Source organism: Marmota monax, unplaced genomic scaffold (assembly GCF_021218885.2).
Source record: "Marmota monax isolate L192 unplaced genomic scaffold, Marmota_monax_Labrador192_F-V1.1 WCK01_AAM20220418_F8-fsc00001, whole genome shotgun sequence".
NCBI classification, from domain to species: domain Eukaryota; kingdom Metazoa; phylum Chordata; class Mammalia; order Rodentia; family Sciuridae; genus Marmota; species Marmota monax.
Window position 1 is genome coordinate 32,073,858 of NW_026693777.1, and position 143,763 is coordinate 32,217,620.

The 143,763-nt window shown below is 35.9% G+C and overlaps 1 protein-coding gene and 1 pseudogene across 7 annotated transcripts; one reads left to right on the forward strand and one right to left on the reverse strand.

Annotated features, from left to right (window-relative positions):
• Positions 1–14,070: 14,070 nt before the first annotated feature.
• Positions 14,071–15,451, reverse strand: LOC124104732 (zinc finger protein 706-like; annotated as a pseudogene).
• Positions 15,452–43,651: 28,200 nt separating this feature from the next.
• Ddhd1 (DDHD domain containing 1) lies at positions 43,652–120,251 on the forward strand. Of its 7 annotated transcripts, XM_058584650.1 has the most exons (15): positions 43,652–44,656; positions 71,232–71,405; positions 72,112–72,132; positions 78,381–78,482; positions 80,516–80,644; positions 81,904–82,051; positions 87,424–87,530; positions 91,631–91,737; positions 100,165–100,427; positions 102,149–102,224; positions 106,564–106,713; positions 108,843–109,095; positions 110,091–110,282; positions 112,785–112,868; positions 117,614–120,251. In XM_058584650.1, the coding sequence occupies exons 1-15, from the start codon at positions 43,807–43,809 to the stop codon at positions 117,793–117,795; spliced, it is 2,838 nt and encodes a 945-aa protein (XP_058440633.1). In that variant the 5' UTR covers positions 43,652–43,806; the 3' UTR covers positions 117,796–120,251. The 7 variants fall into 7 exon arrangements, with proteins under 7 accessions (XP_058440633.1, XP_058440634.1, XP_046317082.1 ...); XM_058584651.1 differs by lacking the exon at positions 112,785–112,868; XM_046461126.1 differs by lacking the exon at positions 78,381–78,482.
• Positions 120,252–143,763: the final 23,512 nt, after the last annotated feature.

Consider the following 143,763-nt stretch of genomic DNA (forward strand, 5'->3'; position numbering starts at 1 on the left):
TGGGCAGGCGCTACATCTTGGTAGAGTAAACAATAATCCTCAGGGGACAGTCTTCAACTTCCCAGACTCACTCAAAATTGGCCTCCTAGATCCAACCTGACTCAATTTACATATCTACACTGTCCATCTATTTCTGGCTTCATTTCCCCCTCTAATTTTAGGAACACGTTATTGCTGTAAGGAGAAGGGGTGAAGTCTCGTTCTGGCTGCTTCAGAGCTGAGAGGGGGCATCAAACGTGAGGGGGTTCAACAACGTGGGGGACAATATGGGGGACGTGAATTCCCTTTTAGAAGTCAGTTTGGTTTGAAGTCTGGTTGGGGAAAAACAGGTTGTAAAGTCATCTGGAGATGGGTGCTTCTATGCGAGAAACAAAAACCATGAGTACTGAATAAACATGTCACCGTATAATAGAAGTTTTCTCACCAGGCTTTAACATCCCCAGTTATCAGGAATGTAAACATAAGATTTAACTATTAGTGTTATAGATGTCCTTCCCAATAAGATACAGTTTAATAATTTAATGTCTTCTGATCTTGCAAAATCCTTTTACTAGTACACCTCTGTGTCTAATAGAGAAACCTTTAATTCTGTTACTTAGGGCTACACGATCATACTAGCAAACACCAGGCCTACCTGTGTAGGTTAGGAATATCTGTAGGCCTTGAACTAAAATTACTCTGGCAGTTCCTCTTGATAGTTTCTTTTGATAGTTATCAGGCATTCCTGCCTAAGAATCTCTTTTATACCCTCCAGTCTTACTTATTCTTGGGGGCTAACACAAGGTGTATACCTTAAGTTACAATTAATTATTATTATTATTTAAAATGCCCAGGAATAACTATGTTTTGGTTTTAACTTTCTTTGCTAAGTGTTTAAGATGAAGGGGTCAAACTGACTTTTGTTTCTATCTATTGTTAACAGTCAGCTGAGTTTCCATGGGAGTCCTGGGGGAATTTTACAGCAGCTTCTCAGTTCTGTTAGTGCCATTTGTGCTAGGATGGGTCCAGGTCTTGCTTGACCATGTTGCTTCCCTTGGAAGCATCAGGGATGTCTCCCTTCTCCAATGACTCTCCTCTTCATAGCAAATGCACTGATTGGCTTTCTCTTCTCCAGTGGTCTCATTAATCTCCCTGATCAGGTGGTTATGTGGCAAAGAGTTGCAAAGCTCTTTAGCGAAGTCCTCTGCTCCCTGGATTCAGACTGACTCAGAGGGTGAGAGCCAAATGTTGGTTTTCCTGGCCCTTTTAATTTAATTTTAATTTTAAATCTTAATCTAAAATATCCAGCAAATCAATTTCAACAGCCTTATATTAAGAGTACTGGGCTTTAATGTCTATCTCTCTATCCTGTAGGTGGTAAATTACTATCTTAAATTAACCCAGGTTGTGTATTCTTAAAGCAGTACCTCTGCAAAACATTAACAGCCAATCTTTAGACCATTTATAAGAAAACTACAAAATAAAATTAACAAGAGTAAAAACATATTTAGTTCATGTGATAGCTACCTTGAACTTTGGCAGAGTTATACATTATATCCCCTTTGAGATCCTAGTAATCTGGACAAAAAACAACTTTTGGACACAACTTTAAGTGTACTGAAATCTGGCCTACTTCTTTTGTAGTCATTCTCACATGTAGTAAGATGGGACACAGAGCCTTATCTCAGGTAAGGTGGGGCTCTTCATAAATCTTAAGTAAAGTGCTCTAGTTCTGAAGCTGTTCTTTGCTTTTTAAACATCATTTTACAAAGCTTACATAAATTGTTGCTCAACTTCACATGAATATTAGAAACACAATATGATCACATCTAAAACATGAATTAAAGAAAGGCTGAAAGCTTTTAATATTTTGTAGAAAAGTAGCAAAGTACTTTTGTGTTTTATAATATTAATATTTACATAGATTAGGCTCTCATTAACTTAAAAATACATTTAAATTGTACCTCAGTGTAAAAGTAACATAAAACTTTACATATCTTATGGATAACAGGTCCAGTTATAGAACATCAAATGATATAAATAAATCTCCAATATGTTTTTCTTTTAAGCCTAAAATTACCATACAACTTTAGAACACCAGCTTGATATAATGCTCTTTTAAAGCTTCTACCTTATAGATTTGTATACCTGGAAGATATGAACACATTAATAGCACCACAAATACATTGATGTTTTTATATTAACCAAGTTTAGCTCTTGAAGAAATAGCATATTACAATATTGTAAAATAATAGTTGTTGTTTAACCATAGTTGCATAATTTTTAATTTCTTTAAGATTACTTGCTCAAAAAAATTACATATATAACCAAATTACACAAACCTGCTTTATCACTTAAACCCTCTTATTTACTTAATTACATAGATTCTCTTATCCAGAAACACATTTTCCTTCTATTAAATCCATACCTAGAACTATCTAATTTCTCGTTTCCATCTGTTAACCTCCTTTTCTGTACACATTTTAAAACAATCCTTGTAAATTTCGGAATTTAGACAGATTATTTCATAGACATCAACATTTTATTAATTTTTTTAACACCTAGAAAAACTTGTAAGCTTAAATTTAAAGATATCTTTATTTTCATCTGTTTGCCCAATTAAAATTGAACTGTTTAAATCATGTGAATCAAAGATATTTGGATTCATTTTTTAAATTTTCATGAGCGATCTATGTATCTGCCAATTTTCATGAAGACATCATTATTTTCATCTGTTTACAACACATAACACAAGTGTGCACACATAACAAAATAGTAAGGGCCTTGTAGCTTTTCACAGATGAAATCTCCATTGCAATGTTTAAAAACTCCACAGTTGCTATCAACACATTATTTCCCATGTCTTAAAGGGCCAGACACAGATACAAAAGATACAATGACAGACAGACAGAAAGGAGCTCCAGACTATGGCTGACAGACAGAAATTTTTAAAACAGACCAGATAAGAGGAAAAATCTCCCCAAGTTTCTAACTCCCATTTAATTATGGCTCCTACACCAGTGGCACCATAGATGTCCCAGAGTGGACCAGATGATCTCACAGAGGGGCAACCAGAAGTGTAAAATCAAGGATCTCAGTGTGGCAATTTTACTACATTCAGTGTCCCCCTTTTTTTTAAGTAGACCGAGATGGAGCAATCCTTACAGTTCAGGGAAAGAAGGAGGGAGTTCCCCGAAGCAAAAGGGGCTTCAGCGGCAGCTGCTGGGAGTCCCTCAGTCCTTCCTTTTACTTACAGAATTAGCTCCTCTGGTTAGGTTTGATCCCAGGCATGCTGGCATATCTTCTAACATTCCAGTAGTCAGCTCTCAAAAAGTTAACCCTCCGCATGCAGTTGTTTGGAGTGCTAGGCTTTCCCAAGAAAGCGGAGCGGGGGCTCCTCTAGAATCCCCCCTGGGGGGTCAAAATTTGTAACTGAAAGTTCTGTTTCTGTCTTCAGAAGCCAAATAATGCCAATTTAATAGTGAGGACAGGGTTTTGAGAAAAAGAAAATGGGAGATATCAAAGTTATTATAACCCCAGCAGGCATTTCCCTCTTCAGTGGGTGCAGTCAAGCCAACTAGGGGGAAGAAAAGAAAACATTGCTTCTCTGATCCCATTTAACAAAGGGGAGTAAAGTTTATCAAAGTTCTTTAAAACACAGCTAAAATGGGTGTAAAAGGTGAGAACAGAAAACCTGGCAGTTCTATTGACTTTTGGTCCCTTTCAGGGAAACAGGAGAAGCATACCAGGGACATTCATAGGCTAAAATTTAGCTAAAGTTACCCCCACACATCTAAGGCAGATCAGAACTTGGGACACTGCATCTGTCCAAAGTAAAACAATGCCATCACACTTAACAGAGACACAGACAAAAAGACACAAAAAGACATTCAAAGACACAGATTGCCTTTTTAGATTGTTGACAAAAACAGAACTGGGGTGCTGGCCCCAAGCCAACTGGGGCCTTCCCTTCAGACAAACAGATTGGGGGAGTATCCCCCTCAGATTGGGTCTGACGACCCCAGATTGGGAGATTAGTTCCCTTGCCAGGGTGTTGGGGTGGAGGCAACAGGACAATAGAAACAAACATACATAACACAAAATTTGCAGCGCAGCCACAGAATTTGCAGCGCCGCGTGGATTGCTAAGCAGAAACTAAAAGCGGAGGCAGACGGAGGACCCATCAGCTACAAAATACAGACACCTTTAGTAAACCAGAAAATACAGAACCAGAACCTACAGGCAACCTGTTGAGAGCCACAGCCAGAATTTTATTGAGGATTTTTGCATCTAAGTTCATTGGAGATATTGGTCTGTAGTTTTCTTTCTTTGAAGTGTCTTTGTCTGGTTTCGGGATCAGGGTGATATTGGCCTCATAGAATGAATTTGGAAGAACTCCTTCATTTTCTATTTCTTGAAATAACTTGAAAAGTATTGGTATTAATTTTTCTTTGAAGGTTTTGTAAAACTCCGCTGTATATCCATCCGGTCCAGGGCTTTTCTTGGTTGGTAGTCTTTTGATTGCTTCTTCTATTTCCTCCTTTGTTATTGGTCTGTTTAAATTGTGTGTATCTTCCTTATTCAATCTGGGCAAATCATATGACTTAAGAAATGTATTGATATCTTCACTATCTTCTATTTTATTGGAATATAGGGTTTCAAAATAATTTGTAATTATCTTCTGTATTTCTGTAGTGTCCATTGTGATATTGCCTTTTTCATCCCGTATGTTAGTAATTTGAGTTCTCTCTCCTCTTCTCTTCATTAGCATGGCTAAGGGTCTGTCGATCTTATTTATTTTTTCAAAGAACCAACTTTTAGTTTTATCAATTTTTTCAATGGTTTTTATTTGTTTCGATTTCATTGATTTCTGCTCTGATTTTAATTATTTCTTGCCTTCTACTACCTTTGCTGTTGTATTGCTCTTCCTTTTTCTAGGGTTTTGAGATGAAGTGTGAGTTCATTTATTTGTTGATTTTTTTCTTTTTTTGAGGAATGAACTCCAGGCAATGAATTTCCCTCTTAAAACTGCTTTCATTGTGTCCCATAGATTCCAATATGTTGTGTGTGTATTTTCATTTATCTCTAAGAATTTTTTGATTTCCTCCTTTATGTCTTCTGTAACCCATTGATCATTTAGTAACATATTGTTCATTTTCCAGGTGATACAGGATTTTCCTTCCTTCTTTTATCATTGATTTCCAGTTTCATTCCATTATGATCAGATAAGATACATGGTATTATCTCCACACCTTTATATTTACTAAGAGTTGCCCTATGGCATAATATATAGTCTATCTTTGAGAAGGATCCATGTGCTGCTGAAAAGAACGTGTATCCACTTGATGATGGTTGATATATTCTATATATGTAGGTTAAGTCTAGGATATCGATTGTGTTATTGACTTCTATAGTTTCTTTATTCAGCTTTTGTCTGGAGGATCTGTCCAATGGAGAGAGCGGTGTGTTGAAGTCACCCATAATTATTGTGTTGTGGTCTATTTGACTCTTGAACTTGAGGAGAGTTTGTTTTATGAATGTTGCAGCACCATTGTTTGGTGCATACATATTGATAATTTTTATGTCTTGTTGGTGGATGGTTCCTTTTAACAGTATATAGTGTCCTTCTTTATCCCTTTCAATTAACTTAGGTTTGAAGTTGATTTTATTTGATATGAGTATGACCACTCCTGCTTGCTTCCAAGGACAATGTGAGTGGTATGATTTTTCCCAACCTTTCACTTTCAGCCTGTGTATGTCTTTTCCTATCATATGAGTCTCCTGAAGGCAGCATATTATTGGATTTGTTTTTTTAATCCAGGTTACTAGCCTATGACTCTTGATTGGTGAATTTAAGCCATTAACGTTTAAGGTTACTATTGATATATGGTTTGTACTTCCAGTCATGCTTATTTATTTACTTATTTATTTTAATATGGCTAGTTTTTCCTTTTTGGTTATTTTTTTTTTCTTCCCTTTACTGAGTTACCTCCCACTGTTAGTTTTGGGTGCTGTTTTTCATTCCTCTTCTTGTAGTGTTTTGCTCAAAATGCCTTGCAGTGCTGGTTTTCTGGCTGTGAATTCTTTTAACTTTTGTTTATCGTGAAATATATTAATTTCATTGTCAAATCTGAAGCTTAATTTTGCTGGATACAGTATTCTTGGTTGGAATCCATTATTTTTCAGTGTTTGAAATACGTTGTTCCAGGATCTTCTCACTTTCAACCTCTGTGATGAAAAATCAGCCGTTACCCTAATTGGTTTACCCCTGAATGTAATCTGCCTCCTTTCTCTCGTAGCTTTTAATATTCTCTCCTTGTTCTGTATGTTGGATATCTTCATAATTATGTGTCTTGGAGTTGGTCTATTACGGTTTTGTATGTTTGGGGTCCTGTAGGCTTCCAGGATTTGGCAATGCATTCCATCTTTCATATCTGGGAAGTTTTCTAAGATTATTTCATTCAATAGATTGTTCATCCCTTTGGTTTGAACCTCTACACCTTCTTCTATCCCAATGACTCTCAAGTTTGGTTTTTTTATGACATCCCATATCTCTTGGATAGATTGCTCATGATTTCTTAGGATGCTTTCTGTGTTGACTATATTCTTTTCAAGTTGATAAACTTTGTCTTCATTATCTGATGTTCTGACTTCTATTTGATCTAGTCTATTTGTAATATTCTCGTTTGAGTTTTTAATTTGGTTTATGGTTTCCTGCATTTCTAGGATTACTGTTTGATTTTTTTTTAAATCTCTATCTCCTGGTAGAGCTCATTCTTTGCCATTTGAATTTGCTTATGAAATTCGTTTTCAAAGTATACTTTCATTGTTTGGACTTGATGTCTTATGTCTTCTCTAAGATTCCGTTCCATCTGAGTTAGGTATGCCTTGAGTTCTTTCTCTGTCCATTTTTCTGATGCCTCTAGGTTCTCCTGTGAATTTAAGTTGTCCTGCATTGTTTGTAATCCTTTTTTCCCTTGTATTTTCATGGTGCTCACGTTACTTTCCAAGTCTGTTTGACTGCTGTGTTTCTGTTTTCTCCTTTAAATTTGTTTTGGTTTTTATAGTTCTACTATCTCTCCTTTTGTTGGGAGACAATGTTTAGAGATGTTGGATTTAATTGTGATTTAAGGTAAATTCATTAGTTTCATTAAAGGCCTACAGATTTTGATGGCATATAGAGAATTGAGGTTTGAACTTAGGATTTTATGTTAAGGTCGGGTGATTTGATGGTATGGAGGTTAGTATATGTTAGCTTCTTTGGGGGGGTGCTCAAATGCAGACGGATATTAACAAGAGAATAGACAGGAGTACTTGGGGGTAGTTAAGGGCTTAGGCAGACTATAGACCAATTCGTAGTATTCATCTATTTGCATTTAGTAAGTTGTACGTAATCTGGGTGGTCATGCTTAAGAGGAAAGATGGGGAAAAGGTAAGGAAGCAAACCGAGAGAGAGAGAGGGAGAGAAGAAAGAAAGAGAAAAAATAGAAAATAAAAAGAAATGATAAAAAATAAAATGCAGTAAAATAAAAATTACAATAAAAAATAATTTAAAAAATTAAAATTAAAAAAAGAAAGAAAAAAAAAGGCACTGTTCGGCTTCTATTTTCTTCGCTTCCAGTAGGTGGTGCTGTGTCTTCCGGGCCATGATTTTGCCCTCCGGCTGTAGGAAACAATCCCTGTGAGGCCGCTCCCTCCTCGCCCCCTGGTGTCTCTGAAAACCTGTTAGCTTGGGTTTATTCCTGGTCTCTAGTCACCTCTCTTCTCCTGCCATCCAGGCCTTTCCTAGTGTGATACCTCTCAGCAGTTCAAGCTACACTCTGGGCCTGCAGTTTCCTGGATGTAGAGCGTGGCTATTGGGAACCGGCCCCTATTGTTTTGATTCCCTCTGCTAGCCCCTCCTCTGAGAGCTGGCGAGACAGGTTTCGTTTTCAACGCTGGTGGGAGGGGGGAGTTGTAGGTCAGGTGCCTTTACCTTTCCCCTCGCCTCTATTCACGCTCACTCTGTTAATCACGCCCCCAGAAAGCCGGGGAGAGATTTTATGCGATTTCCCCGCTGTATGGGCGATGTGCTACATGCCACACACCTGTTCTGTCGCTGAACATGCTGCAATCTGTCAAAAACTGGCGATGGTGACATCAGCTCTCCAAGATGGTGGCTGCTGGCTTCCTCGGTGGGCTGTACAGTGTGGAGGACAGAACTGGACCACTTCCTTCCCCCGTCTCAAACCCAGAGCTCAGCCCGGAGCACAGTGAGGGCACAGCTGGCAGGACCCCACAGAATCTGCAGCACTGTTCCTCTGCGTTTCTGGCACGCTGTTTCCCGGTGCACCGCAGTCTCTAGCAGCAGGGCGGACCGCCGATCAAACAGCCTGAATCTCTAGGCGCACGGTTCACTCGCGATTGAGCCCCAGTAACCTATCCTCAGGCGATGGAAATCCTTCCTCTGGGTTTCGGTGCACCCCAGTTTTGCTGGAAATTCCTAACAAGATAGCTTTTGGCCATTCTAATTCATTATTCACCCGTGCAGTGACGCAGTACATGGGGGTGATGCACTCTATTTGCCGCCATCTTCCCTATCCCAAGCCCAGCTCTTAACTCACTTTGATTTAGGAGAAGTTAATGTGAATTGGTAAAAAGTTACATTACATGATAAATTAAAAGAGTCTTCTTATTTATTGTCACACACAGAAACTCTTAGCAGAACAGCAGGGAGCAGTTCTGCTGCATCTGCCTTAACAATGTAACTTAATTAGTAGTGTTGTGGCATATAAACAAGTATATAGTTAAAGTGCTTAATAATACTCTTTTTAGATACATGGGGAAAGTTGATATCTAAAAACATCACGTCTTGAATCAAATGTATGAAATATGATATGTCAAGATCATTGTAATGTTTTGAGCAACCAATAAAAAAAAATCACGTCTTTAATAACATTAATTGTTTCAGTTTGCTAGAGCTATGTTATTATTTAGATCTTTGATGTCCCCCAGAAAGCTCCTACGTTAATGCAGGAATCTTCAGAGGTGAAATTATTAGAATACAAAGCTGTAACCTCATCAGTGTATTAACCCCGTTTGATAGATTAATAATTTGTATGGACTATTGGATAGTAACTATAGGCAACTGGGATGTGGCTTTAGGAAGTGGGCCCTGGGGGTGTGCCCTTGAAGATGGTACCTTGTCCCTGGTTCTCGCTTGCTTTTCTGCTTCCTGGCTGCCACAAGCTGAGTAGCTTTCCTCTACCACCACTATTCTGCCATGATGTTCTGCCTCACCTTAAACCCAGAGCAATGGAGTCAGCTGACCATGGACTCAGCCTCGGAACCCATGAGCCCCAAATAACCTTTTTCTCCTCTAGTTTTTCTCATCAGGTATTTTGGTTATTGCAAAGAAAAGCTGACTAACACAGACTGTCTCAATAAAGTACCATAGGCTGGGTCTCTTAAACAAAAGAAATTTGGTTTTTTGTTTGTTTGATTGATTGATTGATTTAATAACTTGGACTTTGATTGATTTAATAACTTGGAGGCTCTAAGTCCAAGATCAAGGTGTTAGCAGGTTGTTTCTTCCAAAGCCTCTCTCCTTGGCTTATAGATGTTCATTTCCTGTTTTTTGTCTATATCTGAATTTCCTCTTTTATGAGAATTCTATTCACCTTGTGGGATTAGGACCTACCCTGAAAACCCACATTTTAACTTAATTACAAACCCTATCTCCCAATAGAGTCACATTTTGCGGTACTGGGAATTAGGGCTTCAATATAAGAATTTTAAAGGAATACTACTCAGTTCATAACACAAAATTAAAACAAATATTTGTTTATTGAAAAGGGATAAAATCAAGCTACAGCTTTACTTACCTGAGCCCAGTAAGCCTAAGGCTATAAGGTATAACACGGGTATCTTTTGAAATCTTTTCAAAGTTTTTAACTTTAAAATGTGGAAGAGGAAAAATGTTTTTCCTTCTATTCTCCTAGATTTAATTAATGGATCAAGTTGATAAAAGACAGATTGACAAGAAAAACACAAAGTTATAAATATGCACCTAAACACAGGAATTTCATTAAGGTACAGGACTCAAAGAGGCAGCTGATGATCGACATTTATGTATCCTCTTAAGTTAAAGGGGTTTGGAGCTTCTGGTGAGAGATGCAAGTTCTGGCAAGGGCAGAGGAAGAAATGTGATTTAGTATAGGGTTGTTTTGTGATGCAGGTAAAAGTCTCTCAAATGATAAGAATTGTCATTCCAAAAACTGGTAAATTGACATCCTGTCTGATCTATATAAATCTATACAAATATAATTTTCCTTTATAAATAGAAATTCCCTTACTTTAAGGGGAAATTTGCACTGTTTTTAGGCAGTTGGGGGAAGTGAAACTTTTTCTACATTTGAAGTTTCACCTTTAGTTCAAAATAATCCATGTGTCAAAGAGGCATATATTGTCATATGATATTGTATACCTTCTGGAAGCGTCACTAGAGGAGTTCCCAGATAGGAGCCCTCAACTCTGGACAAGTGAAGTCTTTGGTATGAATTCCAGCATGCACCTGTCAGAGACAGACAGATTTATTTAGGAAAGTATATATGCATTCAAGGGAGAATATAGGCTCCGAACTGGACTAGAAGTGGAGTCAGGGTGGAGCTAGGCAATTTCTGGCAAATCTTTTCTAGCACTTGCACATTTCTCTCCTATTATGTTACTTTTTTCAGGCAAGCACTCAGCTAAGAAAGTGGGTCAAGGGGGCTGGGTTGTCCTGAGTGGTTTGCTTTGCATTCCAATGGTTCATGGGCATTTCTTCTTTCCAGTGGTTTAGGGGTGCCTCTCTCTTGAGACTCAGTATTTGTCTTTCTTTCTTTCTATCCCCAAAGTCTTATCTGAGAAGTACATACTTGGATGAAACAAATCTGAAATTTCTTCACTATTATTTTCCTCTGAAACTTCAAATGACTTTTATTTAAAGAAGATAACACTTTTTTGTAAATGCCATTGATTTTCTTCTCTATTAAGAACTTTTTAAATGAATGGTTTTCAAATATCAACACCTTTTATGAAATTATTCACGTTCATAAAAAAACAGGAATTTTTAATCTTTTTTGTAATTCAAGAAGTGCATTGTCTTAAAAAGTCAACATCACCCCAGCACCACAAAAAAAGATCAACATCAGTAAGATATATATATATATATATATCTTCTTGGTCCTGTAAGCATTAACAATCTGTTGCAGAGCCAAAGTGACCAAGAATGCACAGCCACTGGTTCTTGTGATTCTGCAGGAAGAATTTCTAGTGAGGTACACAGAATATAGTAAGGAGTTTATTAGAAAATGAGAAATAAAGATAATGCACAGTAGAAGCACTGTACAGATTACCAATAGGAGGATGATATGACTTACAGAGTCTGAGGTTTTTAAGGGGTTTGAATCTTTTTGTTCCTATCCTGTTCTCTCATACCCCATTAAGTGGGTTATTACTCCTTTGTTCAGCCTTCAGCGAATTTTCTTTGTGGGGGTCATGGTGACCTAGTTACCAGGAATGGTTGTGACATGGTTTCAGTGATGACCTGGTTACAAGTGGTGAGTGTGACATAATCTTGAAACAATAATTTCTTAAGGGCTTACGATTGACTATGGCCGGGGGAGGTGTGAATCATTTTTACAGATGTGTTTTGATAAGGTTCCCTGTGGTTCCCTGTCCTGTGACCCATAAACCTTGATGCATATGTCTGATATCCTTCTTGTTAGTTACCACCCTTTATTGTACTTCAACCACCAACTTGTTCATGGCTGACTAGCTATCTAACAAATCTATAATCTCTAGAGAAGTTGTATATACCTCTCTATAATGCAAGGAACTGATATAATTACTATATAATGTAGTGAATCCCTATTTGATTTCCTGTCCAGCCCCCTTTCTAAGAATTGCACTTGCCCCACTTCCCATGGATACTTAAGAAGCAATTGTAATATTATCACATCATTTGAAAAGTGATCACCTGAGCAAGATGAAGCTATAAGAATTGGCATCAGGACCAAAAGCCTATTCAGTCATCAGAAGATAAAATTCCCCCAGAACCGAAGACAGTGTATATCTGATAAGGGACATGTGTGCAAAATATAAGAAGTATTTTACTTATACTGATTTTAATAGGAAAGGGATTTAATTAGACATTTCTCCCATGAATAAATACAAACGGCCAATCAGTACATGAAAAGATACTCAACATTGTAGGTCATGAGAGAAAATGCAAGTCAAAACCACGATGAAATACCTTTTCACACACACCAAGATGGCTATAAAGAGACCACAAATAACGAGTGTTGACAAGCATCGGAGACTCTCTTGCATTGCTGGTGGGATTGAAAAATGGCACAACCACGTTGGAAAACAACTTGAAAATTCTTCAAAAAGTTAAACAGAGTTTATGCATGAAAAAGTTAATTCTGCATTTAGCTATGAAATGAAAATGAATCTATACAAAACCTTGTACAGAAATGATCATAACAGTATTATTATACTGGCAACAAGTGCAAATAACCCAGATGTCCATCAGTTTATTATATGAGGTAGGATAGAAGAAATAAAAAAGGTAGGCAGGAAACATAAAGTAAAGCCATGGAAACAAAATTTTAAGATTCCTGCATACTTTCTCAGCCAGTCTCTATTCCAGGCCTGTCACTCTCAAATACCTGGAAATCTGTAAATCTTAAAGTTAACTATGGTAATGACCTTGTACATTGTTGATTAATCCACCAATAAATAAATCCAATAAGTAGATTTAATAGAGAAATATGATATTTTGAGAAACCTGTGATTTAGTGAGACTTTCTGACATTATCTACTGACCAGATAAAGAAGTCCACATCTGCCTAAGGATCTTGAGAATGACTGTCTTGAGATCACCAAACTGATGTCATCCATACATAACCTTCTATACCCACCCCTCACCAAGTTTCCTTTAAAGGAAGAATTGGGAATCCCCAAACCACATCTCTTTCTTGAGATCGCCTGTCTCCCTTGAATGTGTATCTGTTTTCCTAAATAAATCTTTGTTTGTGCCTCTGCTTGTGCTGAAATTCTTTTCCATCACATAAACCAAGAATCCCACTTATCGTGAGTCCAGTTCCCCCCTCTCTCCAGGAACTCCTCAAGCCCTTCCTCCAGAGACATACCTTCTCCTGTGACAAATAAATAAATAAAATGCATTATACCTATACAATATGGGTCATTTGGCAAAAAAAAAAGAGGGGGGGAATGAAGTACTGATCTGTAGTTCCCGCTTACTGGGGGGAAACAGGAGGTAGGGATGTGTTCTAAGAACCCAAGTGGATATCTGAAGCCAAACCCTACATATACCGTGTTTTTTCCTATACATAACCTACTTATGATAAAGTTTAATTCACAAATTAAGTTTAGTAAGATATCAGCAATAATAGCTAATAATAAAATAATTGTAACGATATAATGTAATAAAAGTTATGCAAATGTAGTCTCTTCCCTTCTGCCATGGGGTAGTAACACTTGCACAAGGTAGTCTCTTCTCAACTGACATGGGGTAGTAACACTTGCACAAGGTAGAAACAAAAGACCCAGAGATGATTCATGCCCCAGAGAGATGAAGCAGAACAGCATGAGAATGGCGATTTACAATGTATGAGGTATTTATTTCTGGTATTTATTTCCATTAATATTTTCATAACACATTTGACCTTAGGTCTCTGAAACCATAGAAAGTGAAACCATGGATACTGTGGAGACTACAGAGAGTACTACATAGATGAAACTTGAAAACATGCTAAGTGAGAGAACAAAAATGCAACAGGCCTTATTGTATGATTCTGTTTATGTGAAATGCCAAAACAGGCAAATCCATAGAGACAGAATATAAATCAGTAGTTGCAAAGAGCTGGTGTGGGAAGAAGGTGGGAAGTGACTTCTAAGGGCTACAGTTTCTTTGGGGGATAAGAATGTTCTGGACTTTGTGGCAATTGAAGTATAATTTCATGAATATGCAGTTGATACTTGTTATTTGTGGTAGTTATAATATATAAGATAGCCACAAATATTGAATTAGTGGCCACTAATCCATTACTCCTAAGGGAAATACAGCATTATATTACCAAAACTTCTGGTCAGATTTTATTAACCAATCAATAAATAACTCTATTTTTTGTGTATTTCTCTTTAAAGATGCTTTATTTAATGTGTGTTCAGTTTTTTGTTTTTTTTTTTTATCCTAGGGCTGCCTGCATGCTAGACAAGAACTTTAATAACACATGTTTACATCCCTAGTCCCCTAATATACACTTCTCATAATTAATTACATGCATGTTTTTAGTACCAAAACACTATCCAAGAAAGGATTAATATTTTCCTGACCCTGGGTAATTTAACCATAAACTTCTCTGGCTTTCAGATTCATGACAATGGTGCCTACTACAGTTTTTTAAATTGGTTTTCTTATGAATTCACAAATTTAGCCCCCCTTTTTATCTTTTGCTGCAGTCTGGCTGGGCACAAAATCAGGAGCCACTCAAGCAGGAACAAACTTTATTTCTGAACTCCACCAGCACACTCCACACACGCTCCCGGGAAATATGCCGAACGCCACACCACGCGGCTCCTCCCGGGACACACTACACCAACAGGAAATCCCTCCTCCGGAATTCCCTCCTACCGCACTTCCCCAACCAATGGGAACTCTCCAGGAGTCCTGAGAGAGCTCCAAAGTAGCAGACCTAGGCAAACAGCAGGGGTCTAATCTCCAATTGAATGCACATCTTAACATAATCATTATCATCTCAATGGCTTGCTGGGGTCACCTTTCAACCCAAAATGGCATGCGTCATTCCTACTTGGCTATGGCTCTCAGCAATCTTTATCTCTTTTTTTCCTGTGATGTTGTAAAGTCAAGGTACTACTTTGTTAAAGGAGTTATTTTACCCAATATGAACATCACTATAAATGAAATTTTAAAAAGAAATTTTATAACAAGGATGGACGGATTATCAAATTTCCAAATTAGAGTCAACTCTGTACATTTACATAGATTTGTCTCTGCATGAAGCCCAAAAGGGAACAGCATAAAAATGAGTGTTTCTGTAGCTCCTTTATTTTTGCTGTTCAACAGTTTGTTAGAAAAGCAGTTACAGGTTTGTGACCTAAAGTCTGAGACAGTAGGAGATCCAAAGATGTCAATGAATTCACCTGTAAATAACTTCTTTCTTGAACAGCCAATTCTGCAGGAAGTGAAGTCTTAGGATGCTTATTCTCAAAGTGCTACTTGAAGGTCTTTAAATTATTCAGGTCTGGCATTTGTGTCCTACAGATAGTGCGGGTGTATATAAAGGCAGCTTGGGCACTAGCCTTTTTGGTCACATTCTTGTTTCTTCTTTTATCCAGTTTTTTGTTGTTTTGTTTTTGTTTGTTTGTTTTGCTGACAATGAATCTTCTGCTGTCCACAAGCCATATCCAGACCGGGACAGTCTTGCTGTAGAGGGCTGGGAAAGTCTCAGAGGGAAGGAAGGGGCAACGCTCCCAGCATTCCTTTGGCCTCCTACACCCACCAAGGAGGTAAAAGAGGAGAACTGGAGACACAGCTGCCCGTGCCTTGCTCATCTGCCGCTCTTCTGCCTTTTTCACACCATAGATGTTCCCTTCACTCTTTCCAAGGCAACCTAATTTACGAATTGGCAATTTTTCTCTTCCTGTTTCTGGATGTACCATATTGTTGATTCATTAATAACAAACTCACAGAAAATAGCTCAATAGTACATGCCTGAATGAAACTTATTTAACACATGCATTTTATCTATACAGCTCAGCACAGACTTTTTGCACTTGGGAACACTAGCTCGCACTTCAGCATTACACTTAGGGGCCATTTAAACAGTGAAATGAGCAATAAAATGCACAATGATATGAAAAAAATGTGACACTGTTAAATAGATAATAAAAAGGACATTTGGCTATCATAAGAGAGTTGAAATAAAAAGGCAGAGCATCACCTTGTTCAACCTCATTTGGGAATATGGCAGTTCAGTGACACAGATGCTTTGCTACTTTATACATGTCCATGAATGTGTTGTGCATATTGATTTAGGGGTTACTAATTAAGTGAAATCACCAATACAGAATCCATGAATAATGATGATCAATTCTACTAAAAACCACTGACATTCACACTTTAGAAGTAAAGCTTATTGTATACGAATTTGTGAATTCTTTCTCAATAAAGCAGTTTTTTTAACTAAAAAAAAAAAAGACTATTGAGGGGCTAGAGTTGTGGCTCAGTGGTAGAGCACTCACCTAGCACATGTGAGGCCTTGTATTCGATCATCAGCATCACAAATAAATAAATAAAATAAAGGTATCACGTCTATCTACACTAAAAACATATTTTTTAAAAATTATGCCATTTGCAGGTAAATGGATGGAGTTGGAGAATATCATGCTAAGCAAAGTAAGCCGATCCCAAAAAACAAAGGCCGAATGTTCTCTCTGATAAGTGGTTGCTAATCCATAATAGAGAGGGAGGAGGCATGGGAAAAATGGAGGAACTTTGATTGGGCAAAGTGGGGGGGGGGAGGGTGCACGGGGCAGGAAAGATGGTGGATTAAGATGGATATCATTACCCTAGGTACATACTATATAGGCACATATGGTATGACACTACATCGTGTACAACCATAGCATTCTTCCCCTAGCCCCCAAAATGCAATTGTGTATAATGAATCAAAATGCATTCTGCTGTCATATATACCTAAATAAAATAAATTTTAAAAAAAGAAATAATAAAGAACATGTTCTGTCAAAAAAAGGACTATTGAGTGTTTCAGTGAACATTTCTATAGTCAACTTATAAAATTAATGACTGTCTGTGACTTTTTATCCCTATGTAGTCCATGAAATAGAAAAATACCATTCTATTCCTGAAATAAGAATGAGCCTAGCTAGCAGATAAAGGCTGACCAAGAAGAGACCCAGAAAGAATTTATGGCTCCTTCAATGTTCCACATCCAGATTCCTACTCTGGTGAGGTCTGCTTGTCCATTTCTTTCTTTGATCCATTAATAATCAATGCTCTCTTTTTTGCTTAAGCTAAGTTTAATAGGTTTCTGGTTTTTGCAACCAAAATAATTCAAATTAATGCAATGGAATTTTAGATATTTTCCTGGGATCTTTTGACAAACAATGGATGAGAATAATAAGATTTCCAATTGACATGTGAACAGTGTTTTTGTCAGTTTTTTTTTTCCACTGTGACCAAAATACCTAAAAAAAACAACTTAGAGGATAAATAGTTTATTTGAGGCTCCCAGTTTCAGAAATTTCAGTCCAGATATGGCCAATTCCATAGCTCTAGGCCCAAGGTGAGGTAGCACATCATCGCTGAAGGGCTCTGCAGGGGAAAGCTACTCAGTTCATGGCAGGGTCAGGAAGCACAGTGGGAAGAAGGACCCGCAGAAAAGATGCACCTTTCAGGTCACACCCCAAATGACCCACGTCCTCCAGCCACACCCCATCTGCCTGCAGTTACCAGCTACTCAGTCCTTTCAAATTAGGATGGACTAATTAGGTTATAGCTCTCATAATCATCTCTGAATATTTCTGCATTAATAGGAGTTTTTGGGAGACACTTCATATCCAAACCATAGCATTCTTCCCCTAGCCCCCAAAAGCTCATGTCCATCTCAGAATGCAAAATGCATTTAGTTCATCTCCAAGAATGCCATAGTCTTAACAGTTCCAGCACTGCTCAAAGGTCTAAGTACAGAGATTCTCTTGAGATTCAAGATAAATTCTCAGTGTGAGGCCCTATAGAAATCAAAATTAGGTTACAGATATGCAATATACAGTGGCATTGCAAAATCAGGGAATAGGGACATAGAAACAAAAGATAAGATCAAAACAGTACTGAAACTCAGCCAGGCAAACAAACTCTTCTGTAACTCACATACAGCATCTAGAACACATGGTGCCAATATATGCTCTCTAAAAGACCTGGGAAGACCCTCCCCTTGGGCCTTGCCAGTTACAGTGTACATGGGCTCTCTTTTGGCCTGGCTCTCTCCATAACCAAGAGCTTTTCTCAGCAAGAGCTTTTCTGGCATCTCTTAAATCCTGGAGTCTCCATTTCAGCCTCAGCTTCACAGTTTCATGCATCAACCTCTCAGGGGAAGCGCACAGGGACTTTAAACCTGCTATGTTTTGCCTGGCCTCCAAATCTTTCTTTGTAGTCTCAATGGAAGCCTCCATGATCCCTTAAATCAAGCATTCTGCATTACTGCAGGACTAGCACCCACCACATGAATGATGCCAAGGTCCGCTGCCAATTCCTGCAATACTTGAGCCCCCCTGGAATCACAACTGCAATGGCCTCTGAGTGCCTGCACAGCTCAGCAGGGTGAAACAACTTTCTAGGTCTCCTGCATACAAAGGATGCTCCCCTGATCTCTTCTCAAAGGAATTTTCCCTTTTATATCCATAAGCCTTCAGTGGATGTGGTCTTGCAAATTCCTGAGGAGCCCTGAAGGCATCTTTCCTATAGTTCCTGTGCAAAGTACTTAGTATCACTATAGGGGCTATTATCTTTTCAACAAGCATAAGTGGTCCCAGTTTTATTTGTACTTTTCTGGACAAATTCCAAGTTTTTAAAATCTTAGTTCTTTCCACTCCCAATTCTCACAGTGAACTTGGCTTAAAGCTGCCAGCAATAGCAATGCCACCCACTGGATGTTGAGCTGCCTTGAAATTTCCTCCACCAGATTAATTAGTCCATCACTTTTAAATTCAGTCTCCCACAAAGTCTCAGGACATTGACAAAAATGTAAAAAAATTCTTTGGCAGAATATAACCTGAGCATCCTTTAGTTCAATTTCCAGGAGAGTCCTCATTTTCCTCTGAAACCTCATAAGCACAGTCTGCATTCCTATTGACATTCTGATCTTCTGAGCTCCCACAGAACCACCCATTAAGCTTCGCTTACAACATTTTAAAGCTTTTTCAGTTTGCAACTCTAAACTTTTCAAAATTCCACCAATAAACCAGCTCCAAAAGTCTGAACCACATGGTCAGGTTAATCATAACAATGATCCCTTCCTGGTACCAATTTCTGTTTTAGTCAGCTTTTCATTGCTGTCACCAAAATACCCAACAAGAACAACTTAAAAGAGGAACAGTTTACTTGGGGTCCAAGGTTTCAGACATATCGGTCCTTTGATGGCTGATTCCATTGCCCTAGGCCCAAGGGGAGGTGACACATCAAAGCTGCAGGGCCAAGCAGGAGCCTGTTGCTTGGTTTATGGTGGGGTCAGGAAGAAAAGTGGGGAAGCAGTGGCACATGCCTATAATCCCAGCAGCTCAGGGGGATCATGAGTCCAAAGCCAGCCTCAGCAATTTAGTGTGGTGCTAAGCAACTCAGAGAGACCATGTCTCTAATAAAATACAAATTAGGGTTAGGGATGTGGCTCAGTGGTCAAGTACCCCTGATTTCAATCTCTTGTTCCCCAAAAAAAGTTAAAAAAAGAAAAGTGGGGAGGCTGCAGGGAAGACACACCCTTCCAGAGCATGCCCAGAGTGACCCATCTCCTCCAGTTCTACTCCACCTGCCTACAGTTATCCCCCAGTCAGACCATTCAAACTAGGATGGACTGATTAGATTAAGGCTCTAATTATTTTAATCTCTGAGCATTCCTGCATTAACACAGGAGTCATGGAGGGACACCTCATATTTAACCATAACACGAGCCTTTAACAGATGCAAAAATTAAGTTGACACAAAGAAAGTTTTAATAGTTTCCCAAGGATACATAGCTAGTCAGTGACAGAACTTTGGTGGGAAACCTTATACTCAAACCATAACAAATAGACCCATTAAGATGTCTATGAACCTTCAGACTCAATTCCTGAGGGCAGGATGCCATCTTGGTCTTTGATCTACCCATGGTACTGTAGAAAGTCTCAGAATCCCTAGAACAAGCACCTCTTCTTGAATGGTAACAATTAGTTTGTGGTCCTGATTATATCAGTAACTGTGATGTCTCTATCAAGAAAGATCAGAAAAACCATCAGAGGTCCTAAGGCCTCTTACAACTGATATTTTCTCATGTGTTAATTAAACATACCTCTTAAAAAACCACTTATATGCTATTATCCTACTAAACTCCTTCATGGCCACCCCAGAAAATAAATATCAACTCAGGCTGGATCAGCCCAGTGAACCCCAGATCAAATTATAGTGTCCAACTAAGCACTGTTCCAGCTCAGCTGAATTGACAAATTGAAATTGATAATTAAGATGTTGTTTTAGTGGAGACACCTTGGGGTATTTTTACCATTATTGCACAAAAGAGAAAGTAAGCTTCATTATTTCCCCACCCTCCACTGTCTAAGGCCCAAGGGCACGTTTCCAGGTGATTTGAGCCACCAGTATGTAGCAGGGCAGGTGGGTCAGGATGGAGCTAGGTTCTCACCAGCCTGAGGCAGAGTAACATGAAGAGCTTGTTAAATCTGGGTGTTAAGGCTCCATCTCAGAATTCCTGGTTCACTAGGTTGGAAGTTTTGCATTTCTAAAATTAGTTTCAATATGACTTGAACTGTTAGTTGTGCAGTTGGAAACTTACTTCAAGAACTATGGAGATAGGAAATCTTGAGGAGTTGATACTTGGAGCCAGGTTTAATTATTCCTGAGAGGTTGTCAAATTGGAACATGGTTATATCCAAGATTGCTGGTGGAGAGAACCTCCACAGATGTTTCACGATGGTCCTTGCCTTTCCTATTTTGAGCTTTCCTAGAAAAATTCTAAGAGCATTCTAAGACATCAGGTGTATCTCTTTTCAAAGTCTTATGAAATGACATACCAATTGAAAGGACTATGTTCCCTCTTGAATCATCTGTCTTATTGCTGTGTAATGTGAGAAGAGCACTTTAATGAAACTCTTGTGTTCCAGCCTTATATCAATCTTTTATGACACATCCTTGATCAACAGTAACACGCCCCAAGTTAATCTTAAAATGTGGTCTTCTGACACTCCTTATGAATGCTACTGCATGTAAGGAACCACAGTGAGGCCAAGGAAAATGCAGGTATCTACATGGACTGCCTGTAATGCAGTTACACTACACAGTGGGAAGAAGGGTTCAAAGCAGAAGAGGGCATGTGGCATTTCAAGAGCGTGAACAAAGTTCTGGAAGAGTCATGAAGGGGTCATAGTTCAGAGAGAAATCACTGAGAGTTTTATGGTATGGATTTTTTGCCCTCAAAGTTTTGAGCTTCTGGAAATTAACCCTTTGTTACTTGGTGTTTTCATATTTTTCACAGTACTATGAATGATTAATCTAACCTCAGTGGTATAACCTTGTCTTCTCTAGGAAATAAAAAGAGAGCTGCATAGGAAAAAAGAAAGTAAAAGGTTACTGATGTAAAGGGAAGCCGGAAATAATGGAAGAATGAGTGGATACTCATAGTAGTTCAATGAGGGCAGGATACCTTCTTGGTCTTTGATCTACCCATGGCACTGTAGAAAGTCTCAGAATCCCTAGAACTTCTCTCTAAACTTTCTCTCTCTCTCTCTCACACACACACACACCTTCAACCCACGATGCCCTTTGCAGCTTAGCCAGAGCCAAGCTAGCTGGATAATTGCAATTTTAGAGCAGCAAAGAGCATGAAACAGGTTATCAGTGCTAGGGGTGTAGCTCAGGTGTGCAGCATCACCTAGCACATGTGAAGCCCTGGGTTCCATCCCCAGCACCACAAATAAAACAAAACGGAAAAAAAAATGAGTTATTAATCTTATAAATCAGAGCTGTTATAACAATCATATTTGTAGTTTCACTGGGACCTGCATTCATATTTAGTATTAGAAAAAATGTGCTATGTATACTGATCTCCTGAGAATTCCAAAACAGTGAGAATGAATGAATGGAGAGAGAATGTATGTGGCATTCAAAATGTGACACAACTTTCTCTTTAGTATATATTTAGTTCAGTTAGACATAGGCATTTGATCATACTTAAATTGAAATGGAAAAAAAGTATCTAATATTTTAAGCAAAAAAATGGGGGAGAAATACCTATACTTTACTATTATATTACAAAGAAAAATTTAACTGTTGTCTCAGTATATAATGTTATGGTTTTCAATTTTATTTAACTACTCTTAAGTATATTTCATTTTAAAAGTCAGACTAGAGCAAAAATATTATGATGATGAAGGTAGTTGTTATTTAAATAACAACAGTTTCCTTTTAGTTCCAAATCCTGGGAGACTACATCAATGAACTGTCTTTTATTTAAATGATTGTTTGATGTATTTACGACCATGCCTCCTAACTGCTGCTGGTGATTAGTCATATTTGTCCATTCTGAGCTAAGCAAGCTTCCCTCCCACCCAACATCAAAGACAAAAGAAAAAAGTCTTAATTATTTATAAAGCAAAAATGGAATCAATGGAATCAAGGCAATGATGACTTTGGCAGAAATATGGATATCTATGGGGCATCATAGAAAGCACAATATTAAGTTTTGTTTTTTAACTAGCTATAAGATGTTGAATAGCTCATTCAAATCTCTGGGTCTTAGTTTCTTCTTCTATCAAATAGAGTGAATGGACTTTTCTTTGGATTAGATATGGCTTCAGGGTGTCTCCTAAGGTTACATGTGTTGAAGTTTAATCCCCATTTTGAAGTTAACAGGGTGGGAACTTAATCTAGCAATAGTGTTTAAAGGTAAAGCCTTTGGGAAGTGATTTGGATTAGGGTGGAGACTCCCTGGTGGCTTTATAAGAGAAAGACCAGAAAAGACACATCCATAGTTCCTGACTCTTATCATGTGATGTCTTGTGATTATGATCAAAATTTGACAAGCAAATCATTACCAGAGGCAGGCCCTTGAATCTTCAGAATGAACTGTGAGCTATATAATCCTCTTTTCTTTATATAGTTACATAGCCTCAGGTATATCATTATATAAATGCAAAATGGGCTAATACAGAATTGTAATTGTAATTGGTCCTGAACTATAAGCTTCAGACTTCTCAGTAGAGTTTGTTAAATGTATTCATGCCCATCCTCCCATGCCAGCTCCTACACTCCAGAGCACTCCATCAGAGGCCTGGCAGGTACATTTCTAAAAGCTTCTCTATATCATACTGAATGGTCTTCTTGTTTATCTTCTCTACCTATCACCTATACTTTTCTAAGCTATGAAATATATCTTTAGTTTCTCTCATTTTATCTTAAAGTTGAGTCAAGTAAGAGAAGTACTTATATGGAAATGAAAATTTGGATATTTATTGAACAAGAATGCTTTTTTCTCATATTCTGGTTGAAATCTCAGAATTTTAAGACCTAAAGACCATCACAATCTTAGGATACCTCTAGAAACTTCAAAAATGATATTTGATTCTGTAGCCTTTTAAATCTTCTAAAACTTCACTGCCTTCAACACTTGGTCTGTTTCATACTGAAATATCTATCTAGATAATCTATCTCTCTATTTATTTTAATCTTTGTTTAGGAAAAATACATTCTTTCTAGCTTGGACAGTCATTTAATCATAATCAATAACATCTGTTAAATGCTTTCTTGTGCCTGATCTCATGCTAGAAGATACACAAAACAAATTTAAAATAAATTATTGCTTTTCTCTGAAAATGTTTTAAAATCAATACCCTAAATGTCTAGCCTGGAAGATATACAGTTTCATGGTCGGACGCATAGAATTTTCCCTTGATCATCGTGGATTTTTCTCCCCCAAGGGATTTGGATATTTCTTTATTTTTATCCACAGACCCAGCCTCCCCAATCTCCCTGTTGGGGATTGAACCCAGGGCCTCATGCATGCTAGGTAAGCATTCTACACTGGGCAATAGCCCCAGCTCCAGATCAGCCTCTTAAAAAAATAAATATGCATTTTCATTCTGATTCAATAAACTAAAAAGCAGCTTTGATTCCTTGTCTTCTGGGAGCATCTCAAGTCTAAGGAATATGGACACTCTTTTAGTCCCCAAAGCCTAGCACACTGCTTGGCACAGAATACATGCTTAATAAATGTTTGAATAGATGGATGTGTATCTCTTTTTTCTGGCTAACTCTCAAAGGCAAAAAAACAGTAGTCTGCCTCAACTGCTCTGAATCTTCACACATATTATCAGGAGAATGAGCATCCATCTTTCTTGTCTTGAGGTTTCTGATTTCTGGCATTTCTTCCCAGTGGTGATGCCGTGAACAGACCAAGTGAGGAACTGTGAATGGGCAGTTCTATAATTTATTATTTCCATTGATTTTTGACTTCAAGGGTTCTCATCACTGCCTGCTGATTGCTGAGTTGCCTCAATCTGGCTTACCTTTTGTAGCAACTGGAACAGCTACAACTTCTGAATAGTTAATATCTGCTAACAGCTGTTCACATTTATCTTTGTCTGTACAGCATCCAGCACAGTGCTTGGATTTAATATCAGTGGGTTCAATAAATGTTTAAATTAAACTGAATTGCAGAAGTCAATGTGTTTAAAAACTATGAATGCTTGGCTCCTATGCCTAGAGATTCTGATTTAATTGGCCTTTATCAGAGTGTTTAAAAGTTTTTTAGATGACTCTAAGGTACAGCCTAGGCTGAGGATTATTAGATATTCTTTATAAACACTGTCTATAGTTAAGAGGGAGATTCGTGGTTCATAAAAAGCCACAGGGTGTTAAAAAGGGATTAACATCTTAACAGAAAATTTTCTCCCTAATGTAGTCAGAAAGCAAAGCTCAGAAAATAAAGGAGGTACAGAGAGAAATTAGCTCAATTGACACTCCCTTTATTAAACCTTTCAATGGTATTTTGATGTTCCTAAGATAAAATCAGAGATTCTTAGCATGACCTACAAAGCCTCTGTCATGACCCTAATTTGGCTGTCCATCCTCATCTGGTGCTATTTCCTCCCTTACTCACTTTGAAGCCAGGTTGCTGGCCATCTTTTAGTTCCATAGACTGCCAGGCCTCTCCACTTCCAACCCTCCCAGATGCTGTGTCCCTCTTCCTGGAATTCTGCCCACTCTTCATCCATACTCTGAGCCCACCCATCCTTTTGTCTTGCTAACTTCTACTGACTGTGGAAATCCCCAATTGAATATCACTTTGTCATGGAAGAATATTTTCCTTGACCCCCTCAGGCTAGAGATTGCTAGTCTCTTAGCACTTGTCATAGCACTCATTATAGCTATTATCAATGATGTATTAGGTTCATTGTTTAATGATTGTCTTCTCCATATAGGAATGGGATAGGATCTGTCTTGTTCATTCATTAATAGGGCTGTGCTACTGAATCAATCTATAACTTTGGGCATATTATTTAACCTCTCCAAGTTTCAAGTTGCTTATCAGTAAAATGGTAATATCAATATACCTATCTCATAGGATTTCTATAACAACTAAATGAGATCATTCATGCAGAAGGCTTGCAGCCCAAAGTCAGTGCTAAGAAAATGTTTAGAGTGATTCTTCTGAAGAGGTCATTAGCTTAGATGTGGTTCCAGATGAACTCTTAAAGTTCCTTCCAAATGCCATCTCACAATTGTATGATGCCATGTAGCTTTGGAATTTAGGAACTAAAGTTAAATATCAAAATGTGAACTTTATAGTAAAATACATTGGAATGACTTAAAAGATTAGTCGCTGTTATTCAATTTGAAGATGTTTCTTTGTTCGGAAATACACCAATCCTCTTATTTTGGAATTTAAATGTCTTTCTTTATGAAATAATGCCAATAGTTTATTATAAATCTATTTTAATTTTTTTTACTTGACAGAATTAAAAGTTGGCAACCTTAAATTAGTCTCTTCAAGTTTTGTTTTCAAAATTAACTTATTCACGAAAAGCAAATATCTAGAAACCACCGAACTACAGTGGAATGCTCTTCCTTTCATTTTTTTTAAAGACATTAAAAATGAGGATATATATATATGTGTCAACTAATAACTTTTAGAGTATTATGAATGCTCCTGCCCCTTTATCTATATAATTTGCTTTGCTACAGATGAACATCTGAGTAAAGTTCCATTAAGGACCCTCCAGGGGTCTGGAAGCCTGTAAAATTGTCTACAGGTTAAACAGTCTTTGCTTATAGGCAATTACACTACTTATTTTCCTAGACTTGGTATCCAGTAGTGTTGAATTTATGATAAAAATTACTTGATGATGCTAATATCTAGATGACAACTCTTAACATTCTCCATTACTTGACTTTCAGCTGAAGCACTGATCAAACAAAATATGCACACATGACTGACGGAAAGACCTTGGAAGATACTGGATGAAATTGAACCTTATTCCTATTTTCAATCAGACCTTATGAAATTGCTGTTACTAATACGATGCAAACTCATATTTTGAAATAATTTTGAGATTAAATAAGGAAATAAGAACCTATGTTATTAAGGAAATGAAAATTCATGTCAGCAATGAAGTCTACGAATTCTATTGAAATGAACTTGAAAAGTCTAGAGCATGCTTCCACGATTCCCTTCTCACTTACACTACAGCATTGCACATTAAAACTCTGATTCTGGCCATGACCACACTTAAATGGTAACATGATATAATGTGAACTAATGGCCTTTTGCTTTAAACTAATACGTGGAGGAATCTTTCACTATTAAATCATCTGAACTGCTCTAGCCCATTTCTCCCAATCAGCTCTGAGCATCAGGCTTCTTTGAATGGACAAAGGACTGGTCTCTTGTCTGACTTTTGATCTGCCTTCCATGACAGGCCTGCTTTGAAAGGAACAGAGAGATTAAGGAGATGAGTGGCTGCTGAGAATGTGACAAGTGACAGTTTCCATCAGCATTTATCACTACTTGGCAAAAATCTAGGGAAGTCTTGGAATCAGTCCTCTGTGAACCATGACAACAATTATAAGCCACACTGAGCTGTGCTTCCAAATCCAGGAGTACATGTCTATTATCATAACCAGATAACAAGCCTCCAACTGTGAAAATCACTAGAATTTAATCTTTCCCCTGTAATAAAACAATCATTCATTGACAAGGAGATGTGTATATGTTATCTTTAATCATTACAATAACCTCTAAGATGATCTCTATTTTATGGTTAAGAAAAACAAGACTGAGAAATATTTGGTCATGTGTACAAGAGCATACAGCCATTAAGCATAGAGGGCAGGAACCAACTCAGGCCTGTCCAGCTCTGAAGCCCAGGCTTCAGCCGATGTGCCCACCTGTCCCTTACTGTACACAAGGTAAGACTGCTGTCTGCAAAACTGGGCTGTGCTTGTGAAGCTATCTTTCCATTAAGCTTTGTCCCCAAGTACCCTCTTTGTACTCAGAGGGGACCAACCCATCAGGGATTCTTAAGTGTTAGGCTTGTTTGTTCGTTCCTGTCATTTTTCCAAAACCCAAAGCTAGGCATAATGTGTGCATTTGTTTCAGGGCATCTATTTCCCCCGGGGTCTTAAGTTAGCTCATCTCAACCCTCCCTTCACCTCAGAAAAGTCTCTCAAGCAAGTTTATTAACCATCAGCCTATAATTCTTTTGCCTGATAATGCCTCAGTGTCTGATCCTGAAGATGTGTTCTGCTGGTTTGCCACCAAGAAAATCAGAGTCATAGAAATTTGTCATTTATAATATTTAAATTAACTAGTTCCTAGTGATGGAAGGATTACAAACAAACTTGTTAAAAAGAAGTTTTTGTCAACTATAGTTCTTATCCAAAATATGGTATGTTTGTCAGTGAAGTGATTGAAGACAAATTAGAGCATAGCTTTAACACCTTTGTTTGTGTTCTAGTCCCAGTGTGACTGCCAAATCCACCTCCTCATGTTTGGGCAATAACATTCCAAGGGGAGTCCTAATGTTTGAAACACACATCCAATGTCTGGCAGAGAAAGAAGGCTCAGAATTAGGAAGGCAGGAGAATGGTGCCTAAGTCCAAGAGTTAATAATCTGACAGCTACTTACCTGATAAATTTGCTAAGGAGACATTGAACCAGTTGTGCTCAGGTAGGCAGGATAGTGGAAGGCTAAGTATATTCCAGGTAATTCCTGTGCACTGAGCCTGGCCTACTTACCTAAGCAAAAGTGGAATGAAAGGACTCAACTGGCTGGGTATGGTGACCCACGCCTGTAATCACAGCTGCTTGGGAGGCTTAGGCAGGAGGATTGTGAGTTTAAAGTCAGCCTCAGCAACTTAGCAAGGCACTAACTTAGCAACTAAATCAAGAACCTGTCTCTAAGTAAAATATTTTAAAAAGGGCTGGGTATATGGTTCAGTGGTGAAGTGCCCCTGGATTCAATCCCTGGTACCAAAATAATAATAATAATAATAACCACCCAACTGTGCTAGAAGATCTTAGAGAGAAGACTATTACAACTTTTTCACTTAGAATACAGGCAATCAGAAGTGATGTCTGAAAGGCATTATTTTTAAAGACCTTCTTTGTTCAACATATAAGGAATATACTAAGAAGCTACCCTTGAAAGTAAATTCTGACTATATTTCAAAATCAAGAAACAACACACATACATGGAAGGAAATTTTTTAAAAATATTGAAGAGACCACTTCCCTCCTCTTGTTACCATGAACCTCTAACAATTCTGGTTTAGTATCTTTAAGCCCACTACATATAACGAAGCACACACAAAATAAATGTATTTTCCCATTCCTTGTTTTGAACCTAACAAGCATCCCCTATTTCTCCACCAGCCCTGTCAATGGCTTCTTCTGACTGTTGCTCTACCAATTCAGTGCCCAACAGCCATGTAGATACCCTCTCACATCTTGTCCTCTCATTTCTGCCCTAGAGCCTGGGCAGTCTGCTAGGTCCTTCAGTTCTCCCCACTCCCTTCTCTGAATTGTTCCTCCTTTTCCCGATTTGTCCCAGAATTTCATTAAAAAAGGGGTGAGGGTTCCCTATCTTTTACCCTAAACCATGTAGTGGTTGCTCCTACAGGGAGAAAAAAGTAAAAATTTCTCCCCTACAATGATCTTAAATTCCATCTACAGTGATGCATTCCTTTCTGTTAACTGTCAACTTATCCATACTGTCCTCTTTTGGTTTTTTGTTTTTGTTGTTGTTGTTTGTTTGTTTAATTTTAATTTCTTATAGTAGAGATTGAACCCAGGAGTATTTTACAACCAAGCCACATCCCCAGCCCTTTTTAATTTTTTATTTTCAGACAGGCTTTCACTAAGTTGCTGAGGCTGGCCTCAAACTTGCTATTCTCCTGCATCAATCTCACAAGTTTCTGGGATTATAGGTGTACACCCCAATGCCCAGCCATACTGTTCCCTTTTAAAATTTAAATATTCCCATAAGGACTTTTGTTATGATTGAATTTATCTCAATATTTTCCCTCAGGGCAGAGAAAACCAAGATAACAGAAGCAATTTAGGACTAGAAAGCAATAAAAGAAAGAAGAGTGGGAAGAGAAGTGGTATGCAGTATCATCATTCTCCAGTTTTGCTGTTAGGACAGCACTGGACTTGTGAAGACAATGTCCTGTAAAAGGACAATGTTCTTTTACATCTTTAAAATAAAAAAGTCAAAATAGTGTAACAGTCTATTATTTCTTTGCAGTACTGGGGATTGAACCTAGGGTCTCACACATGCTAAATAAGTGCTCTATCACTGAGCTACATCCCCAGGCCTGGTCTATTATTGCTGACTTATGCTCCAAATTAGAGACTGTTGAACCATGAATTCTGGTGTAGTGGAATAATATTTTGAGATATTAATCTAGAGTTTCTCTTTTTCCTCCATCCATCCTTCCCTCCCCCAGCCCACTCAGCCAGTAGTTCCTAGCACCACCCTGCCCTTCCCTGAGTCCTGGAAGCCAGGGCATTCCCTAGTCACTGTCGTTTTTGGCGGGGTGGAGGGGGAAACCAGGGATTGAACTCAGGGGCACTCAACCACTGAGCCACATCCCCAGACCTATTTTGTATTTTTTAATTTAAGACAGGGTCTCACTGAGTTGCTTAACACCTCACTTTTTCTGAGGCTGGCTTTTAACTCAAGATCCTCTTGCCTCAGCCTCCTGAGCTACTGGGATTACAAGTTTGCACCACTGCACCCGGCCCTAGTCACTGTCTTCAGGGTAGAGCCTGGGCAGCCTGATAGGTGAGATCTTTCAGTACTCATTCAACCAGCTGTCAGTGAGTAGAAATGGCTGTGTGATAGTTCCTTTGCTCAGAGGGCCTGAGATAGCCTCACAGAATTTTCTGTATGCCACGTGGCACTTAAACAATGTTCTAAATGTGGCTCAGAAAGGTCTAGCCGGTCTGGAGAGGCCTTGAGATTGGGACAAAGAAGATGCAACAGTGATCTATCTGTAACAACCAGGAAAACTGGTTGTTCCTGGACCATCTCGCCAGATGTTCCAGGAAGCAGAAATGATAAAGTTATAACAGATGCTCCCAACTCTGACCCCCCTTGGCACAGGGGAGCACCCACAACTCAGACCCAGAGATTTGTTTTCATCCATGTGGAAAAGAGAAAAAAGAGGGTACCTTTATCATGTAATTGAATATGTAGCCAAACATGTATACCTACTACATGGGTTAGCGGAACAAATTACAATTTAGCTAATAGAAAAGCAATTTTAAGAAATAAAAAGGGCAAAAGGTTTACTTAGAAGTAAATTTGGAGCTTTTGCCTCATGTCATGTGAGTCACACTGTGACACAGGATCCTGTTCCTGGGACCCCAGCACTAGAAATTCCTGCTGGAGCAACACTACCCACCTCCTGCTCCAGAGGCTTTGCCCAGCGTATGCAAATTGTCTGGGATTGTAGTTCAGTTTGCAAGAGTTACAATACACTTCTTTCAGACCCCAAATTCTGAAAATTCCTTTGCAAGAACACTGAAGCCTAAATACTTTAAGAAAGAGCTTGGAGTTGAAAGAAAAATATTGAATAATATAAAACATAAAAATAAGATACTAATGAAAAAAAGAGAAATATAAGCAAGACATTTAATACAAAAAATCATTAAACAGTTCTATGCCATAGTCACCCTCTTCCATTTCCTAGAACACCCCCAGCACAGACTATTTCAATAGTCTTAGTTTCCTCTGGATTAACATGATATATCAAAGTTCAATTATCTACATTTTGGTTGGGGCAAAGAGTGGCATGCTAGATTCCCCCCATTTGGCAAAAGGGCAAACAAGTTTATGTAGTCACAGATGCCAAACTTGGAGGCGGAAGAAACAATCACAAAAGGTCACAGCTAGAAATAAACTTAGCTCAATTTCCTCAGATAACAGACTAGAAAAGTCAGACCAAGTGAGGGTGAAAGAGTTGCTAGAGATCACATGTCTAGTTAGTGACCAAACTGAGTCTAGAATCTAGGTTTCCTAATTTTCTGTCCCATATTTATTCCTCCCTTTCATTCCAACGTGGTGCTATTAGCTATGCATCTTGAAACACAGGCTTTCTCTGATGTCTAATTAAGAGTACTATTATGGTTTGGACCTTTAATGTCCCCCAAAAGGCTCATGTTTTGAAAGCATGGTCCACAATACAACAAGGTTCAGAGATGGGGCCTTTAGTAATGATTAGATCATAAAAGATGCAACCTCATTAGTGGATTAATCCATTTGATGGATTAATAATTTAAATGGACATTGGGTGGGAACTGTAGATAGATGGCAGAAGGAGGTCACTGGGGATATACTCTTTCTCTCTGTTCACTGGATGCCATAAGCTGAACAACTTTCCTCAGCCCCACCCTTCTGTTATGATGTCACTTTGGGCCCAGAGCAATGGAGACAGCTGACCATTGACTGAACCTCTGAAACTGTGAGCCCAAAATAAATTTTTCCTCCTCTAAGTCATTCTTATCAGGTATTTTGTCACAGCAACACGAAGCTAAGACAAATACCAACATTTTTATTCCCATGTCTATAAAAATAAAGGGTGTTGCTAAGGACAGCGGGGATCAGTAAGAACTAAAGTGCCTTCCTCCAAAGAGAAAGTTACTACAGCCCAAATATTCTGTTTCCCACAGCTGGAGCTTTGTCTGGAAGGGTTCTGAAAAATACTTTTGCAAAATAGCAGTAAAAATGTTTAAAACTGTTAATTAGCAATTAATTATTTTAATTAAGTAGTAATTTTCAAATATTAATAACTTGAAAGCTATTAATAATTTATTTTTCTTAACCCATCACTTGAATAGAGCTGGTGGTCTACAGCAACCTTTAGTTGGGGAAAGGACAAACCATCATTGCATCAGCATGTCCTTAGTGGGCTCTAGGGAACAAGATTAAACACAGAAAGTAAACAGAAGAAATCTGGGCAGGAAAGATGGGATTTTTCTCAGTGTTATTGCCAATTAAACAGAATTGTTATTCAGTTTTTTCTTTGAAAGAAAGAAGTAACAATTATGTTCACTTAGGGAAAGATACCTTCTAAGAAACTTGCATTATTTTTAAAATTATGTATTAGAAAACTCTTTGCCCTTGGGGTAAAGCCAAACTTAAGGAAGCCTAGTTTTGGTGGGCTACAATGAAACAGAGGACCACCATTAAAAATATATGGTATAGTCATTTTAAGGAAGTTGAAAAAAATTTCTTATGTTCCACAGGAAATGAGGAAGAAGGCAGTGGCAGAGGGGCACTTTTTGAATGCAGATATCTTTTAATATTTGTGGAAAGACTTTCTTTAAAAAGTCACTTCAATTTGAAAATGAGTTATTGGCTGCTTTTGTATGATATCATTTTATATAGAGTACCAAGATTCATTAGCATCCCTTATCAGGGCACAAGGTCCAGTGAGAGACAGTATAACTGAAGGAAGAAATCAGTGAATAATTCAGTCCTGTCTCATGGGTTTTTCCAATGATCTCCCATGGCATGCTTACATAAACCATTTCTAGAAATACCCCCTCACCTTTACATTATAGTAGCAATCTCATCTTCTTTAATTCATCCTACACTGACTAATTAATCTTCCTTTAAAAAATAGAAAAGAAGATGTAATGGATGAGATATTACTGTCCTGCTAAAGTACTTTTCAATATCTTTATATTATAGACAATAAATTCTAGTCTCCTGGGCATGACATTTGGGGTCCTCTGTGAAGGGGACAAACTTTGCTTGGCACAATGTGATGTGCAAATACTGTTTTTATTTTACTTTTTTCTTCTTTTTTTGCTAATGTGCTAGAACATTTTATCTTATTCTAACAGTTTCTCAAGTTTTCCTTTTCTCTTTTGCCATAACTATTCATAGCTTCTGTTCAGTATTCTGATGAAAACTTATTACTTTGTCCATCTTAGTAACTATTTATTAAAACTTACAATCTTGTGCCAGTCATGTTTATAACAAAATTTTCAGTTTGTTGATTATATTAACTTACAGGTGATTTTATTTCTAGGGCCAGAGTTTGTCCTCCTTTTAATTCAGGTCTGGAATCTTTTGAGAAACTCTCTCTGTATTCTTATTTTCTACTCAATTCATAGTAACTACCCACAGTTCCAGTTCCAGGTACAGCTGTCCCTCAGGATCCACAGGGGATTGGTTCCAGAACTTCTCAAGGGTACCAAAATCTATGAATATTCAAGTACCTTATATAAAATGGCATAGTGTAATTGGCCCTCCATATCCATGGCTTCAGTCAACACTGGATCCAAATATTTGGGAAAATCAAATTGTATCTGTCCTGAACATGAGTCTTTGTTTCTTTTTGTCATTATTTTCTAAACAATACAGTAGAACAACTATTTGCATATCATTTACATTATATTAGGTATTACATTATATTAAGTATCTAGAGATAATTTAAACTATGTGGGGAGATACAGGTAGTTCATATGCAAATGCTATGCCAAAAGGTCTTGAGCATTTTAGGATTTTGTATCCAAGGCACTAGGGGAGTGGGGGATCCTAGAACTAATCCCCCATAGAAACTGATTATTGTATTTGCAAACAATGTACATACACACCCATCATTATACTTTAAATCTCTCTAATTACTTATAATACTTAATACAATGTAAATATGATGTCTGTAGTTGTTGTACTGTATCTTTTAGAAAGTCATGACAAAAAAAATGTTTTTTACGTGTTCTATACAGAATAATTTTTTTCTGAGTGTTGTCTATCAGCTGATGGTTGATTCACTTCCGCAGAAGCACCAAGAGAGCTAATTTGATGTTGTACATCAACATTGACTGGTCTTACAAGTTTAGACTCTATGTCTTTGCCAATCTGATAAGGATTGTTGTGTTCGTGGAAAAGACCTACACTTTTCCTTCTAAGTGGCAGAAGCTCCTTTGTGTCCAAGGTGATATTGATGGACCTGAGTCCTATATATGTGATACATTCTGCTTGGAATATTTGTCTGCACCACCACCCCCATCCCCCAACCTGCTTTTTAGTTACCTTCTATTCACCTTTCTGGTCCTAGTTTAGGTATTTCTTTTTCTGGGAAGGTTTTTGTGACCAAATGTCCCCCCATGTTTGCCCTCCATAGATGGTTTGAGCATGCCTCTAAATGTTATAATAGCATCCTTCAAGGCCCCCCTCCATGACTCCTTTCACATACTACAACTGTATATTTAATTGTCCACCTCTCCCATGAGACTGTAAATTCTGTAAGGGTCAGGTTATCTTTGTGTGTAATAACCCATAGGCATAGTGGGCATTTGATATGCATTTTTTCATTGATCTTTTGTTAGTTGCCCCTAATAATTCAGAACTCTTAGAAGTCATTTCAGTTGTTCCTTATCTTACAAGTAGGAAAATATTGCCTGACCATTATTTATAGTAGGTGAAAGATGCCATTGAGAATAAAATTATCTTTGCTTCTTTTTCTCCCCTAAGAATTATAACATTGAATTCCATATTTTCACCTCTAACTTAAACTATTAAGTCATCAAATCCAAAAACTCCAAGAAAGTTTCATTTAACTTAAAATTCAAATAACTCTAGTGGGGTCTCCATAGTTTACATGGTCTTTGAAAGAGATTTGATATTTATAGGCACGAAGTATCTTACAGATCCTTGGATTCTGCAAAAGAATATTTCAAACCATATTAAAGAGTGTGCTAAATTTTAGTTCTGAAAACACCATAGATGGGGCCACTGGTGTAAGATGGCCAGTTGTATTAAGTAGGGGACAGTTCAGAGTTGCAACAAGGATGCCACGTGACCTAGAATTCAGGTCTATGGCCTATCCAAGAAATTGCATTAAGATAGAGGAAGCCAAAAAGAGTTTGTCAACCGCTCCAGAGAAATGAATATGAGTAATTGCAGGCACTTTCGAGCACTGAGACCTTGAGTTCCTTTCCCTGACCTCTGTATGGTCTCACCAAGAGTTCTGGAGAAAAACATGGTTAAGTGATTAAGGAATCCCAGGGCTAGAGAGAAATGCAAATAAATAAGGTATTTTAGATGCTAAACACCTTTGGTTCTACTTTGTAAGATTTATAGATAATAGGAGACCAAAGGCAAAAACCAAATCATTTTTAAATATAAGAAAGTCTTTAGTTGCATAATGTATTTTTGACAGCTATGGCAAGTGACAGTCATGGGAGATATCACAAGAGCTTTCACATATACCATCTCATTTGTGTCAATCTTCACTGCAACAATAAGGCAAGTGTTGTTGTTATTATTCTCACATACCTGATGAAGAATCTGAAGCTCAAACTCAGGTAGGTATTCTTTGTCAGAACTGAAAATGGAACCTCACCCTGTCTGCAATCTACGTGTGACTTCTGTGACACTTGTAGATAGTGATTTTGTTCCAAAATGCCACTTAGCTAGATTGACATGGTCATGAAGGAGAGTACTTGAGAAAGAGAAATCTCTAAAGTGGGTAGGCATGGTTGATTATTAAATAATATTATTTTCCATTTTATTTTACTTATTTTAAAAGCTAATTTTTAAACTTTAGAAGTAAAGTACATATGTATGCTTATTGTATAAAGTTCAAATAATACGGAACCTAAAATCTACCTTTATTTCCTTTCCACCATCCAGAATAAGTATGTGGGTTGTTTAGAGCTTTTCTTTCAAAGTTTTACCAGTGCTTTACATATATGTAAAGATAAATAAATATGTGTGTGTGTGTGTGTGCATATATATAGTGTGGATTTGTGGGATTTTTCTTTGTATTGTTTTTGTTCTTTGGCTATATTGAGGATTAAACCCAAGGCCTCATGGATGTGAGACAAGCACTCTACCACTGAGCTACATACCTATCATTTTCTTTTAAAATTTTGAGATACGGTCTCAACTAAGTTGCTTCAAATTTGTGATCCTCCTGTCTCAGACTCCTGAGTAACTGAGATTACAGGCATGCATCTCTGTGCTCGTTTTGTTCATGTTTTTGATGTAAAAATGAAAATAAACCAGAGATAAATTTCTGCAACTTGCAATTTTCATTTAAGATGCCTTGGAGATTTCTGGGCCACTACAATCTTTTAAATTGTTCTTTGCATAGTCATATTATGCAATAGGTTGTTTAACTATTTTGCTACTTTCATTCTTATGTCAACATATTTTCTATTACAGATGGCATTTTGGTTTTGTTTAGTTTGTGATAATTGTCAGTTTTCAAAACAGAGATGGTATAGAAATGATATTGTCCTGTATTTATATCTATGTCAGTAAGGGTTTATGAAAGATAGTGTCTCTCCATCCTCCTTCCCCAAATATTTTGTAAAAAAATTTTGAGAAATTACCGATAAGAATATCCATAACCAAGTAGTATAATACTATATTTATCAACTAAAATTCAGGTGAAAATCATAATTCCCTTTGTCAAATAATACTTTATTTCCTTGTTTACATATAAAGAACAAATATCAATAACCAATTATTTCATCTTATTGAGACTACAAATCATATAACTAATCTGCTAGAAGACTCAGAGCCAAATTGTGGCCCATCTCCATTTTCAAATATATAGGACTTTACCCAATATGTTTCATTTCCTGAATTCTTATGTTTCTAAACTCAATTTTCCCCTTTCTCCAATTCTGTTCAGTTTGTTGTTGGAATGTATTTTTAGAAATCACCTTAAATCCTAACCAAAAAGTGAAATGATAGATAATTGGATAGACAGATAAATGAATTGAAAGGATTGAGTCAAAAGGCACCATTTCCTGAACTATCCTCTCAAACTATTTTTTTTTGCAATGAATCATTGCCTTTATTATAGTAGGCTAATTAAACAATCTTTTTTATATTATACCCTTTTCTGTATTTGGAATGTTGAACTCCTGCATCTGTATGTATGATCATTATATTTACCATTTTCATTTTGATATACAAACGTTCCCCAAGTAAAACTTTAGGTTACAACTGTTAAACAATGTAGATTAAATATTAGAGTTTCCATATTCATATTCACAGTTCATAATTGGTTGAAGAAAGTATCCCCCACCCCGCCAGATTCTTGTCTATCTGGACCCTCAAAATGTTACCTTATTTGGAAATACGAGTCTTTGCAGAAGAAATTACTTAAGATGAAGTAATACCATGTTAGAATGGACCATAAATCCAATGACTGCTGTCTTCATAAAAAGAAAAGGGACTCAGTGACATGGAAAAGAAGGCCATGTGGCTTCAGAGGCAGAGATTGGAACAAAGCAGCTACAACCAAGAAACACGAGGAACACCTGTAATTGTTGGCATCCACCAGAAGACAGGTGAGAGGGATGGAACAGTTTCTTCCTCAGAGCCTCTAGAAGGAACACTGCTGAAACATTTATTTTAGACTTCCAGCCTCCAAAACTGTGAGAGAAGAAATCCCTACGGTTTTAAGCCAGGTAGTTTATGGATTTTTTTTTTTTACAGCAGCCTAGAAAACTTATCCTTCTATATCTTCCTTAAAATTATCTCAAGAGCAGTTGTTGTTTATAATTTCTAACATGGTGCTGTGGTTTGAATATAGTTTGTCCTCACTAAAACTCATGTTGAAGCTTAATTTGTCGGTATGAAGGTGCTGAAAGGTGTTGGCACCTTTAAACGGTAATTAAGTCATGGAGGCTCTATCCTCAAGAAGCAATTAATGTAGTTCCCACCAGGTGGGTTAGTTATCTCTAGAGCAGCTTATTATAAAGTGAACCTGGCGCTATTTATAAGCCTCTCCAAACCCATGGCACTTGCTTCCCCTTTCCATTTCTCCACCATGACATGAGGCAGCATCAAAATACAATACAGCATGAGGCCCTCATCCTAAGCCAAGAAGTTGTTAGCACATGTTCTTACCCACTTACAGAATCATAAGCTAAAGTAAACTTCTTTTCTTTACAAACTACTCAGTCTCAGGTATTTTGTTATAGCAACAGAAAATAGACAAAGGCACATAAGTAGAAATATGAGTGATCAAAGTTTATAATTTTTAACTTACCCAGGAAATTAATATTAATAATCAAATGAAGGACCATAAGTTCTCATCGATGATTAAGAATTAGTTTGAATCTTAAGTTCTAAACTTAAGTGAAGAAAGAATGAATTCCAAATGCAGGGCCATTAGTACTCATTTCTTATATCTAAAATAGAGGTTGCTTAACCTTCAAGATAAAATTTCTGAAGAACTTTGCATTCCTACCATCCCTTTAAAATTTGTTAAAATTGTATCCAATGGTTAGCTAGTATGGTTCAAAAATGTAATAAGAGAACCATGGAAAAGTTTGCAAGATTATGAGTCTAGAATATTTTTGTTCAAGCTGAAAAACTTTAAATCTGAAATGCTGACATAAGAATAAACATATTTTCTTAAGCAGCAGATGTAAAAACAGTAAGTCAATTCTGCCACTATAGAAACTCAGCAAATTACTCAGAATTGTGCTAGTAGAAACCCCTATTGGAACATAACTCCTCTTTTCCTAATTTGTTATATGAAAATCAGGATAAAACAAACATATTAAAATGGTACTTATAAATCTCTCTCAGCACAATATTATTACTACACATTACTGTTACTGAAGATTCATATGAATCATATATTTTATACTTTGTGAAAAAATATGTGCATTTAATTCAGATCTGGGGTGGGGTAGTAAGAAAATCCTAAAGAATAGAAGTCATTGAATACATCTATTCTGTATCTCATGGCGTTCTATAGCAATGGCTTAACTCACTTTTCTATTCAGAAAGGGCAGGAATATAGATAGCCAATCTCTTTCTGACATTAAAAAAAAGCTGATGAGGATTTTGTGTTGCGTCCATGGAATATGCATCAATATTGTATTGACTTACATTTTCTTTCATTTGAATATATACTTTCAGCACCACTGACCTCTAAGGGATAGAGGAATATAAACCATTTTTATGGGGTATTGGTAAGAACAATTTTGTGGATATGCCTTTCATAAATCTTTGGGTAACTGCACTTGATTATTCTAAATTTTCAGTGTGATTTCAGTTAAAAATAAAACAAAAACATCTTTAAAAGAGCACTAGACAAATATTTGTTGAATAAATAAATGGAAAGATGAATGACTTTATTCATTATGTATTCTATGTTCCTTCTGCTCACCATCTCCCTTTGGATTGTAATTTGTTTCCTCTATTGATCTGTCTTTTTTCTTTTTTTTAAAGAGAGAGTAAGAGAGAGAGAGAGAGAGAGAGAGAATTTTTTTTTAATATTTATTTTTTAGTTTTCGGCGGGCATAACATCTTTGTTTGTATGTGGTGCTGAGGATCGAATCCGGGCCGCACGCATGCCAGGCGAGCGCGCTACCGCTTGAGCCACATCCCCAGTCCTCTCTATTGATCTGTCTTTGAGGGAATGACCTCTGTGGTGGTGATGCAGCTATACTAGCCTTCCATTTATGTTCCTCGTAAGAATGAAAGAGTTGCTATTGTAGTTTTATTTAAAGATACTACTAGACCATGAATGCTTGACTTTTGAGCCTAGCAGAGTGCCTGAAACTTGGTAAACACCTGTTTGGGGCTTAAGTAGCTCCCAGTAATGGTTCACAATTCAAGAAAGATGCAAGATTCTATATGCACACCATTTCCTGCCTTGTTTGGCTTCTTTTCTCTGAATAAAAAAAAAAAAACATTTAAAATGCATCAGCATTGAATCTTAAGATTAAAGTCAGGTACAGTGGTACAGTTACATAATCCCTGCTACTCAGGAGGATGAAACAGAAAGATGATAAGTGTGAGGCCCACCTGACCAACTTGGCAAGACTTTGTCTCAAAATGATAAAATAATGCAGATGTAGCTCAGTGTTACAGGCCCCTGTGTTCAATCCCTAGTACTGGGGGAAATAATCTTGATCTATCTCAGGTATTTTTTCATAGCCATAGGAAGCTAACATAATACCTATTATGCATCCAGCGAATGTTCCCTGTTTCAATCAAGGATGTTGTTCTATTTAGTCAATACACTGAAAACACTCTCATTTTACGAAATGGGATAGATACTAATCCTAAACAAAAGGAAGTAAAATTTAAAATGTAGTGGGTGACTTATCAAACGAGATATAGCAGGTGAGCAGTTTGGTTATATGTATTCCTTCTTTCTGCGTTTTAAATGTATGTATTTTCCATTGCACACTTTGGAGAGACATTTCAAGTGTGAGTGTGGGGTACTGACTCAGAATAAATTACATGGCATAAGACTGTCCCCAGTATTATAATACAGGTGAAAACAGGTTAAAATGAACCACAGGAACAAGCTTTATAAGTAAAATGGAGAATAAAAGGCAAAGATGGCAAGAAACTGAACCATGTAAATTTTGAAAGGTGAGAAGGGTAAGATGTCCATTGTTGCCAGATAGCCCCTGCCAGACCCTAATGGAGAAAAAAGGATGGTAGAAAGTGCAGGTGACCTATTTATCTTTTGTAGTACAAAGCAACTGGCTTTACCTCTTTTTTCCTTTCCACACCAAGAACTCCCTCACACTTGGTTCTACACTGCTAGTTCTAGCAGCAGAAAAGCTCATTAATGTCAGAAGTCTGAATCAACACATATTTTCCTTCTGCAAAGGAGGCTTAGTCTTGGGTAATTAAAATGTAATAGAATGCTTCACACAGACCTAAGGAAGTTCAGATACTTATGTGTCCATTGAATGAATTAATTATGTGGAATTGGTGAGGAGCCACTTGAAGCCTGTTTTAGAAGGTGGGGAATGAGGGTCCCAACCACTCTTCCCTCTTGTCAAGATTATATAACCTGAAAAGATGCTTTAGAAAGTGAATGAAGCATAGCAGCAGGAAGCCTCAGATAAAATATGACTTTCTAAAGCAGAAAAGTTGAGAAGAACAGTTTCATAACCTTTTTCTTGATATGGCTAGGAAATGAAAAAGAAATAAACACACACAATCACTTGAAATTAGATACTATACTTTCAAATATCTTTTGCTTACTTTTGGCCTGGAACCCACTACAAGTTGTCCTCCTAGTCCTAGCTAAGGGTCAGAAACAAGTTCAACACTCACACCAAATTCTAGACCTAGATAGCAAGTTCAGAAGAGAGGTGAGGACACTCTTCTCCTGGCACCCAGATTATGTTGAGCATCAACTTCTTCAAGAAAGATCATTCTAAGAGTGTGACTTTACCCAGTGAATCACAGGAGGATAATCTTTTCAAAATAATCAAGTAAGCACAATACTTAACAATAGAAATATTCATTCAATACAAGGCAACGAGTATTTTTATTTTACAGAGGATAATATTCACCAATGGGAATAGCATCATCCTTAAGAGTAAAATTTAACTAAAATAATCTGACCAGATAACTATACAGTTAGGCTGTATTCTATCAAGAAACATAAAGAAATAAGATTTTTAAATGCTTTGATATATTTAAAAATTTTTTTGTAGTTGTAAATGAACAGAATGCCTTTGTTTATTTTTATGTGGTGCTAAGGATTGAACCCAGTGTCTCACACATGCTTGGCTAGTGCTCTACCACTGAGCTACAGCCCCAACCCTTGATATCTTATTTTTAAGCCCTTTTGTGCTATCTTTCACACTGTACTATAATTTACCTGTTTACTTATCTATATATCCCACTAGGCTACAGGTTCTTGAAGAAAGAACTTAAGTCTCTTCCATTATCTTTTGTATCACCAGCTAGTACAGAATTGCCTAGCACATAGGTACCTATCAAAACACTGTAGAATTAGTACTTTCAGGGGTAATTAAATAGATGAAGGTGCATATGCAAGTTCATATTCTGCATATTGTCAACAGAACCATTAGAGAAGAAATTGAGATTCAGGTACACAGAAGGCATTATGAATGGAAATTGATCTTGGATGCTTTGAATTAGGGCTGCAGTGTATAATTGGTCAAGTTGTTCACTACACAACATTAACCAACCAAAAGCACAAAGTGAAGCAGAAAATCTAGCCCATGCTTCACTTGCCAACCCATGAACCACAACATTACTCTGTATTTGCTTATAGGAAGCAATGCCTTTTTTCAAATTGTCATAAAAGTATTATTATACATGCTGGAGGTGGTCCTGATTTTTTTTGTGTGTGTGTTTGTGTGTGTTTCTGATTTTGTAACTCATTTTCTGGGATCTCCTTTATATAGTTTATTTATAAAATAAAATAAAATTTTATTCATCACCCTGTGTTGAGACTACAGAGAAAAACAATGAAATCTCTGATAAGAAAATTGCCCTACCAACCTGATTTCATTGCAAAGAGAGTAAATGAAACAGTGAGGATTTCTATTCTTGAATTGAAAACACTGAGGCTGGAAATTGTTTTTCTCTGTAGTCTAACACAGGGTGATGAATAAAATTTTATTTTATTTTATAAATAAACTATATAAAGGAGATCCCAGAAAATGAGTTACAAAATCAGAAACACACACACACACACACACACCTAAAAAAAAAAAACCTGAAAGAAATCTTTAAAGGTCATAGACTTCATCACTACAAGGAATTTTTATAGTTCCCCTGGTTCAATAATCTCTTAATTTTACAGATAAGGAAAGCACAAAGATCAGGGAGATTTGCCTGGAGTTAGTTAACAAAGCTGTCTAAAACCTCTATTCTAAATTTCAATTGAATAATCTTTCTACTACATCTGGATGGACTTGCCATCATTATCAATAAACATTGACTGTGCACCTATATGTGGGAAAAGCTGAGACTTACACACTTGGTTTCCATCAAAGGCCTTACAATGTGGTTGAGAAAACAGGAAGTATTGAAAGGTAAGCAATAATATGTGACATACGAAGGGAGGTTGACTCCAGTTTCTGAATGGGAGTGGTGACAATTCTGGAAATGCACCAGGTGACCATGAAGGCCCAGGTGAGGCTGCACGTGGATTTGAAGTCATGAAAGTGAGCACGCAACTTCCTGGGGCCTTTTGGAAGCACAGCTGAAGCCTCCGGTTCATGACCCAAATTGTAAGGATGAGTCGGGGAAAGCCTCACCACAGTTGGGATGGGAACTCTAAGGGCGGGGACAAGGCAGCAGTGTAGCAAGGCTGGAGAGACTGGGACAGGGAGCTGATAAAGACCAAGGTTGGCAGATGACCCGAACCGACCCTGAGCTCCCGGCCCAAGGGATACGGAGGCGTGGCGCCCACGGAAACCTGGCTTCCGGGGCGGTACGCGAACGTGGGGCGGGGCCGGGGCGAGTAACGCCCACGTCTGGGTGCGTCACAATGGGGCGGGCCGCAAAGCGCGGCTGCGGCAGTCGCTGGCCTCGAGGGGGCGGAGCTGCCGCTGCTGCCGCCGCCGCCGCCGCAGCACTGTTCGGGATTTGAAAGATTAAAAACTCTGGGTGGAGAGGCCAGCGGCGTTGAATGTGTGGCGGAAGCGCCTGGGGCCACGGCTCGGCGCGCGGCCGGGCAGCCGGCAGCGTCTCCACACCATGAATTACCCGGGCCGTGGGTCCCCGCGGAGCACTGAGCATAACGGCCGGGGTAGCGGAGGCTGGGAGCTGGGCTCGGATGCGGGGTCGGCATTCGGCGGCAGCGTCTGCTGCTTCGAGCACCTGCCGGGCGGGGATCCGGGCGAAGGCAGCGTGCCCCTAACCCTGCTGCGCGGGGAGCCCGGGCTGCACTTGGCGCCGGACGCCGAGGACCTCAACCACCTGGCGCTGGAGTCCTGCCTCAGTGACGAGAACTATGATTTCAGCTCCGCCGAGTCGGGGTCCTCGCTGCGCTACTACAGCGAGGGCGAGAGCGGCGGCGGCGGCGGCAGCGGCAGCACCCCGTCGCTGCCGCCGCCGCCGCAGCAGCCGCCGCTGGTCGCGACGAACTCGGGGGGCAGTGGGGCTGCGGGAGGGGGTTCCGGGGAGAGGAAGCGAACCCGGCCCAGCGGCCCGACAGCCCGGCACCGCTACGAGGTGGTGACGGAGCTGGGCCCTGAGGAGGTTCGCTGGTTCTACAAGGAAGACAAGAAAACCTGGAAGCCCTTCATCGGCTACGATTCTCTCCGCATCGAGCTGGCTTTCCGGACCCTGCTACAAGCCACTAGCGCTCGGCCCCAGGCCGAGGACCCGGATAACCAGCATGTGTGCGGCCCGGCTTCCCCGCTGGGCCGGGCCTCTAGCTCCGGAGAGGAAGACGACGAGGACCGCGCCTGCGGCTTCTGCTCGCGCGCGGCTGGGCTTGAGCCCCAGATGGAGGAGCTGGTGAACATCGAGCCGGTTTGCGTGCGCGGCGGCCTCTACGAGGTGGATGTGACCCAAGGAGAGTGCTACCCAGTGTACTGGAACCGTAAGTAGCAGGCCAAGGTTGGGGCGGGACGAGCTGCCCTGCAGGGCCCGACACGCACTGGAGCTGGTTATGTGGAAGGCGCGGGGCGTCTGACGTTTGGTCGGGTTAGGATGGAAATTGTTCAGGGAGAGCCAGCCTGTGAAGGTAATGGAGCAGATGGCAAAGCCCAGGCTGTTTAGGGTCAGGAGGAGAGGATTCCGCCCGAGGTAGCGTGTCCTGGGTGAGCCAAGTGCTGCTGCCATCCCTTGGAGGTAATCCAGGAACCGGTCCCCAATCTGAAAGGTTTCATTTCATGATCCTACCAGAGCTTTGTCCACCCGGGCATCTGATTCGGTCTCATCTACCCTGAATCGCCTGTTATTTAAATAGCAGCATTTCCTCTGGCTGTAGGAAGGTTTGAGAGGATCTGTATGAGAATCAACAGTTCAGTTTTGGATTTAGCGGGGGAAAAAAAGATTAATCCCTGATGGGAAAAGAAAGGTGATATGTTGTTCCCACTGGGTGCATTCGGGAGAGGTGGAAAGCACTGCGGTAAACAGGTCTGACAATGGGTCCTCGCACTCTCAGGAATACTTTATTTTTTTCTCCAGGTTCTCATTTATATATTTTAATTTTGCCGCTCAATCTTGAAAAATGACAAGCCCTATGCCTCGGTTTCCTCATCTATAAAGTGGGGATATTGTAAACGAGGAAATATACCTAAAGGGCTTGGAACAGTACTCAAAACACATGTGTTATATGAGTATAAACAATATTCCCTAGACAACAGCGCAACTAGGCTTAGAATTAAATTAGGACGAAGGCGATCAGAAATATCTGTCACTGAGTGCAGATGTTATATGTGCAATATATGGTAAGTATTCAGTAGTGACAGAAACTTCTGGCAATCAGTAATTTGAATATACAATATTAACTTTTATGGGCCCAATGCAATGCCCTGAAATGTTTTCATTTATTGTCATTATCTTTACAGTTTCTGTACATCTTATAACATTTTACATTGTATTAATTGTATGTATTGATCACTTAGCTTCCTTTCAGTGTGTTTAGTGACTTATGGACACAGTCTATCACCTTTATCTTTGTACTCTCATAAGGCCTAGTGCAATAGGTATTCAATAACTATGTATTAAATTACAACCAGTGATTCTGATAATATTAAAACATTGATATGTTAAGCACAAGTTACTAAGATAGCAATTACAACCTGTGCCAAATCATCAAACTAAAATATGCACTATGTCCTATTATGCTTTAGATGACACTAAAGGCATTTGTTACCATGTTTTTAAGGTCAGATCCTTGGGAAATTCTGTTACATCACCCTTTTGATTATAAGCCCACTACGGATGGGGTATACTTGTATTCATTCGTGCAGTTCTTTGGTATTTACTGAATAATTGTATGTGCTGACACAGTACTCCTGTGAAGGTATTAGGAAAATTAGGAAAAAGAAAAATTCTTACCTTTCAGGGGCTTCCCACTTAGTGTGTCTTTAAGTGACCTAAACATCCTTGTAGTGTTTTTTTTTTGTTTGTTTCCTGGAGATAGAACACAAAGATTTAGTGGAGCCAAACAGTAGAAGAAAAATGCAGATCATCTTTTGAGTGGGGACTAGAAACTGAGAAATGAATCTTACCCTTAGGTTAAACTGAAGTGTTCATCTAGAATACTGTATGTTCTTTTGGTTAATGGTAAGATTTGTAATGCTAGCTTGGTGCTTCAGTTTACAAAGTGATTTTTGACATTTATTCTTTCTCTGTATTGGCAAATCAGTGCTAACTTTCAGCATAGGAAGAAATGAACTCAGTGAAATTAATGAACTTGTCCAAGGTCACTCAATAGACAGTGATAAAGCAGTTCATTAATCCAGTGGGGAATACAGTGAGGTATCCAAAAAGCTTCTGACCCATCCAAGGGTGAGGATATCAGGAAAGCTTCCCAAAGGATGTAGGTTTCAATTGTTAAGTGCTAAAGGATGAATTTAATCAGGTGGAGGAAGCAGGGTGACATAGGGAAAAGCATTTCAGCTAGATGGAATAGCATATGCAAGGACATAGAGGAATGAAACAGCATGGCGTTTTGAGGAAATGAGGGTGGCACCTGCAGGGGCCAAAGACACACTGGATGGATTTGGGAACTGAGGCTTCTCCAACCTTCTTTCCTGAGATGGAAATATTTAAGGGCTAGTGTTTGTTCTGGGACAGAATGCAGACTGTGAAGCACAGTTGGGAGAGTACCGTACAGTCTAAATGTGCAGTGCGAATAAGGCATTTGGACTTTATTCTGTGAGTCACAGAGATCCAACCAGTTGAAAGTTCTTTGAATCTCAGGTGTGATAAGTTCCTATGCAGTGGTTGGATTGGAGAATGGGAAACATTTGTCATTAGAATATTAGTGTCATAAATTCATCAAGAAATGGTGAGGGGCCTATAAAAGTTAACCTGAAGGTAAGGTGAACTGAGGCTTCTCCAGCCTTCTTTCCTAAAGCAGATAGCTATTTAAGGCCAATTATAGCTTATAAATTAAGAAAATAATTTATATTATTATCATAAGAGCAACACCTATTTTTTCCTCCATGTTTGTATTTTCTAAATAGCACTCTACAAGATAACAACCCTGTGTGTCCCAAGAACATCATACAAGCTAAATGAAAATATTATAGTATTTTTATGGTGCTCTATTAAGTATTCCATTTCTCATAAAATCCACTGTAATTTTGTTCTAACTGGTTCTTTAGATGTCTGTATTATATTAGTTGTCATACCTTGCATTCAGTTCCAGAGTGGTCTCTTCATCATTTCCTCAAATGGAGGAACTCTTAGGATACTTGCAGCTTTTGATCTTTACCCCATTTCGGTAAAGAATTCGGTTTTTCATTTTAGCCTCTTTTGGAAACTTTCTGAATAGTGGTAATGAAAGTTTTAAAAAGAGGGCTAAGTTCCTACGTAGAATCCTACAAATTTCTACATAGGAATTACATAGAATGTAGAAGTTCCTACATAGAATGGTGGTAGGAGTCCATTGGCCATTTAGATTTTTGTGTCCTAATTTATCCCACTGCTTCTGGATGTCAAGGTGAACAAGTTAACTACCCTTAGTCTAAAAGAAAGGAATTAATTTGTTCTTCCTTTTGAACTTTACTTGCAGATAAAATTTGAAGTACTTGGGCACACAAGAACAGTATTTGACTTTTATAGATAAGAAGTCAGTATTATGTATTAAAAATTCAGTTGTCCAAAACTTATTTTTGTTTTATCATATTGTTTAGATTTTCTTCTGGCTACATGTGGGCATTTTAGATAAAAACTGATCATTGCTGAGTAATGGCAAAGTGAACTCCCCTGTTTCCAGTGTTCCTCCTAAGCTGCTTATATTAACTTCATAGACTTGTTTTGAGAATTAGTATATACAACATGCTTGAAACAGTAGGTTGGCCCATAGTATAGTGTTAACTATATCTATGTGGATCTCAATAACTATGCACCTTAGTTAACTAGTTCAGTGCTCACAGTTTGGTGTTACTGGCCTACACCTCATCAGAAGTGAAAGACTCTAAAGGATATTGGCAAGAAAGTGGCCAAAGCATTTAGTAATAACTGAAGACATATAGAACATTATAGATATATTTCACAAGCTTACAATAATCTTGTAGCAAGTCCGATGACATTGATATATTGTGCAGTATATACTACTAGATAGAGAGTATGTAATTTCTATTCATTGACCAAATCAATAAAATTACTTAATTGATCAAAATTGTATATGACTGTGTAGTTTCCAGAAGCAGTCAACTACAAATCACAGGTTTCTCCTCTACACTTTCAGGTATACTTTTATATAAGGTCTACTTGCATTGTTATAATTTGAAACCACTTTCAGTTTCAGATACTTTAGAAAGTAATCAGTTGTCTTTATGATATGTTGAAAGGGAAATTATATTTCCAACAAAATGAGAGAAAAATTGGAGCTTTCCCCCAAAATATATGAGGTTTATTAACTTGGCATAGATGTAACCAGCTATTATTCATTCAAGAGTGAATAAGAATTCTTTATGTGACATAGAGCATCATGGGAAAATAATGGAGTCCAAGTGGGTTTTGTGTTTTATTGAGATCATTGATAAGTTTCTGCCTCCGGAACTGTAGGAAGTAGAGACCAGGCATTAATATGCCTGATCTTGAAAAAATGTTGGAAACTTACTTCCTATTATTTTTTAACTGTTTTAAGTCCTTACTAGTCCACACTTGAAAGCAGCCTGGGCTACACTGGAACTATGACTCCTCAAGTTTACAGAACCCTGGCAGAAGTCTTCTGAGAACCCACCCTATCCCAGATCAAGTCTTCTGTAGAGTGCATTTTTCAGTGAAAAAGCACAGGAATGTGAATAGTGACAAAGATGGAGGACGGGACTTAGCACTACCTGACCAATGCAGTCAAGGTTTTCATTACCTTTTGCAATGTGCCATTAGTTTAAAAAATGATCTAACATCATTTATTGATGTGTCTTATTACAATATTACATTGTAATAATAATAATAATAATAATAATAATAATAATAATAATATGTTGTACCAATGCTTTATATAAATGTTTGGAGTAATTAGTATGATTTTCTTTCCTTTGTCAAACTCTTCTTTCCTCTTGTACTATTTTGTTATAAAACAAGCTTTTTGTACTCTTTCCTCTTCCAAATTTTATTTCTTGGGTCTCTTATTTTCTCATCAGTTCCTGTGGTTTGTGTTTTGTGTTTTGTTGAGATCATTGATGTCTGGAACCCTATAGCTGATCCTTTTTGGTAGAGAACAAGAAAAAGCTGGATGTGCTAGTCGAGGAGTGATAATGGACACCAAGGGGAGAAGAGTGGGAAGACGACAGGGAGAGGAAAGGGAAATGGGGAATGTATTCATAGGAAGCCTAAGATGAAGATTTTTGGCAGAAAAGATTGGGAGGTAAATAGAATCCCTGATAATTGGGGAATCTGTTTTTAAGACCTTTATCTTTTGATGAGTAGGATGGAATTTAAACTGTACATGTTATAAAAAAAAAATCTAACAACAGTGATAAAAGGTGTAGATGCATAGAATTCTTTTTTGCCATGATCCATTCCTAAAAGGTCAGTTAAAAAGTAGAACATATTTTACAGTACCTCTCTTTTGATTTTGCATCTATAAGGAGAAATTGGCCGACAAGAAAATGTTGAATTACAAATGACTGGTTATTGGGATGAAAATCTTAATACAGATACTTTTTGATGATATCTCTGAGTTAGGGAGCAAGTGAAATTTAAGGTTAAACAGTTGGAATTGCTTGTGCCAGAGAGCTATAGAAACACATAGAAAAACTGATACGATTGTATAGAAGTAATTCTATTTTAGTGTATTCTTCATAGTTTTACCAGATTGCCAATAAGAATAAATTATGTTTATCCTAATGCTTTATTATATTAAGCTGTATCTAGATAGTCTTTATAATCATTGTTCTTGTGCATTCAAATAAGCTCTGTTGATTGACTGCCAGGGGCCAGGCCAGACTTTGGAAATTACATTGGTATTTATTTTTCTGTATCCCAATACCTCAGATATCTGGAGATCTTAAGAGAAATTTAAGTTTCATCTGAATGGTGGATGCATTTTCAAATAGTTGTAAGTTAAGCTTTTATGTGCTAGAATATAATTTTAACTCTTTTGAGTAGAAATTCATTACTAATTCTCCCTTGATGTGCTTCTCAATGAATCCTTATTCTGAACACTAATGGAGAACAGTCCTTGAGACACATGATATGGGACAAGAAGTTGATGAACTATGCTAAAACTTAAGGTTTCTGAATCATAAGCTGTGAATGTGCTGCTCAGCAACTTCATATGATGCACAGGGAACAGAATTGGAATTATTTCCGAACTTTAGTGTAGACATAGTTAATATAGACTCACTCTTATATTTTACTACGTAATAAAAATGGTTAAATTTTGGTTCATATTTTATTGACTGAATCCTTTATTCTCATTCTAGAGAATTGCTTCTAACTAGACCTCTGGTAAGACCTGCATTTTAAAACATTGTGTTTTTACCTTCCTCCAAGTTTGTTTATGATTTGGAAAACAGTTTTTGCTTCAAATCAAAAGACAATCATCAGAGAGTCTCCTTCAGAGTAAACCAATTGAGCACCATTCAAACTAAGAAATGCACAGGGTGGCTGCTGAAGAACTGTCTGCGGTACTCACTCTTCCAGTGTGGCTATCTGGTACTAAAATGAACCTTTACTGTATGGCTAGCACTGAGACAAGAGTACATATCTAGGTTTATGACCAAGTGCTTGCCTTTGCTCATCATTCTCATTGTACTGCCAACCACTGATAACACTTCTTACGTAGGATTAAGATAAGTTACCTATATCTTGCTCTTAGTCTTTCACTAGAAAAAATGGGACCTCATATTTTAGAGAATCTTTTTAGATATAGTTGCAATTTATTCTTTAAGCTGTTTACATTCATTTAGCCTGTGTTATTGTTTTGTATAAACTACATTATCTATTCTACTTTCTTTGATAGGAAGAAGGCTTAACTCTACCTCATAGTGTGTACCCCAATTCTGAATGTAGGCTTGACTTTTTTGGAATTCTGATTGCCTGGCATGTCTGTCTTTTAAGGAAAGATTTACAACCCACCAAAGAATATGGTAGGCCACACCTAAAGAGTAGACTTGGTTCACATTTGTTTTCAAATCACCTTTCACCTTAACACAGCTTGTCAGGTTTCCTCTTTGCTGCCTCCATTCAATTATAAACTAGCTTTTCTAGAGAGGCAGCATTGGGTAGTGGTTAAGAATGTTAAGGGCCATGGGAGCCAGACCATTTGGGCCCAAGTCCCAGCTCTGCCATATACTATTTGTTTGACTTCAAGCTACTTAAATTCTCTGTGCCTTAGTTTCTTCTTCTGTAAAATGTGGATGATAGTATCTGCCTCTTAGAATTATTTTAGTAAATGAGTTAAAACATTTAAAAACTTGAAATATACCATGATGAATATATTGTAAGTTCTATATAACTGTTAATTATTACTGTTTCTCCATTTTCCTGCGTTTTCTGTGACTCCAGATTTATACCCTACGTGGCATTCTTGACTCTTTTGTTTTTATTTTTATTTGTAGTCTCTTTCATGACTTTATATCTTCTTGACCTGCTGTCTTGGTGATCACCTCTTAAATAGGCAGAGCCCTGGAGCCCCTGTAACTGTCACCTGCCCCTGTGAGAAGCTGTCATTTTTGCTTGGCTTCTCAGGCCTAGAAAGATCTGTGCTATTTGAGTCTTCCTGACTTGGCTCTCAGAGAAGTGTACCTGTCATTCTCTTGTGAATCTACTGCCTATGGGAAAGAGGAATTTGTTCCCATTAAAACATTCTAAATTCTTAAGCATCTACTTTTATTGATTGATATGTAGATCCTCTCACCAAATATAGGAGGAACTGACTCTACTCCCAAAGCTCATTTAGATCATCTCTACCCCCTACCAAGATTTTTTATATAATTGAGAACTTTACAGTTTTCTAAAAGACTGCTCAGTTTTCAATTGAGCAGAGCCAGTAGTGTTCTTGGTTTTCTGCCATGCTGGCAAGGGGAAAATGGCCCACAACAATCCCTTACAGTGCAGGAGACCTCAGTATGCAGACTTTGATTCCTCCTGACCTGCAGCTGAATGAAGAATGATAGGGACAGCAGCTAGGCTATGGCAACTAATATAAGATGTGATTTGAAATAATCTTGAATCTACCGTTAGTCAGGGATTTGAGGTAGTCTTCCCTTCCCTAGTTTGGCAATAAAATCTGTATGTGTTCAGAGAACAAATCTTTATTGTCAAATTGCTTTAGTTTGAATCTTTGATTTACTATATATAGCTCTTTGACTTTGAACAAGTTACAGTCTCTCTCTGGCCTAGTTTCTCCTTTGCAGATGGGCATTACTCTTGCTCCACCGAGTTATTATCAAGATAATTATGATTTCTATTACGACTCTGTTGATGTCTCACTAAGTTGCCCAGGCTGGTCTGAAACTTGCCATCCTCCTGCCTCACCTTGTAAGAAGCTGGGAGTGAAATGTGCCACAGTGCCCAGCTCAGCAGACAGTTTGTAAGAGATTTTAATGAACAATTTTGCTTCACTTTTGAAAGGTATTTGTGCAGGGTTTTATAATCCTCAGCTAACATTTTTTTGTTTCCTTTAGAACTTTAAACATGTCACTTCATTGTCTTTCATTGTGGTTTCTGATGAGAAGTTTACAGTTATTTTAATATCTTCATTCTTTGGGGTATCAGCATTCTTATTCCTGGTTTACCCCCCATTTATCAATGACTCCTAGCAATTTTGTTATAATGTGTTTTAGTGAGATTTTCTTCATATTTCATCTGGGTAGTATTGTTGAGATTTTAGGAACGTGGAGTTTGTAGTTTTCATCAAATTTGTAAAATGTTGGCATTCTGATTTTCATTTTTTTTTCTTTGTTTCATTTTAGATAGTTTCTATTGTTAGGTTTCTATTATGTGTTATTGAATGAATATGTCCTGTTGCTATGTTATGAGCTTAAAGAATTTCACTGACTTTCTGCAATGTCTGATATAATGTTGATCTCACTTAGTTATTTTTCATTTTTAATATTGTATTTTCCATCTCTAGAAGTTCAATTTTAGTTTTTATTTGTTGTGGTTTTTGGTTTTTATCTATAAAGTATAATGTTATTTTACATATTTTTCTGCTAATTTTACCACCTGAATGTGTTTCTGTTGACTTGACTTTTTCCTGGCTATTGGCCGAGTTTTGTGCTTTGCATAGCTTAGGTATTCTTTGGATTTTATAGGATTCCTGTAGTATTGTTGAACTTTGTTCAACGTACATAATTAAGTAAATTCGTGTTAGTTTGATTTTATCAAGACTTTCTTTTAACCTTTGGTAGGTCAGAACAGTTTTTGGTATGGAAATGATTTATTCCTACCACATCAAAACTTTTCAGAGGACATTGGTCAATTCCTTGTGGATTAGGTGTTCGTATTCTGGCTGATTGGAACAGAAACTATTCTAAGCCCTATGTGGACTTTAGAAATGTCCTGCCTTTCCATGGCTTCAGGCGTTTTTCTCCTGTGTGTGCATAAATGGTACTTGGCCAAAGACTTTGGAGGGACTCTTCTAGAGATATCCAGCTCTGCCTTCCCGGATGGCCCTCTAGCATATAGTAGGTGGTCAATAAGTGGTAATTTCAATTATTTTTACTTAGGCCTCTCAATCAGAATCAGACCAACAGTGTTTAATACTAGATTTTTTTTTTTTTTAAGCATAAGAAAGTACCTGACTTTTCTTAGGACTTATTTCTTTAATATTTTCCTCTAAAATTAGTAACTGCTTTAGTAATGATTTTGGCAGAAAGGTTATTTGGGATGTTATTAGAGTAGGTTACCTAGGATTTGAGAAAAACTGTCTGGTTGAACAGGTACCATCTTCATTCACATTTTTATATTACCTAAATTTCAAACATCATGTGTAGGAAGAAATAAATAGCCTCTGAAGGACTGTGCAAGGCAAATGTATAAAAATATCTGTATACTTTGAGAAAAAGTGCCCCTGGCTATTCTGATATGTGTCCATAAATATTTATTTGAATGAATGGATGTCCAATCCCTTTCCCATATTTTGCTTCATAAATTCTGACCATTTTGTCCTCCCTCAACTTTGAGTTGTTTTACAACTCAACAAGATTGCTCGTTTTCATTGGATTACCTCTCTATATACCATAACCTAAAATCCTCTCCAGCACTAAGCATAGACAGCAGTGGGAATCCTCTTAGTCCTTCTGCCAGTTGTACAGTATCTTAAAATCATCATTCCATATATTTTTGTCTGTTTTTCTATTGCTTAAGGTGGGATAATAAATGTAGAATGTGTTACTCAATCCTTGCTGGAAGTAGAAATGTGTCCTTCCAATTTTGCAAATTGATTTACTCTCCATATTTATCTTTTTACTTCTCTACTAGGCAAAATGTAGTACTCTCATATACTGCATGCCTTCCTGCCCAGGAATGTTGAAATGGAGAACAGTAACACCTTTAGTGAGCTGATATAAATTAAGTGGCTGTTTGCCAGAGTTGACTTGAAATGACTTCTACAACTATTTTTATGGGCTTTAGGATAGAAGTAATTGTTAGAATTTCATATTGAAACTGTTTGCTAATGGCTCTTTTTTACCTGTGGCCTAATTGAGCCAATTGCTGCATTTAATGATTCCAAAATGGACTGAATGTTTATAACTCCCCTAAAATTCATATGACCTTCGAGGTGATGATAGTGCATGGAGAGAGTGGGCTTTGGGAAGTGATTATGTCATGAGGGCTGAAAGGAATCAGTCCTTTTACAGAGGAGCCTGAGGGAGCTTGTTTGCCCCTTCTGCCATCTGAGGACAGGTCCTCACCAAACACTGAACCTGCCAGTACCTTGATCTTAGATCTCCCACTCTCCAAAACTGTGAGAAATATAAATTTCTATTGTTTATAAGTCACCTAAATCTTTTGTTGTAGCAGCCTGAATGGACCAAGACAGCTTCCTAGTCTCCACCTTTCTTTTTCATTCTTGTTTTTTATAACTCAGTGTAAAAACTGACTCTTCAGATCTGTTTTCACATCAGAGTACCTGCTTTTTACGATACCATCAGGAAGTAAATCAGCACTGAGCCAGTCACAGTGTGTCCACAGAGCTCTCCTCTTCAAGTCTTAGCATACATGCGATTCTTGGTTCTCTGGGCCTGCTTCTTCATTTTTTCTAGCATAGAATTTTCATTTTGGAATTTGGGAAAAAAATAGTAGGAAAAATGGGCTTTGGATAAACCGAATGGCTAAGACTTCCAAAAGACTAGTCTTTCCCCACTATCTACTTTGATACAGTGATTGAACCCAGGGGCATTCTACCACTGAACTACATCCCCAGCCCTTCTGCTTTTTATTTTGAGACAGGGTCTCCCTGAATCTGGGGTTGTTCTCAAACATGGAATCCTTCTGCTTCAGCCTCCTAAGTAGCCAGGATTACAGTTGCGTACCACCAGACCTGACCAGAAAGCTACTCTTGATATAACCAGGTTTAACTGCTACACGTGGATTTAGAAACTTTACAACATACTCCATAAGTCAGAGTAATGCCAGAGCATGGAATGGCATTTTAGAGTTTACACAGTGCTTTTACATGTTATTTTATTAATGCCCATTGTTGCCCCTCTGTGAGACAATAGCTTCGTGTTACACATGAAACACTGAGCCTCAGAAAGGTTAAGAGATGGAACTGGAATTATAGCCCAGGCTTCTGAGTCCTTAACTAGTTCTCTATTTTGTAATGTCTATGATCTCACAATTTACACCATCAGAACAGATATGAAGGTTAGGTTGTCAGCAGTTCCTAATAGCCTGGATTATTTTGTAACCTATATAAGGCCTACTTCATTACCATTTATTCCACCTGTTTGATGATTTTCTAAAAATAATCTTCAAATAAATTTTTTTTAGGAGTGTCTTATGTTTTCCTCTGCTTCTTTTTGCATATGTTTAAGCTTTGCATCTGTGCTCATTAGCATTCTGAATTTGACTATACAAATCTGTCTTTTCTCTTTTTTCTCTAGTTCCTCTTTCTTAAAAAAGATTTTGGTTTTTCTTTTGATTTCTACAAGGTTTCAAGTTTAACTTTTTTTCCAAGCTTAATTTTTGAGGTGATTGTTTCATTTATAGTTAGTCCTCCTAAAGAGTAAGTATTTGACAATCTGACATTTGCCATCTTCCTAATGTACTTTTCTTTTGTAACATGAATTGTTTTGTTTCAATACATGTTTAAAAATCTTAATTCATCTATTCATCTGATGTCTAGTAGGTTAAAAAAGAAGGGTGGGAAGTGATCAGCTCTATTTAAAGTGAAAAACTCTTAAGAGAAAATTGTGCTTAAGTCTTAAAGAAGGGCATATTATATATAGGCTGAAGGAATGTCAGGTATAAAGACATGGAGTCCTAAAGAAGGCCAGTACATTCAGAGGTTCTGTTTGGAAGGGGCATTAGGAGTATGGTAGAAGAAGAAAACTAGATAGATAGGGACTAGAATTTTGTCCTGTAAGAATAAAATATTGATAGATATAAAAATGGAGAAGTAACTTGATCAGATTTGCGTGTTTAGATTACCACGTTGACCGCTGCATAGAAGAATTAAGGAAAGTTGGAAGAGTTAGTTTACAATGAGGAAACTCACTAGTTTTCTAAGTGAGACAGGGAGATTCTAGGGTGGCATTCTGGTTATTGCAGGGATGGAGAAAGATGTCAAGGTGATAGAATGTGCAATATCAGCATTGCAAGTAAGAGGATGTGTGGACCAGGTTATCTCTGTTTTTTACTTGGTTGGATTGTGGGAGAACAAACGTTCCATCCAGATCCTCTTTGGGGTGGCAGAGAGAAGCTAAAAGTTAATTTTGACATACTGCATCTAAGGTAGCTACTGCACAACCAGGTGGAAGTGTCCAGTGGACAATTGAGTTATAGATTTGGAGCTGAAAAACAGTGCTGGAATTCAAGATTCAAAGATCCTCAGTTATTTAAACCAGTGGTCTTTAAAATGGGTTATGCAAAACAGTGCATTTGGGGGGTGACATAATAGAAATATTTGAATTTATATTTATTTCATTTAACATTTCTATTTTTGTATGTCTTAGAATGGATAAAACATTTCAGAAGAGTAATAATGTGTGTGTGTGTGTGTGTATGAACATGTTCAAAATATTTTTAGCTTTTAGCTCTGAATGATAAAATTTGGAAATAACTGATTTAAACTTGGTTGGGAACCATTGGTCACTTTTGAGTACTTTATAATACATAATCTGAAAAATCTGCTTTAAAAATACATGTTTCTAGGGCTGGGGTTGTGGCTCAATGGTGGAGCACTTGCCTAGCACGTGCAGGGCTCTGGGTTCAATCCTCAGCAACACATAAAAATAAAATAAAGGTGTTGTGTCTAACTACAACTAAAACAAAATATTTTTAAAAATACATGTTTCTATTGGGCATGCCCATAATCTCAGTGAAATCAGAAGGCTGGGGCAAGAGAGTCATAAGTTTGAGGCCAGCCTGGGCAAATTAATGAGACCTTGTTTCAAAATAAAATTTTTCTAAATGCTTGGGATGAAGTTCATGATTGCCTAGCATGCTCAGGGCCCTGTGGTTCAGTCCCTAGTACCAAGAAAAAAATACTTATTACTGTACCCTGTCTCCAGAAACTCATTTATTAAATTGTGTGAAGGAATATGGAAAATCTTTTAATTCCTCAGTGCATATGAGAGTATTAATACTCAGCCAGGTTTGGAAATCACGGATTAAAACATGGAAAACATATTGAGTAGAAAGAGTAGACAAAGTTTGAATAACACTCTGCTTATTTTAAAAGTTTCAGTTATATCACTGCATATTCTTATTATTTCAGGCACTATTTATTGTAGGTGGAATGGCTATAGTTAGCATAGAATTGATGATCTCCACTAAGCTAAAATTAGCATTGAGAATTCAAATATCTGTTTTAATATTGTTTATTCCATCTTTTGGCAGAAGTTTCTGTCCCATATCTATGCAGAGTCTATCAATTTTTGTTTTTTGTTATTGTTTGTTTACTTAATCGAATACCTAGAGAGAAAAATTTCCCTAAGCCTATAAAATTCTGCATTACTTTCACCAAAATATTATTTGCATTACCAAAATATTATTTGGAAGGCTCAGTATAAAATGGCCTATGATTTAAAGTCTGTTCACCGAATTGAAATGAGATTGCTAAAAATGTCTAAAATCTGCCTTTTATGAATTAAAATTTGAGAAAAGAATGAGAATAATGTGAATGCCTCAAAGGATCATGTAACAAAACTATTGAGAATCACTATGGGTTGAATTGTGTCCCCCTGAGATTTAATACATTGGAGCCCTAACCATCAATACCTCAGAGTGTGACTATATTTGCAGTTAGGACTATAAAGAGGTGATGAGGTTAAAATGAGGCTATGAGGTTGGACCCTGATCTACTCTAATGCAGTCTGGACTGATATGCTAATAAGGGGAGGAAATGTGGACCTCCAAAGGAAAGACTATGAGAGGACACAGTGAGATGGTGACCATCTACAAGGAGAAAGAAGTATCATAAGAAATTAAACCTACTAATACGTTGATCTTGAACTCAAAGATGCCAATTATAAAAAAAATTAATTTCTTTTGTGTAAGCCACCCATTCAGTACCATTTTGTTATGACAGCCCTAGCAAACTAATACAGAGATAATAAACCAATTAATCAATTTTACAGTTATATGGCTGAAGAAAATGCATGTAGGTTTAAAAACCCATTTAGCAGTATTTCTTAAAAGATTTGGTGTTTAAGGTATAATTATATTGTCCAGAATATCTTACCTCTTGAGAAATTTGCCTGAAGTTGGTCAATGGAGATATTATCTTTAGCCTAAGCCCTCGTTAGTATTCATAGTGTGATTGTTGCTTTCAGATATGACCCAAGGTATATTTTGAGGTATTTCTTTCATAAAATAGAATTTTGTATAATTGCTAACTCTAATCCAACTTTACAGTTATAATATTGTAGCCAAGCTAAATAATGTTAGGATATTAACTATGGCTACTTTTGCCTGCATTATTCCCTCAATGAACAAGCAAGTATTCAGGTGTTTGAATGTAAGGTAATATTTTGATATTTAGTTCCTAGTTTACTTCCTTTCATTTCATTTACCAGTTAAATAATGATTAACTCTCTGCTTAACTTTTTTATCTTACCAATCACTTAGGTACTATCAGTTTATTATTTTAATTGTTTATTTTATTATGATAGATTTCAAACATAAAAAAACAACATAACCAATAATCAGTAATCCCTTAAACTAGCTTAAATATTAAAATTTACAGATAGAATCAAAATCTTCCTTTCCTTTAATCCAGATGTGACTTTTTTGAGATTTATCCATGCCAACATATCTAACTCCAGGTATTTGTTTCTATTATGCATAGTACTTTTCCATAGCATAAATATAGCATAGTTTTATTTTCCTCTTTGGACATTTAAGTTGTTTGGAGTTTTTTTGCTATTGTAAACATTGCCATAATAAACATTTTTATATATCTCCCTTGTGCATCTGTGCCAGAATTTCTCTAGATTACATACTTAACAAATGTAGTGTTTCAAATTCTGTTTCTCTCTTACCAGTGAGTCTGAGCATATTTTATGTTATAAGTGTATTAATTATTTTGTTATATCAGTTAAAGTCCAGTGAGGAGTCAGAAACTGCTCATTCATTTCTAACCAAGGAAGTGTAACATAAAGACATTAATGGAGGAATAAAGTAATGGGGCAAAAAGAACCGTATAAAGAAATAGCGGATACAGATCGCAGCCACCACCCCGAGACTGAGAGCACACAGGAAGAAGACATATTAAGATTTATACTAGTTTGAGAGTAGCAGTGGTCACTGGAGTGCAGTCCCATTGAGATTGCTAGAAAATCTGCTCTGTTAGTGCTGGAGGAGAGCTTCACAAGAAGTCATGTTGTCTTGAAAGCTGCCTTAGAGTGTGTGAAGGGCAGTTCAAGGGGTGGTGCCTAGCAAGCAGGTGATATTCCACTATAAAACTCACTGGGGAATTATGGTATCAGGGGAAGCTGCACATGAGAATATGCCATGTCTCAGCACCAGAGCAGTGCTGAAAATTGAAATGTGCATCCTAAAGGAGCCCAACAAGGTAAGCACACTGGCATCAAGAGGAGAAATCCCTTCCTCTTTCAGCATTCTTCCAGTGTCACCTTCTGGCAAAGCCCAGCATTGGGTCAGCTGGCAAGGGAAAATTATTTAGAGTTCATCTCTTCCTTAGAGCATGTAAGGAAGGGTGGATTGGGAGCTGAGAGGCAATGAATTGGTAACATAAATAATATCCTTTGCCCATATTTTAAAACTGAGTTGCTTACATTTTTGATTTGTAGAAGTTTTTTATTTTTAAAGAAAACAGAATGAAGGCATTTTGTTTTTTATAATCACATTTAAATTCTTACATACTATTTTGTCAAGTGACTTTAATTTAGTTTATCTTCTTTATATTCAAGCACTCCAGGATTTTCAGTACCATGAATAACATGCTAACAGTTCTGTAAAAGTCAAGCCAGGGCTTAGTGATAAGTGTGAAGATGGTCTGCTATCATTGTGATAGTAAAAAAAATTGTAGGCTCCTTACTTGCATTAGTGTAAGTGTAAGATGCTCTAATGACTATCCCATGTATTAATGCAAGTAGGATTAGATATTTTGGTAAACAGATTCATGAATTATATTAATAATGTAGAATCATAGACTAAATATGTTGGATAGCATGGACATTGAGAGAGTATGCAAAAAAGAATATAGTTTTATTTTTGGTAAGGAAATCACTTGAGAAAAGAACTGTTTGAAAGACTTTGATATAGTAATTAATTTAACAAAACTCCATTCAGTCTAAACTAACCTGGATAAGTTGCTAACTTGTCTGAGAGTGATACAGAATATCAGTAAAGAAAGTTGACAGTAGCAACTTAGACAATGTTTGATGTATTTCGGTGGTCAAAAGCTCTTCAACTCTGTTCCCACTGCAATATCCATATCTTCCACAAGGCTTTTATAATAAAGGTGTTGGCTAGAAAATGTACAAATCCATTTAGCATATTCAATTTACTAAGGGGAAAATGTTAAATACTTTAAAAAGTTTTCCATACTTTCTGGGTTATCAGTCAATTTTGATGACATCTTAATTATTCAGATTACTACATTTCAATAACCAAAGTATTATTGCATGACACTATTTTTTTATTATTAGAGCTTTATAGTTATACATAGTAGTTGAGTTCAGCCTGACAAATGGATACATGCATGGAAATCAATTTCAGTACATGATCTCCCCTTTTCCCTCCCCCTTTTCTCTCCTTTCTGTTCTCCCTCCCCTCTCCCATTCTTCTTCCTCTATTCCACTAGACTTTCTTTCACTCCTGTATTAATTCGTATTTGATTGATTCACTATGTTGTCTTATCCTTCCCTCCCCTTTTTTTATTTTACTCTAACTTCCACATGAGAGAAAGCATTTGAGCTTTGAATTTCCGAGTTTAGCTAATTTACATGTAGCATGATATTCTCCATTTCCATCCATTTACTGACAAATGCCATACTTTAAATTCTTTTTTTTTGACTGAATAGAACTCCATTGTGCGTGCGTGTGTGTGCGTGTGTGTGTGTGTGTGTGTGTGTATGTGTATTGCCATTTCTTAATCTCTTCATCTATTGATGTGAATCTGGGTTGATTCCATAATTTAGCTATTGTGAATTGTATTACTGTAAACACTGAGGTGGCTATATTGCTGTAGTATGCCAACTTTAGATCTTTTGAGAAACTACCAAGTGGGATAGCTGGGTCATATGGTAGTTTCATTGGTAGTTTTTTGAGGAATCTCCATACTGCTTTCCAGAGTGGTTGTACTAGTCCAACCAACAGTGTACACAAATGTACCTTTTTCTCCACAACCTCACCAGCATTTATTGTTATTTGTATTCTTGGTCATTGCCATTCTGACAGTAATGAGATGAAATCTTACTGCTAATTGCTAGAGATGTTGAACATTTTTCATCTATTTGTTGGCCATTTGTGTTTCATCTTCTGAGAAGTTTTCATTTCATTCTTTTGCCCATTTATTAATTGGCTTATTTGTAGGTTTTGGGTTTTTTTAGGGGAAGCAGTTAATTTTTATGAGTTTTTTATATATTCTGTATATTAATTCCCTACCATAAAGGTAGCTGGCCAAGATTTTCTCCCATTATATAGGCTCTCTATTCAAGCTCTTGTTTCCTTTGCTGTGCAGAAGCATTTTAGTCTGATGACATCCCACTTATTGATTCTTGGTTTTATTTCTTGCACTTTGGAGGTATTATTAAGGAAGTTGGTGCCAGTACCTATATGATGGAGTGTTGACCCTGTTTTCTTCGAGCAGTTGTAAAATTTATGGTCTAATTTCTAAGTCTTTGCCCCATTTTGATTTGAGTTTTGTGCAGGGTGAAAGATAAGGAGTCTAATTTCATTTTTCTACATAGAGCTATTCAGTTTCCCAGCATCATTTGTTTAAAAAGCTGACTTTTCTCTAAGATATATTTTTGGCACCTTTTTCAAATATTGGATGATTGTAGGTACATGGATTTGTCTCTGTATCTTCTATTCCATTGGTCTTCATGTCTATTTTGATGCCAATATCATGCTGTGTGTTTCTACAGCTCTCTAGTATAATTTCAGATCAGGTATTGTGATGCTTCCTGCCTTGCTCTTTTTTTTTTTTTTTTTTTGCTTAGTATTGTTTTGGCTATTCTGGGTCTTTTATTCTTCCAAAGGAATTTAAGAATTGTTTTTTCTAATTATGTAAAGAATATCATTGGTATTTTTATGGAGATTGCTTTTGAATCTGTATATTGCTTTTGGTAGTATAGCCATTTTGACTATTAATTCTGCCTATTCAAAAACATGGGATGTCTTCGCATTTTCTAAGGTCTTCAGTTTCTTTCTTCAGTGTTCTGTAATATCATTGTAAAGTTCTTCTGCCTCTTTGGTTAGAGTAATTCCCAAGTATGTATATATGTATTATTAGATTATTGTGAAATGGGATGGTTTTCCTGGTTTCTTTCTCATCTGTATCATTGTTGAATTATAGGAAAGCAGTTGATTTAGGGGTAGTGATCTTGTATCCTGCTACTTTGCTAAACTCATTTATAAGCTCTAGAAGTCTTCTGGTTGAGTTTTCTGCGTCTTCTACATATAGGATCATATCATTGGCAAACAGAGATAGTTTAACTTCTTTTCCCATTTGTATCCCTTTGATTTCCTTTTCTTGTCTGATCACTCTAGCTAATGTTTTTAGGACTATATTGAATAGGAATAATGTGAGTAGACAGCCTTGTCTTATTTCTGAAATTAGTGGAAATACGTTTAGTTTTTCTCCATTTAGTATGATATCGGCTTTGGGTTTATCGTAAATGGCCTTTATGACATGGAGGTAAGTTCCTTCCGAGCCTAGCTTCTGCTGCATTTTGAATGTGAATAGGTGTTGGATTTTATCAAAAGTCTTTTCTGCATCTATTGGGATGATCATGTGATTTTTGTCCTTAATTTTAAGTAATGAATCACTTTTATTGATTTGCGTATGTTGAACCAACCTTGCATTTCTGGAATGAAACCCGCTTGCTCATGTTGTATTATTTTTTGATGTGTTTTTGAATGTGGTCTGCTAATATTTTATTAAGGATTTTTGTATCTATGTTCATTAGGCATATTGGTCTATAGTTTTCTTTCCTTGATGCATCTTTGCTGGTTTTGGTATCAGGGTTATACTGGCCTCATAAAAAGTACTTGAGAGTGTTCCCTTACAATTTTGTAGAATAATTTAAACGAATGGTTTTAGTTTTTCTGTAAAGGTCTAGTACAAGTCAGCTAAGAATCCATCAGGTCCTGAGCTTTTCTTTTTTTGAAGACTTTTAATTGCTGTTTGAATTTCATTGCTTGATGTTAGTCTATTTATGTTTTCTAGATCTTCGTGATTTAATTTGAGGAGGTCAAATGTGTCTAACAAATGTATGACACTAATTTGAATGGGGTTATCGAGCAAAGAAATTGTATCTGAATAATTCTGTAAAGAGGAATTTTTATATTTTTTATATTTTTTATTCTAATTAGTTATACATGATAGTAGAATGCATTTTGACACATCATACATTCTTCTGGTTGTACACATTGTAGAAACACACAAGTCATGTAATCATATATGTACATAGGGTAATAATGTCTGATTCATTCAACTATTCTTCCTACTCCATACCCCTCCCTTCACTCCCCTCTGCCTAAAGCAAAAGTACCTTTATTTTTCCATAGCCCCCCACACCTTATTGTGAATTAGCATCTGCATATTAGAGAAAACATTTGACCTTTAGTTTTTTTGGGATGGGCTTATTTTGCTTAGCATGATATCCAGCTCAAGTATATTACGTATTAGGCATTAAAGTGAAAAACTTTTAGTTTGACAAGTCTAATATATTTGTTTTTGTAACCAAGTTTAAAGATAGTTACCAAAATACCAAGTTGTCTACTCTAATTTTACTAATGCTTAACAGCTTTTGCATGCCCTACACAGGGAAGTTGAAGTCTTTTAGAACCTGGTGCCTCTGCTATAGCTCCAAGGAAGTCATTAGCATCATTACCTACTCAATCCTAGCTGCTGTTAAAAAACAAAAATTTTACGGGATATAGTTTCTGTCCTAGAGAAGAAATATATACCTGGAGGCCTTAGAATGCATTTTTCTTTAAGGAAACCTTATAAAAGATGGCTTGGTAGAAATAGTGCATTAATACATTAAATATATAATGGTTTAAGGAGGCCTCTGTGGGGCTAAGCTGGGATCTGAATCATCTTTTTTTTAATTTTTTTTTTTAGTTGTTGATAGACCTTTATTTTGTTTATGTATATATACATGGTGCTGAGAATCGAACCCAGTGCTTCACACATGCCAGGCAAGTGCGCTACGGCTGAGCCCCAGCCCCTGAACCATCTTTTATAGCATTAATTCTGTAAGAAGTATATTCAGAGTTCCTAGATAGTAAGTTTACAATAAATCTTAAAAATGAATAACAGCATTTTCCTTAATTTTCTACCCTTCTTGTCTTCCATGTCTCCATTCTCCTCTCTTATTTCTTCTTCCCTTGAATACCAGTGCTTCACCATTACTATTACTATTTTCTGTGATTTCCTTCTTCCTTAAGTCAAATGTGATCAGATGTCCATTATAAATTTTTGCATAGGTGAATTTTAGCCATGCCTTGGATCCTAAATGGGGAAAGCTCTAGGGGCATGGATGAGCTCCAGGGAAAAGGCCCTTAAGACTTCCTTTCTGTTCTTATCATATATTGCAAAATAATGTAGATATAAATACTTCTCAAATACAGAGCTTTAGAAATCTTATACTTGCCCCTGCTGTCTCCTGGTGTGAATATAATTTTTTATACCTAAATATCTTTATTACAAACCTTTCCCCACCCATGCTCAAGAGATCCACTCAAGCATTTGCATAAAGGAAATGTTCATAGTATAAAATGGGCCCTGGAAGTTCTTCAACTTTCCAGTGAAGAACTCTTGTTCTTTTTTTTTTTTTTTTTTTAATTCCAGTAAAGGCCTTTCTTTAATCATGTTTTGCTAAAGTTATAATTACAATAATGACTTCGGGTTTTTTTCTGATAAATGGTTTTTGTAAGTGCTGGTCTTTACATTAAGTTAAATTGACTTTCAGTGACTATTGTTGTGAACAAAAAAAAAAAGCAATATTTTGGATCTCTTGTTCAAATTTATTCTTTGCATCTGTTAATCCTGAACAAAATTTTTCTCTGGTCCCTTTCTATATGGTTCATTGTGTAGCAGATATGCTCAGGTCTTGCCAATCTGTAACTACAAAGTGATGTCACATTTAAAAACTATATATGTGCAGGTGTATATCAGTTAGCAGTAGGTTCTATAAAATATGATAAAAAAAAGCCAAAATGATAGTGTCTTAAATGAGTACAGTTCTCTCCACATAAAAGAAGTGTAGCTGTCCAAAGTCCAAGCCTATGTGGTAGGTACTATGGCTTGTTATTCACAGGAGGAATCACCATCCTTTGTAAGTGACTTAGTTCAGAAATTCAGGGCATACAGGTGACACAATTGCTTCTGAAATTAAACAAGTAGAAAGTGGGAGTGCGTACTTGGATTAGACTGAAGCCTACCTAATGAGTAAGGGATAAGTTTTCGAGTGATTTGGGAGACACAGTAAACACAGCTTAGTCCAGTTTAGTTGTAAAAAAAAGCATTTAAGGAGGGCAAATTTGGATGACTCCAAGTTTTCTGACTTGATCGATCAGCTAAATACAGTCAGCGTGCCCTTCACTAAAATAGGGAATACAAGTGGAGGAACAGATTTGTGTTTTGTTTTGTTTTGTTCTAGGAAGTGAAGTGTACCATAATTATTTGTGGTTCAGCACAACTAAAGAACCTGTATACCCTGGGAGAGAGCTAACAGGGTGCTTTTCTATTTGGAAAGTTGCATAGTTTAAAATAACTTGAATGAAGTTAGGAGTCACTTTAGGTTGGAATCTTGTTTTACACATTGCCATTTATGTGCTTTTGGGCAGGTGATTTAGTTTCATTAAGACTCAGCTTATTGGGAAATAAAAACTATAATATTATTGTTAAGATTAAATGAGATGAGCTTCTTGATCTGAATGAAAGACAATGGAAGCAGTTGTGTTAGACCACGATGCAAAGACCACGGACTCCAACTGAAATCAAATTAAAGCAAGCTTATAATTTCAACCAGCCGGGCAGGAACAGAAGACAGCCCCGCAGCTTGGAGCACAGCTTTATAGCACAGAAATTTACACGAAGCATGCTTTGAGAACTTACAGATAACAAAATTTTGACAAGCGTAGCACAAAGGCTAGTTAATATTGTAGCGGGCCCTGATATCAGAATTTATGAGGGTCATTAGAGCTTCAGAGAGGGTCGTTATCTGGTCAGGGAGAGCCAGGCATGAATTCAAGGCATGGGCAAGCATTCCAAGCAAGTTTAGAAATCGCAGTAATTTATAGTAAACCGAAATTAGCTTTTCATGCCTTTTGGCGAGATGGCTCCTAATCTTAAAAGGGAATTAGGCTGGGTTTATCAGTTGTCCAAATCTAAATCTCTCCAGTGTCTTGACAAAGAACCATAAGACCAAAAAGGATATTCCTCACACCTTCAACATTGCTATGATATAGGTACCATGAATTTTTCATTACCTTTAATGTAAACAAACATCAAATTTAAACAGTTCCGGTTGCTGCTATAAGCCTGTGAATGTGAAGAGTTAGGCAAGAGGAGGCCTAAGAGGCAATGAAGAGAAGAGGAGAGGGGAGATAGGTTAACATAAACCACGGTCGCCCAAAGAGAGAGAGTACCAACAGTAACTGCTAAAATACAAATCCTATAATTAGCTACAGGGAAGGTGTGTGAGGGAGGGGAAGGGAAGTGAGAGGGACCAGAAGTAGCAGCAGCTGAGAAGTAGTGCTCCTGGAAAAGGAGATGAAGAAAAGCATGGTAGTGCGTGGAAAGAAGGAAGTAAGGACAAAAGGGAAGGGCCCTAGAGAAATAAAAGAGAAACAAGGCCCAGCAGCACATCCCCCCAACTCCACCCTGACATTGTCTGTTAGAGGGGCCCCTTTCCAGTGTGAAGAAGCAAAAATTCTTAAACTGAGAACTCTGCCCACAAAATGGCCAAGAATAGAATGAATTAAATGCTATACAAAGCTAGTTTAAGAAAAAAACAGAAAAATGTGAATGAAAACATTTCAGTTGGTAGAAATTCTTCCCCCCCAAAGCAAACACAAAACAAAAGGAACTATATGTCAGTGTTCCAACCTAACAAAATATTCTCAAGCTAACTTATGGACATACTCAAAACAAAATACCACTTAGAAGCAAAAATTGAAAAATCTAAGAGACTACAAAAAAAGGAAGAACTGTGACATGTTTGATTAAATTCAAAAGAAATTGAAGAAAAAGGCAAAGCTGGGCATAGGGATGTAGCTGAGTGCTGGAGCACTTGCCTAGCAGGTCAGGTGCAAGGCCCTGAGTTCAATCCCCCACAGGTACCCCCCCCCACCGTCAAAAGTAAAGCCACATTATATCCAGGGGAGATTAAATTAAAATAAAAATTTAATTGGAGGACTGGGGACGTAGCTCAGTTGGTAGAGTGCTTGCCTTGCATACTCGAGGCCCTAGTTCAATCTCCAGCACCACAAAAAAAAAAAAAAAAATCTAATTGAGACCATTGATGAAAAGAAGGAAAACAGCTAAAAGAATGAAATGAGATACAGAAAGAAGTAAATAAATAAAACAAGCAAGCAAGAAAGAAAACTTTATAGAGAGAGTAGTTAAACTACAGATACAGGCAAAAGAAGACCCAAACACTTAAAATTTCCTTGGATTATGATTTAATTAGTCCTTGAAGAATAAAAGTCAGTAGAACAGAACTAATTAAATCATGATGCAAGGAGAAAAAGTATCTCACTACTAGTAAAGAAAAATTAGAGAAATAAAGGAAAATTAGAAAATCAGATTCCTTAAGAACAATATTCAAAAGAAAGCTACAGTAGAACAGCATTTTTTACAACTCTAAAGTGCAGGCAAGTGCAGTTTGAATGTGTAAGAGTTTAGGGACTACTTAGTAAAAATTTAACATACTTAAATATAAATCCAAGACTGAAACAGTGGTGGGGACATGAGTGTAATTGTTATATGTTCTTACAAAGGGAAAATAAAAATAGAATAATATAATTCTCTATTGTATACAGAGTAAGTTGGAGTCATATTATCATATAAATGGACAGACCAAATAATAAAAGGTTAAGTAAGCAAAAAGGAGATTTGACACAGACAAAGGTATACACTAGAACAAAAATGCAGATCTTTCTTAGACCAAAAGAAAGTACAAAACCACAAAAACACCATATAGAGAAAAAAAAGAGGGGCTGGGGTGGTGGCTCAGGGGTAGAGCGCTTGCCTAGCATGTGTGAGGCACTGGGTTTGATTCTCAGCACTGCATATAAAAAAATACAAGTCCATTGACAACTAAAAAATATTTTTTTAAAAAAGTATGATGATAAATTTGGCAATTATAAAAGAATAAGAGTTGAGTTCAAATATAATATAGCTATATCAACATTACATAGCCATATAAACATTAATGGACTTATTCAAAAGAAAAATATTTTCAAATGACATCATAAAGCAAAACCCAATTGGATGTTATAAACAAGAGACATGTCTAAAAATGTGATTTAAAAAAAAAAAAAAAAAGATTTAAAGGGATGTAGCCAAGCATTGAGATTTATGCCTATAATCCCAGTGACTCGGGAGGCTGAGGCAGGAGGATCCCAATTTCCAAGGCCTACCTCAGCAACTTAGTGAGACCCTGTCTCAAAATAAAAAATAAAAAGGACTGAGGGTATAGTTCATTGGTTGAGTGCCCCTGGGTTTAATCCCCAGTACACAAAAGATAAATAAAGAGTTTCACAGGCAAATGGAAATAATAAGAAATCAGGGGTTGATAAATAAAGTAAAATCTAGGTTTAAAAAAAAAAACTTGACAGAGTACACTTATAATATTAAAAGTCATAATTTACAATGAAGTTACAATGTTTTTTGTATGCACTAAATATTAGCAAACACCACCATATAGCAGAATTACTATAGCAGAATATTGGAGAATGCAGGAAGCAACAGAAAAACATAAGAAAATTTTAACATCATAGTTCAAATCTAGTAGGGCCAGATGTTTCAAAATCACCTTGTTCATTTCCTGTTCCAAACCTAGAATTAGCTATTTTATAAAGGAGACTTGGATTCTTGTGAGAAATATTTGGAGATCTTTATATTAGGGGGGGTGCTCGCATATTCAGTCTTTGTTTCTAGACTTCTCTAGCTTGAACTTTTTTTTTTAAATGCATCCTTAGTTCATGCTGACATTTATAATTATGATAACAAGGGTTTTCTTTGATTTTTATATTTGTATCTCTTGTGTTAAAATTCTAGTTTCCTAATGATTTTAATAGATCAGTACGTTCACCTTAACCTATGGTTGAAAATGAGCAGTACCAATTTTCTTGTCAAAAGTGTGATTAGTGCAGAGTTTAAGATAATATATATTGTTCTTTATTTCCTTAAGATATTTCCTAATATATATGTTTTAAGTTAAGTTGAAATGATTTCTCTTTATACGGTTAATTTACCAGCTCCCTACATAGTTTTTTTTCATTTTGCTTTTTACTCTTAGAGTTTTGTTATTTTTATTCTGATTTATTTTTGCTTTATTTTAAAACTTTAAGGATTCAAGCAAGATAGCTTAACTAACAGTAGAAATAAAAGTTAGGCTTTTGGAAACAGTGTTTAATTGGAGAAAAGTTATTCAAGAAAATTATTCTTGATTTTTTTTTCTAAAATTGATGAGCAATTTATTAAAATTAAGAGTTTCATTTATCCCCTGTGTGCTAACTGGGATCCCATAACTTTCAAGGGATCCCTAAAAAGTATATCACACTACTGTCATACACACTATTTCCAAATACTAGTTCTGGGATTTTAATCTCAATATATTCGATATATTTGGAACTCTCAGTAAAGCCTTGTATGAAACTTCTTAACCCTTTAGTCTCCTTATTATGGTTACTCAAGTCCTCAGTTATATAAATAGTTGCTTATCTGTCTGTCTACTGCTAAAGTAATCTTTATGTGTAATATTGAAGTAAAATTTATGCTGATATACCCTGGCTTGAAATCTGGATTTTAAAACTTTAAATGATTATACTGGGTCATGAAAGTCTGGTTTTGTGACAGTAGCAACAATAAGTAAGATTGTAATTATTGTGTCTCATTTTAAGTGGTTTAATTCTACAATGTATAATTTTATCATTTTTCTTTTCAGAGGCTGATAAAATACCAGTAATGCGTGGACAGTGGTTTATTGATGGTACTTGGCAGCCTCTAGAAGAAGAAGAAAGTAATTTAATTGAGCAAGAACATCTCAGATGTTTTAGGGGTCAGCAGATGCAGGAAAATTTTGATCTTGAAGTATCAAAATCCTTAGATGGAAAAGATGGTAAGACCAGTTAATATATTTAATACATTCTGTAAATTGAGTAAATTATTGATAAAGTTTAAGAGTAGCTCATAAATTCGGTAGTAGTAATTCAGGAGGATTAAAATTTGTAAAATGTTGTTTGTTTATTTTTTGTGGTTATGGGGATCCAACCTAGAGCCTCAACATAGTAGGCAAGCACTGTACCACTGAGCTACAATCCCCAGCCCTAAAAATATTTGATAACTATTCTAAAATTAAAAACTGCTATAAATTTCAGAGCTGTCTCAATATTTATTTTACTAAATATGTATGTTTCACTGCATGATACTAACACCATGTATTGCAAATATATGTATATATTGTACTCCCTAAATTAGTCTTTTTTGGCAGTTTTTTAGTTATCCAAAAAAACCTTGAACTTAGTAGAAAAATTCCTTATTATGTCAAAGAAGCAGTTTTGTTAATGTTGGTTCTTTTCCTAAAGTTTAAAAACCTGTAACTGCTTTTGTGTATTCTTAACTGTCTCTCCAATGAGAACATATCAATTGCTAATTCGAAATAGTCTGCCCCTTATATTTCCTTATTCAGTATTTGGATATGTTTGCAATAGTTAAAAATATAATAGTAGCAAAGATTGCTGTGTTTTCATTATGTGTCTGAATCTTGAGTAAACTTTAAATGCATGGTAAAGTTAAAAATACTTCTATTGTTCCATTTACTGCAGGCAGTGGGATCAACTATTCTGGTGAGTATAAATGTACAGGTAGATTAGAATGTATAGCTATCTCTAAATTTTTACCTTAAAGAGTTTCTTCATCCATGCTTGCCTCTATTTGGAAGGTTTCTTGGCAAGCCCTACTGAACCTAGTGAATTGAGGAAAAAAAATACAAAGTGAGAGATTTCTTTTCTTCCTCCTAAAACATTTCTAATGCAGAAAAACTCAATATTGATCAGGTAATTCACAGACTACAGCTTGAAAAAACAAATTACATGGCTGGAAATGATTGTTCATATAACAAGTAATGGCAAAACAATAAGCTTTATATTAGCCGAAAATTTTTTTTTATTAGTAAGTTCTCTTTTTCTCTTTTCTTCTCTTTATTCTTTTATCTTTTTCTGAACACACACACACACACACACACACACACATATATATACACACACATTGACCATGAGCATGTAAATTAGACAGTTTAGCTTATATCAAATTAAAATATCTTTTGTATCTACTTGGTTAAAAGTTTGTATAACTGAGAAAAGTTGTGACTTCTTAATAAATTTACCAAATTTGTATAATAGTTCTGTTATGTGCAGATATCATATTCTAGGAATTTGAAATTTATATTCTCATTTTCTTATCTGTAGAATCAAATATGTCCTTATTTCACTGTAAAATTCAACATGAAGGTTTTATATATCAATATTACAAAGCAGTTCAGTATAAGAACCATAGCTATATTCCTACAAACTGCTATAGAAATAATATTTTATTCTTGTTTTAAGAAAAATATTTACACAAATAACTTTTGTATACTTCTGGTTTATGTTAGTGACTAGAATATTTTATAACCTCTCATCACTACTACCAGAAAAATCTCAGACCTACTTTATAATATCTCAAAGACGGACCCATTTTATCATAAAATAGTTTCATTGCCTTTAGTGAATTATGAGTTTTAGAAATTTTTTCCCCTGTGTTCTTAAGTCTTCTACCTCAAAAATGTTAATTCACCTTAATACTCGTGCATTAAACAAGTCTAAGAGGTTGGAGGAGGAAAAAGATGAGTCTGTAAAATATTAGTACAATGTTCTCCTTTCTCATACTGTGTTGAAAACATTTGCTTTGTCATCCTGTGGAGGTGAATCATCAGCTCTGTTTCACTTGTAGATCCCTGGTCTTATCTATTTGGAATCTTTTTTCAATTCAAATTAAACTTTCATATATCCATTTACTCTTTTCCCTGATTAGATGTTAAATGTAGCAAGATTCTTCAGTTTTCCTCAAAAGTGCCCCAATTTAAAGAAGTCTGATAGGAGAACATGGTTTATTTGTGTAAATAGGTTTTTTAGTGTATGTCTTTGATGTATCAATCCAGGATATTATAGTATTGTGGGGTTTTTTGTTATCTTTAAAAATATACATTGAGTAGTAAAATTCTAATTAGTAATAGCAATATGGTTAAACTGATAAAGCATTTTTGCATTGTAATCTATCAAAAATAATGATTCTTTGAGGTTCATTAGAAGAAAATTTTATTTTTTTTAAATATGCCATGACACAAAGGTAAAGATTCAGCATGCTTTGTTACTACAGATTACAAATTCAATTCAGAATAAATATAACACTCATAATTTTCCATCATTTTGTTATTCAGTATTATATTAAACATACATTTATGTATTAAAATGTGACATTGACTTTGAAGATTATAGGAAATTTTGTAGTACATTTGAAAATTATTGCTGGTCTTAAGGAAAGAATATAGCCCCCTGAAAAGCTACCATCATTGGGAAAATAACTCAAACTTAATCCTGTCTACAAAGATTAAAAAATATGATCTTTTAATTATTTTGCTCTTACTTCTAAGCTTTTAAATTTTTATGTTTTATTAGTGGAGGAAATGAACTTCTCACCTTAATTGTCTTGCATATAAAGCCTTGACTCTGCATGTTGTCAAGAGATTTTGAATGCTTTCTTGAGTTAATAGTATCATGGTAGGCACCTTTGTGAAAGAATAAACAAGGTTTTTTGCCCTCAAGGAATTTTCAGTATTTTAGAGAAGGGAGTGACAACATGTGAGGATAGTTACAAAGTAAGTACAAGGTAACACAGTAGACAATGAATATTAAATATTCTGAAAAGAGTTTTGGAATAACTAGAGTCAGTGATTACAGTGCAGTGGAGTAATTAAAATAAGGCTTTCTGGAAAATCCCATTTAATGAAAACATTTAAGAATTCTATATTCAGGGACTCTTACTAAGTGCTCTGAGGAATTTCAAAGAAACTAAACAAAATTCTTGCCTTCAGAGACATTAAAATAAAATGATAACTCCCTTTTTCCTGGCCTTATCTGGTTGGGGTAGCTGTTGCCACAAATGAATTGGATGTGTTTTCTCCTTATTAATATTCCTATTAGTCTCAACATAAGCATGGAATTAAATATATTGATGAAAGTTTGATATAACTCTTTCTACCATCCCAATAAAAATAACCTACAAAACAATTACTTTTTGTAATTTAAATACTTGAATCTAAACTTAGTTCTTAGCCAGGCACAGTGGTGCATACCTATAATCCAAGTGACTCGGAGGTTGAAGCACAAGGAGGATCACAAGTTCAAGGCCAGCCTCAGCAACCTAATTGGAATCTTAGCAACTCCATTATCAACATTTAAGAACACAAAAGGACTGGAGTTGTAACCCAGTGGTAAAGTACTCCTGGGTTCAAGCCCTAATATCCAAAGTAAAATAAACTTGATTCTCTCTGAAAACTAAAATGAAAAATTGATTCTCTTTACTCTACCTCATAGCCTAGGAAACATCTATAGCCTAACAAATGAAAGTTCATAGTTTCACTTGAAATGAGGTGTAGAAATCACCTTCAAATAAGGAATTTGGTAAATATTAAAACCTAGTAATGATTACTCTTTTACTCATTTACAATTCATTCAAGCACATGCAATAATTTTAAAAGAAAAAAATAAGTTGAACTACATGGGTTAGTGTTGTACACCACTCTGACCAAAAAATGCATAATCTCAATTCCATAGTGAGAAAACATCTGATAAACTCAGATTGAGGGCCATTCCAGAAAATAACTAACCAATAGTCTTCAAAGTCATAAAAGACAAGGAAAGATTGAGAAATTTGTCACAGGTAAGAGAAGACATGACAACAAAATGCCATATGGTATAGTAGATTAGGTCCTAGAATAGAAAAAGACATTGTAGAAAAATAGAGAAATCTGTACAAAGACTATATATTAGTTGATAGTATTATACCAGTTAATTTCTTAGTTTTGATAATTATACTTTAATTATACACAATGCTAACATAAGTGGAAGCTGGGTAAAGGAAATATGGTAGGTAATTCCCTGTACTGTTTTTCCTACTTTCTATTAAGTCCAAAATTATTCCAAAATGAATTGTTTTTAAGGCCAGTAGAGGAATTAAAACAAAATACTAAAACTCTTAGCCCCAAAACAGGGAAAAAGAAACAGAGAAACAACAGGTGAGACAAGGGAATATATAGTTGGCCTGAATTTACCACATCTGTAACTATAATAAATGTGAACTAATACTCCAGTTAAAAGTCAGAGGTTGTCAGATTTGATGAGAATGCAACACCTGGCTAGATGCTCTCTGTAAAGAGTCACAGTAAAGTCACAGATAAGTTTAAAGTAAAAGTTAGGGTTTTTACAGTTAAAGCTAATTTGAAATGCTGTGACCATACAGATGCTGGCAGCTCTCTGACGTTATAACAGCTTGCATTTTGGAAGGCAAAGTGTGTATTCCCATCACTTGCTAGATAAGGATATCCCATAGTATGAAAATAGCATTTCAGGAGTCAGTTTAAAAGATGGGGGAGTGTAGTAACCTTCTAACCAGCTTTCCTTTTCTTACTTGGGTGATTAAGATTTCTATCTTCTAGCATTTTGTTATTATTTTTTTATAAATTTATCTAACTTAATTTCTCTGAGATCCAAGAAAGATTGCTGGGAGTTTTCTCATTATCATTAGCAGATTTGGGAAGCACAGGCTGCCTTCCAGAGACTGCAGTTTTCCAGGTTTCCCACTTTTATACAGGGAAAGGTTCTTGAGTTTTTCTATTGGAAGGATTAATATATCATCAGCCAACCCCCTTTGGATATTCTTACTGCTTTCAGAATTATATGAAAATTTCTTTAAGAGGTGAATTAGTAAGGAAATATCAATAGTGTTTTAAATCTTTTTCATTGCTGTATAAAACTAATATTTGAAAGACTATTTTTTTAAATATTACCATTTAATAAATTGACATTTTCACTTGTATTTTTAGTTCATGCATGTTTGCTAATAAGATTTACTAACTAAAACATGTATGTATGTATTTATGTATCTCATTGCTGGGGTTTGCACCCAGGGCCTCACACATTCTAGGAAAGTGCTCAACCACTGAGCCACACCCCTAACCCTAAAAATTCATTTTAAATGAAAAACAAGTTAATTAGTACTTTCTATCCTTGTGTGGATTGATAGTGAAACTTTTTTTTTTTTTCTACTAAGGGTAGTACCTGTAATACTGTGCTTTGGGTTGAAAAAAATTAAGCTCTTTGCTACAAAATATTTGACAAATAAAATAAATGATGTTCAAATGAAAACAAATTTGGAAGGTAAACCATATCTATTTAACTTATGGAAATGTTTTCAATATTTTTCTATTTTGAGGGTAAAAAACTTTTTTTCTCTCTTTCTCTGTATATTGGGGTGTTATTCTTTTACTTTAAGTTACTATTCTTTTAGAGAAGAAAACCTTTATAAGATGGTATTTGGTTCATGTTAGTTTTACTACTATATTTATAAAATCTAATTTTTGTTTCTCTGTATAATAAATTCTTGAGTTTATGTCAGTTTGGTCCACTTTGGTGTGTTAGCTTCATTTCCTAATTTAAAACTGTTTCATGGCTAAGTGGTATATCTCTTCCTGAATAACTGACCAGAAGGCACATGAAAGAAGAAACATTTCAGGGATGAAAATTGCTTCAGTTGTCATATTTTACCTCTGTAACATTGAAATCTTTTTATAATCCTGACGTAGAAACCCAGCTTTTAGCCCTAGTCTGCAGTGCTTATAGCCATATAATTACCTAGAGATATAGTTATTAAGTATATAGGTATAGTTATTAATGCCTCATAAACATTTCCAAAATTCCTTTATTGCACAAATCTTTGCATAATACCACATCTGTATATACAACAGATTTGTTATATTCTCATATTATATAATAAGAATTTTTTATTTGAGCAGTATTTAACCTTTGAATGTCAAATTAATGTAAAAAGGGAGTGAGCATGAAAATTAGAACGTAAGTTTTAACTAAATCAAAAATATTCTGTTATTTATTCAACTGAACTGCAAATAAATGATGTGTAAAATTCAATTCCAGGCAGATTTTAATAATTGCATACTTTAAACATAAATCTATGAATATATACAGCTAGCAAAGTTTGGCAGGGACCATGTGGATTTTAAGGTTATCTACTGATTTACCAAATATCCAGTCTGTGCCTTGCTTTCCTCTATGTTGTCTGTTAAATGCTTTCAAGATGTCACAGCATACATTTTTACTAATGATATTCTTTTTATTCCTAAATACCATAAATCTTTCCAAAAGGGATAGTTAAAAGTGTTTCTGATTTGGTTTTCTGTTTAAAATATTCATTTTTTAAAAGTCTTTTAACAACTTAAACGGAATTATGAAAAGACATTTGTTTCTGAGGGGGACCTCGGGCCACTGCACTTCAGTGCTAGAAAGCATCAAATGAAATGTATACTGTGCTGTCTTCTTAGACAAGCTGTGTTAGAGGTTAAAATGTTATTCATTGCATTCTCAATTTGTACAGTTGTTGGCTGTTTCAGAGTCACAAATTTGGTGAGAGTAAATAACCTTAGTATAAAGATGGAGTTTATAAATCTCTTCAACATTCAAAAATACCATGTTCTATTTTTTATTCTATTTATGCAAAGACAATAAATGATAATCACATAACTGTAACTAATAAATTTAGCTATCATTTGCCTTTGTTTTTTTAGTAAACGTAGAGCATATATTTGATAAACATTAAACTAATTTTTGCTTTACTGAATTTTAACTAAAAAGTATATAAATAAAACATTTAGAATAATGTTTGTCAAATACAACTCTTTTTTAAAGTTAATTCTAGATCAAAAAGGCCAAAGGACAAAACTCATTTAAATTTACTTTGAAGCTCAGTGTTTTTGCTTTCTTAGTTGTCCACCACCTCCCTCCCTTCTCCCTCCCTTCTCTGTTCAAATGGAGAGGATATAAGGAGAGTACAGATGCGGCAGGTCTTAAAAGAAAGCGTTCCCAAGGTACAGTAATTGTAGTTTTATTTCTCTGTGTAGTTGTATTCCCAGCTTTTAGCATTCAGTTGTGTTTAAAGTATAGAAATTTTAGTTTTCTTTTAAATGTGTGCATTATGCTATTTTGCTTAATGTTACTTAATTTATTTTATATGTTTATAAACATTGTAAACTATGTATGGCCCAGTAATGAAATGTGTACCAGTATTAAGATGTTTTACTTTAATACAATATGTAGCTGATTTTAAGGAAGAACAAAATTTTGCTGACATAACACTGTTCTCTAAATAGTTCAATCTTATAGTTTCAATATTTTAAGCATGTGTTGCTGAAAACTTTTTTTAACAAAACTGTGGTTTACAAACAATTGTTAAAACCTTGCACAAATTTTTTAATTAATGAAGAGTTCTTCTACTTAAAAAGCTGAACTTGTACATTGTTTTCTTTGGAACTGAAGATATTATTTATTGGGTTAATTGAATCTTGATCTTGGTTTAGTGTCAGTAATATATCCTGTCAGGTAAGTAAAATATAAGTTGGTTTTTATTTTTTTCATTAACTTTTGAAATTACATTTGTAGCATATCTACATTTTCTTATAGTGTATTGTGTATTCTAATAGGAAGTAGGTTTTCTTTAAAACGTCTTTTGACCTTAGATCTTGACCAGGGCTGTATCATTTTTTATATTTAGCTTAAGGTTATTTTCAGCTCCTCTTCAAATCAGAAGAATTAGACTCTGCCAGTAATTAGCTTTGTGGCAGGTAATTTAATCTCTTTTACCTCTATATCTTTATATATGTAATGGGGGTTAATATTTTGCCTTATAAGGAGTTTTTTTTTTTTTAAAAGAGAGAGAGAGAATTTTTTTTTAATATTTATTTTTTTTAGTTTTCGGCGGACACAACATCTTTGTTTATATGTGGTGTTGAGGATCGTACCCGGGCTGCACGCATGCTACCGCTTGAGCCACATCCCCAGCCCTTAAATGGAGTTTTAATAGATAAACTAGATATAAAGTGGAAGCCATTTTCTTGGAAGATGAAAATTCAAATTTTTCTTGTCTGTGTGTCAAGAGATAGAGAGGAAAAGTTTAAGGCCTTCAGAATATAAGAATATGAAAGTATGAGCCAGGCGTGATGGCGCACACCCAGACCAAGGTGAGAGGATCGTGAATTCTACGACAGCCTGACAGCATAGCACAACCCAGTCTGTTTTCTCAATTTTTTGCTTCCACAAATATTACTGAATTCATAACAGGTTCTAGGCACTATGTATTTTGTGCTAGGGATACAAAAGTGATCAAGATACATTCCCTGCCTCACAGAGCTTATAAAGTCCTGACACATAATAGGTTTGGATTTCTTTCCTTAAGACCTAATTTTTACCAAGCATAATCCTGTTATAGAAATGTAATAACCATAATGATGAACATCAATGGATGAACATTTCTTTAATTTTTCACTAAACATCTATGACTTTGGGTTTCTTCTGTGATGAGCAATATCCAGTGATAATTGGCTTTAGTATACATTCCAAAATTACCCTATATTCTAATAGATTATTCTCTTCTGAGTATCTTGTTCTGTCTTGTACCAAGTGACATTTTTACAGATCTTTTGATACCTTTAGTAAAATCAACAGAAAAATTGAAACTTAATATTTCAGTGTCAGTTATTGAGGACTTTCAAATAGGTATATATTCCTTAGACCTAAGAGTCATATCACCTGGGAGCACAGTTTTTAAATAATCAAAACAGCTATTATTAAGTACATATGAGAGGCTAAAATCATGGTAGTTTCACCAGTCACTCTGTTGTTTTAACAAGTTATCATTTCCCTATGGCATTATTAATCCTTTATAAAGTCCTTATCTATTACTTTCTTGACTTAAATTTTTTTAAACAGAGTATTTTTTCTGTTGAACTGAATATATTTATGAGGTTTTAGATAATATTGATTCAAATGTCTGAGCATTTTAATTTTTCATACAAATGAAGTTTGTTTTCAGACCTTCAAGTTAATTTTTTCCTTTTTGTAACAGCTATTTATAGTTTCAAATTGAGTCGAAACCATGTGGACTGGCATAGTATGGATGAAGTATATCTTTATAGTGATGCAACCACATCTAAAATTGCAAGAACAGTCACCCAAAAACTAGGATTTTCTAAAGGTAATTGTTAAATATTACTACACTTTGTCAAGTTTTGGGGAATTGGGATGGGTTTTTTTCCCCTTATATCCAAAGTAGACAATTCAAATTTTATTTTTATTTTATTTTATTTATTTTTTATATGAATGTATAATCTTTTTAGTTTATTTTAAATAGGTATTAAATTTAGTGTTAGATGAAACTTTAAGCTGATTGAATTGACATGCATTCATCAGTTAATAATTATATATTTAGATTGATCTGACAAAATTAATAGATTACTTTTATACTTCTTAATGCACAAAAAAGTCAAACCTGAGGCAGTAAAGATAAAACATGGCAATTGGCAATTGAAATATAGAGTCGAGGAAAGTAAAGTCTGAAAAATTTCCATTGTATTTAGTGACAGTGGAGGTCACGGGTAACTTGGTGGGGCAGAAGCCAGAGTGGCATGAGTCTAAGCTTAAGTGGAAGGTGAGGAAAATGAAGGCAGTGAGAAAGACTGCTCTTAAAAGAACTTTTACTACGAGAGAGAGAGAGAGAGAGAGAGAGATATTGAGATTGGTACCTGGGGAAGAGATGAGAGTACTATCAAAAAATAAATTTTAAAAAATAATTTCAAAGTCTGACAGAATTTTACTATCTCCTTTTTAATTTTAATTTCTTTAAAATGTGCTAGAATATCTTTTCATATGCTTACTATATTTATTTTGAAAATTACCTTATCATTTCTTTAGCCCATTTTACTATATAAATGATGTTCTTTTACATTTTGATTAGCAAGATCTCCTTGTATATGTAGGGAGTTGACTTATTATGTGTCATATTTTGCCTAAATTTTCCTAGTTTTCCATTCATCCTTTTAATACTTACTAGTATTTTTTTAGTTTCAAAGAAGTTTTTAATTTTTATGTATTCAGTTTATACTTGCTTTTCTTTTTCCTAATAAGTTCTGGCTTTGGTATCATGTCTAGTTTACTTTATATCAACCAAACCGATATATCATCTTTTTAAAAAAATATTTTTAGCTGTAGATGGACATAATAACTTTATTTTATATATGGTGCTGAGGATCAAACCCATTGCCTCACACATGTTAGGCAAGTACTCTACCACTGAGCCACAACCCCAGCCCCCAGTATATCATCTTAAAAATATTATTTCCTCCTCTGTACACCAGTACAATTTTTTCTTTATATTGTTATTACTACTTCTTTAAACACTGTAAAAATTCTGTCTCTCAGAAAGATGGTAAACTAAGAATCATAATTTTTCTATAGCATCAAGTAGTGGGACCAGACTTCATAGAGGTTATGTAGAAGAAGCCACAGTAGAAGACAAGCCATCACAGACTACCCACATTGTGTTTGTTGTGCATGGCATTGGACAGAAAATGGACCAAGGAAGAATTATCAAAAATACAGCCATGTGAGTTCTTTGATGAATATACTCTACATCTACTCTAGAATGCAAACTTTTATCTAGGGTATGAGAGCTATTAATAGAGTTTACTTGTTCTGCATGTTTCTCCAATGGCAGCTATTCTAACATTGGCCAAGTTTCTGAACCAAATTATGAGAGTGATTGTTATCTAGATAATGATGATGATGTTTTGTTCTTTCCCCTACTGTATGCAGAAGAGGAGGGATCTGAAAGCCTTTTTAGACTAATAAGTTAATTTACATTAATCTAAGGTTAAACACAAGAGAGAGACCTGTGTTAAATTTATATCTTAATCTCTGAACTTCAGAAACTGAGAATATTTCAAAGTTGCACAAGTCTGAAAGGGCTCAGAATTATTTAAATTGCCAGTTAGCAGCTTAACCTGTCCAATTAATTGCCACCAGAGAAAACATTGGCTACTTCACCAACACACAAGACAAGTCATTTATCTCATTAATTTAAAGAGATTTGAGCATAAAGCTGAATCAGTTATAGAAGTATGGATGTGTGGATTAGTGTGTATCAAAAGATTTAAGTACTTGTGTTAAAAAGGAAATATTAAGGCTAGAAGTTCCACCACAAATTTGGCCCTGAGCCATTTCTTTAAAGGATAGCCACTATAGAAAAATCTGATAAGGTGCAGATTTATGATATAATGAAAACAAGTCAGTTGCTATTTAGAAACAGTTATCTGATTCTGAGGCTTCAAGTAAGTGTTTCTTGAGTCCTTATAAAGCAAATAATGTGTGATGCTAAAGAGTATGTCCTCAGCAATATTGCTATAATAATATAACGTTGAGAGTTTCATTTTACTTTTTATTATCTTAATGCCACCTGATAGATTAAAGTAAAAGTATAATACAACATTTAAAGAGAATTTTGTGCCAGGGATAGTGGCACAGTCCTATACTCCCAGCTACTTGGGGCGGGGGTGGCAGAAGTAAGGCACGAGGATCACAAGCTCAAGGCAAACTTAAACAGCTTAGCAAAATCTTGTCTCAAAATTTAAAAAATTAAAAAGAATAGGTAGAGTGGCTCAGTGGTAGAGTGCTTGCCAAGCATACACAAGGCTTTCAGTTCAATCACCAATACCAGAAAAGAATATATTTTTTTTTTGATGAATTCTGCTAAGCTACCCTGACCTTTTTTATTTCCATAGCTTTTATTATAGGAATCTTCACTCTGATCCTAGTTATAGTTTCTGATGAATTGTACATTATTTCCCATGATAATTATATACTGTGTTCAGATGTTCAATCTTTTACTTGAATATCTAGGCTCCTAAAAACTAAGTGTACTGACATAGTCTCTCTGGAATAATTGATAAATAAGAAAGTTATTTCTTTGGATACAAGTAAAGGAAAACTTAACACAGAAAGGCTTAAGCCACAAAGAGTATTTAGTAACTCATTATGCTAATGAGACTAGGAGTGCTACTGCCAAATAAGTCACCAGAATTCCATCAACTTTACCCTGCTTCATTTTGGAGCTACTCCTGAATATATATTGTGGTTCCAGATATGGTATGTAGCTATCTTCTATTCATATTCAAAAATAAAGGACAAGTCTTTCTTTCCAGAAGTCCCAGTGAGTCTGTCCATTTCATTGACTGGTGATATTGCATCCAAGAACCTGAATTTGTACATGTGGCCATGCAGAGTCTGGCCAAACTTGTCACAGTCTCTTTCTTCCGGTTTCAAAGTATCAACTAAACATTCATTGCCTGGCAGAGAGAACATGAAAGTTTAATAAGCTTCTAATAAGACTGAAATCATGATTTATGTGCATAGCATTATAACAGCATAATTTTGGTTATAGTTTTAGCTATAGTAAGACTCAAGATTATTAAAATCAAGAATAAAAAAGGGGACATTTCTATCAACTACCAACCTTATAGAAATAGAAAGTATTATAAGGTAACATTATGTATAATTCTATGCTAGTAAACTATTTAGTGTAAATAGACAAAATTTCTAGCAATTATAAAAACGACCAAAAAAATAGAGTGTTCAAATAGATCTGTACAAAGTAAAGCACTTAAAATAAAAATCAGAAAACTGCACTAAAACAAACCAAAAAAGCCCAGAATAGATGACTTCACTGGTGAATCTACCACATATTAAAAGAAGAATCAGCACCAATTCTTCACAAATGCTTGAAAATGTAGAAATTTTCCAGTTCATCCTAAGAGGCCAGTATTATTCTGATATCAAAAGCACTATTAGGAAAAAGAGACGAATATTCATTACAAGTACAAAACACAAAAATCTTCAACAAAATATCAGCAAACTGAGTCCAGAATATATAAGGAGAATTAGATATAATGATAAAGTGAGATTTATCCCAGAAATTTAATTCTAACTGTGGTTACTCTTAAAGAGAAAGAGAAGGAGAGATGAAAGATGATAACAGAGGAAGTGGGGACAGAGAGTGGAAGAGAAAGATGGATATGTTGTAGCCATGTACCCAAATTTGCCTTCCTAGAAATGATGCACATTAATTAATAGAATAAAAGGGAGAAAGTACATCATGTGGTTTTTGATATACAAAAGGCATTTGACAGAAATCTAACAACCTTTTGTAATAAAAAGCACTCAGGAAACTAGAAACACAAGGAACTTTCTCAGTCCAATAAAGGAAACTCTAAAGAGCCCTCAGCTAATATTATGCTTTCTCCAAGATCAAGACAAGACAAGGATGTTACCTGCCACCACTTCTGTTCAACATTGTACTGTATGTTTAACCCATGACAGTCAAGAAAGAATGGGGGGAAAAAACATCCAAATTAGAAAGAAGTAAAATTCTCTGCTTGTGGTGACATGATGTGAACACAAACACACACACACACACACACACACAGTGTGAAGATGTGCGGGCTAAAATAAAGTCAATAGATAAAAATTGTTATGGAATTCCGTTAACTATAGTATCAAAAAGAATAAGGAATAAGTTTAACAACAGAATCATAATATTTGGGTGCTAAAAACTATAGTAAACCCTTGAAAGAATTTAATTCTAAACAAATAAATGGAGAAGACATCAATGATTATGGATTAGAAGATAATGTTAAAATACTTTTCAAGTTTACCTAACATTAATGCAGTCCCTAGTAAAATGCTACCTGTCTTTTTGTAAAAATTGACAGGCTGATTTACATGGAAATGCACAGGACCCAGAATAACCAAAACTATCTTGAAAAAGTCCAAAGGTGGAGGACTCTGACTTCTGATTCTGCAGCTTACTGCAGCAAGGGACACTGTCAAGAAAATGAAGACAACACTCAGGATAGGAGAAAATATTTGTAAACCACAGATGAGGGTCTGGTGTCCAAAGTCTTCTTACAAGTGAACCATAAAAAAGAATTCCAGTTTTTTTTTCAATGGCAGGATTTGAGTAGACATTTTGTCCAAATAGGATATATAAATGCTCAAAAAGTACATGAAAAAGATGTTCAGTATTATTAGTATTAAGAAGATTTGATTCACAGTGACAGATGCCCACTTTGATCATTCTTTTAAAAAAATGAGAAACAGGTGTTAGCAAGGATGTGGAAAAGTTAGCAACCAACAAAAACCAACAAAGTTGTTGTTGGGATTGTAAAGTAATGTAGCTGCTTTGCAAAACAGTTGAACGGTTCCTCAAAAGGTTAATTGATAGTATATGGGCTGACAGTATCCCTTCTAGGTAGAACTGAAAACATGGCCACACCAAAACTTCTCAGAGAATGTCCTCAGCAACATTATTCATAATAGCAAAAAAAATAAAATAAAATAATGGAAGCAATGCCCATCGACCAGTGAATAGATAAAAGTGGTATATCAAAATATTATTCAACAGTAAAAAAAACAGTGAAGTACTGATTCATGATACAGAGTGGATGAACATTGAAAACATGTTAAATGAGAGGTCAATCACAAAAGGCAGCATACTTTGATTCCATTTATACATTAAATGTCCATAATAGGCAAATCCATAGAAGCAAAAAGTAGTAGTAGTTACCAGAGGCTAGGGGGGAGAAGGATGGGGAATAATGCTAAAAAGTATGGTATTTCTTCTTGAAGTGATTAAAAAAAACTCAAATTAGTTGCATATTTGTGAATATAGTAAAAGCTACTGCATTATTCAAAAAACAGCAAAGAACCAGTAAGGCTATGTCAAAAGTACTGAAACCAAAACTCACAGACCAAGAATAGGAGACAATTCAACCTTCATTAAGGCACACAGCCACAGTGGATAAAATGCCCCACACATTTAAATCTATGAATTAGTAATGGCATGTGATATGGTCTAGATATCATTTGAGTGACCCTCAAAACTTTGTAGGTTGACATTTAGTCCCCATTTTCAGATGTTAATAGGGTGGAAACTTAATCCAATTATGGTGTTTGGTAGGGCCTTAGGGAAGTGATTAGGAACCATATAATGTAACATCAAAATTTATATCCTAACAACTTTTTATTTTGAAAACTTAGTAAAATGGAAGAGTTAAACATTTATCCTGCTTTTTTAGATGAACTGTACCTCAGTTCTTCAGAAATTATCTGGTTTTCAAGGTATCAGCATATAGATTACATTTTAGAAACATATACTATTTACAGATAAAATTATGTGATATCTGGAATTTTCTCTAAAGTATGGGAGAAGAAGCCCTGCACAGTAGCACACTCTTATTTTCTAGCAGATGCGAAGGCTGAGGCAAGAGGATCACAAGTTTGAGCCCAGCCTCAGCAACCTAGTGAGATCCTGTTTCAAAAAGGGGCTGGGGGTGTGTAGCTCAGTGGTAGAGGGCTTCTGAGTTCATCCTTGGTACTGCCCCAAAATTAAATAAATAAAATATGGAGGAAAGGTATAATTGTTACAAGGGTAGTGAGAAGGAGTTTTTGGAATGAACTGTTTAGTGCCTTGATTGTGTGGTGTTAGCCACAATCTATACATATACTAAAATTTATAAATTTATATAACTGACAGTAAAAGAAACAAAAATAAATTCATTGATCTTAATTTCTAAAATAAAATTTATATTATAGGGGAAATGAATTGAATAAATAAGAAAAGCCGTGACTTGTTAATATTTGGAGGTAGATGATGGCCCAGGGGTAATCATACTATTCTGCCTACTAAAAATTCATATAATAAAATGTAAAAAGTTGGAGCAATTGAAACCATTGATGGAAAATTTAGGAAGATAACTTTGAAGGTATCCTAGTGCTGCATACTTGCTTCGAGTAGCAATAATTGAAATATAATTAGACAAATTTATAAGGCAATGGAAGTATTATGATTAAGGATATTTTATATCATAAATACATATGTGAAGTTACTTTCAAAGTTTTGTTTTGCATTTATTTTATTTTTAGGATGAGAGAGGCTGCAAGAAAAATAGAAGAAAGGCATTTTTCCAACCATGCAACACATGTTGAATTTCTGCCTGTTGAGTGGCGGTCAAAACTTACTCTTGATGGAGGTATATTTTGTTTCAAAATCAAGATTTTTAGCCATTGGTAAACTTAGCAAAGTAAATGTAGAAAACTTTAGAAACAATTTTTGCTCGTTGGGAACAAAATACCTTCCATTTGATTTTCTTGGCTTATACTCACGAGTTGCTCTAGATTATTTAAGAAAATAAAATCCATTGTTTTGTTTTGTTTTTTAAATAATTGTATTGATTTTGTGTCATTTGGACCATCATATGATTTCACAGATACCACTGTTTTTGTATGTCTTCTGTGGGTTGGGGGTAAGGGGTAACATGGAAGGAACAAAAAAATTTCTAAAATCCATCTTTTCTAAATCCAGGTTACCACATTTATCATCATGCTAAAATGCCTCCTTGATGATTTTCAAGGATTCTTCCAGGTCTGTGATATTGTCTCATAGTCAGGAATGTCAGTTGTAGCTTATCAAGCTAAAATGGAATCAAAGGTTATAATGGGTTGTTAAACAAATTCTAGTGACCAAAAAAGAGCTCCCAGCAATAATAGTTCATACATAAAGTTCTGTAAAATAAAAAGTGTCCTTGGGCTTTCCTCATTCCCCTGATAAATTTCTTAGGCTATTCAGGGATGCAGACAATGAGGATGAATTAATATTTACTAAAACCACTGAGTTTGTCATTTCTGTTAGGTTTAAACTACTGTGGTAGTTTTGAAGTCACTATGATGAGTGAAAGAAGCCTATTGTGAAAAAATATATACTTGGTGCTTCATTTTTATGGTATTAAGAAAAGGAAGAACTATAGGAACAGAAGTCAGTGTTGCCATCTGATGGAAGGGGAAGGGTTTCAATTCAGAGGGGCAGCATGTAGAAGCTTTTTGGAAATTGAATAGTGCTGTATCCTGATCATGGTGGCGGTCGCATAAAACTGAATGCATTAGAACTCAGTCAATTTTACTTTGTAAGTTTTTAAATGATAATAAAAACATGCTCTAGCAAACATAAGGGTACTTATGAGTGGTGAAAGGCTAAAAACTTTTCCTTTAACTCAAGAATATGCTAAAGATGCCCATATTTAACATTCTGCTTTGAAGCCTCAGCATTGCAATAGTTTAAGAAAAAATAACAGTGATAAGGAATCAAAAAACATCTGATCTGTTTGTCTATCCACAACATATAAAAGAATACAGAAAAATTTTTAGAATTAGAGAGTTTAACAAGGTTGTAAAATAGAAGATCCATATAAAAGTAATTTCATTTCTGTATGTCTGAAACAAACAGAAATAACCAAAATACAAGGTCCCAAGAAATAACTAACAAAAGGTATATATTTATATTAAAAAATAAAACTTAAAAATATTAAATTTTACTTATATATAAATACAGATAATTTTCTTAGGTTGGATGATTTAATCTCATACAGGTGTTGATTATTCCAAATTGATGCATAGATTCCATGCAATTCTAGTCAAAATTTCACTGGAGTTTTTCATGAAACTTGATGTTTCTAAAATTATTACAGAAGAACAGAGGATCAAAAAGAACACAGAACAAGGGAGTAAAAGGGGAGTCATGACTACTAGATAGCCAGACCTATTATTTAACTTTTGTAATTAAAGCAGTTGAGTATTGGCAAAGGGAAGACAAATAGACCCCTACCCCAGAGTAGACTTCCTCAATAGACCTGTTCCAAATGTGGAAACCTTATATATTTCAGAGCTGGCATTACAGCTCATTGGTGAAAAGTAAGTTCTGTAAGTGTGCTTGGCAACTGGTTGTCCTCTGGGGAAAAAGGAGAAAAATAAAATCCCTACTTAGATTCTAGATGTATAAAAAATCATATTATGGAAGCTAAGACTTTAAAATCTTTTAGAAAAAACTCTCAAAAGAGTGTCTTTATGATCTCAGAGTAGGGAAGAAATTCTTAAAACATAAAAATATCTTAACTATAAAGTAACTTGGGTAGATTTGATTAGATTAAAATAAGGGCCTCTCTATCAATAAACTTTAGACCACAAAGAATGAAAGAGAGTCCACAAACTGAGGAGAAGTGTTGCCTCAGAGTAAGTCAGAGCTACCAAAGGTTTAATATCCAGAGTAAAGAACAGGAAAAAGGAAGAGGGAAAAAGTATGTATAGATCATATAGGAGAAATACATAACACTAATAATCAAGGAGGATACAAATTAAAACCACAGCAAAATATCATTCACAGTAATAGGAGAAAAATTAAGAAAATGGCAGTGCCAAGTTTTCTAGTGAAGATTCTCATTCACTGCTGGTAGAAATTTAAATTGGTACAATCATTTTGAAAGGTGACATTATCTTATAAAGTTGGGTGTGCATTGACAGATACTGTGGCACAGCAATTTCAGTCCTAAATATTCACCCTAAAGAAAATCATAAAGAGCTAGAAACAACAAATATGTCTCTCAAAGGAGAGGATAAATTGTGTTCAATGTGTGGACTGGGTTGTAATCAGCAGTAAGAATGAGTAGAGGGCTGGGGTTGTGGCTCGGTGGTAGAGCACTCACCTAGCACATGCGGGGCCCTGGGTTCAATCCTCAGCACCACATAAAAATATATAAAATAAAGGTATTGTGTCCAACTACAACTAAAATAAATTATATATAATTAAGAAGGAGTAGAATACAGCCAAATGCATCAACATGGGTGAATCCCAAACCTGATGGAGAGGGAAGCAAACCATGAACAATTAATACAGTGTTCAGAATCAGGCGAAATGGAATAAAATATTTAGGTACTGGCACATAGTAAATGCTATACATACAAGTCATTGACTGTAGTTATTAATATTATTAAACATGTAGTAAATCTTTAAGGAAAGAAAAGCACAATTAATCCCAGCTTCTCTTTGGTGATTATATCTAGGAAAAGAGAGAGGTCTGATAAATTGTTTTCTATGTGTGGACTGGGTTGTAATCTATATTGTATATTATATTTGTATATATTATAATATATATTTATTTATATATATATATATATTTATATTTTTATATATAGTGGGCGTTAGACAATGGCAGTATTCGTTTTGTTTTTGGCGATGGTGCTAGAACTAGAGCTCAGGGCCTTACACATGCAAAGCATATGTTCTCTACCATCAGGTTACACCCCCAACCCAATGGCAATATTCTGAGCAATGTGGTAGAATTGTTTCCTTTTTGTAAATTGTTCTTTCAATTGCTCATATAATATATACTTCTTTTGTATGTATGTGAATTTCACAATAAAACTTTATTGAATGTATTAAAATGAGATTTAAACACTTTTTATATCAGCAAGGTAATCATACCTTTCACTTTAGCAATTTAAAAATAAGTATCATGTATAAATACGTTGTATGATCTATGCACAGCCACAATTTTTCCCTTTACATCTTTGAAAAGACTTCTCTAGTCTCTGCTTGTCATTGCCTTCCATTCCTTATTACATTGTATTAAAGTGGGGGAAAAAAATAAAAACAATATAACATAACTCAATGCAGTAAAAAACTGAAAGATAAAAGAAATTGGAGTTACTAAAATTGTAAGCCTTCTTCTGTCCACCTTGTGCTTTCAAGTAATGATATTCATCTATATATAGTCTTTTGTCATGTTTTTATTAAGAAATCTGAAGTTTTCTGCATACTTTTATTAGGTGACCTTTTTTTTCAACACAGTAAATTACCAGCTTTATCTTGTCTACTGAAGAATCCATTGCTAATTTATTTCACTTTATGCATACCTGTCATTGTACAATTCTTGCCCATAGAATCTTTGGTTCACTAAAGATAGATAAATGAAAAGCATGGGAAACTCTTCTTTTTTTAATTTGTTGCTGTTAGTGGCAGCAGGCATTCCACATGGACATTTCTAGGCCCAAGACACTTAGATCAAAGAAGTTTTGATGACAGTGGACTTCATCCTTTAATAATGTTCCTTTTCTTTTCATGTTCCCTTTTGTTTTTTATTGTTTGGGTTTATTGTTTTTCTTAGAGAGTTTGGCAGGAAGGGAAAATCTGTTAGAATCAAAGCCAGTCTTGAATATTTTAATTGTTAAATTGTTATAGAAAACAATTTTTCCCCAAACTAAAGACCTCATGTTTAATTTTGTTCTCATTTTGTTTTTGTAGATACTGTTGATTCCATTACTCCTGACAAAGTACGGGGTTTAAGAGATATGCTGAACAGCAGTGCAATGGACATAATGTATTATACGAGCCCACTTTATAGGGATGAAGTAAGTATCATTATCTTATTGCTGTTGAGTATATTTTCAAGTGATAGCACATAAATGACCTAAATTTTAACATCTTATGGTCTTTTTTAAAAAAAGCTAATGAGAAATTGTAGGAATCAGTTAAATAGCCTGTATTTAATAGTGAATTTGATACTTCAAACTAGACATAGTGACCCTTTCATAAATGGATAGTCCCTTGGGTAGAGGATTGCTTAGAAAATAGTTATTTGAAAAATACCAGTTTTTGCAAATCTCATTAATTATATCTCTGTTGTCTTCACAAAAGTTTGAGACACTTAAGAGATTCCCCTCAAATTATTTGTATGCAGTAGACTGACTTTCATTGCCCCACTTCTCTAATGGATCCAGGTAGCTGTCAAATGGTAGCGTTGCTCATACATCACCCCGATAACACTGAAGCAGGTAGGAGGTAAAGGTTTATTCAGTGGGGTGAGAGAAACTCAACCAAATGTGCCTTGTCACTTTTTTGGAGAAGGAATTCTGTTTCATAGGAATAACAAATACTTGTTAATTACCTAATATGTATTAACATCTAACCTCATAAAAACCCTGTGAAGTAAGTGGGATTAATATCCTCACTTAAAAGGTAAAGAAACTAATGGAAGGAGAGGTTAAGGGCCTTGCCCGAAGTGTCTCACCTAGGAAGTGGCAGAGCCAGGGTTTGAACCAGGTGATAGAGCTCCATAGCATGTGCTGTTCACCACTCCTCTCTTCTGTGTTCACAGTATGGCCAATCTTCTATCTATTCACTGGTTGTTTTGACTTCTCTGGGCCTTTAACTTTATCAATACATATTTAGTGAGTGCCTACTCTATACCAAATACTGGCTAACATTGGGCCACTTTGAACTGTTAGCCCTTATTAGTAGAGAGACAGGGAGTGTCAGTGTAGGTGTTTGAAAGTAAAATCAGTTGCTTTGGCTAAATTCTTTTATCAGGAATCTTAAGTAAAATTTCATATGCTAATCAGCTGCTAGAAGAAATTTTGAACTAAGGAAATTATCAACACATTTTATTGAAAATTTGTTTATTGAGAACTTATTATGTATAAGATAGGGTACACAGTGGAAGAGGAGGACAAAGATAGGAGGACCTACCCCCAAGAAGGTTTAAAACAGTGTGTTACAGTACAGTGTGTTACATGAGCACACAGTCCTGAAATGCAGTATCTGCAGAAAAGAAGTCATGGAAAGTTTTAAAATTGTTCTTTTTACTCCCTGAAAAATATTTTAGGCTTATTGTTATAATCAAGTTTGTATTTTCATATTTCTCCTTAATCACATATGGCCCCAGTTTTTTTTTCTAAAAATGCCATTGGAATTCTTCAAGTTGTATAGGGGCATACAGACTTCTTGATTCCAGGCCACCTGTAACACATAATTTTTGGATGACCTCTCCATCTGCAAAATGGGTGTTCTAACAGTAATTACTTTATGGGGTTCTTGTGCAGATTGAGATAATACATTAATGTGGCACATGGCAGTCAGTAATTAAGTTATTACAGTAATTAATAGTTATTACTGTAATAATAGTAAATCGTTTGATTCTGAATCCCATCAAAATTCTCCAGTTATGAAGCAGATGCACTACTTCCTGCAGACACCTCTACTTTGATAAGAGAAGGAAAGGCTTGATATTTCTATCAAATATCTTTTATTAGTTTTTAATCTAAAAACATTCCTGACTTCAGACAACTTGAAATGGAATGAAGCCTGGCAATAGGGTTTAATGTATATGTTGCCGAGAGTATACAAAGGTCATACTTTTTTTTAGTAACCTATAGCTATCTTTATAATAAACATGTAAACCATTTCAAAACTACTGAGTTTATTGTTTTATATGTATTAAATTAACTTATACATTTAGTTTTTTGAATATTTTCTAAGCACATTTTTGTTTTTCTAGACTATATAAAGTGACTTGAGTTCGCAAAGTTAGTAACAGATAGTATTGTTTGTGTCTTGTCCCTCCCATTTTTAATTTTCTTGGGGGGAGGGAAAAATGGTTCTATTCCACACCCCAGTTCTTTGTTCATAAATGCAAGCAAGAAATGGTGTAAGCCCAAATAATGTCTAAAGGAATAAAGAGAAGCAATAAATTCGAAATATAATTATAAGAGACAATTAAGAGGACTTGGAATGCTTTGTTATGAGTAATGACAAGTTTCGAAGAGGCAAAGATGACTTGTGATTTCTAGCTTAGGTAGCTGGTAGATGGTTCTGATATTAACCAGCAGTGGAAGAGGAGAAACTAGATACTTTTGTGGGTGAGAAGGGTAAAACATTAGAAAATAATGAGTTATGCTTGCTAAATTTTAGGTATGTTTAGTAAGATTTTTCTTCTGGAATTGTATAGTATAGACTTAGACAAACAAGGCTAAAAATTAGCTTCAGAAGCATTCATATTCAGGTTTCTAAAAAATGTAATGGCCTTGAAAAGTAAGATTGTCCAGAAAAAAATGTAAGATAGAAAGAGAAAAGGGTCCCAGTCAGATATCTGAGGAACTTAAGTTAGAACACAGGAAAAGAAATCAGACAGTAAGAAGATAACCAGATGAGAGTAAGTTGCTTAAAAGAAGAAACTGCACCCATTTTCAGATTAGGCAAAAAGGAGAAGAGATCATTCTATACAGAGGCTGAGAGTAAGAATTACAAATACTTAAGAGTTTTGTAATTGAGGGTAGTAAGAGAGCAATTAGAAGAGTTTGGACTGAACCATAGGGAGAGGAAAATTTGGAGGAAGAACTTGGCGTTCAGGAAAACAAGATGGAAGAGGTAAAGTTAAGAAGTTGTTTGAATGTAAATGGGTAGAACTTAAAAAGTTCCAGTTAAAATTTGGGGCACAATTGTTTTCAGTGACATAAAAATTTTGACCCAGTAACTGTGATAGGACTTAGGGCCAAAAGAAAATTTTAAAATGTTTGCAGTTGTAGTCAATCAAAGCTTCTGCAAGTTATCTTTCAGAGATAGAAGCCTTTTCTTTAGTTTTAGTCAATTTCATAATGTAAGAACTCAGTGGGCCATCTATGGTGGCAAATGCCTTTAATCCCAGCAGCTCAGGAGGCTGAGGCAGGAGGATCAAGAGTTCAAAGCCATCCTCAGCAAAAGTGAGGCACTAAGCAACTCAGCAAGACCCTGGCTCTAAATAAAATACAAAATTGGGCTGGGGAGTAGCTCAGTGGTCTAGTGCCTCTGAGTTCAATCCCCAGTTACCACCTTTCCCCAAAAAAGGGACTCTATGCTATTAATTTTAACCAAATTTAAGAATTATTTACCCAAAATATCAGAAAATTTAACCCATTTCAAGAGGAATATGCTTGAGTTAATCTCTTCACTGGAGTTCAGATTGTTCTAAGTAAAATCCTACAAAGGTTTTTATTGTTGATGTATGTGAGTTGTCTTCATCCTTCTAACAGAATGAAGACTGTTCCTTTCAGTGTTTACATATTAGGCTATGGATAATTTGAAGCACTATATTCATGGTGGCAATAAATTACAAATAACTCACAACATATTTTAGTCAGCAAGAAACTTAATTGTAAATAAATTATTGGCTTTATTCCTTCTACAATTGGCAGTGTTACTTGGACATATAAGTTTTAGGTATTTGGTGGAATGAATGAAGCTTTCCAGCAGAGCTGCTCTGGGGTACGTAAAGCCAGTGCATTTTTTATTTTGTTCATTCAGTAACTTTAAATATCATTCTGCATATCCTTTACATATATGTAGAAATGTTTATTTGGTTGGTTACCAAAGAAACCTCCTTCTGTCCTGGCTGCCATCTCCTTAATTTTTCTCCATTTCTCCTTCTATACCAGTATTGGGCAAGGTCTGCATTGAACTTATTGGCAGAAGTGAGAAACAAAAAGGGAAGAAAAATATGGCCAATTCTACCATATTGTCCACACAGTTTACAAAACTAGTATAGGTCTGAAATAGAATAAAGAAGATGTTAGCCTCCTAGACACCAGCTAGAAGTCAGCAATGACTTCAGTATATTCTTTACTTACAGGCTAACATACCATTTACCAGAAGGTGAGAGAAGCTACAAGAAGAATTACTATTCTGAACCTAATTCTAACCAACAAGGAAGGCCTATATCATGGAATAGAAACTAGCAGTTATGTGTTCATAGTCTTTCATTAGTATACAGTGGGCATTGTTAGCTATGTGCTAAGGTTAGGAAATTGAACTATAATATTGTAAATGGAACCATTGCGGTGGAAGACAAAGAGAATGACTGAGAACATACTTTTACTGTTACATACACACACATGATTGGTAATATCCCTAAGAGGATATGATTAAGGTTAAAATGTGCTGAAGCAGGTTCCCAAATAGTAATAATAAGAGCATTATAAAGCTGGCATTAATAACAAGAATAGGAAAAAAAGTGTCTGATTCAAAGCTCTGACCACTGGCTAATGACATTTGAGAAATTCCATCACTTTTTATTCTGTTCTTATATCTGCAAAGATAGTTATTTTCAGAATGAAATCAATCTTTGACAGTGTTTTCCAAACATCCCTGATTAAAACTGTCACTTGGTTCTTATTCAAAATACAGACAAAGAAGAGCCTTATGGGGGAGACTAGAATTGAAGGTATCAGTCTGAACTCAGGATATCTAAAATTTGTGCATATAGATATTATGTACATTTGTAGGTGAATGTGTTTATATACTTGCATGCATTTCCAAGCTTGGTCCACTAAATGGCAAAAAATGCAGAGACATCCTGGTCATAGCAAACATACCCAGCACCTAGATCTTTGCCTTGAAGTATTTACTGTATTTGCAGTAAGTATTTACTGCCTCTGAGAAACTCTAGGGTTCCTCATGGAAGTGGCCAATTCTGGGTCTAGGACAACTTGTTATGATAGAAGGTGGGAAAATCTTCAAAAAGACAACAGGGCAGGTCTCGAGGACACCAGAGCCCAAGCAGCAGTTCCCACTGGCCAAATCTAGAATAATTTGAGGACCAAAATGTTAACTAATTATTTGTATTTATTGTAAGGAATTGTTAGTATATTTTTATGGAATTATAATAACGGATTAAATCACTTAAAAATCCTACCTTAAAATTAGTTATAAATAGATAAATGGGAAGAAGGAAAGTTCCTTGCTTACAGTAGAATGCCAGAGGCTGACTGGAGGGATGCTGGAATTGGAAAATCATTTGCAGCCATCATGGTAGGATCAGATTAAAGATGATTAGGCACAAATCATCAATGGATACTAAATTAGCAGCAATTTTTTGATGAAGAACAGGATATTTGCATTATCTTAAAGTGTATCTGTACAAGGCTGCTCATTAGTTTAAAAAACAGAAAAGGTAATTATACATGGGAGAATTCAGGCAACACTTACACTAGTATTCCTGAGGGACAGATGGACATTATGTACCTCCTGATACTGTACCCAGAGGAGGACACAGTGTTACTTATGCAGTGTTCTAATTATGAGGAAACATCAGGGACACAAAATGAGGACATTCTAACAAAATGTAGGAATAGGACTGTGTTCTTTAAAAATACCAATATCATAAAAGATAAAGAATGGCTTTGGAAAATATTCCAGATTAAAGGAGGCTAAAGATAGCTAAATACAGTATCCCATGCTAGGCTGTATCCTGTAATGGATGAGGGAAACTACAATAAAGGACTGACTGGATTGAAATGTGAATGGCAAACTGTATAAAATATTGCATCAAAGTAAAGTTATGAAATCAATAAGTATGTTATGATTATTTCTAATTTTAGGAAATATAAAATGAAGTATATAAGGGTAAAAGACCATGATATATGCAGTATATCCTCAAATGTTTCCCAGAAATGTTCATGTGTGTTATGGAAGCAGAGATACAAATGATAAAGCAATTAACTATAATGCTAATAATAGGTGAATCTAGATAAAGAATATATGTGTGATGTTTGTGCTGCTTTTTATTTTGCAACATTTTATGCATTTGAAGTTATTTTTAAATAAAAAGGTACAAAAGGGAAGTACAAAGAAAAGTTTTCCCTCCCCTGGAGAGTCTAGTCCAGTGGATCTGAGATGAACCTGTGGATTTATATTTTAAGAGTTGCCCCGGTGATGCCATCAGGGAGTTTTGGGAAGCACTGCTTAAGGCATTTTGAAGGACAAAAGAGGTGTGTAATAAGTGAGAAGTGGGCAAAAATTATTATTTCTTTAAAAGGAGATTAAAATTCATCTAACATGAAGTCAATGTTAGGCAACATACTAAAGTAAATTATTTAAAAGTATACATTTCCACAAAGATGGGGGTGGACCTCATGAAAATTAAAGGGAGCTCTAGAGGAAAAAGGGACCAAGGGTAGAAGTGGGGAGGGAAGAGAGGGAGTGCTGGGGAGTGATATTGGCCAAATTATATTATTATGTTGTGTACATGTGCAGATACGTAACAACAAATTCCATCAAAATGTACAGCTAGGGGCTGGGGTTGTTGCTCAGTGCTAGAACTCTTGCCTAGCATGTGAGGCACTGGGTTCAATCCTTAGCACCACATAAAAACAAGTAAATAAAAGAGGTATTGTGTTCATATACAACTAAAAAAAGTATTTAAAAAAATGTACAACTATAATGCACCAATAAAACAATAAGAACAAAAGTGGTAGAATATTTCTGGGTTCAATCTCCAATACTGAGGGGGGTGGGGGAGCAGAAACCAGGGGCAGGAGATGTAGCTTAGTATTAGAGCATGTGCCTAGCATGTACAAGGCCTGGAATCAACCCCAGCACCACCCCCCAAAAAAAAAAAAAAAAAAAAAAATGTTGTCACTTCTAAAGGAATTTATTTTATCTAAGCATTAGGTCTTTCTGCACCTCCATCATATAGATTGTAAATCAGGAAAATTACAAAATTTTAAGGATTATTGATATTCTTATAAAAGCCAAATCCAAAGCATTACATGATAGCTGTAATGTAATTCAAACAGCCCTATGGTTTCATATCTCACTGCATACCTCTGAAACTACATTAACCAGACATACAGTCCAAGTCTTTGAGGGTCTTTATGTGCATTTTACACTGAAATAGTTACTGAAGTGTCATCCCTATGCTAGCAGCATCAGCACCTTGTGGGGACTATTACAAAAGCAAATTCCCAGACCCATCTCAGAACTTCTGAATCAGGAACTCTGGGGTAGAGCCTAGCAATCTGTGTTGACCAAGCCCTCCCGGTAATTCCAATGCATGTTGAAAAGTGGAAAACGATAGCACAAAATCATAGAAGTAAAACTCGTGCATTCCTCCTTAGAAGAAATGCAGCTTATAATCCTTCCACATTCTACCACCTCATCTTATTCTGCTCTTTCTTCATTGACTGGATATATTTCAGCAGACGTGATATGTGGTTTCAATAGTTTTAACTAGATGTCAGTAATATGTTATAGAGTTCTGAGATATCAACAAAGAGTACTTCATGCCTTCATTCCTGTCATTTTTATCCCTGCACAATCATAAAATGCTCAAATGATTTACATTTATATCAGCAGGTAAAGAATGAATGTTCAATAAAATTTGATGGAGGATATTTGTCTCTTGATATAATAACAAGATTGAAAGTAGATGCAGCAAATACTAATCTTTGTATCAGAGTAGCAATCGACACACTAAGATATACTGATATGAGAAATAGAACATCAAGCAGAATATAATCAAAGAGAAGTAAATCATGATAGGAAGATGAGAAAACTGCCTTAAAACCAAGTCAGGCCCCAGTATAGGTCTGAGTAACAAAAGAACCTTATTCAAAATCTTATGGAATATTTCAGTAATACTTGTTGATGCTTAATTTCATATAAAGCAGTTTTACAAAGAAAAATTAAAAGATACTTTCTACTTATAAACCTCTAAATTTAAAAAAAAAAAAACCCTGCTTTTTAACCATAAAAATCAACTTTTTACTCGTTTAATAAATATCACCAATATAATGAAGATTTTAGAATATCAAGTATGTTAGTATATCACTTATAAACTTACATACTCATTTTCTAAAATTTAGTATGACTAAAAATCACAAAGCACAAAAATTTGGAATTGCATATATATAATAAGTTGCAATGAGGAAGAAATTTCCAGGGGCCTTTGGAAACCTAACTGGAATCTTCATGGAACTTTTTAATCTGTAGAACTGCTGCCTCCTATAGTTGATTTAATGACATAATGGATCTTTGTGGATAATATCTGCATATATATTCTGTAGTGATGATTAGGACTGAATATTACATATATCTTCATTCCTGCAAGGTTGTAAGTCAACTGAGTTAATTCTAATAATCTAAGTATATTAGGTCAGTATTATTTGTTTCTCTTTATATATTTTAGCTTAGAAGTGAAGCTTATAATACTCAGTGATAACTCTAATATATTTTCTTATTTCACACAGCTAGTTAAAGGCCTTCAGCAAGAGCTGAATCGATTATATTCCCTTTTCTGTTCTCGGAATCCAGACTTTGAAGAAAAAGGGGGTAAAGTCTCAATAGTGTCCCACTCCTTGGGATGTGTAATCACTTACGACATAATGACTGGCTGGAATCCAGTTCGACTCTATGAACAGTTGCTACAGAAGGAAGAAGAATTGCCTGATGAACGGTGGATGAGCTATGAAGAAAGACATCTTCTTGATGAACTCTATATAACAAAACGACGGTAAAATAGCCTCATCCATTGAAAGAATTTTTAATGTCTGTATGGAATTACTAGACCTCCTAGAAGAAAACTTCAGAATTTCCATGAAAAGAAATTATACATTGTTTAGGATACAAAGATTACTAGATAACATCCCTAATCAAGCTAGAGACTGTTGATTTTCATGTTAATTATATGTATTTTCCTATAGCATTAAATAGTTTTGGAATCCTCCTGATTTTCCTTCCATCTTTCCTCACAAGTTACTAGGAGTTAAATCTAAAACTGATCCCAGCCTGAGTCAGTGCATAAGAACCCTTATTAAAGATCTTCACTGGTTTGTAGATTGTAGTTTTAGTGGTCTATAGAGGCAGATCTCTACCTTTTTTCTTATTGTTCTGGAAACAATTTTAAAACACTTTTTCTTGGAAAGATGTTTTTAAATATGTTATATAAACATAATTGTATATATTATATAATTATAAACAGATGTTATTTAATCATTTGTGGCCTTCCTGATACTATCTTTTAATTCTTTGCTGCATTCTCTCTAGTTAATAACCCATCTTCTTTGTTCTCTTGATGACTACATTCATCTGATACATTCTGATAAAACAATGAAAAACCATTCATTTTGATAGTATTATATAAAGACAGCTGAGTTAATTGACTATAATTTTATTCAGGAAGCTTTTTTATATTTTAGTCTTAGGGAAGGTATCCAAGAATTTCCTTTAAGATCTTATTAAGAAACAGAGGATAGACAAGTAAATATTTTAGTATCAAAGTAATTGATAGTTTTGAAAGAAAATGTCATATCTGACAAGACTCAGCTTTTTGTTTGCATTCCCCGATACTGGGGAATCAAACCCAGAACCTCACACATGCTAGACAATTGCTCTACCACTGAGCTATACCCCAACCCCTACAGCAGCATTTTAGGTGAATAAGTCCAATTAAATTTTGTTGAAAAACAGGCAGAAAATTAACTATAGTTTATTTTATTTTTTGGCGGGGGGTAACTTAGTTCCATGGTTTATTAAGTATAAGTTAGTAGGGAAATTGAAATGAGAAAAAGATGAAATAACCCAAATATTCATCAACAGAGAAGGGTCAAACTGTGATTTGTCATATGATGTTATAAAAATTGAAGTAGGACAGGAAGCAATGAAATGAAAAGAACTCTTAAGATTCATTTAGGAAAGGACATTTTAAAAAGAAAAGATAATGGACAAATGAGTATTAACCATATGGTGTAATTTTTTTTAAGATATGTATGTGCATATATATATATATATATATATGTCTGATATTTTACTAAAAAAAAATTACTATAAAAATAAAGATGGATTGGGTTTGTAACTCAATGATAGCATTTGCCTAACAGGCCCTGGATTCAATCCCCAGCATGGTGGGGGTGGGAGAATTACTAATAGCAGGTGTCAAGTGAAGTGGTGTTTTTATCTTTATTTTATTTATTTTTTTCTTTGATATGATGCTGAGGATCGAACCCACTGCCTCACACATGCTAGGCAAGTACACTGAGCCCCAACCCCAGCCTATGAGAAGAGTTTTGAGTCATTGTTTTTATAAAATATTGTCAACAGGAATTATTGTTAGGGATTGATAAAGTGTCATCATTTGCTTCTTTATAGACATTTTAATAAGTGTCTAATGAGATGCTAACCCTTAATGATACATTATAAGTGTGTTTGTGTGTATAATCTCATGCCACTTCCTAGGCTGAGGGAAATAGAAGAACGGCTGCATGAATTGAAGGCATCGTCCATAACACAAACACCTGCCTTAAAATTTAAGGTAAGGAAAAAGTGATCAGTTTTTTATTATCTTGATATTTTTTAAACATTTAAATATGACTATGATGCAAATGAATGTTTAATCATGAATGTTATTGAACACATTTTCTGAGATGGATACTGTCAGTTTATGGGTTTTACAAAGAAAAGAATGGACAAGATAGTTCTTCAGCCTTCAGGGTATAACAAAGTATTATTATTATTATTATGGTTCTTCAGCCCTCAGGATATAACAAAGTATTATTAGTGTATTAGTGTCATCAACAGTATACAAAATGATACATATACAGGAGAGGGAAGTTTTAATATTGCTTTAATATCGCAAATGTCTAGCGCACTACATTACATCTTCTTTCTCATATCACAAAGGAATGATATTTATATTTAATCTCTGAGTAGATTAGATTTGACCAAGTGAAAAAAAAATCAGAGATGCTATTCTGCATAAAAGGAACAGTATAAACAAAAGTGTGGAGGGATATAACTTGATAGTACCTCAAGAAACACCAAATAATATAGAGTAGCACAGAATAAAAATAGAGATCTAGGAAATATAAATATTTACTATTTAGAATTAACAAATCTTAATGACCAACTAATGGTCAGTGGTGAGAAAAAATAAGTGGAAGTATAAAAGCAGTGATCCAGGAATGGAAAGCTGGAACTTCAATCAATGAAGAGTATATGACAAGAGCCCAAGACACAGATTCACAGGATTGGTTTGGCTGAAATTCTCAGGACTTAGCAAGGGGACTATAAGCAAGCAGGAATAGTTAGAAATAAGAAATTTATGTCTGAGATGGGCAGTGGGAACCATTTCAGAGTTTTTGAACATCAGAATGACCTGTAAGAAGCTGGGGCTCAGGAAAATATAAGGTAGCAGAGAGATGTTGGCATTGACAGGTCTGTTGGGAAAGATACACCCTGTAGCTAAACAACAAACAGCTGTTTGTAGTAGTAAGTGGAGGATGCTATGAATTTCCTAGGACTTGCTTCCTTTTGAATATATGTTCATGTCTAGTGTATTACATTACCTCTTCTTTCTCATATTCCAAGAATTTAAAATACAGGTTTAACGTGTGGAGTAATGCAGAAAATTTTCTTAAATGGATTTATTGACTCTATTGATTTACAAAGTTTTTTTTTAAAATACATTAGAAGATCATATGGTAGGGCTGGGATTGTAGCACAGTGGTAGAGTGCTTCCTTAGCATGTGCGAGGCACTGGGTTCAATCCTCAGCATTACATAAAAATAAATAAAATAAAGGTCAACAACAACTAAAAAAAATTTTTTAAAGAATCATATGGTAAACTTGTAACATTCATTTAAAGAGCAGTCTTTGGAATTACCTAAACCTAGAATTTATCATTATATAATTAATAAATTATCATTATATAATTAATGCTAACTGTATAAAATTGATCTGGTAGAAAAAGTACACTCTTCTATTTTATGTTCTGGGTGTTTACAAGTTGGGTATGATCCATTAAATGTGTAAGGATCTCAGAATTCAATACCACATTACTAGAATACATATACTATAATTGAATATCTTTCTGAAACATAGTCATATATAGTCTTAATATGGGTTTTTAGTTGTTATTTAATTAGAGAAATGATACAGAAACTGAATTTAGAAATAAATATCTAATGTATTGGCAAATGACATTTGCCAGTTTAAGAGTCCAGGAACTTAAAGGGAGCAGAAGTTTTCATGCCTATAGTCAGGAGATGGATTTACTTTCAGAATACTGCTGTTAGTTCTGTCACAGTTGACCTCTGAACTTAAAAGAGAAGAATATTAACAAGCATCAGTGTAGAGAATGAAAACTTTGTTCTGGCCATTGGGTGTTCCCCTAACTAGTTATCTAATGTTAGAGAAATCATTTAACATTCCTGAATTTATCTTTTTGTTCATCCCTGAACAAAGATGTTAAACCAAATGTGTAAAACTCTTTTTTACTCTTAAAATTTTTGATGGCTAACAGATATCACTAAAGCTGTTATTACCCTTTTATGAGAGAATGACCCCTTTGTTTATCAAACTGCAATCTCATCATTATCAAAAGGATAAGTTGTTTATTCTAGGTATAACAGTTGAGCAAGCATTTATGAAATGTCTGACAGATATGTGAAGCAGTTTGATAAGTAGAGCATACGTGTGCATATGTGTAATCACTATATGCATCAAGCAGAAAGAATTTACATGACTTTCTCTTGTGCGACTATTTTTTGTATCTTTTTTGATACTACTTTTCTCAAGTTTTAGAAGAAATGAATGTTATTCCATTCAAAACTTAGTATTATCCTCTGTGACTCTATTACTTAAAATGCTTTTTCTTTGGGCTGGGCATGTAGCTTAGTGGTAGAGCACTTGCCTAGCACGTGTGAGGCCCTGGGTTCAATCCCCAGTGTCACAAAATAAAATAGAAGGCTTTATTTTTAATTTTTATCTACATAAGTAATTTTTATCAACCTTCAAACATGTTGAAAATCATCCTTTAAAAAATATGTATGTATATGTAAATTTTTTGATGGGTGTGGGAGAAAAATCATTCCAGAGTCTGTTGAGAAGGATTAAAGGTGTATAAAATTAGAGGCAAGGCCTCTGTCACAATATAGTTCAGATGACAGGTGATGAGGTGGAATGTTCGGGTTAGAATCTGTTAGAGTGACTTATTGAATTTGGGAGTGAGAGGGAAGGATGAATGTGGGATCTTACTCATCAAGACAGGACATATGAGAGTTTAGGTGGATTTGGGCAGGAAAGATGTTATATTCTCTATTTTACCCAGTGCTGTTGGCCACCCAGATTTCCTTGAAACCCTCACTTCCCTTGTCTTCCATGATCCCACTTTACCACCCTGTCCCTTTCTTCTTTTTCCTATCTCTTTTGTAGCTTCCCTTCCACCTGCCAATTAAATGTAGATACACGTTCTACATATAACCCTTTTCTTATTCTTTGCACTTCCTAGGCAAGCTTACTGTTATTTTAGTTTTTACATGCTGCTTCTATGATGGTGATACATAGACTCGGATAACACATCTTCTGTATCTCTTACCCCAAAATTTTAACTACATATTACATGTTACAGATACCTCAAACTTATTGTGAACAGAAATGGAATTTACCTGGAGATTTCTATTACAATTAATGGAACCATTGTCCTCTCAGTCAGGCAGACCTAAATCTTGTGAATTGTCTGTCGCCATTCCTGATCCCCATCTCCATTCCATAATATTATCTCACTCTGTCCTCATATTTCCATTTATGAATGGAACAGCTTGTCCTGCCTTATTTAAGATAATCTCTTGCCTCAACCTTTTCAGTATATTTCTCAAAGTCAGTAATCTCTCAATTTTTTAATTCATCCATACACTACTATCAGGTTTATCTTCTTTTTTTTTAATATTTATTTTTTAGTTTTCGGTGGACACAACATCTTTATTTTATTTTTATGTGGTGCTGAGGATCGAACCCAGCGACCTGCGCATGCCAGGCGAGCGTGTTACTGCTTGAGCCACATCCCCAGCCCCTCAGGTTTATCTTCTAATCAGACAAATCCTTTTCTTCACTACCTGTAAAATTAAGCCTGACTTCCTTTTTTTTTTTTAGCTCAATTTTCTTAATCTAACAATGACCTGAGCATTATCATCCTTACCTGCATTTGTTCCATACATAATTTTTCAGTCATTTAATAGAATATCTATTTCTATTCTCAAAAATAAGGACTTCCCCTTCCTCTTTAGTTCATGTGCGTCTGTCATTCTTTTCAGCTCTAGTGTCCCAACCTCATCTGTAGAAATTCTTTTCATTTTTACTGTTTACTGCAAATACTGCCTGTCTCTTAGAGCCTTAAGAGTTAGAAATTAATAATTCCTTTCTTCACTCTTTTATGGCACTCTTTCCACTTGTTAAGCCCTTATTTTATTCTTCATAGGATTGCAAACTCAGAAGAACCTCTTACTAGTCCTTTAGATCTTGACCCATTCACAATACCTAGCATATTCATACAAAGTAGTAGCTCAGCAAATCTTTGAGTATAATGAAACACAATGAAATGGTCTTCTTTCTCCTTAGTTTTCTTCTAATTATATTTTGGCTTTTGTAAGATTTGAAAATAATGAAATCCTTCCTGAAACAGATTGTTTTAGAGTGATAAATGGTTGACATATAATTAATAAGTAATTCAGATACCATTTGAACAAAGCTTTTTAAAAACAAATATACTTAGAGATAATTTTGTTATTTATATTTCACTATTTAACATGTTATGTCCAAATTCTGTTGAAAAATAACAATCATTTTTAAAATTTAGGATGCCTTATTCATTTTAGGTTGAGAATTTCTTCTGTATGGGATCCCCACTAGCTGTTTTTTTGGCATTGCGTGGCATCCGCCCAGGAAACACTGGAAGTCAAGACCATATTTTACCTAGAGAGATTTGTAATCGGTTGCTAAATATTTTCCATCCTACAGATCCAGTGGTGAGTTATAATGTACATTTTTTTCTCAATACTAAATTATTCCTTAAACAAAATCTATAGAAAACCTTGCCCCAGGTATCACTGAATTTACAAAAAGAGTTTATCTGATTTATTGCAAAAATTTATATTCTTTGGGTCTTGGTTCATTTAGAGCTCATGAAATAAAATACTTCAGAAATCGTCTGTTTATGTTGTAATATAAGGACATAATGTTGCCCCTGGCCAATTAATACAAGAGGTAAGGGTCTACCAGACTTTCAAACCTTAAACATATTGTGTTATCAATAATTAGGAACGAGAAATCTTAAAAATCCTGATTTTTAAATACCTTTTTCTCCTACACATGTTCCAGTATTAGAAGGTTTTATAGATCCCCTTAAAAATAAAAATATTCAGATATTAAATATGAAAAAGTGAAACTATTTTAGCCTAATAGAAATGTTGGATTTTTTCCATTCTCCATTTTATTTGTGTTGTAAATAATGATTTTTAATGTATACACATTCCAAGGATCTTGCATCTAGGTAAACTGTGTAATGCCAAATAAGATTTTTTAGACAAGAAAAATACTCTGGGCCAGGGATGTAGTGCATTGGGAGAGTGTGCTTAGCACACAAGAGGCCCTGGTTTCAGTCCTCATCCCAAACAAAACAAAACAAATATGATTCCAAAAGTCCTTTGGGAATGAAGGCTAGGAATAACTAAATAGTAAAACAAACAAAATGGCATTCATTCTCTGAATAGTAGCTTTTGTTATAACTCTGTGAATTCTTTCAAATAACCCTTAGCCAGTACCAACTAATATGCTATTTACTAATACTCAAATATTAGAAAATCTCCCATATACTGCCATATTTAAGAAACAAACTTCACCTGGAATTAAATAACTGGAAATAAACTTCAACTAGATACATCTGGGAGTCTCTGATGTTAGACTCAAATATAGACTACACAATCTTGGCTAAGTCATTTCTGAGCCTGTATCTAATGTATATGATGCAGTTAATAATATTTTACCTTACAGGGTTGTTTTGATTAAGTAAAATGTGTGAAAGTACCCAGCTAGACAATAAGCATTTCATTACTGTATGTTCATCTTACCATTTTTTTATAACGTGAAAATGCATTTGAGTTTATAGCTGAACTGTGAGCCCTTTTCTTAATATGTTAAATTTGTATTTTTTTGTTTGTTTGTTTGTTTGTAGTAGGGCCAGAACCTTTCACATGGTAATAAGCACACTGAGCTATATCCTCATTCCTGTGATCTTTTTTACATTAATATGTTAACTTCTTTTCATTGTTTGTCAGAACTGTGCTAGGCGATTTTTACAAGTATTATCTGTTCTACTTCACATCCCTGTAAGGGGAATGCGATCCTTTCTAATCAGGAAACTAAGGCTCTGAGATCTTGTGACCTAACAAGTATCAGTTAATAAGTAGCAGAGGCCAGAATATAAACTTGGAGGATTCTGATGCTACTACATCCATTGACTTTTCTGCTACATCATCCCAGCTTTACATTGGGCAAATAGTCTTTTTTTTTTTAATATATATAATTTTTAGTTGTAGATGGATACAATGCCTGTATTTTATTTATTTTTATTTGGTGCTGAAGATCGAACCCATTGCCTCACATGTGCTATGCAAGCGCTCTGCCACTGAGCCGCAACCCCAGCCCTGAGCAAATAGTCTTTTGTTGGCATTTAATTTATGCTGTTACTATATTAATCTATTTGAAAATCAAGTTTAATAAGAGATTCTAAAATATATAAAATTGACCTTATTTGTTGTACTCCATGTTAGCATTTACTTCATTTTATGAGACTGTCATAAATCTAATTTTTAGATATCAACATAATAAAATTAATCTATACCTCTAAAAAATGAATTAATGAACACTATTATCCTAGACTAACTCTTATTTTTTTTTCATAATCTAATCATTAAGGGTGCATATTAATAGCCCGGGCACATATTATTAACAGTGAACAAATAAAAAATACATGTTTGAAATATCTGCTTTTTAAATATCATCTACTTAATGTAAAATAGTATAAAAATATACATTGTCTTAATATTCAAGCATTGTGCATTAATGTTGTGTTTCTTTGAACTTTTTTAAAATCAAGGCTTATAGATTAGAACCATTAATATTGAAACACTACAGCAACATTTCACCTGTGCAGATCCACTGGTACAATACTTCAAATCCTCTACCTTATGAGCATATGAAGCCAAGTTTTCTCAACCCAGCAAAAGAACCTACCTCAATTTCAGAGAATGAAGGCATTTCAACCCTACCAAGCCCTGTGACCTCACCAGTCTTATCCCGCCGACACTATGGAGAATCTATAACTAATATAGGCAAAGCAAGCATATTAGGTAATTTCTCTTTTAAGCATTTTTTATTCATGACTATAAGCATATTTTTATAGATATTAAATTTGGGAAACTTGGAAATACTTGGTGTATTTATTAAACTTTCAATAGCTAATCTCCTAGAATTAACTACCCTCCAACTGCCAGTTGAGGACCAAAAGTTCTAAAGTGCACTGATTAGATCAGAGCCTGAAGTTTTATGTGAGATAAGAAGAATGCATACAGAAAAAGCTTAGTTCTGAGAATCAATTTCATCATTTTAATCTGGACCATATCACCTACTAGGAGATTTGGAGCAAATTCTGTAGTTTTTAATGTTCCACTTCCTCTTCTGTGAAATGTGTTGTAAGAGCCTCCCCTCACCCAGTCCTCTGATCTGTTCTATGTCTCTTGAACTGTGCTTCCTGAGAGCCACAAGGACATTTTGAATGATCTCCAGTACTAGTGCAATGTTTGTATCACTTAATTCTGTGCTTGAATTTGTTCATTGCTTTTGGTTACAAGCGGCCTTAATACAAAATGCCACAAGATGGCACTAGAAATGAGCTTTGTCTACTAGGCTCATTTGATGTTTCACTTGGTCATAGGCACAGATGGTTTATTAATGGATTTTTATAATATATCTGCTTAACTTCAGTAGTAAGTATATCTGTCAATAGTAAATTGATACCATGTCAATGGCATGGTTCTCTTATTAAAGTTTTTAATCTTGCTAAATATTTCAATAATGGTGATCACTTAAATAAAATAACATCGTTATTCCTTTGTTTATATTCCTATAAGCTGGACTCCTAGAGTTTATACAACTCTCCTTCTTTTTAACACCACTTGTATTTAGAAACCTACAGGATAAATTGTAATTTTCTTATGTCTCCACCCTGGAAAAGCATGACTAGGACTTGGTCCCTCTGCCAGTTGGCTGCAATTATGGGTGGTGCTCTTCAGCTTAGTGTGTGGTATGTTTCAACAAAATGACTACCCTGTTTTGTAAAATGCAGGAGCTGCTAGCATTGGAAAGGGGCTTGGAGGAATGCTGTTCTCAAGATTTGGACGTTCATCTGCATCCCAGCCATCGGAGACATCAAAAGACTCAATGGAAGATGAGAAGAAATCAGTTCCTTCTCCTTCTACTACCACCGTGGCAACCCAGACCCTTCCACATAGCAGTTCTGGCTTTCTTGATTCTGCATGTTAGTTCATATAGTTCTTCCATTGAGTTTATACTGCTGTCTTTTTAAAACTTGAGAAGAGCAGGACATTTTAAGATATTAGCACTAGCTCAGATCTAAAGCATACCTTAACTTAAAAAAAAAATACTTTCCTCCTCCTTATATTTTTAAGGTTACTTTCCATGTAAATGCAGTTTCTGTTTCTGCATTGGTAAATTGATAGTTAGATCATTAATAATCAGGGCCTTGTGGTACAAGGCTCTAAAATATCAAGTATAAACAAATCTCTTTGGGGAAGTACCCCTGATTTTTATAAAGTTGATTTTTATAAATATGGTCTTCTCAGTCTTAAAAATTGCTTCAAATCTATGATGTATCTGGTCTGAAACTTTTTAAAACTGCTCTGCCGGAGCCATCCTCCTGCTAATTCCACGTTCCCCTCATCTAGCCTAATTATGAGACCTTCAAAGCTTAGAATTTTTATTAGTTCCACTGTATGGCTTCCAGTCCTGTCCCAGTTGGGCTTAGCATGAGAATAGGACTTTAATTTTTTCTAATGAACTTATAAAGTTTAAAATCTTGAAAAATTATGACTCACTTATGTACTTAGTATATACTCAACATCCAAAAAATCTGAACTTGAACATTATTTTTAAGTGTTCAGTAAAATAAAACTAATAGTCAAGGCCTTTTTTTCCTTTGAGATGTATAAAAGGAAATGTAGATTCTGGAAAAAAAATACACACACACACACACTTATATACATTCTAAAAATGTTCTATAACTATAGAAAGAGGGACAATTGCCTTCTCTAAAAAAATTTTAAACATATTTCAGTTACTTGTATCATTGTGTTCTTTCTGTGTCTGGTGCTCTGAATTTTAAAATTACCAGCATTCATTGCCATCCATAAAACTTGCTTAAAAAGGAAGCAAGTTCAAGTTTAATGGTCTAAAGAGGATGGATATTTCCTGCAGCCAGCCCCACGCCAGCGTAAATTGTTAGTAGGGTTGTACATTCCTAACTAGGCAAACAGCATTTTTTTTTTTAATTTGTTCTTATTAAGAACTGAAAACATGATTGCATGTCTTTTGAATCCTTTCTAGAAAATTCTTCTTAAACTTTAGTATTTGTATATAATAGTTAGTTTTCCTGTAAGAGTTTCTATACTATTGCTGATTTCAGTTGTCATTTTTACTTAATATCAAAAATGTGATTGTGAAAACAAAATTTTGTCATGACATGCAGGTGTCAAAAGATCACTCTAACTTCTAAAGAAAATTAATTTCAAAGAATTTTGTGACCTGACAGTTAAATCACAGTTCTTTGTAATGCTATTAAAATACAAGAGTGATGCTAATTAACAGAGTAAATGAGGAAACAAGAAAAGCACACTAGGAGTTGAATCCCAGAAAAACGGTAATGAAAACATGTAATCTATAGGATCCAAAGGAAGGAAACTGCTTCAGTTTGTTGTTTCTCAGGTCTTTTGTTTGGGGGTTTTTTTGTCTCTATTTAACATATTAATTTCAAGATGATAATAGAGAAACCTTCTACTTCTAGAACATTCCATAAAGATACTTGGCTTAACACATATTCTGCCATTCTTGCATGTAAATTCTTTGCTTGTCCTAATGGTAAATTCCTTGTCTTCCTTTGTCTCAACTAAATCTGAGTTAATCATGAGTCTTAATTACATATATTCATCTCTAGAAGACATGTCACTATTAAAATTGGACAACTACTACCAAAATAGGAGTCTACCTTTTAAAGCAGATCCTCAGAATAGGCTTAATTCTTTGACTTGCTTCAATAACATACCGTTTTATGTAATTTTTGACTTAGACAAATTTCTTACATCATAATTGCTGTCTTGGCTTTATCTTGTAAATCAAAAAATAGTTCTTCCTTAATCTTCTTTCTGAAATTTGGTGGTTGTGATTAGGTGATTGCCTCAGTTCTTCTGGATAACCTTTCTTCTGAAGCTACTCTCTCTCTTGTTGTCCTCACTGTTTTAGGGTAAGAAGGCAACAGACTTCGAATTTGTGGTCAGTCAGGGCTTTTGTCTTTGAAGAGTAATGTGGTCAGTTGAATCAGTGTTTCATCAAATTGAAGCATCTTATACATCTATTATATATCTATTCTTTGTTTCTTTTAAAAAGTCTAGGCTTCTTTTCAAAAGATTTATGGTTTCATTTCTTGTGTCCTTCTGTGTTTGTAAAATAATTATGAAAGGAAAAGATCTGTTTCTTTTAGCATTGCTCTGGGTTGGAGCCTAAATTAGCTGTAAATGTGGGGACCATCTGGGTAATAATAAATTATAAAATTATATTTCAAAGTTAATTATGCTTGCATTTTTCATGAAAAAGCGCTTCACAAAAACCAAGGGGTATACTTCCTTATGTACATTATATAGTCAGCTTATTTGGAAGTATTGTTCTAACTTTTGACCACTGCAACATTGAAGGCCATTTCTAACCATTAGCCACATCTTTACAGCATCTTGTGTTTTTTTTTTCACAGATTTCAGACTTCAAGAATCGTTCTTTTATCTCCCACAACTTCTTTTTCCGGAAAATGTAATGCAGAATAAAGATAATACCCTCGGTATGGTATATGACAGGAATAGCACTCAAAACACTATAAAAACGATCTACCTAATCTTCTGTAATGGAAAAATTGGGTCAAATCATCTGAGATCACCTTCATGTTACCACTATAGACTATTTTATATGTATTTCCCTCCCATATTTTCTAATCTTCCTGAAACCTGGGTATTGATTATCTGCTTAATGTGCTAAAGTATATAATATTCTTGTTATACTCCTATAGAAAAGGAACCTTTTAGATAGGTCTGTTTCTTTCTATCCTTCTTCTATGATACTGGGGATTGAACCCAGGGCCTCAGGCATGCTTTATCACTGAGCTACATACCCAGACCTTTTTTATTATTTTTTTGAGACAGGGTCTTGCTAGATTGCCTAGGATGGCCTCGAACTTGTAATCTCCTGGCTGCAGCTTCCTGAGTAGCTGGGATTACAGATGTGCCACCACACCTGGCTCCTCTTCTTTATTATCCTATCACATCTTAAAAGAGGTTAACTGTTCTTTTCATGTAAATATAAAAAAGATTTCATAATACAAAGAACTTAATCATTCCTAGTTATTTCAGGATTCAGTGATTTTTAACACTTAGGGGGTTGTAAATATATTGATATCTAGTTTCAACACAAATATTTGAAATACTTTAAAGAAGTAGATTCACTTTTAAAAATAGTATTATTGGAGGTAAGAGATACTTTCAGCCTCTTTGTAATTTTATTCACATTCTCACACCAAGAACTAATCTTAACAGTTTAAAATATTTTTATTTTTATTCTCATTCCTTTTTTTGTAGCTTCTCTCTTTCCTGTTTTTAATATTAGATTTTGCCTTTGATTTTAAAAATTACCTTTGTCTTTGGATATTTTAGCTACATTTAATATTACACTCTGCTGATTTTTATAAATTTTTTTAATAGTCAAAAATGCCTTATCAAGTTTTAGTGTAAGAAGCTTTTTTTTTTGGGGGGGGGGGCTTCATAGCAATATTTTGTATTGATTAAATTCAATGAATTCCCCTCAAGAAATGATCTTATGTAGGAGATCTCTCTGGTCCTTGCTGATCAAATTAGCCAGTCACTTTAATAAAGAAATAATTTTATTTGTGCCTTTTGCATTTTCAGTTAGAGGAAGGAAAATTAACCTACTCATATATTTGTCCTATATTAAGAAGCCCAAGCAGTTAGATCACTAATCATATCTGCATCAAACAGATTCAGGTGGCAAGATCTATTTGACTTTCATTTTCTCTTTCCTTGTTTTCACTTAATCCAATACCTTTATTAAATGTTACCATGAGCCAAGATACCATGGTAATCACTAGAAAAGATACCAAGATGAAACAGACTTACAGACTTTAATACCATAACTATTAAATGCTGTCATAAAAATTTAATATTTTATGAAGAGCATATGTCCTAATAGGGAAGGTGCTAGTAGGAAGGTATAGATAATTGCATATCTATAACTTGTGGTAGCATGTGATGAGTCACACCTAACAGGCAGAAATGAAAGGAATCTTGTCAATTCTGAGGAATGAGAGCTGCTTTCACCTGGAGAAATTAAAAAAGACTTTGTGAAAGAAGTGTGGTATGGACATGCAGAAATGAAAAGACATTGCAGGAAAAAGAAACAGCAGGGGCAGAACTAGGGCTGTGAAGCATGGGGGATGCGTAGAGAACTATGCATTAGTTTTCTTGAGAAGAGGAAGGGAGTGGAAGGGGGAGTAGTTCTGAATTGAATATGATTAGAAAAGTTTGTTAACCAGCCTATGTAGAGTCTAACAACTCTGGCTATTTCCTAGAGTTTTTAATACTCAAAAAGTGTGCCTATCTGTGGTCATCTATTGAGAATTTGAATGTCTTCCAGAATACTTTTTATTTTGAGAAAAAAAATTTTGGCAGAGATGACAACTGATTATAAAGCTGATTTTGAAATTTTTGTTAGTATTTTAAAATAAAGAATAGTTGGAAGAACCAATACTTAACAAATTATAAATATTCCTTGCATGTTAAACACTTAACTACATGAAATGTTTAGTTGCTCTGAGGCCACTCAGAAATAAATAACTTGGGATCAAGAACTCTGAACACATAATCTTTCCTTTCTGGGTAATCTTTTACCAGTTATAAAAATGAGAAACTCATTTATATACTTATATAAATGAGTTTATATAACTCATTTATGTACTCCTTATATACCCAACCCTGCTTTGGCCAAGAGCAGGTCACATGGCACATGTGGAGGATGCTGCCATATAGAACTCCACTCCCTTGGGAATTCCCTGATCTACATAGAAGAGAGATAGGCACAGGCCTACCAGTTCCATTCATTTTTCCACACGACCAGATTGTATGGAGTAAACCTTTTAAGGAGGATGAGGGACTGGAATAGGTTCATAAGGTATATGCTGGCTACTTAAATTCCCATTTTCATCAGTACAACCCAAAGATTAATAGAAAAGGAGGGGGAGCCAATCTATCAGTGACATTGATTAAAGTTCCTATAGGTGGTAAGAATGACAAGGGCACATGGTATAACAGAACAAAAATTAACATTTGAGTGTCTGTGAAAGATAGTGTTATAAGACAGTAGAAACATTAAAAATAAATTTCAGGGCCACAAAATTAAATAGGAGCCAGAGAACACTTGTAACAGGGAAAATCTCCCTTTTACTTAAAAACAGGAATTCAACTAAAGACTTTGGACTAGAAGCTATGATGCAATGGCATTTGAAAATGAGTTCTTAGTATAACCCAGTATAACCCAGTGGTCCTTACCAATCTTAACACATATGTTTTCCTATCTCTTCTGTTTTTCCTCCTCTTTTTTCTTTGTAACCAGTGTCATCTGGACTTGCCTTCATTATACTTGAGAATTCCAGTTTTCTTCTCTTTTTTCATGTTCCTGACTGTTGTGCTGGAATTTGCCTACGAATGTAATACAAATGTTCATGGAATATATGTTAGAAGGTTAGGACATTCCCACCTCACAAGTCCACATGGATATCAGCTATTTCTGATTTATAATGGATTAGCTTAATTAAATGAAATAGTCATAATCAAAAAGAACTTTGTAAAAAGCCCAAGTCAATGTATTTTACAAGTATCTTCTAGCCTAATTGGTATTTATACCTCTTAATGTAAACCTTTCCTGAATATATTCAGATAAATCCATGAACATTTCTTGTTAGAAAAACATAATTGAATAGCAAAATAATAACTATATGACCTTTTAAAAAAACCTTATTTTATTTGTTTTAATTTTTTTTGTTGTAGTAGTTAAACACAATACCTTTATTTTATTTATTATTTTTATGTGGTGCTGAGGATCGAACCCAGCGCACCTCATACGTGCTAGGCGAGAGTTCTACCGCTGAGCCACAACCCAAACCCCATGTGTAATCCTTTTTAAACTGCCAAATAATATTCTTACAAAATACCCACTTAAAATAAGCATTAAGTAAGCACTTGCTTCATAGAGTGGTAGGATTTATGTGTGTGACTACCAAATTCCTAATATAAAGCAAAACCTAACGTTTTCTCCAGCCTTCTTGATTTTTACTAATTCTTACTTTTGATCATCTTTGGCACTTTGAAGAAAGAGCAGACTTTAAGCAACGTCTGGTTGGTAGTGACTTGATGTTTTTGTTTTATAAGACAGACCCTTCATACCACATGGCTCATGCAGTTTTAAAGGAGTTCCTGAAGATCAAAAAGCCATCTAAATGTTTTCAGTAAGGATTTATCAAATAAGTCCATTGAGATTCTCATAAGAGTCTAGATTTGTTTAAGGGGATTTTTCTTCTAACAGGTATTGTAAGGACCTTATGTAGCTTTTAATAAGAGACTTAATAAATTCATTGAATTTTTTGTGGTGGGGAATACCAGGGATTAAACTCAGGGGCACTCAACCACTGAGCCACATTCCCCAGCCCTGTTTTGATTTTATTTAGAGACAGCATTTCACTGAATTGCTTAGCACCTCTCCCTTGCTAACGCTGGTTTTGAACTTACGATGCTCAGCCTACCAAACCACTGGGATTTCAGGCGTGTGCCACTGCACCAAGCTACTGAATTATTTGAGGACAGCACTATTGTACGCGTAGTCCTTCTCCTAACAATTACCACTGTTCTCCCAGCTTCTCCTGCACAGACACCTAGGGGTTCTAACATTTTAATGAGCACTTGCTGTTTCATGCTGACTGAATGCAGAGTAGGGTGTGTAGTGGTGGCCTTAAGGAAGGAATTCAGTCTAGTAGGGAAAAAACATTTTGACTATGATAAGATGGTTATCTTTGAAGACATAGGCCTCCTATATAAGGAGCCATTGAATGATCTGTTACCCTGCAGTGGGCATTATGCATGCAAGCTTGGCCCATAGTTCTTCAAGGGGAGTGTTTTTATTTAACAGATTGGGAACAAAGAATAAAAGGTAATGCCAGAATTTAAGCCCAGTTCCTTTTACTCCAAAAATGTGCCATGGTGCCTAGTGAATTTTTTTTGGCCGTCTTCCTTTGTTGTTCCATATTGACTTGCATAAACAGAGGAATAGACTCCACCAAATAGAATCCAGTGCTACTGAAGCTCTTTCAGGTGTTTGTTCCATAAGAATAGAGTAAAAGACTTCTTTTTAAAAAGGGCAATTAGAAAAATCATGTTCATTGGCTAAATTTTTACTCTCAACTGTAAAAGTCTATATTGAACTATCTTATTATAATCATTGTTCATTTAACTTCTTTCTTCTTTTTAGTGGAATTGGATCACAGGATCGATTTTGAACTCAGAGAAGGCCTTGTGGAGAGCCGCTATTGGTCAGCTGTCACGTCACACACTGCCTACTGGTCATCCTTGGATGTGGCCCTCTTTCTTTTAACTTTCATGTATAAACACGAGCACGATAATGATGCAAAACCCAATTTAGATCCAATCTGAACTCTTGAAGGACATTAATGATCCAAAACTGATTTTTTTTTCTGTTAAAATATGTGTGTCAAGATATGAAGATTTCAGGGTTAAGTATGTTCCAGTTTTGTTTGGGGCAAGAAATATTTGAATTTAAAAGCACTTTATTTAAAAAAAAAAAACACACATTTTCAGTTCTAAAGAAGTTACTTATAGTTCCATTATTTCGATTATGAATCTGACAGAACTCCCTGCAGAGAATCAAGCAAGACCTGGAAGTGAGGAAGGTTTGGGTGAACTGCATGTAAAGGTTACAAAATACATTCTAATTTCACCAAAATATAAAATCATATTAATGGGTTGAATCTAATGTATTAACCAAAATATGTTATAAGTCTAAAATGTTCAAGGTTCAATGTAGTCTGTAAAGATTACAGTGTGGTATATCATTGTTTTAAATTTTATGAAATCTTCCATTTTCACAATTCCTTTGAAAGAAGAGAAACTAATGCTAAAAAACAATATTTGAGTTGAACTAAAAAGAACAATATTTGAACTACTATATTTATAATTTATGACCTCTGACTAATTGCTTTATTTCAGTGTATGAAACATTACATTTTTTAATGTTTCCTTTGAATTAATTTAAGAACCACATTTAGTTTCTATAGTGTTAAGACCCTTTTTTCTCAGAATTCCATCTTTGTACTCTTCAGATGAACATATAGACACTGTGGTATACTTTCGATATTTTTTTCATTAAAAACTTGTGTTTCATACAACACTAGTTCAGTTTTTCTTTAAGTGAACTTTTTATTATGTCCCATATATCTCAAAGAAAGTAAAATTTTTCTAAACTTGGCAGTACTCCATATTGGGTACATTTCATTAACTTTATTAGAAAACCATTAGACATCTTTGGAATAAGGAATATGAAAACAAAAAAAAGTATAAACATTTATGTGCCAAATATTAACATAGATGAAGGGATCTAGGGCTACTAACAAATTTTTAAAGTATTAAAACAGAGTAGGCACAATGAATCAAGACACTGAGGCCCTAAAAGGGTTTTTCTCAGCCGTGATTGTTTCCACAGTGCTTTTCATCTGGGGAGCTCAAAGGGCTTTAAGAGGTGTGCATTCAGCAATGTGGGTAGTTGCTCCTCCAGGTAAGTAAATGAGCATTGTTTTCATGTTACCTGTTACTACACCAAGGCACCAAAACGTTTAAAGTGCCTTGCATTAGATTACATAGCAAATCAGGACTTGGATGAAAGCAGACCATATTATTTTACATGCTGTTTAAAATTCACATGTGACCTGTTAGTTTGCAGACAATAGCAGAAGTTGAAGAAATGACTGTGTAACCAATATATTACCCTGCATATCCATTCTTGGGTCTTCACACACAAAGAAGTTTTTTTAAAAGAGCGGATAGTAGCCATCTCTGCCACAGCCAACCCTCACTTCTGAGTGCTTCCACTAGGTTCCACTCAAGGTGCTGTTTTTATTTATCTTGCAAGGAATTTCTTAGCTTCCCAGCAGTCACTGTTGGGGGGTAGGGGTAGTGGAGTCCGTCAGTCTCACATCCCACCTCCTCTCTTTATAGGTTAGTAGAACCTCTGGTTTATTCAGAGGCTTTATTCCACACCATCAGTACTATTGGCTGTTTTGGCCTTACATTGAATTCGCACAATATGAAGCACTTCTTTTTAATATTTAAAAAAGTCTGAAGGCTCCATGACCAAGTTCATGACTCAGTAAGAAGCCCTTGCTATAAAAGGCTTTTGATGGTATCTTAGCAAAACTGAAGCAATCCCCTTTTAATTCAGAGTTACCTATGAACTCAGGTCATTTTCATAGCCTGTTTATTTTTTAGGTCTAATTTAGTTCTCAGGAAAATTAAACCCATGTCATATGACTGTCTTTAAAGGTACTTGAACATATGTTGCTGTATTTGGTTTGACACTTAAATGCCCAAGAGCTTTAGGGGTTCCTTCTTAACCACTGCAATGTGAAGAGCCTTTTTTACCTTAAAAGAGTAAGATTCCATCACACATTTTAATTTGATATTGAGAAGAAAAGTAAGTTACCATAACTGAAGGAATATGTCCACTTTCTTTACTTCATATTGGAAAACAGTCAAATTTTACCACTCAGAGTTTACTTGAATTCTTGGAAAGAACAACATTCAAAACCTTCTTTTCAAAATAGATATCCTGGACCACTGGGCAGGTGTTTGTTTCCAATTATTTCCTCGATGAGAGATGGTGATTTTAGTTTTATCGTATTCTTGTTTTCATGTCTCTGCATGTTTATCATGGGATGTACTTGTATATACTCAAGTGATATACAGAGTATGTGTAATTCTGGCTTGATATAGAAGCTAAGTCCGTTACTGAGTAACATTTTGCAACTTTATTCCAGCAAGTACTAAATTGGCCAAAAAAAGTCCTGTTTTTGATACTATTAAAATTTTATTCTCTATTTTGCGTATATGCTATGGTTCTCTTGAGTACTGATCAGATTATTCAACTTTAATCCAAAGAGTAGTTGGAAATTAGAATAAGGAGAATGTTTTGGAATAAATCTTACTTTATTTTACCTTTAAAATTAGCCTTTCTAAGCCTTTTGCTGGTTCATAACTATCTTCAGCAATAATTTTGCTTATAATTCAATATTAACTGTATTTTAGAACATAATCATAAAATAATACTGGGTATTCCAATAACAAGTCCTTTATATGTGAAGCAAGGTTTTTAGGAACCTATGTTTTACTTCTACTAAATTGTCCAATTGGTTTTTTACTCACACAAAAGGCCTCAAGACACAAAAACTTTGATCAATCCTTCTCTCTTCCTCCTTCCCCCCTGCCTCCTCCCTCCTTCTTCCTTCCCCTTTCTCCCTCCCTCCTTCCTTCCCCCCTTTCCCCCTCCGCCTCCCTCTCCTCTCTCATCCTCATTGGATGAGAGCATTCTGGCCTATAAGACATGTAACACATCACATCCCAGTTTTGCATCCCCCAAGAGTCAGAAGGTGCAGGGTCACAGCCCAGGCCACTTGTCAGCTACCTGAGCCCCTTTAAGAGGCTTTAAGTGGAGTCAGACCAAACAATGGAATCTTATGTAAGGTCTAGAGTAGAGTCATTTAATTTCTTTTTTTTTTTTTAAAGAGAGAGAGGGAGACAGAGAATTTTTATTTACTTTTTTAAGCTTTCTGCAGACACAACATCTTTGTATGTGGTGCTGAGGATCGAACCCGGGCCACACGCATACGAGGCGAGCACGCTACTGCTTGAGCCACATCCCCAGCCCGTCATTTAATTTCTTTATAAAAGAGTTATAGAGTTTTGTCTCCTCAGTTACTAATGAATAAGACTTTTGGAAACTTGAGAAAGCCCACTCTAATCCATATCCTTAAAATTGCTTTTTAATGATCTTTCAGTGTTTTGAAAATGGGACTAAAGAAGAAAGGAGATGTTAAGGAAAGGTCAAGGTACAGCTAAAAGAGAATATAGCAATCATATACTGAAAAAAGAGAAACTAGAATCTTTCTAAACAGTGTTGGACCGTTGACTTCTGTGGTTATTCTGAAGTTTTCTATCTCTTCCATATTTTTCTGTCTTTCCTGAGTCTCATGCCTCTGCCAGGAATCTGACAGTACTCTGCCTGATTTGAAACACATGAATTTCATCTCAAAGTTCTCATATTTAGTAAACGTTGGTACTGGGATGGTGACAATCTAGGTTTATACACCCTATATTAATCTACCGTGAATGCTTGTGAATATTTTCAGAGTTTATGGATTTCAGAGTTCTAGTCCAAACATGTTTTAGTTTCATAGAAGCCATTTAAATATCAGTAAAGGTCCTGATGAGGAGTAAAGTGAAGCTGCAGACTCAAAGACCAAGTCCATGGTGATAAGAGGGAAGTGGTGGAGTGTCTAAGGGAAAATACTAACCAGGGTAGAGTTTACAGCTAGAAGGTTGTTTAATCATTTTCCAAAGCATGCTATGCAAATGTTAACAGTGTGTCAGAAAATAAGTCTGGGAAAGCCAAATTTAAAGGTTCCTGTAGAGAGGACTTTGGGAGCCTCTACTAAACTAAATGCATTACAAGTCTACCTGACATTGCTTGGAAAATTCCAAACTTATTTAACCAAAAACACTCTTTATTTGGAATATCCTTAGAGAAATACTGATGACATTAAATGCCTTTGTTTTACAGTTTCATCCCCTCACATAATGCCTTCCTCTTACAAGTCAGTGCTCCTGCCCTACACAACCTCATTCTAAACCAGTGACAGTCAGAACTAGTGCCTGATTACCAAGCTGTGTTTTATACCAGACTACCTGTTTCCCCTAATAAGGAATTCCTAAAGGGCAGAAGCTGCCTCTCATAGTTTATTGTCCCATCTGTCTTATCTCACACACAGACCTCTTGCATAACCTGATGTTTTGCTTGCAACGAACTATTAGTAAAAATGTCTGTAGACTTCAGTTTTCCAGTTGGCCTCCCTTGTTCCTCCCAGGCCCTCATGAAAGAGTCCTGCAAGGTAACTACAAACTTAATGTCTCACATTCAGAACACCCTGGAAGGAAAAAAAAGAAATGCAAAACAAAAAGGATATAACAAAATATCCAGGAAAGATTTTATTAGTTTTCCATTTCAATGACAATGCAAATTTAGTGTTAAATAATGTTTAAGAGTTGCAGTGTTAAATAATGTTTCTATCCCTTTCATTGCTTCCCATAGTGTTTACATGTTGATTATCAATCATGACACTCCTAAAATTTCCAACATAATCTGGGCACTGTGGTGCACTCCTGTAATCCCAGCAATTTGGGAGGCTGAGGCGGGAGGATTTCAAGTTCCAGGTCAGCCTGCCAACTTAGATCTTATCTCAGAATAAAAATAATGATAATAAAAAAGGTTGAGGATATAGTTTAATGGTGGAGCACCCCTTGGTTTAATCCTTAGTACCACCAAAAATGAGACTGTTACAACATAGTTTAACTCATGGAAATATAAAAATTTAGGTGCTGTACTTTTTGGAGACTAGAAGAGCTTTTGCTAATCTCTGTGTATGTGTGGTGAGTGTGTGTGTGTTCCCACTAATAGTTCTTGGCAGACTGTTAGCATGAACTCTTCCTCTGCCTTTGTGTTTGAATAGGGGTGGGTACATGCTCAGTATTGTGTGTCACCTTATGGTTTTTCATTTATAGGTAACAGAGTGCAGCTTACTTCCTCCCCACCCTACAGTACTCAGGATATGTTGGGAAATATTCCTTAGAAAGATTATATCTGTCCTTCTGGTTGGAGTACGATGGAAAAAAATGTATTCATCTCTGGGTGTCCATGGGAATTGTTTCCAAGACCCCATGCAGATATCAAAATCTGCAGTTGCTGTAGTTCCTTATATAAAACGGCATAGTTTTTGCATATAACTTATGCTTGTGCATCTCTAAATTACTTTTAATTTCTAAAATAATATAAATGCTGTATGAACAGCTCTTATACTGTATTATGTAGGGAATAATAAACAAAAACAGTCTACTCACGTTCAGTACAGATGCATTTTTTTCCTGATGTTTTTGATCCTTGGTTGTTAAATACATGCATGCAGAACCCAAGGATAGGGAATACTAATACATACTGCCTTTAATGCTCTCCTGGAGCACATCAGATATCAAAGATCATCCCTAAAACCTCTTAACATTCATACCCTTTTTTTCTCTGCTTGATCTCTAAAAATATTTGATTCCCTGTGAGTTTTATGAAAGAAATTTGCTGTTCCTGAGGTTGTCATAATAAATCCATACTCTGCCAGTAAAGTCTAGGAAGGTTTTTGCTTTTTGCTCAGATAGTATTTCTCAGAAAGAGCACTATTACTCTCCTGAGACTTGTTTTCCCTTTCTTTGAACTCCTATGACCTCTTATACTCACTAGTTATCAGATCTAAATGCTCCTCAGTGACTGCAGTAATAACTCTCAGAAGGTGGCCTTTTTCCTTTTGTTATCCCTACTTCTCCCCTCCTCCCAGTAGTGGAGATTGAACCCAGGGGGCTTAATTTTGAAAGAGGGTCTCATTAAATTGCTGCCACTGTTGGGGCTGGGGATGTGGCTCAAGCGGTAGCGCGCTTGCCTGGCATGCGTGTTGCGCTGGGTTCAAGCCTCAGCACCACATACAAATAGAATAAAGATGTGTGTCCACCAAATCTCCTCTCTCTCTCTCTCTCTTAAAAAAAAATTGCTGCCACTGTTCTCCAACTTGGTGAACCTCCTGCCTCAGACTCCCAAGTCACTGTGATTATAATTCTCATTTTCAACAATCAAGGCAGGTTAATTTTCTCATAATCTTTAGAATCTTACTGAAGCATCCTTTGGTCTCTGTAGTGATCAGCTTGGATGGCATAAAATTAAAGCTTTCATGCTAGCTTTCCTAGTTGTGATTTTTCTCACCTGGAACTGGTATTTGCCCATTTAACAATAAAAAGTTTATGAAGATTAAGAGACTAAAATTTCCCTCAACATCAAAGGATAAGTACAAATATAAGAAAATATTGACACATTCTTATCTTACAGAGTAAAATTCATTCACAACTTCTCTGTCCAGGGTTCAAAAGTAAACCATAGTTCTCAAGTTTTCAGGCTAACTCCAAGAATCTGCAGACTAGAACCAGCCACTACTATGTTCCCACTCACCTTTCCAGCCCCCACACAAATTTTGGTTAGTGCCATTGTGACTAAAAAGAAATCCATGTGTATTGTTTGAAGAGTCCATGAATTTCAGTATTGGACAAAAGTAATTTACTGTATTGAGATTTGAAAATGTTGGGGAAAAAGGAGAGCCATGTGTGGTCATGGAAATCTTACAACATAAACATTAATTAGGAAAGTTAGCCCAGAGGCAGTGTTTCTGAGGGTACAGGGTCTCACGGGTCTGAACACAACATTCTTCAACCAAAACCCTTAGATGACTCCACTGGTCATTTAAGGCTCCCCACAACCTAGTGCAACCTCACTCTCCTGCCTCATCTTCCTACTAACTCTTCCTGTTACGAACTATGCATATTAACCTCAGTATGCTTGCATTTTATTTAATGTAGTGACTACCTATTTTTATCTGCCTGACATCCATCCTATTTCCCCTCCTTTTGGTCCTCTCCTACCTTGTGAAGTACTACACTAGCTCTGCCTACTGCACAGGATTCTAGTAGGGGCCACAGAAGTTTTCTGAAGGCTTTCTCACCCCTAGTTAAAATTTTTCTGCTTTATGGGATCCTATGAACAGTAACCACTCAACACTGTCCGTCCTGTGGCCAAGGAATTAGTGCATGACTCAGGCCAGACCTTATTTGCCACCCATGAGCCACAGTGGTTAGCCAGGAAGTGGGCACATAACCATGACTGGACATGAGCAAACGCCTTCGTGGGATTTTATTTTCTGGCCCCCAATAGCAGATAGCTTTCTATGGCTGATAAGCCCATCCATTTGCACAAAGTGTGATAGGCATATAGAGCCATCTGTTCCCACTCACCTACTACTCCCATATCATTGGATCATGTCCATATACCATGGAAAAGAAGGAAGCCTGCACACATCAGACCAAGAATTCCTGGAGAACTGAACTGAAGCAAATGCCAACCCCAGATTCCTAGCTGTGCTTGTTTTTACTTAAGCAGTTTTGAAATAGGTCTCTTTCTCTTGAATCTTAGAAGAGTTCAAACTAATAATCATTCCATCAGAAATAACTATCACATCCCTAATGGAAATTGTCTTTGAGGACAAAGTCTACTAAAGCCACCTCTCAATCCTCTGGTTGAAATTAATCCTCTGGTTGTGCACCAGGATTGATTATATATGTCTCTGTCTCACTTGTTCATGGAAGATGAATAAGGGGCATATCTTAACTATCACTGGACCCTCCACAGAGTATCATAGGTGCTTGAGTTTACTGAATTAGACTGGTACCACATACAGGCTTTAAGTGCTGGGAATAATCATGAATTTAAAAACACAAAAACCCTGCCTTCACAGAGTTTACATTCTAGTAGGAAAATTATCTGAACAAAATTCATGGAAATTGCTGAATTAGAAGAAAACTTGAGAAAAGGCAAACACTGCATGGAAGCAAGAGGCTCAAACAAAAGGGATCTTGTTTTTCCTTTAAAAAAAAAAAAAGCAAAATCTGTAACTGTTGGGATATAGCAAAAAAGTGGTAAATACGTGTCTGGATGAACTTGAAAACAGCACTGGAATATACTAATTTTAAAAATTGTATAAGTATGTGCCAAAACTAAAGTGCCTAACAAAGTATAATTATGGCCACTCCCCAACTGTGCCCCATAGAAACTCAATGGTGGTTTCCCACAAAGACCAAGAAGCTTTCCTTCCTTGCCCTGTGCTGTCCCATAAGCCGTCACTCTGGAATGTGTTCTATTTTCCATTTATTAAACTTTTATTTTGTAGTCGTAATCACTGCATCTCCATGTGAATATATTTCCACTGCTTCCTGATACTGTCAGCTACTGTTTTCTGTCTATACTAGACATTAACTTACGATTCACCAACTCTGCATCTGAAACATGTAAGTAAAACAAAGTAAGACTGTTATAATATTGTTGTTTAACACTGTTCACCAAGGCACAAAAAAGTTAGGAAACCAGACAACAGTTGCACAGAAATCCTTCAGACAGTTCTCTAAAATCATATGTGGTTATATATATAATCATCTATAACATTATATAAAATTATTTTATATGTATAATTATATAAAATTATTATATATGTATTACAACATGAAGGCACTCAATTTCTCAGACATGTAAAGGTCTCTAAGGATAAATTTTAGATTAAAAATTGTCATCCAAATCTTAGTAGCTCAGGAGGTGGAAGCAGGAGATTCATGAGTTCAAATCCAGCCTCAGCAAAAGCAAGGCACTAAGCAACTTAGTGAGATCCTGTCTCTAAATAAATTACAAAATAGGGCTAGGGATGTGGCTCAGTGACTGAGTGCCCCTGAATTCAATTCCCAGTACCTCCCCAAAAATATTATCACCCAAAGGAACTGAATCGATTATTTTAAATCATGTTTTACATTTCTCTGAGAGGCTCACCAGACTGATTTCCATTTATCTGAGGTTTGCAGAGACTTGTAACCACAACATTTAATCATACTGAAGGCAAATTTCAAGACCCAGGAGTACCTGAGTCATGTCTATAAAAAGTATTCCTCATATAACTTGGTTGAGATCAATTCTATTAATGAAAGGAGAATCATGAAATTTGTAGTATCATTTTCCTACATTTAAAAATATCTTCTAGCTTTATATGCCATAAGCCTAATTTATTGTAACAATTTCCCTTTTTCCACAGTTTTATTGATTTTTTATGACAGTGAAATGCATTACAATTCATATAACACATGTAGAGCACAATTTTTCATATCTCTGGTTGTATATAAAGTATATTCACACCAATTTGTGTCTTCATACATGTACTTTGGATAATGATGACCATCACATTCCACCATTATTTCTAACCCCCGCCCCCTCCCTTCCACTCCCACCCCTCTCCCCTATCTAGAGTTTGTCCATTCCTCCCATGCTTCCCCTTTCTACCCCACTGTGAATCAGTCTCCTTATATCAGAGAAAACATTCAGTATTTGTTTTTGGGGGATGGCTAACTTCACTTAGCATTATCTTCTCCAACTCCATCTATTTATCTGTAAATGCCATGATTTTATTCTCTTTTATTGCTGAGTAATATTCCATTGTGTATATATGCCACATGTTTGTAACAATTTTCTTTTGCTGCCTGTTTTTCCTGACCAATCATTAATTTCTCACATACCAATAGTTAATATTTACAGCTAAGGTGTTGCCATCATATGTGAATAAAAGGTGATACACAACTCCATCACTTCTTGCTGTTTTCTCAGGAAAGTCTAATTTCATGACTTCGGCAACAGTCTTTTTTTTTTTTTTTTTTTTTTGGTACTAGGGATTGAACTCAGGGGGCACTCAACCACTGAGCCACATCCCCAGCACTATTTTGTATTTTATTTAGAGACAGGGTCTCACTGAGTTGCTTAGAGCCTCACAGTTGCTGAGGCTGCCTTTGAACTCTCAATTCTCCTGTCTCAGCCTCCCAAGCTGCTAGGATTACAGGCATTTGCCACTGCACCCCAGCGGCAACACTCTTAATGTTCAACGAATCAGTGAGATCACCATACTGAACAGCTATCTTGTTTATAACTCATCTTTATCCTCTTACCAGCCAGGTTTTACAACCAGCTCTCTGCCTTGATAATTAAATATTTCATCACTCACATGCCTTCAATTTCATTGCTTAGAACTTGCCCCAAGTTTTTGCGTTTAGCCTTTGTCCTACTTTCTGGTTGTCACTAAACAGGCTAAGCATTCATTAAACCATACACTGTTCAGATTCTTGCATAACATTCTAGTTTAGAACACAGGAGTCTTTTTGTTGCAGAAGAACAAACTAAAGAACAAGCTAAAGAATGTTCTTGTTTTTGTGGTGGCAGAAAACTCAGATGTTACCTAGGTATGCATATGAGACTGCTGCATTTTTAAGAATAGTTTAAATAAGTCAACTCTTAATTGTACTTGGCACTGAGGAGAAAAGTGTTGACTAAAAAAGAATGATGAATACAATATTTGCTTTGCCATTGTAATTTAAAAAACGCTTATATTTGTGCCTACACATATTTGAGTCCTGAGTAATTCAGGAACTAATGCAGTCTCCTTCTCAGCTCTCTCAAGATGTCTGTACGAGGGCGATGGTATTAGGCACCCAGTTTATAAACTGTACTAGTCAACTCTTTGTCACTGTGACCAAAATACCTATAAAGAACAAATTAGGGGGCTGGGGCTGTGACTCAGTAGTAGAGCGCTCACCTAACACACGTGAGGCACTGGGTTCGATCCTCAGCACCACATAAAAATAAAATAATAAAGATATTGTGCCTACCTATAACTAAAAACAAATTAGGGGGCTGGGATTATGGCTCAGTGGTAGAGCACTTGCCTAGTATGTGTGAGGCACTGGGGTCAATTGTCAGGTTTGTGTACAAAAAAATAAAGGTCCATTGACAAAAAATATTTTTTAAAAATGTACAGGGGTAAAGTTTATTTTGGCTTATGGAATCAGAGGTCTCAGTCCCTGGTGAACTAATTTCATTGCTCTGGGCCTGAGGTGAGGCAGAACATGATGGTGGAAGGGCATGGCAGAGGAAAGCTGTTCAATTCAGGAAGCAGAGAGCAAGGAGTCAGGGACACTGCCCAAGAGCACATCCCCAGTGACCTACTTCCTCCAGCCATGCCCTACCTGCCTAGAATTACCACCCAGTAATCCACTCAAAATCATTAACTCATTTAATGGATTAATCTGCTGATCGGGTTATGATTCTCATAATCCAATCCTTTCACCTCTAAACATTCCTGCATTGCCTAACATATGAGCTTTTGGGGGTGGGAGGCGGACAGTAAAGATCCAAACTATAACATCAAGTTTGGGCTGACCTTTATTGAATGGCCATTTATCAAGTAAGGCATTAAAGATAACTCTTCAGTCCATTAGATCTTTATTTAAAGACTTGAAGATCCTCTGGCTGGAATTCCAGTACGCCCAGGTGTGCAACAGAAGAACATTATCTCACAGGAAAACATTATCTCACAGGAAAACATTATCTCAAGATCTTTGCCTTCCATAATCAATTCACAAATTCCTCTTCCTGTTTACACCCTTGTGCCAAGACTTTCTGAACACCAGTTCAGTAGAAAGCTTACTTAAAACTGCCGTGTATCTAAAGAGAATAGTCCAAAAACCTTTGAGGAGACCAAAACCATTGATCCCAATGTCACATTCAGGAAGCCACTTATCCAAGTACCATATTCAGCAAATTCCCAGGCATGACTGACCTTGCCACCAAACCAAAAAAGAGAAAATCTGGGAAATGGGCCAAGATCCTGGGTGTCATTGTGCGACATTCAAGCCAATTTCAAATTTCAAAATTCTTTTGAGATTGCTACTCCATGATTGGAATGCATTCCACAGTGCTTGGCCACAGATCATCACACAAGAAATACACTGCAGAAGCGTGCTTGTATTAATTTAACTCTTGGTAGAAAAACTTTTTTCTTGATTTGCATAAAATCTGTTGTCAAGACGTTGCTAAATAGTAGGCCTAAAACTTTCCTAATTGGATGTTCTAGCATATTTAATATTGGGCTAATCCCTATCTCATATCTGCCCTGCTTAGTTCCCAAAGTTACTGTGAAGAATTAATAAAATAACATTTTACATGAGGTATCATTATTGTCAAGCACAAGGAAAGCATGACTCCAAAGATATGGAAAAGAAATGGTAAGCCTTCAATGATAAGCTTCAGCAAGAGAGTAATAGTCTCCCTACATAATTCTAAGGAGAAAAAAAAGTAATGAGGATGATCAGCCCCACTATAGACTAAGTGTATAATGCTACTGTGGTCAAAACACTATAGGAATAACATATGAAGAGATGAGAGACCAATGGAATAGACTTCCTAGTCCAGAAATATATCAAATGCATAGCAAATTTTAGAATATGATAAATATGACAGGTCAAATCATTCAATAAGAAAAATATACAAAGTAAATTATATACCACTTTTTTCCTGTAAGATTAACAGCGTTCAAAAAATCTGATAACATGCACAGTTGAGGATATGAGGAAAAAAATATTCCCAAACATTTGCTAGTGGAAACACAAATAGGTTCAACCTCTTTTAGAAGGTAATTTGGCAATATCTACCAAATTGAAAATGCCCCTACCCTTTAACTAATTCTGCTTCTATAAATTTATCCTGCAGTAATAGTCTTACCCCAGGTCAAATGACTTGCTTATCAAGTAATTTATTGCAGAATTGTTGGTAACAGCAAAAGATTAAAATAAATGTTAATGTCTGTTGATTTTGGATTAAAAAGTTGTGGTTCCTTTATTAGTGGAATAATGTGCAGATAAAAATGCAGAATAAGGATTTTTAAAAAATTAAAGATAAGGCAGTCCTGCATGAACAGGTATGGAACAATCACCAAGCTATATGAACCCAAATAATGAACCTCTTCAAAATTTCAAAATGCATAAATCACCCATATTTCCCTAAGGAGAGACACAAGAGCTCAAGTTAATTCACTTAGAATTTCAAAAGAGATGGTAATTTAACTGACATCAGGGTCACACCTCCCTGAACTCAAGTACTGCACTACGAGATTGTGAAAGAGACAACAAACACCCTTGTCTACTAACAGCATGAAGCAAGCACACTGTTTAACAGCCTTAAGTGGGAGTGCTTGGAATTATCCACTCCTCCTTCTAAAAGTAAACTTCCAGAGGGTTAAGCTAACCCAGTCTTCAAATCTGGGTCAGTAAATCAGTCGTCTTAAGATCATTTAATTTACCTGAAGATGTTTTGGGTTAGGGTCTCACTTAGTTGCTGAGGCTGTCCTCAAACTTGTAATCCTCTGGCCTTAGCCTCCCAAATCACTGGGATTAAAGGTAAGCACCATAATACCCAGCTCTGGAGATTTTTTTTTTTAAATACTTGCTTTCTCCAAAAAGCTTCCTCAATTCTTTCTCCAAAGAACTTTGTATGTCATTACTTCTAAAAATCTCCCTATGTTCTTTGTCTAGTACTTTTTTGAATTAGATCATTTATATTTAAATCTATGTTGACTTATCTCAAATTTGTTTTGGCATACAGAGTGAAGGAAGGGGACACAACCTCTTTTTTTCTTTTTCTTTTTTTTTAAGATGATCACTCAGTTAATTGTCCAACCATTTTCTTTTTGAATAATTAACCACTTTTTGCCTAAGAAGCAGGGCATAAAGTTTTCTTTGCAGAGGTGACATAAATTTCCCATGTAAAGGTGTGCCCTTCTCCTGTGCCACAAGGAGCAGCTCTTAACACCAGAGGAGGAAAATCAGCACTGGGATGAATCTGCGTAAACCAGACCTTACTAAATAAGCCTTATTTTCCATGAAGTTCTCCCATAGATTTCCCAGTCACTTTCCCACATGTACCACCTCTAGAAGACAAATCCCCCCACACACACACTTAATTTTGTCCGGTCAACTCACAATGTATCACCTTTTGTTATGGAATATAAGCTGCTGGGTCTAACTGCTTTTTTGGGTTCTTCACTTTTTTCTTTGAATCTCCATGCACATAAAATTGGGGTTTGGGGGGGGGGGTTTTGTTTGTTTTTGGATATTGGGGATTGAACTCAGGGGTACTTGAACACTGAACCACATCCCCAGCCCTATTTTGGATTTTATTTAGAAACATGATCTCACTGAGTTGCTTAGTTTCTCGCAAAACTGCTTGAGGCTGGCTTTGAACTTGCAATCCTCCTGCCTCAGCCTCCCAAACTGTTGAGATTACAAGCATGCGCCAAACTGGCCTTCTTCTGTTCCCTAAATTCTTTTTTTTTTTAAGAGAGAGAGGTAGAGAGAGAGAGAGAGAGAGAGAGAGAGAGAGAATTTTTTAATATTTATTTTTTAATTATCGGTGGGCACAACATCTTTGTTTGTATGTGGTGCTGGGGATCGAACCCGGGCCGCACGCATGCCAGGCAAATGCGCTACCACTTGAGCCACATCCCCAGCCCACCCCTAAATTCTTAACAAATTATATAATGATTCAAACTATAATATGAAGATCAAGGAAAAATATATCCCTCAGACACATAAAACTATTAACACTGATAAAATGTGTATGTTTTTATCTTGTTAATCTATTTACAGTTTAGCTTAAAGTGTATCTATTCAGTTTAACTCAAATATGAAATCTTAGAGGATAAAGTAAAACATTTTTTTTCCTCCCCTATATATTTACCTTTGTTGAAATTTGGTGTCAGGTATATGCTGGTTTTATGATGAGAATCTAGAGGCTTTTCTTCTTTTCTGCATATTCTACAACATTTGGTTTCTTATGTGCCACCTAGAAGGTGAAAGAAATGTGCAAGTAATATATGCACATATCAGGTAAGTTTACTATTTCTTACTTGAAACAGTTAATTCAAAATAATCTGTGACCAGAACATTATTTGTTATTTTTTGTAGGAAGATTGATAGCTTTCCACGTTTCTCTCATAATAATCATGTTTTCTCTCTCTTCTGAGGACAGCATTGACAACATTTACTGAAAATCATCCATCGATGCATTTTAAAAGGGCTTTTTACATAAAGCTAATAAAAAGGAGCTTTTAGAAGTCTTTTAATTTCCTATGTCTGCAGTTATTAATCCATTTCCATACCCAACTTTTTAGTGTATTTGCTTTCTCCCTCTAAAACGGTTATGTAGAGTCTGGGAGTATAGCTCAGCAACAGCACAGTTTTCTAGAATGCTCAAGGCCCTGGGTTTGATCCCCAGCACCATCAAAAATAATTTTTTTAAAAAATGTTAACCATCAATTTGTAGGGTTAATTTATTATCAGTACTATTTTTCTGATTTTTTAAATTTGTTTGTTTTGGCAGTGCTGGGATCAAACCCATGTCCTCATACATGCTAGGCAAGCACTCTGCCACAAACTGCTGTTCTCTAATTTTTAGGCTGTTCTCTAATTTTTTAATACAAAATTTTTCTAATTTTCTAATTTGAAAAAGAAATTTTTAATTCTTTTATCTTTATGCATTCCTTCCTTCCTTTTTCTATATTACATGCAAAAATGCCAGTTTGTGCCTGATGAAGCATTTTGAAAACCATTTAAACAAATAAAAATTTAATATCCCATTTCTATTTTTCTCCATATGAAGAATTTTTTTAAAGAAAGAAAGTTAAACTTCAGTGAGATGAAATCCTTATTCTTTCTTCAGGTAACTACAATGACAATTTTACCTGTATTGCATTCTTTGATTTGGGAATTGTTAAAAATTCATTTTTCCTAACCACAAACCTAGTCTGATGTAAGAGTTTGTTTTTTTTAAATTTCCTTTTGTTGGCTTGCTTTAAACTGGCCTTCTTCTGTTCCCTAAATTCTTAACAAATTATATAATGATTCAAACTATAATATGAAGATCAAGGAAAAATACATTCTCAACTTCTCTTTCTGCCAAAAATCTGCTTTATTTATTGATTTGTTTAAATATGTAGCAAATGTTCCTTCTTTGTATGTGGTTTTGATATTATGGGTCAATTAGTTCCTTCTTTTGGTTCAATTCAATCCAACAGTTATTTACTATGTGCGTACAACTGTTCTTGCTGGACAAACTCAATTTACCAAGGCTCTCCACCTCTGCCTCCCAACCCCCACCCTAGGAGCCCACAGCCTGTTCTATTGGTACAGATTCCTCTTCTGCCCTCAATGAGACTACAGAAATATGTGTCACAAGGAGAAAGGAGAATGGCTTGACCCAGATCACTTGCCATTTCTGCAAAAAACAAGGAACAAAAGTTAAAACTGGTTAATATGCATGCTTAGTAGTCAGAAAGATCCTCACATCAGTGTTACTTGTACCAACCCTCATTAGTCTGAATGAAGCTCTTATTGGACTCTAAATCCTTCCAGTACTGAATCCCCAGATTGGATTTCCCAGGGAGATGATTTGGTCCTTTGTGCTCTGCAAAGGAGTTAAAGGTACAGAAGCCTCTATTTCCTCATCCATTCCTCTCAATTCTTGATGCCAGTGGACAGTAGGAGTTGCAGCAAAAGAGCTTAATTACCTCAGAGATTTTTATTTTCTCACAAATGCAAAATATCCTCAACTATTTCAATTCTTCTTTTATATATATTTCTTTAGTTGTAGATGGGCACAATACCTTTATTTATTTTTATGTAGTGATGAGGATTGAACTCAGTGCCTCACACATGTGAGGCAAGCACCCTACCAATTCTTATATGCCACCTAGAAGGTGAAAGAAATGTGCAAGTAATATATGCACATATCAGGTAAGTTTACTATTTCTTACTTGAAACAGTTAATTCAAAATAATCACACATCATCCTCAGAAATACTCTGGAATAGAGCACCTTGGACCTTTCATGAAATTGCAAGGAAAGAACCTTGGTTTGTTCTTATTTGAACACATTAAAACCAGAAGGCAAAGCAATACTCTTCTTTTTTTTTTTTTTTTTTGGCAGCGGGTGTGTAGGTTTACCAGGGATTGAACTCAGGGACACTTGACCACTGAGCCACATCCTCAGCCCTATTTTGGATTTTATTTAGAGACAGGTTTCACTGAGTTGCTTAGAGCCTCGCTTTTGCTGAGACTGGCTTTGAACTTGCGATCCTCCTGCCTCAGCCTCCTAAACTGCTGGGATTACAGGCCTGTGGCAACCAAGCCCAGCTGCAATTCTCTTTAACTCAAACTAAAATGTCAGTGTAGATAAGATTATCAGCATACTGAACGAGAGTGGAGCTGGGTAATGCCTAACAGAGTCTAAGTTGGCATTAAGGACTTGGAAAAATATTAAGGGAGACTCGCTGTATCCCTGAGGTATGCAAGTCCATGATGTCCTTCTTTAAATGTAAATGCAAACAGAAAATGCAAGCTAAGGAGCAAAGGAATCAACAAGAAAGCTATACAGGTGTCAATTACTATAAACCAGGCTGTATCCACAGGAACTGAGGTAAGAATTGGTGCCTGTGTTAGGGACTATGGAGTGGCAAAGAATGATACAGCAATTTATGTCTCCAGATCTTGTACAAATTGATAGGTTGATTCTCATCTGAATTAAATTTCCCTTCTTTGCTTACTGCAAGATTGGGGTGAGGAAGTAAACATGAGAACATACTGCCCATAAGAGTCTTAGGCACTGAGTTCCTCACTCCCATCTCATGAGAGAGGGTACTGGGCTACTGATGGAAAAGGTTTGCTTCTTCTCCAGGCAATGTGCCCAGGCTCTGTAATGAGTAGCAATCCAACCTCAGGTACATGTGGGACCCAGAAACTAATTGGAACATTTTTGAAGTTTCCTTCCTGTTCAGCAGATTTTAAACTGAGATGAGTTCCATTAGAGGAGGTGAAAAGTCTCTGGATTGTTCTCAGGGAAGGAAAACAAAAACACCTATCTCATTATATTGTAAGCTGACATTAAACTTGCATTAAAATTTTTTAATGAGAAAATTTCTGGTGAGAACTCAGAAACTAGAAAAGCAGGATATATGTTAAGAGGGCCCAAGGATTTGGGGGCAGCCTGAGATGTGGACAGAAATTGATTGCTCAGAGACTCCAACAACTTGAACAGCATCAGAAGTGATGAGCAGAGATAAGTCCTCTGAGAGAATGGCAGAGAAAGTCACACCAGTATAAATTAAGAAAACCAGTTTCCAATTCCCTAAGTTTAATGGTGGATTCTGAAGTGTGACTGAAGATCAGCTGACCCCATTGATTAATGGGGAATTTGTCCCACCAAAGGGGAAAAATGACATTTCTGAGGTTGTTGGGGCTCAGGGAGATTGTTTAGTTGTTGTTGTTTGTTTGTTTGTTTGTTTAAGTTTCCTTTCTTTAAAATACAAGGCAGTTTGTTTTGCAGTGTCCTGGATTTTTATATCTGTGAATACCTGGAGTCACACAGGCTCTGTGGAGGGCAAGAAAAATTAATAGGATTTTGAGCTATCCCTATTTGTTTCTGTAAATACTCAATTTTGCAAGGCAAGGGCTATTGATTTTCATTCCTTTTTCCTCTTATTTTCTGTAAGCTATTTTCAAAGAATTACGTAACTGTTTCCATATAAATGCTCAAAGCCTGTCTTACCAAACCAACCACACTATTTTGGATTTGCCTCTTTTTATCAAGAAGATTTCTAACCAAGGCAGAAATTAAAAGATTTTTGTTTTAGAGCTTCCTGGCTTAATGCAGTGAGCCTTTGAGAAGTTGTAGAAAGCACTCCACTATGGCCTTAGGATGTTGACTTTCCTTCTGAGTGTATGACTCAATCTTAGACCAACTTACCTTGGGGGAAAGGCCTCTACGATCACTCCTTCAGACCCTCAGTATCATTCTCTGGCCAAACCATTTCCTGGCCATTGTCAGGAGGGTCTGGGAGTTCTGGTCACCTCTGTCCTCTGTGGAGGGAATTTCTCCTGTAGGGGCAAAGGGAAAGCTTAAAAATTGAGTCTGCTAAAATAAACTGAAATAGACTGATAGCAGAAAAGACATGCAAATTTATATATGTGCATGTGCATAAGAACCACACAAAATATGAGGCTCAAACAGGGCCAGATGATTGAAACTTCAATAGCATTATGGGCTACAGAAATTAGTGGGGACTTGAAGGTTCTGGGGGGAGATAAAAACAGGAAGGAATAGGGGTCCATGGCCTCTGGTAGAAGAACAGGCCATTGGGAGGGTGTAAGGAAAAAATGCACCATGAACAAAGGCTGTCTTTGCTGTGCAGAAAAAGGCTTTCTGTAGTTGTCCTCCGAAGTAGGTAGTATATTAGTGTAGATAGGTCGAGATATTTAGTCTCCCGCCAGTAAATGGATGGAGTTGGAGAATATCATGCTAAGCAAAATAAGCCAATCCCAAAGAATCAAAGGTTGAATGTTTTCTCTAATATGCAGATGCTAATTCACAATAAGGGGGCAGGGCCCTAGAGAAGAATAGTGTTACCTTAGATTAGGTAGAGGGAAGTGATAGGAGGGGAGGGGAGGGGATGTGGGAATAGGAAGGTTAGTAGAACGAAACAAACATTATTACTTTATGTGTATATGTGACTGCATGACCAATGTGATTCTACAACATGTACACTCAGAAAAATGAGAAATTATATCCCATCTATGTGTTATCATATAAAGTGAATAAATGTCTGTCATGTGAATAAAGTACTGTCATGTTTAACTAATTGAAACAATAAAAAAATTAAAAAAAAAAAAAAAAAAAAAGCCCTGGGAAGGCACAGCAAAGCAAGCCTGGCTGTGTGTTCCTGGAGACCAAGAAGATTTATTTTCTGGCTGAAAGAATTTATGCAAGGAACCTGTACACCTGAGGCCTAGAGATCAGGCCAGAGTGATTTCTCTAAATCTTGCAGGGACATGAAAGTTAAAGCAGTAGTTGGGTGGATGAGGGATTTTTCTGGGGAAGTTGGAAGAGTTTTAGGCATTAAAGAATCTTGCTGACAACATAGAGCCAGATTTTGAGGAGTGTGCTTAAGCCAGGGGCCCTGAGATTCAAACAATCAGATGGTCAGGGACAGAGAATTAGGGGTAAATGGGAGTATGGGTGAGTAGAGAGGAAGATGTATACTGGGCATAGATTTTAGCTCTTGTTCTTAGTCTAACTTCTGTTCTTTAATCATGCTGAGGGAGACCCTAAAGCTTGCCATTGCATTTCTGTATCCTCATTTCAATCTGGCCATCCCACGGGTATTAATGGGACCATTTTTGGGGTGAGAGCTCTCTAAAAATTTTTCAAAAATAGAAGTTTTACCAGTTCAAAAGATTCATCGTCTGGCTATTAATGAATAGAATCTCTAAGGGTATATTTATTCCAATAGTAGATAAAATCAAGAGGATTTTTCATGGAACCCCAGAAGCATATGGGGGTCTGCATAAGAAAACAAATACCAGAAGAATACAGAAAAAAGAAAAAAGAGGGTTTCTTGCTTCTGTCAGAGGCTGTGATTCTGCCCATCAGTAGGAACAGGGGGCATTTAAACAGGAGATTCAAAGGCTACATTCAACATGTTCTTTGTTGGAGTTGTAATTCACTTATTAATTTGGGAGCTAGCTAGTCATTTTTGAGATCTTCTGGTACCATCCCCAAATTCTGGATACTTTGCTCCTATGGTGGGTGTGTACACAAGGACAGATAATCTGGGAGGTAACTTTCTAGGCTTACACAAGTCTAAGAGGCATCCCTAAAGTGGGTGCAGAAGGTGCAGCCTCCATGATCCAAAAAATGCTACTTATCATCTGCTGCCTTGGGCTCCCAGGTGGTTTTGGACGGCCACCTGACACAACCTGACAATTGTGCCCCCTAGGAAGAGGAGGAGGTCAGAGAGACTATTCTCATTGGTCATAAAGCCAAACTTTCCCAGATGAAGGAGAATTTCATCTGGTTTGATTTTATTGGTGACCCCCCAGCAAAGTCTGTCTAAACAGACACCAGGCTGATGAGAACTCACTGATCTGTGAGGTCTTGTACCTGTGCTCCACCACACAATTTTCCTCCTTATGACACATAATACAAAAGGAAGAGGTGAAAGAAAATAACAGCTGTATCTAGGAGAAAGGGATTAAACAGAAAACAAAAACTTGAAAATAAAATGCCACAGTTGCTTTATCCAAAGAACTACTTTACACCAAGATTTCCTCCTGGTTATCTAAAATTAGAAAGGGAAAAAAGAGAAGGAGGCCCTTGTGGTTCTCTTTGATCATACCTTGCATGCAGAGATCTGGGAAACTGATGAAGTAAGAACTCGAACTTTCTGTCAGTGTCAGAAAGTCACAGGGTCTCTCAGCTGCAGGAGCCCCAGAGCAAGCAGTGAAAACCCCTCCTCATCACCAGAACTACCTTTGTAAGGTTTCCATCTGGTCCTAAGAATTAAACTGACATAAAACAGATTAACAGGAGAAAAGCATGAAAGTTTCATGAAATTTTTACATGTACATGGAGGTCTGCATAAGAAAACAAATACCTGAAGAAGTGACCAGAGCAGAAAGCTTTTACACATTTTAGACAAAGAAATGATCGTTTGTGAAGAAATAATGAAAGGGTTTAAACTAGGGTCAGTAAGTTGTGGGAAAGAGACTAGGAGTTGTGGGGAGGAGTAAAACTAAAGGTTATTTTAGCAAATTTGTACAAATCCACTAATCTCTGGTAACAAAGAAGTTCTTCTCTTCCTGGTACCAGGAGGGCTTCTGGCTCATGAAAAATCCTATGGCTTGTTCTTGGGTAGAAAATGACAGGTCAGAGAGTTCTTCCTGCATCTGTTGCTACTCAAGTGCTCTCGGCACAAAATAATCAACAGGCCAAAGTAGCACCTTTCAGGGTGGCATCTCCTTGGCTCCTTCACTAAATATTCCTAAACTCGAGAGTATCCTCCTGCCCCAGTCCCTGCATTACAAATAGAATACAGCCAGGCACAATGGCGTACACCTATAATCCCAGTGAGGCAGGAGGATCACAAGTTCAAAGCCAACCTCAGCAAAAATGAGGCAACTCAGTGAGACCCTGTCTCTAAATAAAATAGAAACTAGGGCTGGGGATGTGGCTCAGTGGTTGAGTGCCCCTGAGTTCAATTCCCGGTACTTAAAAAAAAATAAAATAAAATAATAATAGTAATAATAATAATAATAATAATAATAATATAATACAGCCTCCAACTAGAAGAAATAAAATGGGTACAGAATGTTTAACAAAATTTCAGGAAACCAGAACCCAGTCCTCCAACCAAGATGCATATTTCCTCAGCTGATGTCTCTCTCATCCACCCCCTGCCATCACCTTAGGTAATAGAATCATGTGAGGATACAAAATTTCTCACTCTCACACTGTGGTGCAGAGAGAAAATAAACAATACTTCTGGGGGAACAAGAATTCAGAATCAAAATGAATAGAGAATAGAAAAATCTAAAGAGAACGTTTAACCTCATGGGGGAAGAAATCCCAAAGCAATCTTATAAATACACTTACTGTTTTTAGAAATTCAAACAAAGGAAAAGAGTATAAACGTGATAAACATGACTCAACTTAGAGTAACAATAAAATTTCTTACAAATGCTTTACACTATTATATAACAATGTTTTAAAAACATGAATTAAATAAAACAAAGAGCTCAAATATACTGTAAAAATTTAAAGTTGAGAGAAAATGAAAACAAAACAATAATTATAAACCAATAAATAAATTTAAATCCAGAAGGAACAGAGTAGAAATAACTAAAATTTGATTTACTAACATAGAACAAGGTCTTAAAAATCTCATTAAAATCAAATTTAAAAAAAAAAAAAGACTAAGAGATTGAAGAAAGTAGTATAGAACACCATAATATACCACCTCATAATAGGCCTTTTGGGTATAGTGGTTATTTTGAGCCATCATGAACACTGTAGTAGTTCTAAAAAGAGAGCAGAAGTTATCCTTTTGTTAGGGAAATTTCAATCTGTATTTATAAAGGAAACCTCCATTTGTTAGGGTGACTCCTTTCTTTACCAGGGAAAGAAGGATGATTCTAAATCACTAGAAACTCTTATAAATAGAGAAGGAACCAACTTAAACCTGCTTAACCAACCTTACGCTTGTTTACCAGGCTTTTCCTGGCATTACATTACCCTGGCCTCCCTCCCTACCCATAACTGGCCTTCTCCACACCTTTCTTTGTTTTAGTGGATGATGGTATTTAAACTTGAAATCAAAGCCACCCTTTGAAATGTATTCATTTCTCTGAGTCTCTCCCAAGTATACATGAGGCATACATGTTCACAAATTTGGTTTTCTTTATATTAATGCAAAATAGTTCCAGCATTGCCCAAAAGTCTAAGTTCAAAGTCTCATCTGAGACTCAATCAAACGCTTGACTGTGAGCCGCTGTAAAGATCAAAAGCAAGTTATATATACCCAGTATTCAGTAGCACAGAATATTCCCATCCCAAAAAGGAGGATTAAGGTCATAGAAAAAAGGGATGGGACCAAAACAAGATTGAAACCCAGCCTGGCAAACAGGTCCCATATTCTATATACAGCATGTACAGTACATGGCAGCAAGATTTGTTCTCCAAAGGACTTGAGCAGACCTGCCCCCTTGATCTTGCCAGTTGCAGCCCACATGGCCTCTCTTTTAGCCTGGCTCTCTCTATAGCTTGCAGCATTTATTGGCAGATAGTCCACATTACTGGCATCTCTTAATTTCTAGGGTCTCCATTCCAGCTTCAGTTTCATCTTTACAGCTTTGCACATCACCCTTTTAGGGACAGCCTGCAGGGACCCATTACACTTATCCTGGCCTCCCTTCCTTTGAAATCTTACTGGAAGCCTCCATAATCCCTTAACTCAGGCATCCTGCATTACTGCAGAAACAGCACCACATGGATGATACCAAGATCTGCCACCAGCTCAAGCAATAGCTGGGCCATCCAGAATCAGCTGCAGTGGCCTCTGAATGCCTAGGCAGCTGAGCATAGTGAAACAATTTCTTAGCCCTGCCCCCCATAAGCAGAGTACCCTCATGGTCTCTTTTCAAGGAATTTTTGCTTTTATTCCCTTGAATCTGCAATGGGTATAGTCTAGCCAATTCCTGAGATGCCTCAAGTCATCTTTTCTTTGGTCTCTTTGCAAAGTACTTAACTCTCTCCCTCTCTCTTACTTTATTTTTATTTTTTCTGTACTAGAAATTGAACCCTGGATCTCATTCATGCTAGGCATTAGCATCTCATCAGTGGTAATAGTCTCTTAAACAGCCATATCTTCTTTGACCCAGTTTTACATGCACTTTTCTGGTCAAACTACAAATTTTAAAAAAATTCTTCAGCTCTGTTTTTACTTTTTACTCCAAATTCTCACAGTAAACCTGGCTAAAAGCTGCCAACAAGAGCCATGTCACTGCCTAAATGCTATGCTGCCTTGATATTTCCTCCATCCGATTAATTAGTTCATTACTTTTAAATTCAACCCCACACAAAAATCAAGACATGAGCAAAACAGACAAATTCTTTTCCAAGTCCCAATAGAATTCTCACTTCCCTCTGAAACCTCATGAGCACCAACTTTTTAAAATTTATTTATTTATTCTAATTTGTTATTCATGACAGCAGAATTCCTTTCAATTCATAATACACATATAGAGCACATTTTTTCATATCTTTGGTTGTATACAAAGTATATTCACACCATTCATGTCTTCATACATGTACTTAGGGTAATGATGTCCATCACATTCCACCATCTTTCCTACTCCCCATGCTGCCTCCCTTCCTCTCCCTCCTCTTTGCCTTATCTAAAGTTCCTCCATTTTTCCCATACTATCCCCCCCATCCCCATTATTGATCAGCATTCACAAATCAGAGAAAACATTCAACCTTTGGTTTTTTGGGATTGGCTTACTTCACTTAGCATTATATTCTCCAATTCTATCCATTTACCTGCAGATGCCATGGTTTTGTTCTTTTTTAATGCTGAGTAAAATTTCATTGTGTATATAATGCCACATTTTTTTATCCATCTATTGAAGAACATATAGGTTGGTTCCACAATTTAGCTATTGTGAATTGTGCTGCTATAAACATTGATGTGTCTGTGTCCCTGTAGTATGCTGTTTTTAAGTTCTTTGGGTATAAACTGAGGAACGGGATAGCTGGGTCAAATGTTGGTTCCATTCCAAGTTTTCCAAGGAATTTCCATACTACTTTCCAGATTGGTTGCACCAATTTGCAGTCCTACCAACAATGTGTGAGTATACCTTTTTCCCCCCACATCCTTGCCAACACTTATTGTTGTTTGTATTCTTAATAGATGCCATTCTGACCAGAGTGAGATGAAATATTAGAGTAGTTTTGATTTGCATTTCTCTAATTGCTAGAGATGTTGAACATTTCTTCATATATGTGTTGATTATTTATCATTTTCTGTAAAGTGTTTGTTCATTTCCTTGGCCCATTTATGATATCCCTCATAGAAATAGAAAAAGCAATCGTGAAATTCATGTGGAAAAATGAGAGACCCAAAATAGCCAAAGCAATCCTTAGCAAGAAGAGGGAAGCAGGTGGCATCACGATACCAGATCTTAAACTATACTACAGAGCAACAGTAACAAAAATGGCATGATATTGGCACTAAATTGACTTGTACACCAATGATACACAATAGATGACACAGAGGCTAACCCACATAAGTACAGTTATCTCATACTAGACAAAGGTACCAAAAACATATATTAGATAAAAGATAGCCTCTTCAACAAATGGTGCTAGGAAAACTGGAATTCATATTCAGCAAAATGAAATTAATTTTGTGTATGCTATCTCTCAGCATACACAAAACAACTCAGAGTG

Coding starts and splice junctions, on each gene's coding strand:
- Ddhd1 (XM_058584650.1), top strand. CDS start 43,807: ATGAATTACCCGGGCCGTGGGTCCCCGCGGAGCACTGAGCATAACGGC. Junction 72,133..78,380: donor CAGTGGGATCAACTATTCTG/GTGAGTATAAAT, acceptor TTGCTTTCTTAG/TTGTCCACCACCTCCCTCCC. Junction 109,096..110,090: donor AGGCAAAGCAAGCATATTAG/GTAATTTCTCTT, acceptor TGTAAAATGCAG/GAGCTGCTAGCATTGGAAAG.